Source organism: Pongo abelii, chromosome 3 (genome assembly GCF_028885655.2).
Source record: "Pongo abelii isolate AG06213 chromosome 3, NHGRI_mPonAbe1-v2.0_pri, whole genome shotgun sequence".
NCBI classification, from domain to species: domain Eukaryota; kingdom Metazoa; phylum Chordata; class Mammalia; order Primates; family Hominidae; genus Pongo; species Pongo abelii.
In genome coordinates this window covers 132,710,578-132,854,756 of record NC_071988.2, presented here as the reverse complement: position 1 = coordinate 132,854,756, position 144,179 = coordinate 132,710,578, and the positions used below count along the sequence as shown (strand labels likewise).

Genomic DNA, 144,179 nt, shown 5'->3' with positions numbered 1-144,179 from the left:
TAGGCTGAGACAAAGAGTTTCTAAAATTATTTTATTTGTTTCTCTTAAGTGCTTTAAGTGTTCATTCATTGCACTCTAAAGTGTCTATCTCTGACATCAGCAACAACAACCCACAAAACTACAAGTCTAAAGTCACTTTTTGTTTTCAGGCAATTGCAAAGAAGTGTTTTCCTGGGCCTGATCATTGTTGGTCAGGAGAGCAGATGTTGACAGTCATAGGCCATGCTGAGCCAGCACTGAGCATCTGATTCCTAGTGACAGCATGGTTCATGTATTTTTTTCATTATATATATGTGCATGTGTATGTATGTATGTATTTATATATAGATAGACATAAATGACATGCAATATAATTATAACAAATTGTATATTTTATTTTAATTGTTTAAATAATATATAACTATGCATATTCTATAATATATGCATGCGTTTGTTAATATATACGTATGTGTAATAATTAATTACTCTATCTGTATTTCTGATATGTAATCTGCAGGGCCTTCTAAATCACAGGATTCAGGGGGCAGTTACCCCTCTTGCTCAGATCTGACAGTAATAATGAGATTCAGAATTCATGGTCTACCTGAATCTGACCAAATAAATATTTAACCAGACATGGAGTGGACTCTTTTGCAAATATTTTAGCCTCAATATCAATAGTAAGTAATATTCCTTAACGATACAAATATTGTTCATACTTAAAATTCAAAAGCTATTGATTCATTCAACATATGTTAAAAATTCATTTTTAGTTTAAAATAAGTATCCTTTCAGATAACCACAATTTTACCAGTAAGCTAACTTTTGTTTCAAATGGACTTCATTTTTTAGAGTAGTTTTAGGCTAACAACGAAATTGAGTAGAAAATACCAAGTTCCCATTTACCCTCTAATTCCATACATGCACATCATCCCTGCTATCAAAATCCTGTACCAGAATGGTGCATTTATTACAATTGGTACAATAACCCAAAATCTAGTTTACATTGTATGGGATTAGAACAAATGTGTGACATATATCCACCATTATGGTAATCGTACAGAATAATTTCACTGTCCTCAAAATTCTCTGTGCTCTGCCTATTTATCCCTTCCTCCCCTCTAACCCTGGCAACCACTGATCTTTTTACTGCTTCCATTGTTTTGCCCTTTCCAGAACTTTGAAATCATAAAATTAGCCTATAATTTTCCTTCACTTACTAATATACATTTAAGGCTCTTCTATGTCTTTTTGTGGCTTGATAGACCATTTTTTAGTGTTGAATACGCCATTGTCTGGATGTACCACAATTTGTCTATCCACGTACCTACTGAGGGTTGCTTGCAGATTTTGGAAATTATGAATAAAGCTGCTATAAACTTCCCTGTGGAGATTTTTATGTGGATTTAAATGTTAAATGCTTTGGGCAAATACTAAGAAGTGCTATTGCTGGATGACATGGTAAGAGTATTTTTAGTTTTATGACAAACCACCAAAGTGGCCATAGTATTTTGCATTTCCACCAATAATGAATGAGAATTCCTGTTGGTCCACATCCCTGCCAGCATTTGGTGCTGTCATCATTTGGGATTTGGGCCATTCTAATAGATATGTAGTGGTATAAAATTGCCTTAATTTGCAATTCCCTAATGATGTATGATGTTGAATATCTTTTCACATGCTTATATGCAATCTGCATATCTTCTTTAGTGAGGTGTCTTTTGTCCATTTTAACTCCTTTCTTGTTCAGGTATTTGTCTCCTTTAATTGGGTTGTTTATCAAGTTTTGAGATTTCTTTGTGTATTTTACATAACTATTAGACATATCTTTTGCAAATATTTTCTCTCAGTCTGTGGTTTTTTTATGCTGTTGACAGTATCTTTTACAAAGGTTTTAATTTTAATGAAGTCCAGCTTATGCATTATTTATTTCATGGATAGTGCTTATACTGACGTATCTACAATGTCATTGCCATAGTTAAAGTCATATTGATTTTCTTCTATGTGATCTGGGAGTTTTAGGGTTTTGTGCTTTACATTTAGGTTTATGAACTATTTTGAGTTAATTTTTGTAAGAGGTGTAATGTCTATATCTCAATTCATATTTCTAAATTTAAATGTCAGGTTGTGTTCTCCCAACACCATTTGTTGAAAACACTATCTTGGAGGTGGAGCCAAGATGGCCGAAAAGGAACAGCTCCAGTTTACAGCTCCCAGCGTGAGTGACGCAGAAGACGCGTGATTTCTGCATTTCCAACTGAGGTACCAGGTTCATCTCACTGAGGAGTGTTGGACAGTGGGTGCAGGACAGTGGGTGCAGCACATCGAGCATGAGCTGAAGCAGGGCAAGGCATCGCCTCACCTGGGAATTGCAACGGGTCAGGGAATTCCCTTTCCTAGTCAAAGAAAGGGGTGACAGACAGCACCCAGAAAATCGGGTCACTCCCACGCTAATACTGTGCTTTTCCAATGGTCTTAGCAAATGGCACACCAGGAGATTATATCCCATGCCTGGCTCGGAGGGTCCTACATCCACGGAGCCTTGCTCATTGCTAGCACAGCAGTCTGAGATCAAACTGCAAGGCCACAGCAAGGCTGGGGGAGGGGCGCCTGCCATTGCCGAGGCTTGAGTAGGTAAACAAAGCAGCCAAGAAGCTCCAACTGGGTGGAGCCCACTGCAGCTCAAGCAGGCCTGCCTGCCTCTGTAGATGCCACCTCTGTGGGCAGGGCATAGCTAAACAAAAGGCAGCAGAAACCTCTGCTGACTTAAATGTCCCTGTCTGACAACTTTGAAGAGAGTACTGGTTCTCCCAGCATGCAGCTTGAGATCTGAGAATGAACAGACTGCCTCCTCAAGTGGGTCCCTGACCCCCAAGTAGCCTAACTGGGAGGCACCCCCAAGTAGGGGCAGACTGACACCTCACACGGCTGGGTACTCCTCTGAGACAAAACTTCCAGAGGAATGATCAGGCAGCAACATTTGCTGTTCACCAATATCCGCTGTTCTGCAGCTTCTACTGCTGATACCCAGGCAAACAGGGTCTGGAGTGGACCTCCAGCAAACTCCAACAGACCTGCAGCTGAGGGTCCTGACTGTTAGAAGGAAAACTAACAAACAGATAGGACATCCACACCAAAACCCCATCTGTACGTCACCATTATCAAAGACCAAAGGTAGATAAAACCACAAAGATGGGGAAAAAACAGAGCAGAAAAACTGGAAACTCTAAAAAGCAGAGTGCTTCTCCTCCTCCAAAGGAACGCAGCTCCTCACCAGTAATAGAACAAAGGTGGACAGAGAATGACTTTGACAAGTTGAGAGAAGAAGGCTCCAGATGATCAAACTACTCCAAGCTAAAGGAGGAAGTTTGAAATCATGGCAAAGAAGTTAAAAACCTTGAGAAAAAATTAGATGAATGGCTAACTAGAATAACCAATGCAGAGAAGTCCTTAAAGGACCTGATGGAGCTGAAAACCATGGCATGAGAACTACATGATGAATGCACAAGCCTCAGTAGCTGATGCGATCAACTGGAAGAAAGGATATCAGTGATGGAAGATCAAATGAATGAAATGAAGTGAGAAGAGAAGTCTAGAGAAAAAAGAATAAAAAGAAATGAACAAAGCCTCCAAGAAATATGGGACTATGTGAAAAGACCAAATCTACGTCTGATTGGTGTACCTGAAAGTGACAGGGAGAATGGAACCAAATTGGAAAACACTCTGCAGGATATTATCCAGGAGAATTTCCCCAATCTAGCAAGGCAGGCCAACATTCAAATTCAGGAAATACAGAGAACACCACAAAGATACTCCTTGAGAAGAGCAACTCCAAGACACATAATTGTCAGATTCACCTAAGTTGAAATGAAGGAAAAAATGTTAAGGGCAGCCAGAGAGAAAGGTCGGGTTACCCACAAAGGGAAGCCCATCAGAATAATAGCTGATCTCTCGGCAGAAACTCTACAAGCCAGAAGAGAGTGGGGGCCAATATTCAATATTCTTAAAGAAAAGAATTTTCAATGCAGAATTTCATACCCAGCCAAACTAAGCTTCATAAGTGAAGGAGAAATAAAATCCTTTACAGACAAGCAAATGCTGAGAGATTTTGTCACCACCAGGCCTGACCTAAAAGAGCTCCTGAAGGAAGCACTCAACATGGGAAGGAACAACCGGTATGAGCCACTGCAAAAACATGCCAAATTGTAAAGACCATCGAGGCTAGGAAGAAACTGCATCAACTAATGTGCAAAATAACCAGCTAACATCATAATGACAGGATCAAATTCACACATAACAATATTAACCTTAAATGTAAATGGCTAAATGCTCCAATTAAAAGACACAGAGTGGCAAATTGGATAAAGAGTCAAAACCCATCAGTGTGCTATATTCAGGAGACCCATCTCACGTGCAGAGACACACATAAGCTCAAAATAAAGGGATGGAGGAAGATCTACCAAGCAAATGGAAAATAAAAAAAGGCAGGGGTTGCAATCCTAGTCGCTGATAAAACAGACTTAAACCAACAAAGATCAAAAGAGACAAAGAAGGCCATTACATAATGGTAAAGGGATCAATTCAACAAGAAGAGCTAACTATCCTAAATATATATGCACCCAATACAGAAGCACCCAGATACATAAAGCAAGTCGTTAGAGACTTACAAAGGGACTTAGACTCCCACACAATGATAATGGGAGACTTTAACACCCCACTGTCAACATTAGACAGATCAACGAGACAGAAAGTTAACAAGGATATCCAGGACTTGAACTCAGCTCTGCACCAAGCAGATCTAATATACATCTACAGAACTCTCCACCCCAAATCAACAGAATATACATTCTTTTCAGCACCAACCACACCTATTCCAAAATTGACCACGTAGTTGGAAGTAAAGCACTGCTCAACAAATGTAAAAGAACAGAAATTAAAACAAACTGTCTCTCAGACCACAGTGCAATCAAACTAGAACTCAGGATTAAGAAACTCACTCAAAACTGCTCAACTACATGGAAACTGAACAACCTGCTCCTGAATGACTACTGGGTACGTAATGAAATCAAAGCAGAAATAAAGATGTTCTTAAACCAATGAGAACAAAGACACAACATACCAGAATCTCTGGGACACATTCAAAGCAGTGTGTAGAGGGAAATTTATAGCACTAAATGCCCACAAGAGAAAGCTGGAAAGATCTAAAATTGACAACCTAACATCACACTTAAAAGAACAAGAAAAACAAGAGCAAACACATTCAAAAGCTAGCAGAAAGCAAGAAATAACTAAGATCAGAGCAGAACTGAAGGAGATAGAGACACAAAAAACCCTTCAAAAAATCAATAAATCCAGGAGCTGGTTTTTTAAAAAGATCAACAAAATTGATAGACTGCTAGCAAGACTAATAAAGAAGAAAAGAGAGAAGAATCAAATAGATGCAATAAAAAATGATAAAGGGGATACACCACCAATCCCACAGAAATGCAAACTACCATCAGAGAATACTACAAACACCTCTATGCAAATAAACTAGAAAATCTAGAAGAAATGGATAAATTCCTCGACACATACACCCTCCGAAGTCTAATCCAGGAAGAAGTTGAATCTCTGAATAGATCAATAATAGGCTCTGAAATTGAGGCAATAATTAATAGCTTACCAACAAAAAAAAAGTCCAGGACCAGATGGATTCACAGCCGAATTCTACCAGAGGTACAAGGAAGAGCTGGTACCATTCCTTCTGGTACTATTCCAATCAATAGAAAAAGAGGGAATCCTCCCTAACTCATTTTATGAGACCAGCATCATCCTGATACCAAAGCCTGGCAGAGACACAACCAAAAAAGGGAATTTTAGACCAATATCCCTGATGAACATCAATGCAAAAATCTTCAATAAAATACTGGCAAACCGAATCCAGCAGCACATCAAAAAGCTTATCCAACATGATCAAGTGGGCTTCATCCCTGGGATGCAAGTCTGGTTCAACATATGCAAATCAATAAACATATTCCAGCATATAAACAGAACCAACGAAAAAACCACATGATTATCTCAATAGATGCAGAAAAGGCCTTTGACAAAATTCAACAACCCTTCATGCTAACAACTCTCAATAAGTTAGGTATTGATGGGACGTATCTCAAAATAATAAGAGCTATCTATGACAAACCCACAGCCAATATCATACTGAATGGGCAAAAACTGGAAGCATTCCCTTTGAAATCTGGCACAAGACAGGGATGCCCTCCTTCACCACTCCTATTCAACATAGTGTTGGAATTTCTGGCCAGGGCAATCAGGCAGGAGAAGGAAATAAAGGGTATTCAGTTAGGTAAAGAGGAAGTCAAATTGTCCCTGTTTGCAGATGACATGATTGTATATCTAGAAAACCCCGTTGTCTCAGCCCAAAATCTCCTTAAGCTGATAGGCAACTTCAGCAAAGTCTCAGGATACAAAATCAATGTACAAAAATCACAAGCATTCTTATACACCAATAACAGACAAAACAGAGAGCCAAATCATGAGTGAACTCCCATTCACAATTGCTTCAAAGAGAATAAAATACCTAGGAATCCAACTTACAAGGGATGTGAAGGACCTCTTCAAGGAGAACTGCAAACCACTGCTTAATGAAATAAAGGAGGATACGAACAAATGGAAGAACATTCCATGCTCATGGATAGGAAGAATCAATATCGTGAAAATTGATTCTTCCTACCCATGAGCATGGAATGTTCTTTGCCATCCCCATCAAGCTACCAATAACTTTCTTCACAGAATTGGAAAAAAACTACTTTAAAGTTCATATGGAACCAAAAAAGAGCCTGCATTGCCAAGTCATTCCTAAGCCAAAAGAACAAGGCTGGAGGCATCACGTTACCTGACTTCAAACTGTACTACAAGGCTACAGTAACCAAAACAGCATGGTACTGGTACCAAAACAGAGATATTGATCAATGGAACAGAACAGAGCCCTCAGAAATAATACCACATATCTACAACTATTTGATCTTTGACAAACCTGACAAAAACAAGAAATGGGGAAAGGATTCCCTATTTAATAAATGGTGCTGGGAAAACTGGCTAGCCATATGTAGAAAGCTGAAACTGGATCCCTTCCTTACACCTTATACAAAAATTAATTCAAGATGGATTAAAGACTTAAATGTTAGACCTGAAACCATAAAAATCCTAGAAGAAAACCTAGGCAATACCTTTCAGGACATAGGCATGGGCAAGGACTTCATGTCTAAAACACCAAAAGCAATGGCAACAAAAGCCAAAATTGACAAATGGGATCTAATTAAACTCAAGAGCTTCTGCACAGCAAAAGAAACTACCATCAGAGCGAACAGGCAACATACAGAATGGGAGAAAATTTTTGCAATCTACTCATCTGAGAAAGGGCTAATATCCAGAATCTACAATGAACTCAAACAAATTTACAAGAAGAAAACAAACAACCCCATCAACAAGTGGGCGAAGGATATGAACAGACACTTTTCAAAAGAAGACATTTATGCAACCAAAAGACACATGAAAAAATGCTCATCATCACTGGCCATCAGAGAAATGCAAATCAAAACCACAATGAGATATCATCTCACACCAGTTAGAATGGCGATCATTAAAAAGTCAGGAAACAACAGGTGCAGGAGAGGATGTGGAGAAATAGGAACACTTTTACACTCTTGGTGGGACTGTAAACTAGTTCAACCATTGTGGAAGTCAGTGTGGCGATTCCTGAGGGATCTAGAACTAGAAATACCATTTGACCCAGCCATCCCATTACTGGGTATATACCCAAAGGATTATAAATCATGCTGCTATAAAGACACATGCACATGTATGTTTATTGTGGCACTATTCACAATAGCAAGGACTTGGAACCAACCCAAATGTACGACAATGATAGACTGGGTTAAGAAAATGTGGCACGTATACACCATGGAATACTATGCAGCCATAAAAAGTGATGAGTTCATGTCCTTTGTAAGGACATGGATGAAGCTGGAAACCATCATTCTCAGCAAACTATCTCACAAGGACAAAAAACCAAACACCACATGTTCTCACTCATAGGTGGGAATTGAACAATGAGAACACGTGGACACAGGAAGGGGAACATCACACACTGGGGCCTGTTGTGGGGTGGGGGGACGGGGGAGGGATGGATTAGGAGATACACCTAATGCTAAATGACGAGTTAATGGGTGCAGCACACCAACATGGAACATGTATACATATGTTACAAACCTGCACGTTGTGCACATGTACCCTAAAACTTAAAGTTAATAAAAAAATTTAAAAAAAGAAAACACTATCTTATCTCCATTGTATTATCTGTCTTCCTGTTTCAAAGGTATTGTTTGTGGGTCATTTCTGGGCTGTCTATTCTGCTCCATTGTTCTGTCTGTTTCTTCACCAATATCACTCTGTCTTCATTACTGTAGTTTTATAGTAAATTTTGAAGTTGGATAGTGTCAGTCTTCTGACTTTATTATTCTCCTTCAATATTGTGTTGGCTATTCAGGGTTTTTGCCTTTCCATGTAAACTTTAGAAACAGTTTGTCAATATTCACAAAATAACTTTCTGGGATTTTCATTGAGATTGTGTTAAATTTCTAGATCAAGTTGGAAGAAAATATTTAGTATTCCTATCCATAAACATGAAATATCTCTCCACTTATTTAATTATTTGACTTTTTTCACCAGAGTTCTATAGATCTTATACCTATTTTGTAGATTTATACCTGAGTATTTCATTTTTGGGGGTGCTAATGTAAATGGTAATGTGTTTTTGATTTCATATTTTACTTGTTCATTGTATTTATGAAGAGAAGCAATTTACTTTTGTATGTTAACCTCCTTTACAACCTTGCTATAATCACTTAGTTGCAAGAGGTTTTTTTGTTCATTCTTTCAGAATTTCCACACAGACAACCATATCATTTGTGAACAAAGACAGTTATTTCTCCCTTCATGATTTATATGCTTTTTATTTCCTTTCTTGATGCATGAGCTAGTACTTCCAGTAAAATGTTGTAAAGGTGTGGTGAGAGGGATCATTGTTGCCTTGTTCCTGATCTTAGCAGAAAACTCCTAGTTTCTCACCATTAAATATGATGGTAGCCACAGGTATTCTGTGATGTTCTTTATCAAGTAGAACACATTAGCCTCTATTCCTAGTTTGCTGAGATTTTTTATCATGAGAGGGTGTTGGATTTTGTCAAATGCTTTTCTGCATCTATTGATATGGTCATGTGAGTTTTATTCTTAGGCCTGCTGATGTGATGGATTACATTAATTGATTTTCAAATGTTAAACCAGCCTTGCATATCTGGGAAAATGCCACTTGGTTCTGTTATATAACTTTAATTTTTTTAAATTTTTAATTCTTATGGGCACATAGTAGGTGTATATATTCATGAGGTACATAAGATATTTTGATACAGGCATGTACAGTGTATAATAATCACATCAGGATAAATGGAGTATCCATTAACTCTAGCATTTATTATTTCTTTGTGTTATCAACATTCCACTTATGCTCTTCTAGTTTTATTTATTTATTTATTGAGAGAGGGTCTCACTCTGTCACCCAGGCTGGAATGCAGTGGCACCATTATGGCTCACTACAGCTTCAACCTCCTGAGCTCAAGTGAGCCTCCCACCTCAGCCTTCCAAGTAGCTAGGACTACAGGGGCATGCCACCACGCCTAGCTAATTTTTGTGGTTTTTGTAGAGACAGTGTTTCACCATGTCGCCCAGGCTGGCCTTGAATTCCTGGGCTCAAGTGATCTGCCCATCTCAACCTCCCAAAGTGCTGGGATTACAGGCATGAACCACCATGCCTGGCATAGTTACTTTTAAATGTACTATAAATTATTGTTGACTGTAGTCACCTTGTTGTGCCATCAAATGCTAGATCTTATTCATTCTACCTAACTGTATTTTTTCACCATTAACCATTCCTACTTCTACCCCCATTGCCCCACTACCTCTCCTAGCCACTGACAATCATTACCTCTCTACCTCTGTGAGTTCAGTTGTTTTAAATTTTATCTCCCACAATATATTGCTAGATTCAATTTGCTAATATTTTGTTGAGAATATTCACATATATATTCATGAGCAATATTGGTCTGTAGTTTTATTTTCTTCTATGTCTTTATCTAGTTTTTGTATTAGGATAGGTTTTGGTATTAGGATAATTAGAAATGAGTTAGGAAGTAATCTCTTTGCTTCTATATTCTGAAAGACATTTTAGAGAATTGGCATAATTTTTTTCTTAAATGCTTGGTAGAATTCACTGGTAAAACCAACGGGGCCTAATGGTTTCTGTTTGGAAGCTTATTATTTATTAATTCAGTTTCGTTAATAGATATAGGCCTATTCAGATTGTCTATTTCTCCTCATTTGAGTTTGGGTAGATTGTGTCTTTCAAAGAATTGTCTACTTCATCAGTGTTATCAAATTTGTGGACATAGAATTGTTATTATATTTTTTTATTATCCATTTAATGTCCATGGAATCTGTAGTTATGCCCCCTTTTTTATTTCTGATATTAGTTGTGTCTTCTCTCTTTTAATCTTATCTAGCCTGTCAAGGCACCCGAATTTAATTTATCTTTTTTTTTTTTTTCTGAGGCAGAGTCTCGCTTTGTCACCCAGGCTGGAGTGCAATGGTGTGATCTCATCTCACCACAACCTCCGCCTCCTGGGTTCAAGCAATTCCCCTGCCTCAGCCTCCCGAGTAGCTGGGATTACAGGCGCACACTACCACCACGCCCAGCTAATATTTTTGTATTTTTAGTAGAGACAGGTTTCACCATGCTGGCCAGACTGGTCTTGAACTCCTGACCTCAGGCAATCCACCGGTCTAAGCCTCCCAAAGTGCTAGGATTACAGGCGTGAGCCATCGCGCCCAGCCTAATTGATCTTTTTAAAGAACAAGCTTTTAGTTTCATTGAGTTTTCTCTATTGCTTGCCTGTTTTCAATTTCATTTATTTCTCTCTAAATTTTATATTTTTCTTCTGTTTACTTTGGGTTTAATTTGCTGTACTTTTTCTAGTTTCTAAGATGAATGCTTAAATTTCTGATATTTAATCTTTCTTCTTTTCTACTATATGCATTCAGTGCTATAAATTTCCTTCTAAGCACTGCTTTCACTGTATCCCACAAATTTTAATAGGTTGTATTTTCTTTTCATTTAATTCAAAGTATATTTTATCTTGAGATTCCTTTTTTTGAGTCATATGTTATGTAGAAGTGTGTTATTTAATCTCCAAGTATTTGGGAATTTTCTAGCTGTTTTTTTGTTGTTGTTCATTTCTAGCCTATTTCCACTGTAGTCTGAAAACATAGGCCATATGATTTTTATACTTTTAATTTTGCTAAAATATATCTTATGGCCCATAATGTGGTCCATCTGATGAATGTTCTGTGTGAACTTGAGAAGAATGTATATTTTGTTGTTGTTGGATGTAACAGTCTACAAATGTCAATTATATCCAGTTGATTTCTGATGTTGTTGAGTTTAACTACGTCCTTACTGATTTTCTGCCTGCTGGATCTGTTCATTTCTGAAAAGGGGGTGTTGAAGTCTTCAGCTAGAATAGTGAATATCTACCTCTCCTTACAGTTCTATCAGCTTTTCCCTCATGTATTTTAATATTCTTATGTCAGGCACATACACATTAAGGATTATTATATTTCCTTGGAGGATTGGCCCTTTATCACTATGCATGTTCCTCTTTATCCCTGATAATTTTTCTTGCTCTGAAAACTGCTGTATCTGAAATTAACCTTTTGTTTGTTTGTTTGTTTTGAGACAGAGTCTTGCTCTGTCACCCAGACTGAAGTGCAATGGTGCAGTCTTGGCTCATTGCAACCTCTACCTCCCGGGTTCAAGCAATTCTCCTGCTTCAGCCTCCCCAGTAGCTGGGATTACAGGCGTGCACCACCACCTCCGCCTAATTTTTGTATTTTTCTTAGAAATGGGGTTTCACCATGTTGGTCAGACTGGGCTTGAATTCCTGGGCTCCACCAATCAGCTCTCCTCGGCCTCCCAAAGTGCTGGCATTACAAGCGTGAGCCACCACGCCCAGCCTTGTATCTGAAATTATATAGCTTTTCCATTTTTCACTTGATTAGTGTTTGCATGATACATCTTTTTTCATTCCTTTGGTTTTAATCTGTTTTTGTATTTAATTTAAAGTGGATTTCTTATACACAACTTACACACTTTTCTGATCTGCTCTGACAATCTCTGTCTTTCAATTAGTGTATTTAGACCACTGAGTTTTAAATTGATTATTTATATACTTGGATTAATAACTACTACATTCACTACTGTTTTCCATTTGTTCCTTTTGTTCTTTCTTCCTATAGTTTTGGGCATTTTATATGATTCTGTTTTCTTTTGTTTTTAGCTTGTCAATTACACTTTTCATACTCTTTTCAATGTTTGTTGTATAGCTTGCAATGTGTATTTACAATTAATCCAAGTCTACTTTCAAATAACACTATACCACTTGACGGGGAGTACAAATACCTTATACTAACAAAATATTTCTAATTGTTCTCTGCTATCCTTTGCATCATTGCTGTCATTTATTTCTCTTACATACAAACGTATGTATCATATATATATTATCTGTTAAATCAATTAAGAATAAGAAAAATTAGAGTTTTTATTTTACTTCTACTTATTCATCCTCTGATGTTCTTCCTTTCTTTATCTAGACCTGAGTTTTCGACCTATATCATTTTCTTTATCTCTGAAGTTCTTCAAACATTTCTTTTAAAGAAGGTTTACGGCCACAAAGTTCCTCAATTTTTTTTTGTCTGAGAAAGTATTTCTTCTTAACTTTTGAAGGATAATTTTAGATGGTACAGAATTCTAGGTTGGTGGGGCTTTTCTCAATACTTTAAATATTTCACTTTACTTTCCTCTCGCTTGCATGAAGAGAAGGGTATAATTTTTATCTTAAATTCTGTACAGGTAATTTTTTTTCTCTTGCTTCTTTGGAGATATTCTTAACTTTTATTTTCTGCAGAATATAATATGCCTACAGGTAGTTTTTTTTTTTTTTTTTTTTGGCATTTATCCTAGTTGGTGTCCTGGATCTGTGGTTTGGTGTGTGACATTAATTTGGGGAAATCCTCAGTTGTTATTACTTTAAATATTTCTTATGTTTCTCTCTTTCTTCTCCTGGTATTATCATTATGAGTATGTATACCTTTTATTACTGTCTTACAGTTCTTGAATATTGTTTCATTTTTTTCCAGTCTTTTTTTTTCTTTGCCCTTCAGTTTGGGGAGTTTCTATTGACTTATCCTCAAGCTCAGCAATTCTTTAGTCAGCTGTGTCCCGTCTAACAATGATTCCATCAAAGACATTCTTCAGTTTTGTTACAATATTTTTATCTCTAGCATTTTTAAGATTCTTTTTAAGAATTTCCATCTCTCTGCTTATATTATCAATCTGTTCTTGTATATTGCCTATTTTTTCCATTAGAGCAATTACCATATTAAACATAGTTGTTTTCAATTCCTGGTCTGATAATTTCAACATTCCAGCCACGTGACTCTCTGGTTCTGATACTTTCTATTTCTCCAAATTGTCTTTTTTGCCTTTCAGTAGGTCTTGTAATTTTTTCTTGATAGCTATACATAGGCCTCTAGTGATGTGGTAGTAAGGTGTGGAGGGAGGGGAAGTATTCTAAAGTCTTACAATTAGGTGACACTCTCTGAGGGTGTGTGCTCCTAGATGATGAACTTCAAAAGTGTTCCTCACTGTTTTCTCCTTTTTAGATGAGACAGGATGGCTGGGGGTGGCCATCCTGTCTTATGGGAGTTGGGTATTTAACTTCTCCTACATGGAAAGCTAAAAGGTGCTGGAGTTGAGTATTTTCCTTCCCCCAAGTAGAAGACTAGAGTAGGCTGGAGTTGAGTATCCCCTTTCCCCAGGATCTGTTGGGCTCTGATAAAACCCTAATATGTTGGACTCTAGTAAAAATAGTTTCTCTTGAAGGCAAGCCTTATGAAGAACAGAATACTCTGGCATATTTCAAAATAGCTACTTCTCCCCTCCCCTGCTGGAAATCCAGGGGAATTTTTCTCATTTTAGATATGAGGCCCTGGTAGAGCTCCTGGAGCCAAACTCACAAAAGAAAGGTGCACTACCTGCCCCAGGCCATCATCACTGAGTTTTCCTGGAGTTTTTAACTCTCAGAATTGTCCACACTGAACCTCTATCGATTTGTCAATTACAGCTCAGGTTTTCCTACCCTGGCACTGGTTCCCTCAAAGGTTTCTCCTTCTGGGCTTCTGTTCTGCTTAAGTTGTAATTCCATGTGTCTAGCTTGTCCGTCTCGCCAGTTTGGGGCACAGTGGTTTGCCTGATCACCTCATTTTTCTTGTGGATCTAAAACAAGTTGTTGATTATTCAGTTTATTCAGCTTTTCACTTGGAGATAGAATGGAATGATGACCTCCAAGCTCCTTAAATGACAGACTGAATTTTTTTATTATTTCAATAGGTTTTTGGAGAATAGGTGGTGTTTGGTTACATGAATAAGCTCCTTAGTGGTGATTTCTGAGATTCTGGTCCACCCATCATCCAAGCGGCATACACTGTACCCAATATGTAATCTTTTATCCCTCAAACACCTCTCATCCTTTCCCCCAAGTCCCCAAAGTCCATTATATCATTCTTATGCCTTTGCATCCTCATTGCTTAGCTCCCACTTGTGCATAAGAACATACGATGTGAAACTGGAAATTTTTGCATTAATTTTTATCAATTAAAAACAACTCATATTTTATATTAGATAAAACTCTGTATGTGGTTCCTTAGCTACTCTATGTACTTTGAGTAAGCTAGCATATTCTGACTCTAGCCAGAGCATTATGCAAATGATAAAATACTCAGTAGATATTTTTCAGAAATATGTAGCTCAGCTGAAGGAGAACACCATTTCTAACTGGAATAATAAAATAATAATCACAGTATTTTTTACAAGTTTGAGAAAGGAGTGATAAAGAACCAAACTTTAGGAAATGCATAAAAGTTCAAAATTGATTTGATCATAACTGCTTTAAGTAATTGTGCCCCCAACATATGAATAGAAGAAAGATGTTCAAGAGATAGTATAAAATTAGGAATGTTGGGTGTTATAAATAAGAACCAATAAGGCTAAGGAAATTTAGATTTTTAATGTATACTATATTTTTATTTTAAATGGCTTATATTTACTGTTTGAGGGAAATTTGAGTATAAATAATTTCATTTCAATACAAGTTTTTATTATTATTATGAAATAAACAGTCATGTGCTGCATAGTGATATTTAGGTCAATGCTGTACTGCAGATATGACAGTGGTTCCATAAGATTATAATAGAGCTGAAAAATTTCTAGCATCCAGTGACAATGTAGCTGTTATAATGTCATAGCACAATTTTTTTAAAATTTAGTGTAGCTTAAGTATACAGGGTTTATAAAGTCTACAGTAGTGTACAGTAATGTCCTAGGCTTTCACGTTTACTCACTGACACCCAGAGCAGCTTGTAGTCCTGGTCAACTTCACTTATGGTACGTGTGCTACACAGATGTACCATATATTTATCTATCTTTTATATTGTATGTTTCCTGTACCTTTCATATGCTTAGACATGTTTAGGTATACAATATTTACCATTGTGTTACTATTGCCTATAGTATTCAGTATAGTAACATGCTGTACAGGTTTATAGCCTAGGAACAATAGGCTATGCCACGTAGCCTAGGTGCGTAGTAGGCTATACCATTTAGGTTTATCAAAGTACTCTCTATGATTTTGCACAATGGTGAAATCATTTAAGGACACTTTTCTCAAAACATCACACCATCATTAAGTGATGCATGACTATATCGGAACATTTTAGTAGCTTAACTTTAAATAGAAACCATTCCTTGCATTAATGGGAAAATTTTGGCATCCAACTTTGTTTCCAGCTGAGGGTCAGCAATGTGTGTTTCTATGTAGCTGCTTTGCTTGGCACTTAAATTGTATTTCCATGATTTCACAAGCAGCTACCATGCTACAGTTAATTTTTAGCTTTGTGATCTTTGAGCTAATTCTACGTTAGAACAAAAGGAACAGGCTTAGTGAATTGAGCCTTTATTCTGAATCTATAAAGAATCTTAAAAAATTGTGAAACTTTTTGATGCTTTTGATAAACAGCAGAAACAATAGTGTTTATAGTAATTAATTTTGCAAGAAGAAAGCATCTAAAAATTTATAGACAAAAAGACAATAGATATACTCAACAGAATGCCTCACTGTTAGCTTAAAATAAATACATTTAAACTGAAGTCATCATCATCTCCACAATATAGCCAGCTTTCTTTTGACAATTAATTGCCACACAGTTCTAGTCACCATCAACTGAGGAAAGTAATTCATTCTTCTTTCTAGTTGTATTCCATTCCCAATAACTAAAATTCGTAAGATTTCACACAATGGCCTAGCATTTTTGTTTCTGTTCAAATTGCTTCCTCTCTCTTCTTTTCTCTACTGCAGTTGTACCCAGGCAGATTTGACAGCTCCTACATGCTTCACTCCAGCAGTTCTCAACCTTTATTGTCCTTTGGAATCAATCACCTGGGAAGCTTTAGAAATACTGTACAGATTCCTGATCCCACCCATAGAGAGTCTTACTTGATAACTCTAGAGTGTGGCCTTGACACCAGATCTTTAAAGCTCCTCAGATGATCCTAATGAGTCCAGAGCTATGCCTTTAATCTATTTCATCTCCACATGATTCTCAACCAGACTTCTTTGCTTGAAAGACCCTCGCTTCTCATTTCTGCCTTTTTACATTTTGACCATTCTTTAAGACTTCGTTTAAATTCTATTCACAACTTAGCTGGCACTCCGTTTAGCATCCAGCATTGAAGTTATCTCATTAACATGAAAGGGCCATATATTCCTGGCCAGATTGTGTATTGTTTTTACTTCTTTTACTTTTATAATTGACAGATAATAATTGTATATACTTATGGGATACAATGTGATGTTATGATACATGTACGTATTGCAGAATAATTAAGTCAGGCTAACTGACCTATCCTTCATCCCACATACTTTTTCTATTTTTGTGGTGAGACCATTCAAAACCTATACTTTTAGCATATTATGTATTCTTAAAGAAAAAGGACCAAAATTTAAGTTTTCATACCCTCACCATGTCTAATATGTAATGATGATGATGATATGTCTAATAAAACAGAGGAAAATATGAATATATATAATTCAGACACTATATATATATATATATATATATTTGATCCTTACTGCAGAGGTTAGGCCACTGACTTTCAAAGCAGTTGAAAATCCACTTATGACTCTTTACTCCCCAAAACTTAATTACTTATAGCCTACTGTTGGCAAAAAGCCTTATCAATAACATAAACATTTAATTAACACAGATTTTGTATGTTATATATATTATAAACTGTATTCTTACAATAAAACAAGCAAGAGAAAAGAATGTTATTAACAAAATCATAAGAAGAAGGAAATATATTGACTATTCATTAAATGGAAGTGGATCATCATAAAGGTCTTTATTCTCATGATCCTCACATTGAGTAGGCTGAGTAGGAAGAGAAAGAGGAATGGTTGGCCTTGCTGTCTTAGGGGTGACAGAGGCAGAAGAAAATTCATTTATTAGTGGACCTGAGCAGTTCAAACATGTTGTTCCGGGACCAACTACACACACACACACACACGCACACACACACACTCACACACATTAAAAGGGAAAAATATAGTGTTTTTCAAAATTATAGTAGTATTTCTTAACTTTTCCTATCAAACAAAAACAAAAATATAGAATATTTTATAAAGATTGATTTTTAAATTATGTATTTTGCATAAAATTGCTGATTCGTGTTGTAAAGCATTGTATGACTAGCACAAACATCTAAATATTTACTATTAAATATCTTGATCATCTTAATTTTTGTTAGAAATATTTTGTGTTTATTTTAAAATTTTTTAATAAACTTAATTTTATTAGGTTCACAGAAGAATTGAACAGGAGGTACAGAGTTTTAAAAATAACTGTAAAATAAAGTCTCCTAGATAAATATAAGCAGTTAATGCTTTGATTACATCCTTATCCCTGAATTAAGTGGTGCATTTGGCAAAAGTGAGGGTTTTTTTAAATAAAAGTAAATAAAAATGTTCTTTTAAGATATAAGAATACATAATTTCAGAACCACTAATAAAAGAAGTACATAAACAAATAACTACAAATATAAAACTATGAATTGCATTTTATGATGATGTAACTTACTGTGAGAACTAAATGAATAATTTGTTTCTAACTGCTAAATCATATATACATATATATTTACATTTGCATGAGCTCAACAAGTACATAAGATTTTTATTCTTCTCCAGCTTTCCATGAGACTCATATGCAGCACAAAAAATAAACAAATGAAAGCTTGATATATATTTTTTTCAAAAAAGTGGAAAACTTACAAGCTCCGTAATTTTTTGCAGGAATATGTCAAATTTCACCTAACTAGAAAAAAAATCCATACTTACTACAAATAGCATCCATTCTATTTACCCCATGGATAAGGATATATTGCCAAAATATTAAAAACACAGATTTCCTAATTTTTAACCTGCACTGACCCAAAGTCTTAAATTACATATTAACCACAAACAAGGAAAATGTTAAATAACTTACATACACATTTAGATGATCTCTAACCTTTTTAATAGAATTAAATATTGGTTTACACTTGAACATTCATTTAATAACAGTTATTGAGCTAAAATATTCAACAAAGCAATCCCAGCAATTTGGAAGACCGAGGTAGGGGGATCGCCTGAGGTCGAGAGTTCGAGACCAGTCTGACCAACATGGAGAAACCCTGTCTCTACTAAAAATACAAAAAATTAGCCAGGCGTGATGACACATGCCTGTAATCCCAGCTACTCGGGAGGCTGAGGCAGGAGAATCACTTGAACTCAGGAGGCAGAGGTTGTGTTGAGCCAAGATCAAAAAAAAAAAAAATTATCACACATAATCCCAGGCTTTAAGAGTAAAATATCTAGAAGAAGAAATAATATAAAATATGTATCCAAATATCTATAGCGTAGAAAATAGTGAAAAGTACCACGAGAAAGATATGCTTAAATTATAGTTTTCAAAATGCAGAGATTGTTTTCAATCTATTTTATGAGGAAACAGTATCAAGAAATCTAGGCCCCAATACCTGATGCAATAAAAACCTAATATGTTTAATATGTGCAGTGGTTAATTTTATGTGTCAATTTGATGAGGTTAAGGGATACCCGAATAGTTGATATAACTTTATTTTTAGATATATCTGTGAGGATGTTTCCAAAAGAGATCAGCATTTGAATTGTTAGGGTAAGAAGATCCCTTCTCACTAATGTAAGCAGGTATCATCCAAACAGAGTAAAAAGGAAGAGAAAGAGCAAATTTCCTCTCTCTTGTCCTAGAGCATCTTCTGCTGCACTGGGACATGAGAGTCCCTGGATCTTGGGCCTTCAGGTTCCAGGGCTTATACCAGCACATGCAGCACATTTCTCCCTCCCTTTCTACGCTTCTCCATTCTTAGGCCTTTGGCCTTAGAACAAATTACACCTCTGCTTTTTCTGGTTCTTTAGTTTGGAGAACATATCATGGGAATTCTTGGCCTACATAATTGCATGAGGCAATTTCCATAATAAATCCTGTCTTGTATATTTATATATACATATCATGTTGGTTCTGTCTCTCTGGAGAACTCTGACTAATACAATTTGAAAAGTAATAACTTATCCTTTGCTTATCGTCCTCACACATAAATTTAATATTGTCCTAAATATGCTCCTGTCTCTGGTATAGAGATGCAACCGTTAATGGTTTGTCAGTTGTATTAATGTGGTGATGCTAGCTGCTGAAACAAATAAAACCACAAATCACAATGGCTTAACCAAATGGAAATGTATTTCCATTAACCAAATGGAAATGCATGTGATGTCCAAAATGGATATTCCTGATCAGTGGAAGTATCTTCTCTATATGTCAATTTAGATATTCAACTATCTTCTAATAGTGGCTCGGTCGTTTTTAACACTTATGTCTGAAGGTCATGCTGAGAGTTACTTCCATTTCAAATACCTAGAAGGGATGAGAAAGACCAGTGGGTCTTAGCCGGGTCTGCTAGGTTCATCATTTGTGCTTTAGCTAGAACTAAGTCACACAGGGACACCAAAGTGTAAGAGAGACTGGACAATGAAGAGCAAGCCATCTCTGCCACTGTTTTCGTTAACATTTATGAGCCCAACAAAAGCATGGCTCATTAAGGATTCAAGTTTTTCTTGGCACCACATGCTGGTTTTATGGAATGGAGCTTTTGATTATTGAAATGTCTATTCCTTTTCTCACATCCCAAACTGTTCTAGGAAAGAGCGTTATCTACAGAAGCATTGCTGCTGTTGGCACTCTATGAATATATTCACAATTTCCTGAAATCTAGATTTGAGTATTGATTAGAGATGTTATATTTTCTCCCATTCTTCAATGTCACCAGCATCTTCACCAACCAGTCACTCATTAATGGGTGCCTATGTGCTGGCTTAGCTATTCTGGGATAGAAGGGTCAAGGATTTCTTACAGCTCTTTATGAGCCTCATCAGTTAGCTATTATCTGGACCTAGTTAAGTTGCATTCAAATCTAATTCTGCTGGTCTTTAAAATCCAAATATATTTTTACTTCTTCCCCGAAAGAGTTACTCTGCTGGGTGCTAAACAAAGTGAATTGGCAATAGCATTCACCTCTGGGAACTTAACTTTCAAATTTTTAATATAATGCTTCCTGAGTTCCACTTCAAGTACTTGGTGAAAAAAAAAAAATGTATCGAAAAACGTCTGCCTATTTTGGCCAAGATACAAATAGTTTTGGAAGGTTTTTCCTGCATGAAGGAATGTTTTCCAGTTAGTTTTTACTTATTATTTAAATCATTAGCAACTTCACATGCAAATGTTAATGAGTACCTCTTTGCAACTGGATCATTTTTCACCGTGCATGTGAAGTATTAGAATTTGAAAGTATTTCATTGTTAGGCTTAAATTATTTCTACATATTTGGTGGTAGGATAGCTTTGAGAGCATGTGTCTCTTAATCCAATCAGCTGTGGCCCTTATAAATGGTGAGAAGATCAAAGTGACTCAAATGCCTATCTCTTTGTAGAACATAATAACCACAGCTGATCTATTGGATCAAAAGAATATTTTCACCTCAGTTCTGCATTTCCTCATATAGAAATAGCTTCAGTTATGTTTAGAAGCTTAGCCTCATTATTATTAGCCTAAATTTTTAAAAATTAAAGTTAGAATCCAGAAGTTTAATGTACTAAAATATACAAGAAATAAATCACATTATATAGCAAGAACAGCATTTCTAAATTTTACGATAATGATACAGTTTGCACCCATTGAAGATATGGTAACATTCACATGTTAATGTTTATCTTGGAATTTTAAATTTCACTTATTAACATTCATTGGGTGTTATCTGCAAACTCACATATCTAATAACGTTTTCAGAGTCACCAAGTTAAAATGAGTTTATATAAATTGGTTTTGAGCCACGTTCAGATGATACCTGAAAGATATCAATCTGTCTTAATGACAAAACTCCCTAAATAATACCATTTGTTAGACTCATTGGTAGATTACAATTGTGTTAAACAGTTACCAACAAAACAGTTTCAAATAGGGATCCTGTCTAGTTATCCTGGCTCTCAGCCACAGAAGTTATAAGTACATTCAAAACTTAAAGGCACAGCACTACTACCACTTAACTTCCAGTTTGTTAATTGCATATAAGATACCAACTCCTTCACCATTCTCATTTCCTCCAGCTTCATCTAATAATCTCACATACGTATTTATAGGATCTAACCTGATTTTTGTAGCTTGACAGCTTAATGTAAGATGAAACCTCTCAAGTTTCACTGTTCACAGTCTATACTAAATTTTATGTTTAAATAGCTTCATTTAGTTATCATTGCACATATTTAAATTATGTAATTTGATAAGTTATGACATATATATTTATTAAATCATAACTTACTATCAAAATAATTAATATATCCATTACCCCCAAATATTTCCTCAGCCCCTTTGTAATTCCTCCACACCTCTTTACCTCTTTGCCCTCTTCCTTTTTTTCTTCTTTATTTCTTCTAAAAAAAAAACAAACAACAAAAAAAGCGGTATATGTGTGCAGAACATGCAGGGTTGTTACACAGGTATACGTGTGCCGTGGTGGTTTGCTATACCTATTGACCCGTCCTCTAAGTTTCCTCCTCTTGACCCCTACCCCCCAATAGGCCCTGGTATGTGCTGTTCCTCTCTCTGTGTCCATGTGTTCTCAATGTTCAACTCCCACTTATGAGTGAGAATATGCAGTGTTTGGTTTTCTGTTCCTGGGTTAGTTTGCTGAGGATGATGGCCTCCAGCTTCATCCATGTCCTGCAAAGGACATGATCTCATTCCTTTTTATGGCTGTGTAGTATTCCATGGTGTATACATACCGCATTTTCCTTACCCAGTCTATCATTGATGGGCATTTGGGTTGGTTCCATGACTTCGCTATTGTAAATAGTGCTGCAATAAACATATGTGTACATATGTCTTCATAATAGAATGATTTATCATCCTCTGGGTATATACCCAGTAATGGGATTGCTGGGTCAAATTGTATTTCTGGTTCTAGATCCTTGAGGAATCGCCACACTGTCTCCCACAATGGTTGAACTAATTTACTTTCCCACCTACAGTTGTAAAAGCGTCCCTATTTCTCCACAGCCTCGTCAGCATCTATTGTTTCCTGACTTTTTAATAACCGCCATTCTCACTAGTGTGAGATGATATCTCATTGTTTTGATTTGCATTTCTCTGATGATCACTGATGTTGAGCGCTTTTTCATATTTGTTGGCCGTATAAATGTCTTTTTTTGAGAAGTGTCTGTTCATATCCTTTCCCCACTTTTTCATGGGGTTTTTTTTTTCTTGTAAATATGTTTAAGTTCCTTGTAAATTCTGGATATTAGACCTTTGTCAGATGGGTAGATTGCAAGTATTTTCTCCCATTCCATAGGTTGCCTGTTCACTCTGATGACAGTTTCTTTTGCTGTGCAGAAGCTCTTTAGTTTAATTAGATGCCATTGTCAATTTTCGCTTTTGTTGCAATTGCTTTTGGTGTTTTTGTCATGAAGTCTTTCCCCATGCCTATGTCCTGAGTGGTATTGCCTAGGTTTTTTTCTAGGGTGTTTATGGTTTGGGGTTTTACATTTAAGTGTTTAATCCATCTTGAGTTAATTTTTGTATAAGGTGTAAGGAAGGGGTCCCGTTTCAGTTTTCTGCCTATGGCTAGCCAGTTTTCCCAACACAGTTTACTGAATAGAAGATGCTTTCCCTATTGCTTGTTTTGCCAGGTTCATCGAAGATCAGATGGTTGTAGATGTGTGGAGTTATACCTGAGATCTCTGTTCTGCTCCATTAGGGTCTGTATGTCTGTTTTGGTACCAGTATCATGCTGTTTTGATTACTATACCCTTGTAGCAAAGCTTAAAATCAGGTAGCGTGATGCCTCCAGCTTTGTTATTTTTGCTTACAATTGTCTTGGCTATACGGGGTCTTCTTTGATTCCATATGAAATTTAAAATAGTTTTTTTCTAATTCTGTGAAGAATGTCAATGGATGTTTGATGGGAATAGATTGAATCTATAAATTACTTTGGGCAGTATGACCATTTTCACGATATCGATTCTTCCTATCTATGAGCATTGAATGTTTTTCCATTTGTTTGTGTCCTCTCTTATTTCCTTGAGCAGTGGTTTGTAGTTCTCCTTGAAGAGGTTCTTCACATCCCTTGTTAGCTGAATTCCTAGGTATTTTATTCTCTTTGTAGCAATTGTAAGTGGGAGTTTATTCATGATTTGGCTTTCTGATGCCTATCGTTATTGTAAAGCAATGCTTGTGATTTTTGCACATTGATTTTGTATCCTGAGACTTTGCTGAAGTCGCTTATCAGTTCTAGAGGTTTTTGGGCTGAGATGATGGGGTTTTCTAAATATAAAATCATGTCATCTGCAGAGACAACTTGACTTCTTCTCTTCCTATTTGAATACCCTTTCTTTCTTTCTCTTGTCTGATTGACCTGGCCAGAACTTCCAATACTATGTTGAATAGGAATGGTGAGAGAGGGCATCCTTGTCTTGCACCAGTTTTCACAGGGAATGCTTCCACCGTTTTCCCATTCAATATGATATTGGCTGTGGGTTGGTCATAAATAGCTCTTATTATTTTGAGATATATTCCATCAATACCTAGTTTATTGAGTTTTTAACAAAGGGATGTTGAATGTTATCAAAGGCCTTTTCTGCATCTATTGAGATAATCATATGGTTTTTGTCTTTGGTTCTGTTTATGTGATGGATTACTTTTATTGATTTGCATATGTTGAACCAGGCTTGCACCCCAGGGATAAAGTTGACTTGATCCTGGTCGGTAAGTTTTGTGATGTGCTGCTGGATTTGGTTTGCTAGTATTTTATTGAGGATTTTCGCATCGATGTTCATCAGGGATATTGGCCTGAAGTTTTCTTTTTCTATGGTGTCTCTTCCTGATTTTGGTATCAGGATGATGCTGGATTCATAAAATTAGTTAGAGAGGAGCCCCTCCTTTTCAATTGTTTGGAATCATTTAGGAAGGAATGGTATCAGCTTCTCTTTGTATTTCTGGTAGAATTCAACTGTGAATCCATCCAGTCCTGGGCTTTTTTTTTTGGTTGGCAGGCTATTAATTACTGTCTCAATTTCAGAGCTTGTTATTGGTATATTCAGGGATTCAACTTCTTCCTGGTTTAGTCTTGGTAGGGTGTATGCGTCCAGGAATTTATCCATTTCTTCTAGATTTTCTAGTTTATTTGCATAAAGGTGTTTATATGGTATTATTTGATGGTGGTTTGTATTTCTGTTGGGTAAGTGGTAATATCCCCTTTATCATTTTTGTTGTGTCTTTTTTATTCTTTTCTCTCTTCTTAGTTTTTAGTCTAGCTAGTGGTCTATCCATTTTGTTAATTTTTTCAAAAAACCACCTCCTGGATTTGTTGATTTTTTTGGAGGGTTTTTCATGTCTCTATCTCCTTCAGTTCTTCTCTGATCTTAGTTATTTCTTGTCTTCTGCTAGCTTTTGGATTAGTTTTCTCTTGCGCCTCTAGCTCTTTTAATTGTCATGTTAGGGTGTCAATTTAAGATCTCTCTAACTTTCTGATGTGGGCATTTAGTGCTATAAATTTCCCTCTTAACACTGCTTTAGCTGTATCCCAGAGATTCTGGTACATTGTCTCTTTGTTCTCATTGGTTTCAAAGAACTTCTTGATTTCTGCCTTAAGTTCATTATTTATCCAAGATTCATCGAGGAGCAGGTTGCTCAATTTCCATGTGATTGGTTTTGAGTGGGTTTCTTAATCCTGAGTTCTAATTTGATTGCATTGTGGTCTGATTGTTTGTTATGATTTTGGTTCTTTTGCATTTGCTGAGGAGAATTTTACTCCCAATTATGTGGTTAATTTTAGAATAAGTGCGATGTGGCATTGAGAAGAATGTATATTCTATTGATTTGGGGTAGAGAATTCTGTAGATGTCTACTAGGTCCACTTGATCCAGAGCTGAGTTCAAGTCCTGAATATCTTTGTTAATCCTGTCTCGTTGATCTAACACTGACAGTGGGGTGTTTAAGTCTCCCACTATCATTGTGTAGGAGCCTAAGTCTCTTTGTAGGTCTCTAAGAACTTGTTTTATGAACCTGGGTGCTCCTCTATTGGGTACATATATTTAGAATAGTTAGGTCTTCTTGTTGAATTGTTCCCTTTACCATTATGTAATGCCCTTCTTTGTCTTTTTTTTATCTTTGTTGGTTTAAAGTCTTTTGTCAGGGACTAGGATTGCAACCCCTGGTTTTTTATTTGTTTGTTTGCTTGGTTGGTTTTGTTTTGCTTTCCACTTTCTTGGTAAATTTTCCTCCATCCTTTGATTTTGAGCCTGTGTGTGTCTGTGCACGTAAGATGGGTCTCCTGAATACAGCACACCAATGAGTGTTGACTCCTTATCCAATTTGCTAGTCTGTGTCTTTTAATTGGGGCATTTAGCCCATTTACATTTAAGGTTGGTATTGTTATATGTGAGTTTGATCTTGCCATCATGATGCTATTTGGTTATTTTGCATACTAGTTTATGCAATTTCTTCATAGTGTCATTGGTCTTTATATTTTGGTGTGTTTTTGCAGTGGTTGGTACCGGTTTTTCCTTTCCATATGTAGTGCTTCTTTCAGGAGCTCTTGCAAGGTAGGCCTGGTAGTAATGTAATGACTCAGCATTTGCTTGTCTGGAAATAATTTTATTTCTCCTTCACTTATGAAGCTTTGCTTGGCTGGATATGAAATTCTAGGTTGAAAATTTTTTTATTTAAGAATGTTGAATATTGGCCCCCAATCTCTTCCAGCTTGTAGAGTTTCTGCTGTTAGTCTGATGGGCTTCCCTTTCTAGGTAATCTGGCCTTTCTCTGTGGCTGCCCTTAACAGTTATTCTTTCATTTCGACTTTGGAGAATCTGATGATTACGTGTCTTGGGGTTGATCTTCTCGTGGAGTATCTTAATGGTGTTCTCTGTATTTCCTGAATTTGCATTTTGGCCTGCTAGGTTGGGGAAGTTCACCTGGAAAATATCCTGAAGAGTGTTTTCCATCTTTTTCATTCTCCCCATCTCCTTCCGGTATTCCAATTAATCATAAGTTCAGTCTTTTTATAAAGTCCCATATTTCTTGGAGGCTTTGTTCGTTCCTTTTCATTCTTTGTTCTCTATTCTTGTTTGCATGTCTTATTTCAGTAAGGTGGTCTTCAAACTCTTATATCCTTTCTTCCACTTGGTCACCTTGGCTGCTGATGCTTGTGTATGCTTCATGAAGTTCCCATGCTGTTTTTCAGCTCCAATAGGTATTTTATGTTCCTCTCTAAATTGGTTATTCTCATTAACAATTCCTCTAACATTTTATCAAGGTTCTTAGCTTCTTTGCATTGGGTTAGAACATGCTCCTTTAGCTCAGCATAGTTTTTTATTACCCATCATCTGATGCCTACTTCTGTCAATTCATCCATCTGATCCTCTGTCCAGTTCTGCACCCTTGATGGAGAGACGCTGAGATCATTTGGAGGAGTAGAGGTACTCTGGCCTTTTGGGTTTTGGGCATGTTTTCATTGATTCATTCTCATGTTCATGAGTTTGTCTAGTTTCAGTCTTTGAGGCTGCTGACCCTCGGATGGGGGTTTTGTGGAGGCCTTTTTTGTTGTTGTTATTGATGCTGTTGTCATTTTCTGCTTGTTTGTTTTTCTTTCAATAGTCAGGTCCCTCTTCTGTAAGGCTGCTGCGGTTTGCTGGGGGTTCACATCAGGCCCTATTCATCTGATTCGCCCCGGTGCCTGGAGTTGTCACTCAAGGAAGCTGGAGAACAGGAAATATGAGTGCCTGCTCTTTCTTCTGGGACCTCTGACCTCAAGGGGCACCAAACTGATGCAAGTAGCATTGCTCCTGTATAGGGTGTCTGACAACCCCTGTTGGAGGGTCTCACCCAGTTGGGTGGCATGAGGAGCAGGACCCATTTAATTAAGCACTTTTTCCCTTGGTGGATGGGTTGTGCTTCGCTGGGGGGAAACGCCTTCATCCTGGCTGCCCGGATTCCTCAGAACTACCAGGAGGAGAGGCTAAGTCTGCTGGTTCACGGAGACTGGGGCCACCCCTCCCCATAGGGGCTCACGCCCAGGGAGATTGGAATTCTGTCCCTGAGCCTCTGGCTGGAGTTATTGAAGATCCTGCAGGGAAGCCCCGCCCACTGAGGAAGGATGGGTCAGGGTTAGACCTGAGGAGGCACCTTGGCAGCGAACTGCTGCAGCCGGTGTGTTGTGCTGTGGGGACAAATCTTGAGACCAAGGCATCCAGCCTCCCTGGCTCCAGCAGGGGAAAGGCGCAGCCTGAAGCTATAGAAATGGGTGTTGCCCTTTCCCCTGCCCAGGGAGCTTAGCTTGTTAGGCAGTTGTGAGTCCCAGTGTGGGCTGCTGCCCCTCCCCCAAGGAGTTCAAATGGCTTAGACAGCAGGCCCCAGCAGCCAGTGCTGGTCGCCCCTCCCTCCCGGGAGCTCAGTAAGCTAAAGCAGATTCCAGCTGAGAGGCCGTAAGAATCTGCGTGTTCTGGGGTTGGGACTCTAGGTCCTGGTGGCGTGGGTTCACGAGTGGGATCTTCCAATTCGTGGGTTGCACAGTTCCATGGAAAAAGCACAGTTTCCCCGGCTAGGTAACTTGCTCACTCACCGCCTCCCTTGGCTGGTGGGAGGGGGCTTCCTTTCCCTGTGTGGCTCTCAAGTGGGCCACCAGGTCACACTGTTCTTCCTTCTCTCTGTGGGTCACGCCAGCCTTCTAGTCAATTTTGATGAGAGAACCTGGATACCTTGGTTTCCAGTGAAGGATTCATACGCTTATTATGTGTTTTGTTGTTAGTGGTGGTGGTGGTGGTGGTGTTGTTGTTTCTGATGGGAGCCTCCGAAAGCTGCTGCTTCTAGTTGGCCATCTTGGCTCCTCCCCAAAAGCTCTCCTCCTTGCCTTCTTCTAAGGCAACTACTAATCTGTTGTCTGTCACTATTACAGTGAATTGTCCTATTACATTGAATTATCTCTTTAAACTATGAAAAATTATCCTTCTAAAAACCTTGATCACTTATTTCAAGATTCAATAAAACCTAAGATGTGTTGTTCCTAAGTAACATTCCATATCTCATTAAAATAAAATCTTAAAGTACAGCCAAATAAACACAAAATGCTAAAAGCAAAAAGTTAAACAGAAATTTTCTTTTTGACAAGCAGCTGTGCCTCTTACAAAGTTATCTAAAGCCTTTGGCAGGAATCTAGGGCTGGGATGATCTATAGAGCTCTTTCAGCATCTCTATTCCTTCATTAGTTCTCACTTTCCAAATTAATGAGTGTCAATATTACATTTACTTATTTAAATTGTTATTCAGGTTCAGGGGTACATGTGCAGGTTTGTTACACAGATAAATTGCATGTCATGTGGGTTTGATGTACATACTATTTCATCACCAAGGTAATAAGCATCGTACCCAATAGGTAGTTTTTTATCCTCACCCTCCTCCCACCCACCATTCTCAAGTAAGCCCTGGTATCTGTTGTGCCCTTCTTTGCGTCCACGTGTACTCAATGATTAGCTCCACTTATAAGTGAGAATACGTGGTGTTTGGTTTTCCATTCCTGCATTAATTCACTTAGAATAACAGCCTCCAGTTCCATCTGTGTCCCTGCAAAGGACATGATCTCGTTCCTCTTTACGGCTGCATAGTATTCCATGGTATATACATATAACACATTTTCTTTGTCCAGTCTACCACTGATGGGCATTTAGATTGATTCCATGTCTTTGCTATTGCAGGTAGTGCTGCAATGAACGTATGCATGCATGTGTCTTTATAGTAGAATAATTTATATTCCTCTAGATATATACCCAATAATGGGATTGCTGGGTCAAATAGTAGTTCTATGTTCTTTGAGAAATTGCCAAAGAGCTTTTTCATAGTGGCTGAACTAATTTACCTTCCCAGTAGCAGTGTATAGGTGTTTCCTTTTCTCTGCAACCTTGCCAGCTTGTTATTTTTTGACTTTTTAGTAATAGCCATTCTGACTGGTATGAGATGCTTGCTATCTCATTGTGGTTTTGATTTGCATTATTCTAATGATTAGTGATGTTGAGCATTTTTTTCATATGCTTATTGGTCATTTATAGGTCTCATTTTGAAAACCGTTCATGTCCTTTGCCTGTTTTTTAATAGGGTTGTTTTGTTTCTGCTTGTTAATTTGTTCAAGTACCTTATAGACTCTAGATGTTAGACCTTTCTAGGATACATAGTTTGCAAATATATTTTTCCGATTCTGTGGGGTGTCTATTTACCCTGTTGATAGTCTCTTTGCTGTGAAGAGGCTCTTTAGTTTAATTAGGTCCCATTTGTCAAGTTTTTGTCTTTCTTGCAATTGCTTTTGGCATCTTCATCATGAAATCTTTGCCAGGACCTATGTCTAGAATGGTATTTCCTAGGTTTTCTTCAAGGGGTTTTATAGTTTTAGGTTTTACATTTGTCTTTAATCCATCTTCAGTTGATTTTTTTTTATGGTGTAAGGAAGGGATCCAGTTTCAATCTTCTGCCTATAGCCAATCTGTTATCCCAGCACCATTTATTGATTAGAAAGTTATTTCGCTATTGCTTTTTTGCTGATTTTGTCAAGATCAGATGGTTGTAGGTGTAGAGCTTTATTTCTGGGCTCTCAGTTCTGTTCCATTGGTCTATGTATCTGTTTTTGCACCAGTACCATGCAGTTTGGGTTACTGTAGCCTTATGGTATAATTTGAAGCCCAGTAATGTGATGCACCCAGTTTTGTTATTTTTGCTTAAGATTGTTTCAACTATTCAGGCTCTTTTTTGGTTCTATATAAATTTTAGAATAGTTTTTTCTAATTCTACGAAGAATGTCATTGGTAGTTTGATAGGAATAGCATCGAATCTGTAAATTGCTTTGGGCAGTATGCCCATGTTAAAAATATTGATTCTTTCTATTCATGAGCATGGAATATTTTCCATTTGTTTGTGTCATCCCTGATTTCTTTCAGCAGTGGTTTGTAATTCTCATTGTGGAGATCCTTCACCTCCCTGGTTAGCTGTATTTCTACGTATTTTATTTCATATTACTTTTAAACTTCTAGGGAAGGAAAAGTCTTCCCAGCTAACTAAGCTACCAGTTAATAATCTGATTTTATATTTAATAGTAAAAATTCATCATTTTCCTCTTCTCAAAAACATTACTCTCTCTGTTTATTTCATAAAATTTTCCATTATAATAATTTTCCATTATAAAAAAATGTATACTCATCATAAGAAATGTAAAACAGGTAGTAAAAAAAAAAAAAAAAAGAAGAAAAACATTACTCCTGTACTTCCTGAACTAGAAATAACAATTTAGTTATATTGCCTTTCAGTATTTTTTAGGTTCAGATTTTTGCTTCTGGATTGGTGCATGAATTGCATACTAAATGACCCTGTTTTTGAAATGAAATGTATTGACCTTATTCTTTGTTAATTATAAATATAGAAGTGGACTTTAAATTTTCTAATATTTATAAGAAGTATTTTATGAGACTTTTTTCTTATTCTCTACAATTTTTTAGAAGACATTTATAAGAAAGGCAGTAACTCTTTAAATTTCCCTTAGAATCAAAAAACATTGAATCAGTCTACTACTTTGAATACAGCTGTGATAGTCATTAGTGTTGTTCCCCAAATATTTCTGATTCTTCACCTTTTGAGCAAATTGTTGGATTGTACTTCCTGGACCCCTTGTCATTAAGTGGGAGCCACATGACTAGTTCTGGACATGAGTTGTGAACAGAAGCGATGTATATCCTTTCTGAGCCAAGCCATTATGTGTGGCCTGACAAAGCCTCTTTCCCCTGCCACTGGAAGCAGCAATGTTTATAATATTCCTACTCTACCAGCCTGAGTCCCAAGATAAAGACATTTGAAGAAGAACCCACAACCAGTGCACAATAAGCTTGTTGTGTAGATGCAAAGCAAGGTTTTATTTTTGAAATTTACCAGGGATTGCAGAATGGTTACAGCAGTATATTTTATCCTAATGTATTTCATAGCTTTGTAAATTTTATTTCATCAATTTCTATTTTATTCAAAGTGGATCCTTTTTCTTTTCTCATCAGTAACTAATACTCCAAATGTAGTTGGAAAGAATACAGAAAAAAAGATTAATACTCTGAATATAGTCAGAAAGAATACAGAAATATTCTTATTTCTGATGGTTTTATGCTTGGTGATAAAAAGAGAGTAAAAGTTGGAGTCAGGACCATCACTAGAGTGTAAAAACAATTGTTGTGGGGGCCCTATATTTAGAAAAAATCTGATGTGAGGTGAGGTCTGGTGATTTACGGATAAAGATTTAGAATAATGGGTAAATAAGAGGTACATATGTATATGTTTATATACACACAAATGCAGAAACACACACACACACACACACATATACAATCTTCCAGTCAGTGAATATGAAATGTATCCTGTCTGAAAATGAATGAGAGTTTCCCCAAAACACCATGTCAGCATTATTCTGGCAACCCAGTGTTATGCAATCCCATGAAATAAAATCCATGCCAATCCATGGGAACAATCCACCACCAAGCTGTTCTCCTGGAAATGGGCCTGGCTATGGAGGACTCTCATGGTTTTATTAGTCTGAGTCTTAGCGCTCCTCCAGGTATCTGGTGTGGGGGAGAGAGGAGTGTTAGCAAATGGGAAGTAGCCCCAAGGGGAGAAACAAAAAGCAGGAACAGGGCCCACATGGGTCCTGGTCTGGGCTTAGAGCACTGCTTCCCCTCCCCAGACAGCACTGCTAGTTCTGGACAGTCCCAGTCTCCAGTGGGGGACTTACAACATGTCAAAGAAGGCACTCCAGCCCACTTGTGTGGGTTCCCAAAAGTGGTAAGATATGTCCATGCCCTTCAGAAGATAATTATCCAACAGGAGGGACCCATTTGAAAATTATATGAAGCGACAAGTGTGGCCGGATGCCGTGGCTCACACTTGTAATCCCAGCACTTTGGAAGGTCAAGGCAGGCAGATCACTTGAGGTCAGGAGTTCGAGACCAGCCTGGCCAAGATGATGAGACTCCATCTATAATACAAACACAAAAAAGCCAGGCATGGTGGTGCGTGCCTATAATCCCAGCTACTCAGGAGGCTAAGGCAGGAGAATTGTGCAGGCGGAGGCTGCAGTGAACCTAGATCACGCCACTTCACTCCAGCCTGGGGGACAGAGTGAGACTCTGTCTCAAAAAAAAAAAAAAAAAAAAAGTGACAAGTGCTCTTTTTTTTTAATTTTAATTTTTATTTATTATTATTATACTTTTTTAGAGATAGAGTTAAACTGCTTTGTCATGCAAAGTCAAAATCTACAATCTTGATAAAGTTCTCTTTAGGCATATGGGCAACTGTGTCTTCATGTCCTCTAATAGATACGTTATATTGATTTTTTTCAAGTTTTTTTTTTTTTTTCTTGAGGACACATCAGGGCTAGAAGAGGAAGAAAGCAATAATTCTTCTCTTACCAATGCCCATTTCATTAGCATAGATTGGAGTCGTTATTCTAAGACTTTATTGTGCAAAAGAATCACCCTCAGAATATCAGATAATACAGCCCAGGCAATTCTGTTTCTAAGAAGCACTTCAGGTGATTGAAGTGAACCATAGCTTGAGAAACACAAAACTAGAGACAGACTCATAAGCATCCTCACCTTTTGATATAAAGAATTATGTTAACAAAGCAAATAAATTATGTAGAATCCTGGGAGTGTTGAATACAAAAGTTTAATGACTTTTAGGTTGTATTATTGGCCCCTCTGTGACTGGGAGAGATGGAAAAAATTTAGATCCAGGGACCTTTTCAATAGTAAGGAATGATCTTTCCAGAAGTTGTTCTAAGGGCTTTATTATGCATTTAAACTTATTTATATATAATCTTTACAACAACTTAAGAAGGTAGGTACCACTATTATCACCACTAACACATAAAAAAACTGAAAAACAGACAGTATAAGTAACTTGTCCAAGGTCATATAGCTAATAGGCGGAGACCTGAGATTCCAAACTAGGCGTTTCCTACACTAGTGTCCATGTTCCTACTCACTGCATTGTACTATTATTGAGTACATAAATAGAAATGCTGGCTACTACCAATAATCACTGGGGTGGCTCTTTGCATATTCTAAGGCATATCCCAGTAAACATCAGGGTGAAAAAGTCATAATATAGTTATACATTTTAGATGCCTAACCACATTAAAGCAGTACTTTCCAATCTGGTTACACATTAAAATGACCTGAGGAGCTTTTAAAATATTTCAGCACCCAGCTCCACTACCGACAAATAAAATCAGAATAGCTAAGGGGGAAGCCTGGCATAAGTACTTTTTTAAAAGTTCCCCAAATAATTTTATTGTGATACCATTGCCTTAGACAGTTAAAAACACATATTTAATTAAAATTTAAAAACATTCATGTCTTTGCAGACGGCCCCCTTTTGTTTTGTTTTAAGAAAATGAAAGAACATTTACTAAATATTCTACATATAGTTTGTGGAGTGTTTTGCAGTGGACTGAATTGAAATGCTTAATTATCAATATATGCATAGTTATAAATTTGTTCAGAGTTTTATTTATCTTTTTATTAAAAGGGATTTGGAGATAATAATGTGACGATCAATTGTTTAGAATAACAATTAAGTAGTGTGATGACTCTTAGGGCATTTAGAAGCCATTCTCTCCTAATTTCCTGATTCTAGATAATTTCCCTTTATTCAAAGGTAAACTATCATTGTTTCAGAACACACTTATGCCTACTGGATGAAATGCCAGATTTCTTCACATTCTCTTTTTGGATCAAGTCCATCTGAGTAGCCAGAGTCCTTTATCTATACCTGACACTTTTAAAGTTTTGTATGAAACATCTGTTTTTCATTTTTAAAATGTCAACTTGTCCATCTTGAATGGGCATTGGGTAAAGGAAACAAATCCTGCTTTGTCTAAAGAGCCCATCTTGATTGTTATGCCAAAACCATATTTCCCCCATTAATCAGATTCCTTAACAACTTGCCAGCAAAGGCAGTGGGCAGTGGATAATCCTGCGGTGCAACTTCTATGTTAACCACTCCAGAGAATACTGTGTAGGGGACAGTAAAGTGTGCTTTGTCTCCAAAGTGTTGTTTTCCTACTACATCTTGTTCTTTACTCTACAATTTAAGTATTACTGTCACAAAAGAGATCCAGGGAGATTTAAAAATAATGGCTGTTGATCCTTTCAGCCCCCCTGCCCCCCGTCATACCCCTCTCCCTGCAGAATCACTACTCTTTGTACTCAGCTGAGATGATGGCCTTCTGTATTTCCCATTGGAAGGCCTAGCCCAGGAGCTACAGCCCCAGGGATTCTTTTATAACTGAAAAGATCTTTATAAAATGATATTTAGAAGACTAGACCCTCAACTCAACTCTGAGCCTCATAAAGACCCTCTTTTCCTCCCTTTACCCAACCCCCCGGGATATGGAGCCTCACAGTTTTTCCAAGAAGTGGTAGGGATGAATTAGAGTAGAATTTCACTACTGCTCAGACACTCTCCATGATGGTTAAAATCTTTTTTCACCATGCTCAATCCAAACACAAGGCCATTATTCTAACTTCACAGTAATACAGGTGAACAGAATTTGGGGATGGCATGCCTCTAACAGGAGCTAGAAGAAAATGCTCAAGCAGACTAGGAGTAGTGGCTGAGGCCCATCTTCTAGGGTTCCACATGCTTTCATGGGTCAGAACCCATGTCACCTCTTCCTTTGCCAAGCATATGACACATGACTTATAGATGTTTGTTTGGTAAATGTTTACTGATGAATGAAAGTAGAAGTCAGAAAAGGGTAATGGGCATATTTTGGCAATTGTTGAGATGGGGGAATTGGTTGCTTAGAGCAAAAAACAAAATGACATTTTTACTCATAGACTACACTCCATGACTACATGGGTCTTGGTCATTTTTCAATGCCCCCAGCTCCCTAAATCTGGCAAGATTTATGAATTTGCAGAACTCTCTGCCAAGTCACATGTGCAAGCTGGCCTTAGCTTAGCAACAGTGGCTTCAATGCTTCCAATGAACTTTTTTTTTTCAGCTCTGCCTTTCTGGTTGGCTGTCAGCATGATCTCATTAAGGCTGAGTGACCCAGGCCTGACTGTGGCAGCTCACACTGTTGGTATGCTGCTACTGTTTTCTCTCCCAAGACATCTGCTTCAGCACTGCTTCAGATAATACTTCATTATGTCCTGGAAATGTTTCTTACCACTTTTTGCACCATTGTGTACCATTCTCTTTGAAGTTAATGTGAGTCTTATGTGATGATATGATATACATCAGAGTGTACCTAAAACTTATGGCTTACTGCATAAAAAAATTAGAGAGATCAGCTTTTCATTTGTTAAATTCAAAACAACAGAACTCTAACCTTCCTTTAGAAATGCAGGCAGTTTGCTTAGAGATTGAAGAGAGAAAGAGGGAAATAGTTTTTCTTACCCCTGCAGATCAGACCTTCAAGGCGGGTAAGGAACACTCATGCATCTGGGGAAGTGATGGGCTTACTCATTGTTTATGGATCTTAAAGTCCCTAATAAGACTCTGGAAATACCCATATAACAAATGTTTAAGTTAGAAAAAAAAGGGTTTCAAATTCTACATTATGACTATGGGTGAGTATCTATTAGGACCCTATCTGTCTTTAAACCAGCAAGCTATATAGGGGCTGTGTCAATAGTTCTTATATCTATAAATATTTGGTAATGAGCAAAATATTTAGACAGCAATAGTTAAGGTTTAGAGTATTCTTACTATTTAGGAGGTAGTGGGCTAAACATATGGCATAGATTTTCTACCTTATAAGTTAATGGTGTTGCATTTTCTACATTTTGCAGATGGGGCAACTGAGTAATTGACAAAATAGGTAACTTACTTGCCCAAAGGTCAGTCAGTGTCTATGAATCATAGACTTCTATGAATGTGTTTTCCATGGATATGGTTAACAGAGTGTGCCCCAGCTTCCCAGCAGGCTGCAACCAGGGCACACTCTGTTAACCACATCCATGGAAATCACATTCATAGAAGTCTGGGAAAGCAGAAGATCTGCTCTTGGGTCCGGTGGAACTGCAGATTACCAGTGGGACAGTAACTGTTTTTCCTTGTAATCTCCATTTGAGTCTACTCTGCATCCAATTCCGTCAGCTCCCTATGTTCTCTGAGACATTGACCTATTTTATTCACCTTCACAAAGCAGATTATTGATGGGAGACAAAAAAGAAAATAAGGAGAAATTTATGCTAGATCTATCTCTGTGCTAGGCCAATTTACAGCAGATATCCAGCATGTAGCTATTTAATTCTGAGTTTATATGAACAAAGTTTCTACATACCAGAAGATATTTGCCACCAAAGAGCTACAAATCCATGAGTGCCAGCTTCAATACTAATATATCAATGGTGCTTCTTCTTAAATTTTTAAAATTCACTATAAGGAGAAAGTACTACTTTTTAATCAGAAAAACATTTAACATGGTTAATGAAGTTTTTTAGATTTGTCATAATTTTAGTCAAATAATATTTTCAGGGATTCCTTGTCAAACTAATATTTTAGTAATGACATGTGGAATATTACCTCAACAAAAAAGTTTTCTAACTATATTGCCTCCCCTCCTCCTTATTTTTTCTATTGACTACAGGGTAGGAGCCTAGGTGACTTGATATTTTCTGTTTCTGGAGAAAAATACATGTAGAAAAAATAACTTTCAAGTCATTTTTATCCTCAAACTGTTTCTGCTGTAGCTATGATCATATATATAGTGCAATAATTCTCCATTAGAATATGACATCTACTTGAAAAGGCTTCTTGTTAGTTAAGCGTTTCTTTTACTGAAATATTGGCCCTATGTTCCCAGTGGTAAAAAAAAAAAAAAAAAGGAGAAAGGAGAAAGGAAGGAAGGGGGTAAAAGATGGTAGAATGCAACTTGAGACTGACCGAGAAGAAATGAAGAGATCAGGAATATGTTAAGTGTGCTTTCAGATATCAAATTTCAAACTAGTACTCCCATCACAAATCACTCACAGTATCCTCTATCACCTGTAACTTTGAGAAAGCATAAACTAAGGCAGCAAGGATGGTACATGTCAGGTGTCTTTGAATTAACTACGTCATGCAGTACATACTCACAATGGATACGAACTAAGACCTTGAAAAATCTCCAAACCCATAACTACCACCAATGTCCTGTCTTCCCCCTAAAATGCTCTGAAGGATATACTTTATTCAACACTTTGAGTTACCTCTTTGATTCAATTTGAATTTTTCATAGTGAAAGCATGAGAAAACTCAATGTCAAAGTAGCTAGAAAGCAAAGGAAATCAATTTTCTCATGTGACTGAAAAAACAGAGCTCTCCTCAACAGCCTGAGCGAGGTCATCAGGACCTGAGTGTTCCCCCTCCCTTGCCCTCCCATACTCCTCACCCTCATCCCACTTCTCTACTTGGCCCCCTCAGTGCTGCAGTTGGAAAGAGAGATGAAGACAGCTGGACGTCGGTGAGGGCCTCAGCTCTCTTCTTTCTTGGTGTTAAATTTACAGAGTGGTGGGGGAAGTAGAGCAAGGGAAATAAACCACAATATTCTGAGATCAGAGGAGCTTACCTCCCAGAATACGGGGGGAGGAGTAAAGATAACTCAGATTCTCAGAGACAATAAAAACCACCAGGAGGTTGAGTGAGCGGCAAGAGATCTTAAACTGTGGCGTTTCACCAGAATAGACAGTGAGTCGCGCAATGCCCAACAAGGACTGACGCCACCACCCAGAAACTACAAGACAATGCAGAAACCACAAGATGCCTCATTCTCAGCACAGGGACAATGCAGAAGCTTCCTCTTGTTGCCCAAGAGAAGCAAAGGAAATCAGAGGTGACAAAGGCCCAGCAGAGAGGAACTTTGGAAAATTGAAGTATTTAATAAAAATAAATTTTATTATCCTATGATCGCCTGTGTAAATTAGTAATAACTGAATTAATCTTTGATAGGTAAGATTAAGAATCTTTCTGGTCTTTCATCCCATTGAAAGAGGTCTTGTCTGTTGACGAAACACAGTTCTCAAAAGAAGTTATCTGATCCTCTAGCACATTGTACCAAATTTATCATTTCCAACCCCACCCTGTTTCTGGAGCCTCTTGATAGCATATCCTATCAAAACTAGTTTGGAAGTGCTTTGGACCAAGCTGTCTGCAACTCCACCCTGTTTCTGGAGCCTCTTGTTAGCATATCCTATCAAAACTAGTTTGGAAGTGCTTTGGACCAAGCTGTCTGCAACTCCACCCTGTTTCTGGAGCTTCTTGTTAGCATATCCTATCAAAACTAGTTTGGAAGTGCTTCGGACCAAGCCGTCTGCCTGAATCCCCTGATATATTCCTGTAATCTTGTTCCCTTGACTCTGTCATCCCAAGGTTTCACATCTAGAAGACTTGGCAACAAGTCCAGGATTTTTGGCCTTCCTTGACCTGTCTTGCCTAAAGCATTATTTTATCAGCCTCTTCCTTCATCACATTTCTCCTTGTCATCTGATCCAGAGAGCAATGTCACTGTCCTCTTTACTATATGTGGCTCCTTTTCCTTTGGTGTCTTCCACATTAACCAGGCCATGCTCTCTTAAAGCCTTCTTCATTCCAGGCAAGCTGGCTCTTTTCCTTTCTTAACGCTGTGATTATATCAACACAGAGCATGATCAGCAGGTGGTGAGCTGAGGATTGCTTCAAGTACACAATATGAGCTTGCGATATTGTTCTCAGTAGCTATTGATCTTCTTTTGTGATATTGTTCTCAATATATCTATTGTCCTCCAGGTAATCATTGAGGCTCTGGATGTCTAAAAATGGATGTGCAGTTTTCTGAAGCCTGTGGCGGTATCTGTATCTGGGAGCTGGGCAGCAGTTGAGGGAAAGAGGTTAAGATTTCTTTGGACTCTTTTTATTTGGAGGGTTTATTGGTTTATTTATCTGTTTCATTTAGTTTTTTTTTTCCTGCTGCCTAGCAGAAATGAGGATTCAGAAGCAAATTAAATTCCATTTTAAAAAATTAAAAACAGTGCTCTGTTTCTGTGCACCTGTGTTGTGACTATGCTGTAAACTCACTGAAGTTTCAATCAATGCTCTGCCACTTAATTAGCTTTTTGACCTTGGGTTTCTGTAGCTCAGTTTCCTCATCTTCAAATAAAGGCAATAATAGTGCTTTCTTCAGGGACATATTGTATTAAATGAGAAAATCAATGTAAATGCCTCAGTTCAGTGCTCTGCATATAGGAAGCACTTAACAAAAATGAGTTATTTTTATTCATGTAAATCTTCTGCATTCATCGCCTTATGTGACAGTTAATTATCATGGAGCAATCTAAGGACTGATTTTGAGAGCATACAGTTAGGATATAACCCAGGATTTGTGGGCTCATGACAGAAAGTGTCAATCAGGGAAAAAAATAAAGATCACTCCTAGAGAGAAGGGACAGAGTAAGAAATGAAAGAACGTGGAGGTAGCATGAGAGAAATTCCCACAGGTTGTTCCTTTTGGCTCGAGTATCATTGTACATGGAGAATGGGACATTAATCTGGAAAGCGTATAAGGAAGAGTCAAGGTAGATCAGTTAGGAAGGTCCGCCAGGAATAAAGAGAATATTAACTAAGGCAACAACAAACAAGTTAGTCAGAGATGAAAGGTGAGAAGATCTGGGTGAATGACCACACATCTGAGAGATATTCAAGAAATAGAATTCTTAGGTTTTTATTACTGATTAGATATGCAGGGGTTGGGGAGGTGATAAAGAAGAAAGAGAAGAAAAGGTTAACAATAACTCTGTTTCTGACTTGGTGACATGACTGGTTAGCTTGCTAGATGTGGGTCTAGACTCCAAAATAAGGAACACATGAAAAGGAGCAAGCTTGAATGGAGATGCAAATAATTCAGTTATAGTTAGGTTGAGGTGGAGGAGCCCATGTTGGAAAGATAAATTAAATATGCTGTAATTCATTTTTAAAAATGGATTTGACATTTAGGAAAAAGGTCTGGTTTAGAGATATGCATTTGGGCACCATCAGCACCTATCTCATTCACAGATGAGATTGCCAAGGAAACAGGGACTGGGAGAAAAGGACTAATGACAGAACAGTAGAGAGCTCTGACCTTGGCCCCGGTGCGGTGGCTAACGCCTATAATCCCAGCACTATGGGAAGCCAAGGCAGGGGATCATAAGGTCAGGAGTTTGAGGCCAGCCTGGCCAAAATGGCAAAACCCCGTCTCTACTAAAAATACAAATATTAGCTGGGCATGGTGGCACGTGCCTGTAATCCTACCTACTTGGGAGGCTGAGGCAGGAGAATCACTTGAACCTGGGAGGCAGAGGTTGCAGTGAGCCAAGATCGCACCATTGCACTCCAGCCTGGGTGACAGACCAAGTCTCCATTTCAAAAAAAAAAAGAGAGAGAGAGCTCTGACCCTTAGGATGAGTAGGGACACAGGATCCCATGAAGGAAGCCATTTGAAGTGGACAGAAGGTTAGTCTAGAAATCAATAAAGTAGCACCTTGGGAAAGAATGGGATATTTAATAGGCCAGATGCTTCAGAAAGTTCAAAGGTATCCATTCTTGGTTACTGGGGAATAAGAAACAAATAGAATGTTAGGATGTAGTCTTAGGCTTTACATTCTTCCTAAAATCTTAAGTAGTATAGCCATTCACTGCTTTCCCCATCCTCATTCTTTGTCCCCAGTCATTACAGTTGGTTCTGTTGCTACCTCTCAATATCTAGATTCACCCACCACTTTGGTTTTGTTCTACTCACTTCCTTTCTGCTGATTCCTCTTTTCCTCTCTCCTCCTTACAGTTCCCATGCAAGCTCTTCACCTCATTACTCTTCCTGGTACCCTCATTATTCAGGTATTCTACCTGGACTTTACGCCTTTAATCCCTTTACAACATCCATTTTCAAGGCTTTTTAATATATGTTTATATTTTAAAAGCTACTCCTCTTGATGTGTATTATACTTTCATATACTTAAGACTCTGCATAACCTGCTTAACCCCAGTAGTATCCACGGCTCCCTCCCAGCTTTCTGAATACACTACAGTTTGTTCCCTCTAGCCCCAGGCTCATTGCACAGTGCATTCCTTCTTCCTGAAACACTCTCCACCTTCCATTAACCTACCTCTCACCTGACCTTTTCCTCTCAGCTTAAATGGCACATCCTCCTTTGAGATCCCTACCCTGACCCTTAACATGGGGAAAGTGTTTCCTCTGGGTGTTCCCATATGTGTCTGTGCTTATCTCATCATACAAGTTAGCACATTTAATTGTAATGATCTCATGCTATTTTCCCTGTAAAACTAGGAGTTTCTTAAAGATCCTATTTTCTTTATCAATGTATACTCTGCATATAGAAGGAACCAACTAATATTTGCTGAATGGAGTAATAACTATGTAATCATATAAAAGTTGATTACAATGTAAAATATAAAACTGGACTATATGTACAAATTACAACAATTATATAAAACATATTCATATGTACATAAAGTGTCAGAACACATGCAAAAAATGCTATAACTGTATGAGAGTTATATGAAAGATTGTATAAGGGCAGTGATTTTAGAGATGATTAACTTTTTTCCCTTAATTTTCAAGATTGTCAGTGATTTCATTACAATTTTTATGAGAAATACATAATATTTAAAAAATACATTGTCATATTTTTCCCAGGCCGGGCACGGTGGCTCACGCCTGTAATCCCAGCATTTTGGGAGGCTGAGGTGGGCAGATCACGAGGTCAGGAGATCGAGACCATCCTGGCTAACACAGTGAAACCCCATCTCTACTAAAAATACAAAAAATTAGCCGGGCGTGGTGGCAGGTGCCTGTAGTCCCAGCTACTAGGCTGGGACCAGGCTGAGGCATGAGAATGGTGTGAACCCGGGAGGCAGAGCTTGCAGTGAGCGGAGATCGCACCACTGCACTCCAGCCTGGGTGACAGAGTGAGATTGCGTCTCAAAAAAAAAAAAAATTGTCATATTTTTCACTAGTTAATAAAGAACAATTACACTAATATACTTAAATGTTTCTTTATAAAATACTTTATTTATTGGAATATTTCCAAGCATTAATTACTCTTACTCTAACATAACTTTGAGCCTGGAAAACATGGAGTGGGATGATAAAAACAGAAATTCTAAAATTTACTTTCTTAGATCCTTTTTAAAATCAGATCTTGTCCTTAATGATTCTCCTTTGTGGGTGCTCTCTTTCTGCCCATTTCTCATATACACTTTTGCAAACTAAGATGCCTGCTGTTTTAACTTGAACTACATAACGAAAAAGTTAAATTCACCCTGTACCTTGCCCAATCTGCCCTACTCAAAAGAGATAAACTTACTTAAGGTTGTTTGTGATGCAAAATATTTAGTTTTGACCTATGAAACAAACCAGTAATTTTGTTGGCCTTTGAAACAAACCATTAAACTTTGAGGTAAAAAATAATAATTTAATATTCAAGGTTTGTTAACTGTATCTTCACCTAAAATCTTAGTCTCACCCTCTCTCTGGCTCTACCCAATTTCTACTCTCTGTGCCTCAGACACAGAAATGGAATTGGCTCAGGGAATTCTTCAGGGTATTTCCAAACTTCTTGCCAACCTTTAATATCATCAAATATTTTCTTTAGTTTTTTTAATCTAATGAGTAAAAATTTTTTTTATTTCCCTAACTACTAGATCACAGTAAAAAGTTTAAATAATATAGAATAAAGCCAGGCATGGTGGCTTATGTCTGTAATCCCAGTGCTTTGGGAGGCTGAGACGGGAGGATTGCTTGAGACCAGGAGTTTGAGGCCAGTCTGAGAAACACAGCTAGACTCTGTCTCTACAAAAAATTGATTAAGGCTAGCCAGGTGTGATGGAACACACTTATAGTTCCAGCTACTTGGGAAGCTAACCTGGAGTTTGTCAATGTATACATATATTTATTTTTATGTGAGTAAATCTTTTGGTTTGTTCCTGTGTGCTTCAGAATTTTGTGTTTTGCTTAGGAATTTTCCATACTACAAGGCAAAAAATATAGTCTTTTATTCTGTTTTCTGTTTTAAATATTGATTTTTAATATTGAGATATGTTATTTAGTGAATTGATTCATTATTTATTTTATGTTTAATTTTTGTGGGTAGATAGTAGATGTATATATTTATGGGGTACGTGAGATATTTTAATACAGGCATAAAATGCATAATAATCACAGTAGGGTAAATAGGGTGTCTACCACCTCAAACATTTATCCTTCCTTAGTGTAACAAACGATCCAATTGTACTCTTTTAGTTATTTTTCAATGTACCATAAATTATTGTTGACTGCAGTCATCCTGTTGTACTATAAAATACTGTCTTATTTATTTTTGTACCAATTATCCATCTCCACTTCTCCCCTCCCACTAGGCTTCCAAATCTCTTGTAGCCATTTTTCTACTATCTGCAAGAATTCAGTCGTTGTTTTACTTTTCTTAGGCCCCACAAATAAGTAAGAACAATCAAAGTTCGTTTTCCTGTGTTTTGCCTACTTCACTTAACATAATGTCCTCTAGTTCCAAACATGTGGTTGCAAATGACAGGGTCTCTGTCTTTTTATAGCTGTATAGTATGCCATTGTGTATATGTACCACATTTTCCTTATCTGTTCATCTGTTAATGGATACTTAGATTGGTCTAAATCATGGCTATTGTGAATAGTACTGCAATAAACATGAGAGGGCAAATACATCTTCAATATACTGATTTCCTTTCTTTTGGGTATATATCTACCAGTAGGATTGCTAGATCATATGACAGTTCTATTTTTCATTTTTGGGAAACCTACATAATATTGTCCATAGTGGTTTCACTAATTTACATTCCACCTAACAGTGCAGAAGTCTTTCGTTTTCTCCACATCTTTGTCAGCATTTGCTATTGCCTATCTTTTGGATAAAAACCACTTTAAGGAAGATAATATCTTACTGTAGTTTTGATTTGCATTTTTCTGATGATCAGTTATGTTGAGCACCTTTTCATATATCTGTTTGCCATTTATATGTCTTCTTTTCAGAAATGTCTATTGACACCTTTGCTCATTTTTAATTAGACTGTTAGATTTACTTTCCTATTGAGTTGTTTGAGTGCCATATATACTCTGGTTATTAATCCTTTTTCAGATAATATCTTGCAAATATTTTCTCCCATTCAGTGGGTTGTTTCCTTACTTTGTTGATTGTTTTCTTTGCTGTGCAGAAGCTTTTTAACTTTGTGTGATCAGATTTGTCCATTTTTGCTTTGGTTTCCTGTGCTTGTGGGGTATTATTTAAGAAATCATTGCCCAGATCAATGTCCTGGATAGTTTCCCCAATGTCTTCTTATAGTAGTTTCATAGTTTTAGGTCTTTGATTTAAGTCTTTAATCCATTTTGGATTTGATTTTTGTATCAAAGATACAAGAGATAAGACAAGAGATAAGAATCTAATTTCATTATTCTGCATATGGATATCCAATTTTCCAAGCACTATTTATTGAAGAAGTTGTCCTTTCCTCAGTGAATAACCTAGGCACCTTCGTCAAAAATGAGTTCACTGTAGCTGTTTGCATTTGTGTCTGCATTCTCTATTCTGTACCATTGGTCTATGTGTCTGTTTTATGCCAGTACCAGGCTGCTTTTGTTACTATAGCTTTGTAGTATAATTTGCAGTCAGATAATGTGATTCCTCCAGTCTTTTGTGGTTTAACATAAATTTTAGGGTGTTTTTTCCTATTTTTGTGAAGAATATCATTGGTACTTTTAAAGAAATTGATTGAACCTATAGATTGCTTTAAGTAGTGTGGACACTGACAATATTGATTCTTCCAATCCATGAACATGAAATATCTTGCCATTTGTTGTGTATCCTCTTCAATTTCTTGAATAATATTTTATAGCTTTAATTGCAGAGATGTTTCACTTTTTTGGTTGAATTTATTCCCAGGTATTTTATTTTATTTGTAGCTCTTATAAGTGGGGTTATTTTCTTGATTTTGTTGTCAGATTGTTCAGTATTGGCATATAGAAATGCGATTGATTTTTTAAGTTGATTGGACATCCTACAAATTTACTGAATTTATCAGTTTGAATAGTTTTTCTGCAGAGTCTTTAGGTTTTTCTGAATATAAGATCATATTATCTACAAACAAGGATAATTTGACTTTTTCCTTTCCAATTTGGATGCACTGTCTTTCTTTCTTTTGTCTGATTGCTCTAGCTAGGACTTCCTGTAATATGTTAAGTAACAGTGGTGACAGTGGACATCCTTGTCATGTTCCAGATCTTAGAGGAAAGGCTTTTAGTTTTTCCCCAGTCAGAATGACACTAACTGTAGGTATATCATATATGGCTTTCATTGTGTTGAGGTATATTCCTTCTATCCTCAGTTTTTGAGGCTTTTTATTATGAAGAGATATTGAAATTTATCAAATGCTTTTTAGCATCAGTTGAAATGATCATGTGTTTTTGTCCTCCATGCTGTTGATATGATGTATCTTGTTGATTAATTTGCATATGTTGAATCATCCTTGCATCCCTTAAATCCCACTTGGTCATGATAAATGATCTTCTTAATGTGTTGTTGAACTCAGTTTGCTAGTATTTTGTTTGGGATTTTTGCATCAATGTTTATCAGGGATATTGGCCTGTAGTTTTCTTTTTTGAAGTGTCTTTGCCTGGTTTTGATATCAGGGTAATACTGGCCTTGTAGAATGAATTTGGAAGTATTCTTTCCCTCTGTTTTTCAGAATAGTTTGAGTAAGATTGGTATTAGTTCTTCTTTAAACGTTTGCTAAAATTCAGCAGTGAAGCCATGTGGTCCTGGGGTTTTCTTTGCAGGGAGAAATTTATTACAACTTTGATCTAATTGCTTATTATTGGTCTTACCAGGTTTTTAATTTCTTCATGGTTCAATCTTGGTAGGTGATATGTGTCTAGGAATTTATCCATTTATTCTCAGTTTTCCAATTTATTGGCATATTACTCTCTAATGATTCTTCGAATTTCTATGGCATTGGTTGTAATGTCTCCCTTTTTATCCCTGATTTTATTTGTTTGGGTTTTCTCTCTTTTTTTCTCAGTTGGGCTAAAGTTTTGTCAAATTTGTTTATCTTTTTGAAAAACCAACTTTTTGTTGCATTGATCTTTGCTGTTGCTTTTTTTGTTGTTGTTTCAGCTTCATTTATTTCTGCTCTGATATTTATTATTTCTTTTTTTCTACTAATTTTAATTTTGGTTTGCTCTTGCTTTTCAAGTTTGTTATGGTGCATCATTAGGTTGTTTATTTGAAGTTTTTCTACTTTTTTGATGTAGGTGCCTATTGCTATAAACTTCCCTTGTAGTACTGCTTTTGCTGTATCCCACGGGTTTCCATATGTTGTATTTCCATTTGCATCAGTTTAAAAAATTATTTCAATTTTTTTCTTTATTTTTTCATTGGCCTACTGGTCCTTTAAGAGCATGTTGTATAATTTCTATGTGTTGTATGTATAGTTTCCAAAATTTCTCTTGTTATTGATTCCTGGTTTTTTACCATTGTTGTTAGAGAAGATACTTGATATAATTTTTTTTTGAATTTTTTAATATGTGTTTTTAGCTTAACATATGGTCTATCCTTGAGAATGATCCATGTGCTGAGGAGAAGAATATGTATTCTGAATTCATTGGATGAATGTTCTGAAACTAACTATTAGGTCCATTTGGTCTATCATGCAGATTAAGTCCAGTGTTTCCTTGTTTATTATTTTTTTCTGGATGATCTGTCTAATGCTGAAAATCAGGTGTTGATGTCTCCAACTGCTATTGTACTGAGGTCTCTCTCTTCAGCACTAATATTTGCTTTATATACCTGGGTGTTCCAGTTGGGTGCATATAAATTTACAATTGTTATATCCTCTTGCTGAATTGACCACTTTATCATTATGTAATGACCTTTGTCACTTTTTCTAGTTTTTATCTTGAAATCTATTTATCTGAATGACTATATCTACTTCTGCTATTTTTTGGTTTTCACTTGCATGAAATATTTTTTGCACCCTATGTTTGCCTTTGTAGGTGAAGTCTGTTTCTCGTCGGCAACAGATCATTGGGTCTTCATTTCTTTTCATCCACTCAGCCATTCTTTGTCTTTTGATTGGACAGTTTAGTCCATTTACATTCAATGTTATTATTAATATGTAAGGACTTTTGACATTTTGTTGCTTGTTTTCTGGTTGTTTTGTGGTATTCTTGCCCGTCTTTCCTTTCTTCTTCTCTTCCTTTTAGTGAAGACTTTCTCTGGTGATTTGTTTCCATTTCTTGCTTTTTATTTTTTAGGTACCTTTTGTATGTTTTTTGATTTGAGATTACCACGAAGCTCGCACATAATATAACCCATGATTTTAAACTGATGACAACACTGATTGCATGAACTAAATAACCAAAAAACAAGCAAAGATAAAGCTAATAAAATCTCTACACTTTACTTTCTTTCCTCTGCTTTTTAACTTTTTGTTTCTAAATATATCTTACTATACAATATCTGGAAAAGTTTTTGTAGTTATTATTTTTAAAAGGTTCATCTTTTAGTCTTTCTACTCAAGATATAAGTGGTTCACAAATCACAATTACAGTGTTATAACCTTCTGTGTTTTTCTGTGTACTTGCTATTCCCAGTGAGTTTTGTACCTTCAGATGATTTATTATAGCTCATTAACATCATTTTCTTTCAGATTGAAGAACTCTCTTTAGCATTTCTTGTAGGTCTGGTGTTGATGAAGTCCTTCAGCTTTTGTTTGTCTGGGAAATACTTTGTTTCTTCATGTTTGAAGGACAGTTTTGTTGGATATACTATTCTAGGATAAAAGTATGTCATGCCACTCTCTCCCAACCTATAAAGTTTCCACTGAGAAGTCTGCTGCCAGATGTATTGAAGTTCCTTTGTATGTTATTTGTTTCTTTTCTCTTGCTGCTTTTAAGATCCTTTCTTTATCTTTGACCTTTGGGAGTGTATTAGTTTGTTTTCATGCTGCTGATAAAGACATAACTAAGACTGGGAAGAAAAAGAGGTTTAATTTGACTTACAGTTCCACATGGCTAAGGAGGCATCAGAATCACGGCAGGCGGTGAAAGGCACTTCTTATATAGCAGTGGTAAGAGAAAATGAGGAAGATGCAATGGCAGAAACCCCTGATAAATCAGATCTCGTGAGACTTATTCGCTACCATGAGAACAGTATGGGGAAAACTGCCCCCATGATTAAAATTATCTCCCACCAGGTCCCTCCCACAACACATGGGAATTATGGAAGTACAATTCAAGATGAGATTTGGGCAGGGACACAGAGCCAAACCATCTTGTTCCTCCCCTAGCCCCTCCAAACCTCATGTACTCACATTTCAAAATCAATCATGGCTTCCCAACAGTCCCCCAAAGTCTTAACTCATTTCAGCATTAACCCAAAAGTCCACAGTCCAAAGTCTCATCTGAGACAAGGCAAGCCCCTCTGCTTATGAACCTGTAAAATCAAAAGCAAGCTAGTTTCTTCCTAGATACAATGAAGGTACAGGTATTAGGTAAATACAGCCATTTCAAATGGGAGAAATTGGCCAAAGCAAAGGGGCTACACACCCCACGCAAGTCCAAAATCCAGCAGGGCAGTCAAATTTTAAAGCTCCAAAATTATCTCCTTTGACTACAGCTCTCACATCCAGGTCACGCTGATGCAAGAGGTGGGTTCCCATGGTCTTGGGCAGCTCTGCCTCTGTGGCTTTGCAGGCTACAGCCTCTATCCCAGCTGCTTTCACAGGCTGGCATTGAGTGTCTGTGGCTTTTCTTGGTGCACAGTGCAAGCTGTAGGTGGATCTACCATTCTGGGGTCTGGAGAATGGTGGCCCTCTTCTCACAGCTCCACTAGGCAGTGCCCCAGTAGGGACTCTGTGTGGGGGCTCTGAACCCACATTTTCCTTCTGCACTGTCCTAGCTGAGGTGCTTCATGAGAGCCCTGCCCCTGCAGCAAACTTCTGGCTGGGCATCCAGGCATTTCCATACATCTTCTGAAATCTAGGTGGAGGTTCCCAAACCCCAATTCTTGACTTCTGTGCACTGGCACACTCAACACCACGTGGAAGCTGCCAAGGCTTAGGGCTTGCACCCTCTGATGCCATGGCCTGACCTCTACATTGGCCACTTTCAGCAGTGGCTGGAGCAGCTGGGACACAGGGCACCAAGTCCCTAGACTACACACAACACAGGGACCCTGGGCCCTGCCCACAAAACCATTTTTTTCTCCTAGACCTCCAGGTCTGTGATGGGAGAGGCTGCCACATAGGTCTCTGACATGCCCTGGAGACATTTTCCCCCACTGTCTTGGGGATTAACATATGGCTCCTCATTACTTATGCAAATGTCTGCAGCTGGCTTGAATTTCTCCTCAGAAAATGGGATTTTCTTTTCTACCAAATTGTCAGACTGCAAATTTGCCAAACTTTTATGCTCCATTTCTCTTTTAAAACTGAATGCCTTTACCAGCACCCAAGTCACCTCTTGAATGCTGTGCTGATTAGAAATTTCTTCTTACAGATACCCTAAGTCTTCTCTCTCAAGTTCAAAGTTCCATAAATCTCTAGGGCAGGGCAAAATGCCACCAATCTCTTTGCTAAAACATAGCAAGAATCACCTTTGTTCCAGTTCCCAACAGCTTCCTCATATCCATCTGAGACCACCTCAGCCTGGATTTCATTGTCCATATCATTATCACTAGTTTTGTCAAAGCCATTCAACAAGTCTCTAAGAAATTCCCAACTTCCCCCCATTTTCCTGTCTTCCCTTGAGCCCTCCACACTGTTTCAATCTCTGCCTATTACCCAGTTCCAAAGTCGCTTCCACATTTTCAGTTATCTTTTCAGCAATGCCCTACTCTACTGGTACCAATTACACTGTTTTTACAGTGTAATTTACAAATTACATATTTTTATGTATCTACAATTTGCTGATAAAGACATAACGAAGACTTATAGTTCCACATGGCTGGAGAGGCATCAGAATCATGGTGGGAAGTGAAAGGCACTTCTTACATGGCAGTGACAGGAGAAAATGAGGAGGATACAGAAGCAGAAACCCCTGATAAAACCATTAGATCTCATGAGACTTATTCACTACCATGAGAACAGTGTGGGGGAAACTGCCTCTATGATTCAAATTATCTCCCAGTGGGTCCCTCCCACAACACGTGGGAATTATGGGAGTACAATCCAATATGAGATTTGGGTGGTGACAGAGAACCAAACCATATCAGAGAGTTTGATTATTAAATGTCTTGAGGTAGTCTTTTTTGGGTTAAATCTACTTGGTGCTCTATAGCATTCTTGTACTTGAATATTGATATCTGTCTCTAGTTTCAGGAAGTTCTTTGTTATTATCCCTTTGAATAAACATTCTACCCTAACCTGTCTCTCTACCTCCACCCTAATGCCAAAGGCTCTTAGATTTGCCCTTTTGGGGTTATTTTGAGATTTTGTAGGCATGCTCCCTTCTTTTGTATGCTTTTTTCTTTTTTCTCCTCTGGTTCTATATTTTCAAGTAGCCTGGCTTCAAGCTCACCAATTTTTTCTTCTTCTTGATCAATTTTGCTATTAAGAGACTCTGATGCATTCTTCAGAATGCCAATTACATTTTTCAGCTCCAGAATTTCTGCTTTATTCTTTTTAATTATTTCAATCTCTTTCAAAATTTATCTGATAGTATTCTGAATTCTTTTTCTGTGTTATCTTGGATTTCATTGAGTTTCCTCAAATGGCTATTTTGACTTCTCTTTCTGAAAGGTCACATATCTCTGTCTCTCCTGGATTTGTCACTAGTGCCTTATTTAGTTTATTCGGTGAGGTCATGTTTTCCTAGATGGTCTTGATGCTTGTAGATATTTGTTGGTGTCTGGGCATGGAAGAGTTAGGTATTTATTATAGTCTTCACAATCTGGGCTTATTTGTACACGTCTTTCATGGGAAGGCTTTCCAGGTATTCAGAGAAACTTGGGTGTTGTGATCTAGATCTTTGGTCACTACAGCCATATCTACTTTAGGGGACATCCCAAGCTCAGTAATGCTGTGGCTCTTGTAGACTTGTAAAAGTATCACCTTGGTGGCCTTGGGTAAGATCCAGAATTCTCTGGATTACCAGGAAGATTCTCTTGTTCTCTTCCCTTAGTTCCTCTCAAACAGAGTCTCTGACTTCTCTCTCTCTCTCTCTCTCTCTGTGTGTGTTTGTGTGTGTGTGTGTGTGTGTGTGTGTGTGTGTGTGTGTGTGTGTGTGTGTGTGTTGAATTTCCTGGAGATGGGAGATGGATGACACAAGTACCCCTGTGGTCATCACTACCGGGACTGTGCTGGGTCAGACGTAAAGCCAGCATAGCACTGGGTTTCACCCAAAGCCCTCAGTGACCACTGCCTGGCTACCACCTATGTTTACTTAAGGCCTTAGGCCTTTACAATCAACAGGTGGCAAATGCATCCAGGCTTTTGTCCTTATTTTCTGGGTGGAGGGTTCCTCCTGGCCCCAGGTGGGTCCAAAGATGTTATCCATGAGCCAGGTCTTGGAGTCAAGAACCTTAGGAATCTACCTGGTGTTCTATTCTACTTTGAGTGATCTGGCACCCAAGCCATGAATGAAACAAAGTCCTTCCCACTCTTTTCTCTCCTTTCCTCAAGCTGAGGGGTCTCTCCCCATGCCCACTACCACCTCAGGCTGGTGGCAAGTAGTAATCTGGTTACCAGTGATGATCACTCAAGACCTGAGGGCTCTTCAGTCAGCTTCTGGTGAATGCTGCCAGACCCGAGGTTCTCTCTTCAGAGAAGTGGGCTCCCCTCTCGCCCAGGGCAGGTCCAGAAATGCCATCCAGAAGCCAAGGCTTGGAATTAAGGATCCTAGGATCCCACCTGGTGCTCTACCCAACTGTGGCCAAGCTAGCACCCAAGCTGCAAGACAAAGTCCCCTTTACTCTTCCTTCTCCTTTCCTCAAGCAGATGGGGTCTCGCCCCATAGCCACCACAGCGGGGAATGTACTGGTTCACACCTGAAGCCAGCACAGCTCTGAGTCTCACCCAAGGCTTGTTACAAGTACTCTGTTGCTACTACTGCTGATTAGTCAGGGCCCCAGGGCTCTCTAGTAGAATGTGATGGATTCTGCCAAGACTGGGTCCTTTCCCTCAAGAGAGCAGTTTCCCTTCTGGCCCAGGGTGAGTTTAGAAATGTTGTCCAGGAGCTAAGGCCTGAAATCAAGGCCTCAGCACTCTGCCTGGTGCCCTATTCTACTGTTGCTACTCTGGTATACAAGTTGCAAGACAGAGTTCTCTTTACTCTTCCCTCTTCTCTCCTCAAGCAGAGTAAAGGAGTCTCTCCTGGAGCTGTGAGCTGCACTTCCCAGGGTTGGGAGATGAGTGATGCAAGCACTCCCTTGGCCACCCCAGCTAATGTCTCACTAGGTTGCATGCTCCCCAAGTCCACTGGCTCTGAGCCCAGCACAGGACAATAACTTGCCCAGGAACTGCAACTGTTGTAGCCTAGACTGCCTTTCAAGTTTTCTTAGGACCCCAGAACACTTCAGCTCATGGTGGCAGGACTTGCCAGAACTTAAGTTCTGACCACTGGGATAGATGTTTTGCCTCTGGCTAAGGATGGTCTAAATGCTCCCTTGGTGGGCAGAGTTCTGCCTTGTGTTGCTTTCTTCTGTGACAGGGAGCACTGAGTTCCAGCACAAAGTCCCACAATCACTGTGTTCTCCCTCCACTAAGTACACAGACTCTTTCTTCATGTCACTTGGAGGTTGGGGGGAGGGGTAGGTAGCAGCAGCAATTCAAGGCTGTCTTTCCTACCTCCTCAGTTCCTCCTTCCTTAATAAGATCTTAAATCAGGTGCTATGATCACTTACTTGATTTTCGGTTCTTATGAATGTGCTTTTTTGTGTGGATACTTGTTCACTGCAGGTGAATCCTGCAGTGGTCATGCAGGGGTCATGATCACTGGAGGCTGCTATTCAGCCATCTTGCTTTATCTCCTCCTCAAAATTTATTTTTTTATTTTTTATATGACATGTCATATGGTTTTACTATCTTCTATGGCAAAAATTATTTTGCAAATCTTTTAAAAATTTTCAAACATTTAAGTTTTCATCAATATTTACATTTTGTTAAATTCCATTTATTTGATTATAAAACAAAATTCTCTTTCCAATATATTGAAAAGGAGTAAGTGCCAGGTCATTAAATACACAAATCAACTGTGATATATGTATATTTCAGAAATCTGATTTCTGAAATCTGAAAGAAATCCCTAATAAATATTTATGGCTTTCCATGTGATTGGAGAGAATTCAGGTAGCACATTCATAATACCTTTCTTTATTTTCCAAGTATTTTTTAAATCAACATTTAGTTAAATTATTTATTCAGCTATTGTAACTAAATACAAATTTTAGTATAACACCAGGAAGTGGATTATATTTTTTACAATATTAATCTATTCTTAAATACTACCTCATGTTTTTTGTTATATACCTAACTTTATTATGTACATACACATTTTTTACTTGATGTCCTATCAGAACTGTAAAACTCTTTTCAGTCATATTTTCTCCCAAATGATCAAATTACTTTACTTAGTTTCTAAAGGTTGTCCTGCATAATTCATTCTCCTGCTTTGGCCAAGACCCAAAGTGTTCATTCTGGGACTTTCTTTCAATATTTTTCTACATGACTCTTCTACTTTTTACTTCCCAGGTCTTCCTCTTTCTTAGTTTACTGCCTTCTTGTTGAGCATGCTTCCATCAGAACATATTTCCCTAGAGGAGAGTGACTTTGTTAAATGGCTGTAGATCTCTTTGGTGAATAATCAAGGGAATTACTACTATATATAATAGCTGTGTCATTGTAATGTCTTTCCCAAGGTGTCCTGGCCTCCCCTTCAATGGACTCTGGGTCATAGATGACTTGCCTTGAGTTGATGGTTGACTAACCCCACCTCACAGTTTATGATTACCATTGCCACCATATCTCTCAAACACTACAGGTTATATATTAGCCAGTCTCTGTGTTTTCATTTCTCTTCTTTTTTTCTGCCTACTTTTTACTTTAAAATCCCTTCTTCTCGTAATATATAATACATTTTCTTTGCTGTAATGATTTGAAAGTTAAAAGTTTATTTCACTAGTAGTCGGAATATATAATTCCACTACTATATATATTATATATTATACATCAATTACATATAGATAATTTTATATATAAAATTGTTTTCAAAAGAACAAAAACATGATAAATAGATCACCAAACACATAGATATAGATATAGATAGATCAATAGATAATTTTTTCTTTTGAAAAACGTTTATTAATTTATTAGCTTTTTAGGATTTCCTTATGTGAATTGTATTTTCTGAATCTGTTTTATGTCTCTCTTTTTCTCATTCATCAATTTTCTTCTGTTTCATGTCTCTCTTTTTCTCATTCATCAATTTTCTTCTCTTCTGAATATAAAAAAAATCATTAGTTCACTTTCTATTTTGTTAATTCTAGTTTTGCAAGTATTTCATATCCTTTCTATGGCCTCCAGTATGGCTTTTAATTCCACAAATGTGTACTTTTATTACTGTACAGCCTTTACCAATCATATATTATGTTTTTATTGGAAACCAGATTTAGTTTAATAAACATAATGTCCCCTTTGACACTTAGGTGTAATTTCTGACTCCTGTATATTTTGATAGGTCTAGTACTTTTCTGTATCATTGTAAAAATTTTCTGCTCATTTTATTCTAGCCCCCTGGAGGAGAAAACCATGTGATGCAGTTTCTCATTGTTTGTGGTCCTGTTGGGATCAAGCTTAACAGGTTTTTGCTAGGGCAGCAATCCACTCTGCAAGGTAACCCAGGTGAAACTTTTCTATTCCTCTAGCTGTTCCTTCAGGTGGAAACCCCATTACTAGATTTTCAGCTACTGCAGGTGTCCACTCTATGTGGAAGCTTCACCAACTTCATTCATATCTCCTACATCTGCTTTTTCTCTAATCTGCTGTTACCACTCTGATTAGGTAAATTGACTTTTGCCATAATGTCCTTCATGAATGCCCATAAATGATGTTTTGCCGGAGTAAAGGGAATTTCTAGAAGATTCTCACTCCCCTTTTCAATTTCTATGCCTATCATAGCTAACTGAAGTTTCTCCAAGTTTTGTCATGGAACTTATATTCATTTAACAATTATTTTTTGAGAGCTGAGGATACTATGATAGAAGCATATAAATCTCAAACCTCACGATTTATGTATCCTCTTATATACCTAATAGGGAGAGGTCAGACTACAAACACATAAACATGCAAATGTATTTGATGGCAGACAGAAATGTTAGATAGAAAAACAAAGCAAGGTCAAGTACAAAGGAGGAATCAAGTGGAACACATTTTCTGGGCTTTGTAATGATTTATATCCCCCATGAAAACACATTTTTGTCCATTTAATTTCTATTTTCTTTGGAATCTATGAACAGAAGAGAAGCATCAGGGTACCAGGAAGATTTGGATGCTTCTGCTATCCTCGCCAGCTTCACGTGGAAGTCTTCCTCTTTCTCCTCAGAGAACTCTCCTTAGGGTCCTAAGGACTTTCTAATCTATAACTCTGCTTGTGATTTTCTATTTCATTTGAGGTTTTTTTCTTCTTTTTTTTAGACAGTTTCACTATTGTTGCCCAGGCTGGAGCGCAATGGCATGATCTCAGCTCACTGCAAACTCCGCCTCCCGGGTTCAAGTGATTCTCCTTCCTCAGCCTCCCGAATAGCTGGGATTACAGGCACGCATCACCATTCCCGCCTAACTTTTTATTATTCTTAGTAGAGATGGGGTTTCACCATGTTGGCCAGGCTGATCTTGAACTCCTGACCTCAAGTGGTCTGCCTGCCTCGGCCCCCCAAAGTGCTGGGATTACAGGTGTGAGCCACAGAGCCAAGCCTTCATTTGATTTTTTAACACACGTTCATGTTCTACATTTCTAGCTGTCTACATGTGACTACAACAATATATTATATGGACCTCAGACTCATCATGTCCAGGGAGAATGCATCTTCCTTTCAAAACCTAATTCCCTTCTGCATTTCACAGGGGTGAATGACATTGCAATGCCCAGAGTTTTTCAGATCTTAAATTAAACCCTGGGTCACCTTCAATTCCTCTTTCTTCTTTGATTCCAAAATCAAATTTCTAATCTTTATCCATTTGAGATACAAGAAAAGTTCCAACAATTCCTTTATTTCCTATGCCATAACTGCTGGTCAGTTTACCCCAACTATTCAACAACAGCTGATTAGATTTCCTGAGGACTCTTCTTTCTATGGAATCCATTCTCAGTAGAGTATATAGCATTATCAGCCTAAGACACATGTATAATATATCATAACATCACTGTCTAGCTGCAATGGCCCCAAATAAATTATTTTTAAATCAGGAAGTGAGTTAGATATTTTTTCTGTATTTAAGGTACATTTCATTGGCCATGCCTTATTTCAGCTTCTGTATATCTTTGAAAACATGAAATGAAATGACTTATAAAGTCAATAAGATGGTTTAACAGAACTAAAAATATGCAAGGACATAAAACTATAATTTTCAGCATTTAAAAAAATATTTAATTGTTATTCTTTAGACTTGGCTCTGTTCTTCCTTCATGAGGACTATAATCATGCAAAAATTGAAGTTTATAGCTTCTATTGGCTTTGAGTTAAAGGAACGATATATAGTTCAAAACCATTTTCTTAGGAGAAAAATGATTGCATTTATTTTATATTTGAATAATTTCAAATGGCTTATGTAATTCAACTCAACTATGTTGAAAGAGGGGCAAAGAAAGTACCTAGTATGAATTTTTGCCCAGAAAAAAAAGGTTTTGAGGAAATTATGACCAACTGAAATATGAAAGAGAGAGACTATAATCATCGTGTCTTCTATTTATGGTATTACCTGTATAGCTATAAATACGAAGTCTATTCTAATCATTTTAACTACCATAGGAATGCAGATAGCTTTGCAGTGACAAGTGGTAACTCTTTAATAAAGTACAACATGCCTATACATCATTTGGACAGAAAGAAGAATAATCTTTAAACAGAGAAATTCCACAAGCAGATAAGTAGGTTAAATGATCATGATCAGAGAGATACACAGGTCAGGCAAAGTGCACCTGCACACTAAATTTACTTGTCTTTTAGAGACAATTTGCAAAGAGAGGACCATTGAACTACCAAGGTAATTACCCAGGATATTGCCTTTGCTCTTCATTTAAAAAGATCGCATAATATTTAAGGACGACTTATGATTAGAATCTTATTCACTTTAAAAATCACCATTTCAGCCTAAGGCAGAAAATAAGGAATGAAATTTAAAAATAAGGAATGGTGTACAGGCCCATACTGGGTAAATGTTTATCATCTGGATGGCTGTTAGTTTCTGAAAGTCACGTGACAAGTTTTGGAAGGTCTATACGTAGAGTGCTAGTATCACACATGTAAACCCCCCCCACCAAGCACATTTTGCTCCTAACATTGTACCTTATTCTGCCAAGATTCTCAAAGGAAATCTATATCCTTTGTCTTCCCTGAGCCTATGCTGTAGAAATGGTGAAAGGAGAGCATAAAAAGGCAAGAGGTTACAGGAGAATGGCTTATCCCTCTAAAGATCTGGGGCAACTTGTCTGAAGTGTTTGTAAAATACAACTCTGGGAAAGTCGTCCTTCGGCTTCTTTATTTCTCTTCTCATCATCACACAATCTTCTAATAAGCCTCCTCAACCAAGCAGACCCAATAGGATGAGTAACCCAAAGGGGGTACACCTTGTGCCAGGTTCCATAAAACAGTGTAAATTTTAAGTTTTTATGGCAGTAACATCTTGTGACGTATGTTTTCAATACTCTGTCACTTAACAAGTGGCTTCATTTCTCTCACCCACACAAAAATGTAAACAAATATTATAGTTTTGGAGAAACTTCTCTGGCATTTCCTTTCTGTTCTTTCAACTGTAGTCCTGCCTCCATGTGCCAAACGCAGACTGGTTTCAACAAAGCATCCTTGCAAATGCTCAGGCAAAACTATCAACAATGCTATTGTCTTCAGAAAATATGCAGAAAAAAGAGCTGACATTTGACATACAAGGTAAGCCCAACAAAGTATTCAGAAGATTATTCTTTCCTGCTATTATAATCCACTAACTTCTTGTTGTTAGTTCTTAATCCAGTATCATGTCTAGACTTTCTTCTATACCTCCAACAAAGCTTTGGGAAAAATGAAATTGTATCTTCACATGCTTCTACACCCTTCAGCTATTATTGCCGGCCAACATGTGGAAAGAGCACATTGTATTCTTTCTTTGGAGTTTGGACATTTTGTCTTTCTAGGACATTGGCAATCTGCTATAAGTATAATAACAGACAAGAAACACAGGTACTTGAGGTTCTTTTTTAGAAGATTAATTCAATCTTCTTTAGAAACAAGTACTAAGTAAACAGTAGAGGATATTGCTATAACTTCTGGAAAGTATTTGTGCAATATAACTAATACATAAATGACGGTATTATGACTGTATCAAAAAGAGCATGTTTAAAAATTTTAAATGTGTCTAAACACACACTAAATAAAGAAAATAAAATACTCTAAAATAAAATAAAACTAATTCATTTAACTCAAAGCATTTGTTATTAGAACAGACAAGATATTGAAGAAGTGAAGAGGAATTTAAATGTGAGGGTGAGAAGCAGTCCCCCTTACTTCCAACTCTCCCCACTCCAAATCAATTTACAACAGCCCTCAGGACAAGAAAGGAGTCTCACTGCCTTTTAAGTTAGGGCAGCACAGAATAAAAGACAAAGAAAGTTGATGCAGAATAATTTGCAATTTCCTGCAAAATGACTCCCATGAAGTTTAAAGTCATCCAGAACTGCAAAACTGATCCCACAGATCAAATAAATATGAGAACATTTCAATCTTTAACGAAACCATGTTGGCTTTTCGTTCCAATAAGCAGCCAAATGGATGTTTGCAAGCTAGAGGAATTTTAAATAATTTTTCACGGGAGCGACTTTTCAAAATCTTCTTTTCTATAATGTTTTCATTAGCTCTTGAACTATAATAGCCTAAGAAAAAAAAATCAAGAACCATAAAAGATATTTATAAATTTGTTAAAAATATATCTGAATACTTGTTATCTGTCTATATATTATTTCAACCCTAGTGAATGTAAAATGCTGTAGAGAGAAGATTAATAATCCCTATAGTGAACTGTGAACAATGCAACAATATATTGCTAAATGTATTATGCTATATCAACTATAGTTATTCTTGGATGAGAAAAATAAAAGAGGCTGGAGAGCTTGAGAGCAAAGAGGTGAAAACTGGGCTGCCTTTGTGTGAAAACAGGTGAAGAGGAAGAAGAACACAGTACAGGTAGGCAAGTCACAGGCGAAGAGCTGAAGTTAATGAGTTGGGTAGAGGTACCTGTATGTTTGATGGGGAAGTCTTGGAAAAGATCAATTTTTAAGCTGTAGAATAGAGAAAGGGAATGGTGAATAGCCTTTACTGAGCACTTCTAGCTGCCATGCAGATACTACTTTAGATGTAACCTAGCATTTATTGTGCTCTTTCTGTGTACCAAGCACATACTCTGTTGATCAGTGTATTATAGCAAGGGAAATGAGGTTGAAAAATGGCTAGATTATGGAGGGCCTTTAAAAATATTGGGCCATATCATGAATCACATAAAAATAACTTTCTCTTGCCTGACTTTTGAGTCAGAATCATGCATTCCTTCATGGATGAGTTTATTCATTCCTTCAATCATTCCTTCCGTGGGCATAGAAAGAAAAATGACAAGCAGTTTCTGCCCTCAGGCTCTCCCTCCCTCCCCATTCAGTTAAATGAAGAAAACAGACAAGCAAACAGATGTGAGCACAATGTGTTTAGGGCTATGTGAGAAGTATCTGAAGTCCTGTGATGTAGCTAGAGGAATTTTAAATAATTTGTATCAATTTGTTCAAATTGGGTAGATGATATAGTCATTGCAAGATTAAGAGATGAATCTGGATCACAGAGGTACTCTAAATTCCTGCATCTCACATGGGAGTGTAAAATGTCTTGAGGTTTCTATACCAGAGGCATAGGGTGCCACATGAGGTTAACTTATTCTCCTAACATATATTTGTTTAGCACCCATTCTGTGCCAATCACTGTTCTGGGCCCTCCCTATCCATGAGAAGCGCTCAGATGCTGGGGCAGGAATCAGATGATAAATGATCAACCAGTGAATAGATTATAACCTATAATAACAGGATAAATGTGATTTATATTTTTAGATTCACACTTTTAGCAAAGAAAAAATAATCAAGGCAAGAATGTTACTGGTATTGAATGCAAAGCATTACTTTTATATGAAAACAACCACAGACATATCACAGAGTAGAATGCAAAATCTGCATGAATGTTTTGGATGAAATATAAGATTTCAAAATAATTTCACGCCGATATCTGAATACCTCAGAATCCTGTTGGTTAAGTTCTCTCTTTTGGCTTTAAGGGATATATTGTTGAGTAAGTTGACATAGCCCTGATCAGAATTAATGAATTTATTTTCCCACTGTTTAGCTGGACCACCAGGTATCGGCACAGAGTAGAGGTCTCTTAGACGACCTATAGAAAAGATTTATGAGAATTTCTTATATCTAAAAACATTTTCCTCCAAAAAATTATTTTACTCAAACCTACATTTCTTATAGTAATATGATTTCCAAATAATGTTGGTGTTATTGTCTTTACTACAGAGGGTTCTTACTTTCCAAAGCCCAGTCTAACTTAAAATATATTCAAGCTTTATAAAAATTGAGTGATACCTCAGAGTTGCATTGTCTGTAAATGTTCCTATGTACTTGATAACATGAATTAATATTTGAGATGTAGTACTCTTCTTGAAGAATACATATGTTAAGGTCATCATTCATTTTCTAGTAAATTTTCAAATAAAAATGCTTTATTGATAATTAAAAATTGTATATCTTAATTTGTATTATAGCCTTTTCTATTCCAACTGTAATATGTCCATGGTCTGCGAAGGAGGTGAGGAGAATTGGGAATTGGGATGTGGGAGAGGGGATGGAGGAGACCCCTCATGGCTGGGAGATTGCCAGAAGAGACCTAGTGCAGCTGTCATTTAACACCTGTCCTCTTTTCAAAAGTAGGGGGTGGCATTCTTATAGAGAAACCAGAGAAATACGGATTAGAGAAAACTACTAAAAGATGGGTAGTCTATTGTTTCTGATCTTTTGGGCACAAGAATAATTGCTAATAGGCCAATGTCATGTTTGGAGAAAATGTACATTATACACTGTCTTCTCCACCATATGATTCAATGATGTGTTGTTATAAATTGGAAACACAATCCAAAAGATAACCAAAAAAATTCTTAATTATGTTTACAAGCAACCAAAAAAATAAGAGTAATTATAAACACCACTGAAGAGACATATTAATATGGAATTATTTTTAATGGATTGGAAAAAATAGCTTGAAATCAGATGTAAAATAATTATAGGAAGGAATCATCTGTTCATATTAACACACAGGGAGTTTAATAGTATCAAAGGCTCTGTCTGGTGTTAGAGATTGTGGGCAACAAACTTAGCAGGATTTAAAAAAATATATTTCCAATAAAGGCAAAGACTTTAATGCACCTAGATTTTAGGCAGAATGCATAAAGAAAGAACGCACTTTTACTGCTTTGAGTTGCTCCATTTAGGCCTACTTGAGTGTTGTGTTCTGTTTTGGATATCATACATTTGAAAAGAAAGACAAACTGGAGTAAGTTCAAAGGAAAGCAAACTGAACTGATAAAAGGTTTGGAAATAAGACAGACCTGTGAGCAATGGGCATGTTCAGGCTAGAGGAGAAACAATTGAAAGTGAGACATGTTAATTGTCTACAAGCATTTAGAAATATGTTACGGGAAGAGAAAGGATAAGCTATGTTAATGATTAAGAAAAGAATAAGAAACCATAAGCTTACCATATTCATGGGAAGTGCTTGGAATTATTTATTTATTTATTTATTTATTTATTTATTTTGCTCTCAAGGTAATTTATCTAACTTTCCAACTTGACATCACTCAAGTTCAAGTACATAGACACAAATGGACGTGATTTTAGCCCTGAGGGTACAAAAAGACCACAAATCAATGTTTGTGGGTAAAAGCTGATTGAAAAGAAATGTGTATCCTTTACCTTTTGACACAAGTAGCCTAAAGTGATCTGTGGGACCCCGATGCCATTTAAGATACCTCAGAGTGAGAGTAAGTTTTAGCTTATTAGGGAGAGTTAAGAAAGGAAAAAAGAATGATTTTCCCACAAAACATAGAGACAATTTGAAATTGGGTTAGTGTTTCTATAAAAAAGATCTTTACATACAGATGCTTCTAGAACATACTATCTGGCTGTGACCACTAAGTAAGCAACAATTCCCTTTAACCACGCAGCATTCCCTAATTTCCTTTTGCCTGCTTTCCATGACTTTCTTTCCCAGCAGGCATGTGGTGGTACAGGGGGCAGGAAACTGAGGGAGTATAAAATTTTTATAATTAAGGCTGGATTATTAGTTAGAATGCTCAGCCATCCAAAGGCTGAGCAGCAGTTTTGATGTTTGAAAGAAGTGTGTAATGTTGGATTAAGCTACAAGTAACCAAGCATTTTTTTTTTCTCCAAGTAGGCTTTGATGTCGGGGGTCGAGTGGGCCCCTTGCCTCTCTGCAGTTGCCTCTGTGCATTTCTGATATGGTGCTCCGTGTTCTAATCCATTGTAGCAGAGTCCTTGAACCAAGAAAAACTGACACTCATTCTCATTAATGGGTTTGCCTGGATTGCTTTTTTTGTTATTTCTCACTGCTTTTTTTTCTCACTTTCACATTTTCTAGTGACTTTGATTGATCTGATGTAATCTCTTTTTTCCACTTTTTTTTTTTCACAAAGCATGAAAATTTCCCTGCCAGGTGGATATTCCCCAATTCTCACAACTCGGCTTATGATTTTTTTAAAAATGAGAATGACTCTGAACGGTGAGAACTCATAACTCATTTGAATGAAAAGCAGTCGGGGGGTTGCCACACTTAATTGTACTTGATTGTTGACATTGGTGGCAGCTGTTACTGCCAATCTATCTTCAACCAACTGTGAACATATCAAGATCTCACACACACACACACGTGTGCACAAACATAGTCCTCTTCCATTATGTTAATGGAATTTAGAGAATACCAGAGTATCTACCTGTCCTAAATTCTTTCTCCAACAACTTTTAGTGAAATTCAAGTTGATTTTATTTTTCCTGTTATCATTGCCCATTCCTTTATCTTTATCGGCGGCATTGCAGCTACAAGCATATAGGATTCATCCAAATTAATAACAAAAATGAAGCAGACATAGCCATAAACTTTTAAGAGAGAAACCTAATAAAATCATTAATTCCAGGCTGATATTTTTCTATTTACATAGGAGAAGTAGAAGTTTCTATTTTTTATCCTCCATTGGATTGCTGTAACTTCAAATCCAAGAGGGTGATATATGGACCAAATTATGTTATTGGTTTCCATTTGACTAACAGACTCAGTGCATACACTGCACAGTCCATATTAAAATAGAGAGGCATAGCAAATGAATCAAACTAATGCTAATAATCTGAATTTTAAGTTCTAATAAGCTTCAATAATGCATACTCTAGAGTCTGAAAACTTTCTAGTGTCTTACAAAGATTAGTAATTTCCTCCTTCCCTGACCTACTGACAGAGCTGCCATGAATACATCAGATCATTCTGTCAATTAAGGAGTGGAAGTCCATTACACTGCCCTCCCCAAATAATTTCACAAACAATCTAAATGAAGATGGTAAAGAACCATCATTAATGCATAAACCATTTCTGTGTGACCTCTTCTCTGAACTCTTTCTATATCTGAAAGAGGTGAGTCTCTTCCATGGAATAATAAATACTAAATAATACATGTACATGTAAAATGTGCATTCTCAAGAGCAGTGTGATAAGCCAAACACAAACCACTTATATGCATTGAGATCACTGTCAATACATGAGTTTTATTGTTATATGGCGGAGAAAGGAAGAGAGGAAGAAAGACAGAGTTCATCCTTCCAGTAAGAATATAGGAAACTCACTGATTTTCAGATATTTTAGCTACTTTACATGTGCAATAATGCTAATACTGTTGAAAAGTAGTCTATGAGCTAAGATTAAATTTTGTAAGTTTTAAACTTTAAAAAATACCCTTTCATCCACTATCATACTGACTTTAGAGCAGTTTAAAGGCTGCAAAATAGGGGAAAAAATTTAGTATTGCTTTCTTGCCTTTTTCCAATATGTAATTTTTGAAAAGAGCTATGAAAAATAAGTAACCAAATGGCAAAAACAATAAAAACAATAACAATATTTCACTACCACACAGTATTTTCCCTATCCAATCAACAGGGAAATTTTCAGTCAAACCAGAAATGTTTATGTTTGTTAAATATAACTACCTCTCATGATAAATACCATATCATAAGCCACATCGTAAGTCACCTTACTCCCTTCTTTTTTCTAAATGTACCAGATGATAAATAAACCAGATAGGCTTAAATATGGATGTGTACATATACCCTTCAGGGCTGCCCAGGTTTTGTAAAAGAGCTTCTGAGACTGTTCGGTAAGTTACAAAACCAGTAGAAAGTGAGTAATAAATCAACTAAAGACTGACAGGAAATATTTTACCATCTTTTTAGCAATTATTATTTCTCCTTTGTCTCTTTTCTAATATTCTTTCTATCTGTCTTATAGAAATCATTTTAGAGATGCTAGCAATGATGAAAATTGAATGTGATCTGGTTTGTACATAAAAATTGTTTTTGAAGACAAATTAAGAGTAATTGAAATGCTCAGCCTTAACCATTCAAACTTAAAATTAATAAATATTCAAAACACAGTGAAAGAATATTGAAAAATGTTTAGTTCTTGGAAATTCTAATCCTCAATTTTTGTGATAGTCATTTTTCTTATATTTCCATGAATTCAATATTAATATGTAACTAACCATGATTTAAAGTAAAATTTAGAAAAAAATGACACGCGTTATATTGTCTAATTCCATATTCATAATCTTACACTTATAAGCAATACATTTACTTCCTTTTTTCATGCATTAAGGCCTCAGCTTTACATGAGATGAATCAACACAATAAATAGCAGAAGTAGACAAATGGTATGATTTGATTTCCTGTTTTCATTCTTAATCTATTCAACAAATATGCATCAAAACCTATTGTATGTGACACTGAATGACTATGGGAAAGATAATAATGAATGGGCATAGCTCTTCATCCCCTGGACTTGGCTATCACATAGTACATTTTCTATCTTATGGTTCAAAATTCAGGAAAGTTATGAAATTTGAGATTGGACAACCTAAGTCAATATGTTCATATCAACTAAGCTCAAAACATAGAAGATATATATTTTTTCCTTCAACTGAGATAATGTCATACCTTCTTCAGGGAAGAACCAGATCAGTGTTTCAGAAGCTATGAAATGAGCTCAAAAGCAAACAAAGGATATGTGTCCCACCATGCCCACAAAGAAAATTCCCAGAAACGGTGAGGTGCCCAGCATAGCCCAGAAGCAGTAGGTATCTGAATAGGACTGCTCTCCTTTATTCAGTAACCCAAGTGTAATTCTCACTACACAAATATAAGGCCACTCTGGCATCCTGTCTTACCTGCGGGAAAGAAGGAATGTTATAGAATTACTGGTAAACAAGAACTATAGTATTGGTGTGAGAAACAAAACAATGAAAAGTTAATACAGGGATTCACCAAATGAACAATGAGAGGATAAAAGACATAAAGAAACATTGAGTATTTTCTGCCAAAGATTTAAAGATGCAGATTGCCGCATTAAAGTAAGATAGCTTAGTCCCTTGCATTCGTTTAGTAACTCTTGGATTTCAAGCTATTATCCAGTATTATAAAAATAACTCTTTCCCTCTTTTCTCAATGCCAAAGATCTGCCTGCCTTCTTTAAAGAAAATGAAGTTACAGACAATCAAGGGATTCTATCGTTTTCCACTATCCTGCTTCAAAGCAGTTCCATTAGCAAAATTATCATAGCAATGTGTTTTTATATTCTGCTTTTATCAAAGAAGCCTATTTTTAACTCTGTGTTTTGTTTTCATGTTCACTTCTTAAGCTTAATTAATTATTAATTATTTGTAATTTACTACTCCATAATTAAACTAATGACTCATGTTCAGTGTTTTATTTATTCTGTAGATAGCAAAAATAATTCTGATTCTACTCATCTCTGCTTGGCTACTTTTGACTTCCTATGACAACCTGAAGTTCATGTGCATATAGTATATAGAAAAATATTTTTACATGGCATAAATGAAAACAGAGGCATAGCCCTTGATTATTCTTATTTTTACATACTTTTATGTTCTGTCATCTAAAAGACTGGTAAGGAACAATGAAAATGAAACTATAAAAAATATTTAGAAAGATAGGTGAATTTAATGAAAGTCTGGAAAGTGTAAGCTACAATATATTTTAAAATGTTTTATCAAAAAATGTAAGTTGCTTTACCCAAAAGTGCCTTATCAACACCTTTTAAAAGAGCTGAATTAGGACAGTGGTAAGTAATTGCCATAATGATGACTTCCCAATAATACCAAAATACTTTCTATTATCACTCAAAAGTAAAAGTGAAACATATATTCATTTTTAAGTGCTTAATTACATTTCAATACTTCAAAAAGTAGTGCTCTGTCTTTGAAATTCATGCTGATTTGATATAGACCAGGAAAAAAATAATTGGAAGAATCAACTTCCCAATTAAAATATATGAGGGTCTACATTTTACAAAGTAAAGGTTTAAAAATCCTATTTTCAAAAGTACTAATTTTTTAAAATGTATTTCAGAGCCATTTAAGCATTTAAACACTTGGGACCCTTTTTCCTGTTAGAGTAATAAATTTATTGGTAAGGCATGTAAGTGTTTAAAACATCAAATGTTTTAAGTTTATACATGTTAATGTTAACATGTAAATGAAAATGTTAAGGTAATTTAATTAAGTTTATAAATGTAACCGATTATTTAAAGCAGAATTTAGTGTTTGCAACTTGGGTTAGTCAGATTTTAATCAAAGAGTCTCCTGAAAGATAACTGTCCTACTTTTACATAAAAAGTGGAAATTTTTAAATAGAATAACAAGATTTGGAAATTTGAATTTAAGGGCTTAAGTAAAACTGGATATAAAACATATGTAAGTAATTTCAAGATAGGGATTTTTTTCTCCTACTCAATAAAGTGCCTGGGTATATTAGATAAACTGTTCTAAAAATGAGAAAAGATTGAATGGAAACTTTTTTCTTTTGATCCACTTAGTAATTTTTGAACTTGCCTCCTCAGCGAGGCCTCCCTGACTATCCAGCAAAGTGAGCTATTTTCTCTACTGTATTTCTGTATTACTTGTGATAGCATCTGAAACAGTACAAAGGTTAAGAGCACAAGTTTTGAATTGAGACCACCTACTAATAAGTCCTGGATGTGCCACTTACTAGCTATGTGATCTTGGACAAGTTATTCAACTTCTCTAAGCCATTGTTTCCTTAGATAAAAGATGGGTATAATAATGCCAACCTTTAAAAAAAACAATGCAGGCAAACTGTTCAGTTTAATGATCGATATTGCTTTGACTTCATGGCATTGTGGTTGTGCCTATTTATAAGAGATAAATTCTGATTTTCAGCATGTCTGCTTTATGTTAACAATAATAATAGATAACGTTTTACAGTGTTTATTTTGTGCCAGCCAATTTTCTAAGCAATTGGTGTACATTAATTCATTTAATTCTCACAACAATCACAGGAGATGAGTTCATAATTCCCACTTTACAGGAGAAGAAACAAAGGCCCCAGAAATGTTAAGTAACTGGTCCAAGATCGCACAGCTTGAAATTAGTAGAGCAGGAACTTGAACCCAGGCAGTCTGCTTCCAGGGTCCATGCTTTTAACCATTACAATATACTGGTTATAATTTAAGAAGATTACTTGTCAGTTCCTTGTGATAAATACTAGGAACCTCAAAATTGGCTAACATGGAATTATTGTTATGTAGCTTACAGTATAACATGATAAACAAGCATTTATATATAATTATGTTAAAATGCCAACAAAGGCCAGTTTTAGATTAATTTTCTTTCTCCCTCTTTCTACTACTCACCTCAAATGTCAACTCGAGTCTGTGATCCACTGGGCTAGGATTACTTTCGCCATATCCTTCAGCAATGGCTATATGCAAAAGCAGATTAAGCACTTGATGGTTTTCATTCAAGAAACTCATAAGAGAAAGTTCTGGCCAGGGATGGCATCACCACAGACCTACTGAAGTAAATGCACAGAGACTCAGTCTTCAGGTAAAAGACACACTAGGACACAGACTCTGCTGAGTAGATTAGTCCTCCAGAGTTTCCACCAACTGTTGGAGTCCCTAAATAAAGATTGCTTGTGTTGGAAAGAATAGGGCCTCTGTCTGATAGAGTCAGAAAAATAAATACATACATAAATAAATAAATAGCAATTTCTAAGTCCAAAACTCCACTAACACCACTACCAAAAAATAAAAACAAAAAGATATGGAACTTTCTAAATTGATCTAGAGATATGCTTATCTGAGGAAATGTTGATTTCCACTATGGTAGAAAACCATAGGACACATAACCCATCAGATGAGACCAGAAGCGCTGGGAGATTCATATTTCTAGTTGTTCTTTGGCTAATGTCAACGGAAAGATTTTGGACTAAGTTTATGGGAGGTGGAACTGATTACATTACCGGGCTACTCAGATACAAATATATCAGATATTAAATAAACTGTTAGTGACACGCCCTCCTTCTCCGTGCTTTGGTGCTGCTCTATAGATTTCAATGGAATAGACATTATTAACCTCATTGTTAACTTCAGGAGAAACTTTTAAGTTAAACGCTCAGAAACCTTCCTTCAGCTATTTCAAAAGGAATCCAGTTTCTGATTGATTCTGAAAAAAAAGTGGATGCGGGAAATGGATGCAGTTGCATGAGCCTCACTGAGACATACACTCTTTGCCTGCTTCTTTGCCTGCTTCTAGTTATCTAAGACAGATGGTGATATGTATGAAATTATCATTCCTTTGTGTCTAAGTTTTGCTATCCATATTGGACATGTAGTCATTCTTCTAGAATTAGTAGCTTCACTCTTGTTACCTAAGTGGCTGCATTCATTTTTCCTACCTATATGGGCTTAGAAGTTTTCCCAAGTGTTTGGGTTATCTCTTGTTGCACAACAATTTACCTTCAAATTTAGTTTAGTGGCTTGAGGTAAAACATTTTTTAAAAATCTCTCGTGATTCTATAGATTAATTGGGCTCAACTAAGCAATTTTTTCCTGTTGGGCTCTCTGGAGTTTCTCATGTAATTGCAGTCAGATAGTAGTGTGACTAAAGTTATTAGAGACACTCAAATGAGTTGCCAGACACAGGGTGACTAAGCCTCTCTCCTCATCTATAGTGTCAAGTCACTCTTCTCCATGTGATCCCTCTTCTTATGTGAAGACTCATTGTTCTCCCATAGTACAAAAGCCAAACCCTCTGGCCTTCTTAAGGCTTGGGAGTGAAACTGAGTCAATGTCACTTCCACTACCACCTAATGTATTGGTTAAGCATCCCATGGCCAACCCAGATTTAATGAGTAATGAGTGGGATGAATTTCTCCTTATGGGAAATATGACAAAGAATTTGTGACCATCTTTTATTGCTCTGGCCACAAATTATTTACATTCCTCCCACTTGCAGAATATATACACTCCCTTCACAAGGTCACCAAAAGTCTCATTCCATCACAGAATCAGACTTAAGTCTAAGATTACTTCATTTAAATAAGATTCACATGTCATTGAAAGTCCTTACGTGTATCCCTCTCAGTCTAAAGACATGCACACTAAAAAGAAAAGTTGTCAGTCCCACCTTCCCACATGTCAAATATACAATGGGCACACATGGTCCAGTGAAGCTGCAATCAACACTCTCATTAAAAATAGAGGCGGGGGTATGAAAATTCTGAAATTAAGCAAATGTTGCCAATTCTTTGAGCAGAACCCATTTCCTACTCTTGATGATGGTTCTCACTGATTTTTAGTGCCACTCTCTTGTTTTTGGTTCTGCCCCTCAGTGTTCACTTTGATAAGCAGTGGCCCATGTTTGCAACAGAGTAGCTTTTTCTGTTTCTTACCTGTAAAAATCTGGGGCCACAAAGTGTCTCTTTATTTTGAACTTCATCTATTTCTTTTGGTTCAAGATGGTATACTTGCTTTAAAAATACTGTGGGCTTCCTATGTGTAAAATTATAGTCTAATCCATCAAACAAATGACAAAACCTAAAATCTCTTCAAGAGGCTCCTTTTTCTCTTTGGGATGAGAGTCAACGTGCTGTGGGAAAACATACCTAAGATCCTTAGAAACCTAATTTTCTACCATATAAGTTTAAGAAGCATGTACTTAAGATTGTTAGAAGGCTTTTTGGCTATCTCAGGGTTTGGCAAACCATGGCCCATAGACCTAATCTAACCCACAGCCTGTTTTCGTTAGGCCTGCAAGCTAAGAGTATTATTTTTTACATTTTGAAAGGATTGTAAAACACAAATAATAGTACACTGAAAACAAAATATTGTTGAAATAAATTAAAGAATTCCTAAATAAATGGAACAACATCCCATGTTCATGGATTAGAAAACTTAAAATTGTTCAGATGGTAACACTACACAAAGCAATCCACAGATTTAACATACAATCCTAATCAAAATCCCAGTATCCTTTGTGGCAAAAATTGGAAGACTGATCCTAAAATGTATGTGGAATTGTAAGAATCACAAATAGCCTAAACAATCTTTAAAAAGGAGCACAAAGTTGGAGACTCCACACTTTCCAATTTCAAACATACCATAAACCTACAGTAATAAAAACATTGTTATACTGGCATAAGGATAGACACATAAATCATTGGAAGTAAACTGAAACAAGTCCAGAAATAAACCCATACATCTATGGTCAATTGATTTTAAACAAGAGTTCTAACACTATTCAATGTGGGGAGGAGGCCATGGTGCTGAGACAACTCGATAGCCACATGCAAAAAATTACAGTTGGATTCCTATCTCATAGTATCCATGAAAATTGACCCAAAATGAATCAAAGACACAATATAAGCTAAAATTTTTAAAGTATTAGAAGAAAACAAAGGAGTAATCTTCATGACCTTGGATTTGGCAGTGGTTTCTTAAATATGATGTCAAAAGGACAGGCAATAAAAGAAAACATAGAAAAATAATACTTCATACAAATTTAAAACTTTTGTGCACATAAATTATACTTCACAAATGTAAAATTTTATGCATCAAAAGACATTATCAAAAGAGAAAAAGGATAACCCACAGAATGGGAGAAAATATTTTCAAATAATATATCTAACAAGGGTTTAGTATCTAGAATATATTTAAAATAAAAACTCTTAGAATTAAGTGACAAAAATGCAAACAACCTAATTTTGAAAATGAACAAAGGATTTGAACAGACATTTTACTAAAGAACATATACAAATATCCAACAAGCACATGAAAAGAAGCACCGTGTCATTAGCCATTAGAGAAATGCAAATTAAAACCACCATTAGATACAACTCTATACCCTTTGGGATTGCTAGACTAAAAAATAAAACAAAACAAAATAATAAATGTTGCCAAAGACATGAAGAAATTAGAAAACTCATACATTGTTGGTGGAAATGTAAAATTGTGCAGTGACTGTGGAAAACAATTTGGCAGTTCTACAGTAAACAGAATTGCCATATGACTCAGCAATTCCACTCCTGAGTATATACCCAAAATAATTAAAAAGGAGCTCAAAGAAAAATTTGTGCATGAATGCTCATAGCAGCATTATACATAATAGCCAAAAGGGAGAAACAACCAAATGTCCATGGACTGATGAATGAATAAGCAAAATGATGTATATTCATACCATTGAATATTTATTATTCAGCTATAAAAAGTAATGAAATACTGATACATGCTGCCCCTGGAATGATCCTTGAAAGTATTATGTTAAATAAAAGAAACCAGACACAAAGACCCCATAATGTATGATTCCATTTATATAACATATCCAGAAAAGGAAAATCCATAGAGTCGGAAAGCAGTTTAGTGGTTGTCAGTGCAGGGAGGAGTACAGAATGGGAAATGACAGCTCAACGAGTGTGGGTTTTTCTTTTGGAGTGATAACAATGTTCTGTAACTAGACAGTGATGAAGGTTACATGACACTATGAATGCGCTATATGTCTCTAACGGTAAATTACATGCTCTGTATATTGTACCACAGTAAACAATCAGCAAGGAATATAGGACAAAGATCTTATGTAGCCTGCAAAACCCAAAATATTTACTATCTGGCTCTTTATAATAATAATAAAAAAAGTTTGTCAATACATGTTCTACCTGAGGGACCTACCAAGCACACTGTAAATATCTTTGAATTCTTAACAAAAAATCTTGAAATATTTACCCTAAGATGATGTTTTCCTGGTAGCACTCTAGTTTTTATCCTTACCTGAGGTATTCCTTCTTTTAAGAGCCTCTTGCTGGTTGGAGAAGACGGAAAAGAGAAATGGTTTTATTTTTGAATCTAGCAAGTAATTGTCTCAGAAATGCTTCCTCTAGATTTTACTTGAAAACTGAACAGATTTTTTTCTTTTTTTCCTATGTCTTTTCCTGAATATTAAAATGCATGACTAAAATAAATCCACTGACATTTTTAACACAGACTTTACTAATAGTCTCCTTAACATACTTTCAGCTTCCACCCTCAACTGGTCCTAAAGGGAATGCGGGGTGTGTGTGTGTGTGTGTGTGTGTGTGTGTACATTACCCCACTTCCAAATTGACTGGACTCAGCTGGACAGCTGTCATGAATTTGCAGTTGCAGTTAGATAGTGTTTGGGCTGGAGATACAAAATAAGTTCTTTCACATGTCTGGTACCTTGTCTGGAATGTCTGGAAGAGCACAGTGCTGTCTGGGCTCTCTCTCTCTCTTTCTTTCTCTCTCTGTCTCTCATCACATAACTAGCCTGAACTTCCTCACATCACAGTGGTCTCGCAGTAGTCATCCTTCTTACATGGTGTTTAGCTTCCCCTAGAATGAGCATTCCATGAGATCCATTTGAAAAATGCAAGGCTTTTTATGACTAGCCTCCAAAGTTATGTAGTATCTTTTTACAAGAGTCCAGTGATCAACAGCAAATGACAGGGCTAGCCCAGCTACAAAGGGTAAGAGAGTACTCAGTGGTATGAAATCTTGTATGTGTGGTTCATTGAGGAGAGGAGCATCTATGGAGACTAGCTAACCCATATTCATCTTTACATTTAATAGGAAGTTTAAATTGTGAGTGTGCTTTCTTTATAAAAATAAAAGATTTGTGTGATAAAATAAATGAATAATGTACAGTGATTCATTCAATAATAGAAGCTTGAGAAAAAGTTCAGTGACAACATGAAGAAGGAGAGAATAGTTCTGCCTTAGAAAAAGAAGAGGAAATTCTTCATAGAAATGGAGAAATCTGAACTGGATCTTGAAGAATGACAATGAATTTTACATGCTGATATGGTTAGGCTTTGTGTCTCCAACCAAATCTCATCTTGAATTATAATCCCTGTAATCCCCATAATCCCCAGGTGTTAAAGGAGAGACCAGGTGGAGGTAATTGTATCAAGGTGGGGGGAGGGATTTCCTCCATGCTATTCTTATGATAGTGAGCGAGTTCTCACAAAACCTGATGGCTTTATAAGGGGCTCTTGCCCCATTCAGTCTGCACTTGTCCTTCCTGCTGCCTTGTGAAGAAGGTGCCTTGCTTCCTCCTTCACCTTCTGCCATGATGTAAATTTCCCGAGGCCTCCCCAGCCATGCTGAACTGTGAGTTAATTAAACCTCTTTCCTTTATAAATGTCCCAGTCTCAGACAGTTCTTTATAGAAGTATGAGAATGGACTAATACACAAGCAGAAAGGAGGAAATGTGTTCATAAGCAAATAAAACAGTATAAACTCACACTGAGATGAGAAAGCATGATGTGGCCCAGAAATAGCAAATACTCCAGCTTAAGTACAGTGTATATTATGGCCAAGATGAGGCTGAGAAAGCAGATGGGATGAGGGTGTAGAGGATACTCTCTGTAAGAAGAAGGACTTGGAAATTCTTTTTGCAGTTACCTGTTTCCCAAAGAGTAGTTCTCCATCCATTTGTGCTCCCAAACCTTCACAAAAAAGGGTACTATGTATACATATGTCTGAGAAATTATACATACCTTTCTATAGCTCTCTCTGTGGTTCCCATCAACCGTAGAACACTAAAGGCTCTGAGTAGTCTTGCAATAAAGAAATCCATTTAACTCCAAAAAACTTTCCAATATATTTGAATAGAGAATGCTTTTTTGATATAACAGCTACAAATCATTCCACAACCCTTTATTTTATGGTAGATCCTTGGGGAGTCATTTATGGCTCAAAAGCAAGTGAGAGAAATGGGAAGATTTTCATTATAGAGAAAACCTGTGGCAATATTTTGGATGGCTTTAAAGGAAACAGACTGGAATGAAGGAGACGAGTGTATAAAATAATAGAGACCTTACACAGAAAGCAACACTGGGAGTGAGAATGAGGGCAGTGAGCATAACATCTTTAACACTTCTGAGTGAGTTCTTGGATAGAAATAGGAGTACTGCAGTTCCCATGATAGGATGTTACTATCAGTCTTCCTAATGAATGTGTTATTCAATTATGTCACTGTGTCATTTTGTATTGACTTGAACTGAAGGATTAAAATGAAATTTTATATATATATATATAAAATATATATATATCTCTCACATATAACCTGTCTACATTACACTGAGCCAAATGACTAGGAAAAATTGAAATGTCTAATTCTCTTGGCCAATATAATGAAGCATAGCTGTTAATTTTTAAGGTGAACTTTGTTTTCCGCTGCTGCTAAGTTCTAAAAGAAATTTATCTTGTAGGTCTTTACTCAGGAAGAGTTGAACCGCAGAATGAATAGTGTCTTAAAGACTTGTAGTGCAAAAGATGCAAGCTTTCTTTTTCAGTATTTTTCCTATACGTTAAGCTTAAATCATACACATAAAATTTCTGTAAGCTTAACATAGAAAAAAGATTTACAAATTTCTGGGTCTCAGGTATATGAAATATTCTATAGAAAAAAGGCGGCCTTATTCTTGTCTGTACCTTTAGAAATTGTGGGTGCAACTTAGAAACAAAATCTGGAGCAAGTTAAGAGCAACATATACATAGGGTCTTTAAGAAAAAAAAAAGACTGTTGGCCCAATTTCAGTAACCAGGGGCAATTATTTGCAGATGCATGTATAGTTTACTAAGCTCCTGTGTTGATCATTTGCGTGCCTGACATTATGCTATAGGCTCAACACCTGTGGGCATTTGCATGCACATCTTTTACAGCCAAATTTTCTGCAGGAGAGAGGGAAAACTTACATGGGAAAGGAAACTCAGCTGAAAGAAGGCAGAAGATAGTTTGATCACTTCATTGCTCAAACACAAAGGCATTTATTTAGGTCTTGGTATAACCCTACTTCCAAAAGGCAAATTCATTACATAATTTGCATTATGCTGTGCATTTACATTTGCAAATGAATCATATATTTAAAATTTCTCCACTATTAAAGGTAAAAACAATTGCAATATCATGGACATGCTATTACAATTAGTTAAAAAGCAATGATAATATAAGCCCATAGTAAAGTTTTTAAATGGCACTATGATAGCATCGCTTAGAACTCAGTAGAAATTAATTATCATAGCCAGATAAAGCGAGATTAAATAGACACGAGGGGATAGTCACATTAAAATAAGATTTCAGAACTATGCATTCCATAACTCTATTTTCATACTCTCTAGCTAATAACAATGGCAGCAGTTGCAAAGCATTTTTCAAAAACAAGTTCCATGACATTAAGTGTAAACAAGATAATTTTCCCATAGAATATTTTGCACCTGTCTGGTACATAATAAGTACCCAATAAAAAATAGCTTTTACTTTTTAAAATAAGGACAAGATAAATTTGAGCAGAGAATGAGAAGTTTGTGTTGGGTAAATGTGTAAAAAACGTTAGTAGAAAAAAATTAAAAGAAATTTTTTTTTTATTGTCGGGAGATTCTGGTTTCAATAGCTGTTAGACTACTGGAAAAAGTTAATATAAATGCTTGACATAGAGTGAATCTGTTTATTAAAATAATATGCAAAGCAAGAGCATGTAAATCACATAAAAAATGAATTATTTTAGAACTTTACTAATACCAGAATTTATTCTTTAATGCTTCTTTCCTGTTTTTTTCCCCCCTTAATTTGTTATATGATTTGAGGAGTTTTGAACATCTTGCAAAGAATATGTTCATCCTACTTCATTATGCTATTCTAAGTTTCAAAGAAAACTTTGGTTCTTCCATTACAACTGGTTGCAGATCTAGGGGTTTCCCACTCAGTCCCTCCACTGTCTTTGCTGTGGTTATTGGTGATTATGTCTTTGGCTCCAGTCCTGCCAGATCAAGAAAACTGACAGCTACATTAACTGAAGATTCTCTTTCAGTTTATGCCTGCCTCTTCCTCCCTGACAGTTTGTATCTCCATGAGCCCATGATCACACACCCTACAAAATGGCAGTAACCTTCCATTTTGGCTCCCTAGCTATAAATATTCTTCTCTTCACTTCAATCTTCATACCTTCATCACTCTGCCTTAAAGCATTTTAAATGTACCAAAGATATGTTTTTAAAATCTTAATTGATTGAATCATGTATAAACTCCTTAGTCTATAATCACACCACTACTACCTGAGGGTGGGTCCAAAACTACCCTCCCATTTTTTAGTGTTCTCTAAAATCAAAATTTTCCATTCCTAGAGTATGAATTGGGTAGGCTGTATCTTGGGTATCCTATCTGGTACTATGTAACAGTACGGGCTTTAACTTGTATAACTCATTTTACATGACACTTAGCAGTGCAAATTGCACATGGCAGGAACTTTAGTAACCTGCTTTAAAAAAATCTAAATTACTAGTGTGTTTATTTTTAAGCCAAATGTTAATAAATAATTTTGACTTCATTATAATATAAACAATTATCTTGTATGCTCTCAAAGATCTAGCTACAAGGATGTTTATGCAACCATTTTTATAAGAAAACTTGGCAACTACTTAAAACTCAAGAGTAGGACACTAAGGAAATAAACATGGTCTATTTATACCATGCAGTACAATATAACCCTGTAAATTGGCATTATAGAATACTATTGAAATGTCACAGGAAAAAGTTCATTATATACTCCAGTTTAAAAAAGGAGACTATAGAATAAGGGTATTGTATTATGCTATTTTTTGACAGCAAAAATGTGAGTACAGAAGTAACTTAAAAATTGTATGCTATAATATTAATGGTAATGATTTCAAAGTAAAGTGGAATTTTATGTGATTTTATGTTTTTGCTGGTTTAGTATTTTTTAAAATGTCTTCAGTGTATGCATGTCATTATTATAACGTAACTATAAAACTTAAAAAACATGTTAATGTAGTTTTGGAATATTATTTTAAAAATCAAGATAAAAAGTTATAGAAAAGCAAAGCATAACAAATTTCAGTTCTTTAATGTGAATATTCAATAATATAACTAAAACATATTTAAATGCAAAATTAATCCTGTACAAATCGTTTTTGCTCAATCTCCATTGCCCATCTATGCTTAAGCCTTCCTATTCACTGGCCCTAGATTTTTCCCTTATTCAAATTACATATTCTACTTATTTTTATGGCATTTTACTTCTCTGCCTCAAAGCCAGCAGTGGCTCCCTCTTAACTACTACACAGAATGAAAATTCTGTTTCTGGATTTCAATCCTGCTAGCTATCCGAACACTTTTTCTTAAAACTAGCTCTTCTCTTCAGACTAGTTCCTTTTTATTGGCTTCTGATCCCATAGCACGTGTGACCCACATTTTACCTCTTCCTCTCTTCTCTAATTCAGGCTTTTTGTGAAGGTTTATTCCCCACTCTGCTTCTTCCAAACAACTTCTTCTTAGCCCATGCTCATCACTGAATTTGTCTTGCTAATTAGCTCAACTGCGTAACCCAACATGCACTTATGTGCTTGTCTGTGTTATCCAGTGTTTTCCTATGTGTCATGTCTGCCTCATGTGATTCCCTTGAGAGAATCCAGAATATTCTTTTCCTTTACTTTGCACGATATCTGTCCCAATTTTAGATATAATGGTAGCTGCTCAATAGACACTTCTTGATGGATTAATAGATGTAAGATTTATCTTTTCTTACACAATCAGCAAATTAATTTTTTAAATTACTGGTTTACCTTTGTCCACTTCTATCAATATTTTTTAAAAAACTAACATTCACTAAGAAGGGATATATGTATTTGATAGTCATAAATTGTCATTCTGGGATGAAGAAACAGATTGAGAGAACTGTTTTACTCTTATACTAGTTATATACCATCTTTTAAGCTATAACTTCTTTTTAAACACAGATTCTGAAAGAGAAATATGGTAAATTTAATTAGGACTATTAATGATGAATGATAAAGACATAACAAAATGATAAGAAATGTGAAACATCTTTCTCTAAACTGCAGCAAGCTTAAAATATATGTGTTGAAACTACTGAAATTATAACAAATCAGTAGGCTTTCAAACTTTGCATTTCAATCAAAATGTGATCCTCAGCAAAGCCTAATTGGATAAATGGAAAGCAGTGTCTCCCTTTTGGTGGAGAAGCAGAATTGTGGTAATTCGGTTGGAGGCAGAAAAGAAATGATTCTGACAAGATCAAATAGCTACTAGGTATTAGCACTCACTATGGTTTAAGTGTAATGTCACTGAGTTTATACAAAGCCATTATTGCATACGCTATCTCCGTGGTTCTAAGACGGAAATCACATAATCAATGGTCATCAGATCACAAAAAGTTGGGATCATCATTGGGTTAAGTATCCAAAAGTTGTATTTCTTATCCAGAACAACCACCACGAGGGAATAAACTTTCTCATGGGAGCTTACTTATAATGAAGCTCCAAGTTTCTGTTGCAGAACTTGTCAAAATCATCTTGATATCTGCTTTTAGGTCTTAAACCTAAAAGGCCATGAAAGCAAAGAAAATTAAAATGTCATCAAAATGTAGATTACCTTTTTTTTTCTGAAAAATTCACTCTTAGAGCAAATGTTAATAATTGTCCTCATTCAGTTTGAAATAGCTTACGCTTAAACGACAATCTACCAAAACATCACTATGTAAAAGGAAACAATAAATATCTGATAAAATGTCCTGGGCTCCTTTGAAGAATGTGGTAGATTTCTTATTTAGCCTTTTACCAACCAGATTCTTCTACAAAGACACACAGGACGTTAGGAAATTTGACTTCTGCAGCCCTTGCTAGGGTCCTAGAGGACTTTGGAGGAATTCTAAATAAACAAAGTCTTTCAGCTCAACCTAGCCACAAAGAACTTACAAGCCATTCTCTCCTACCTTGAAGTGGGCTCTACTAGTTCATCACCAGCCTACACTCATCAGTACACAGAAGTCCTAGATTATCAGAAACCAGATCCTGCTGGGATGAGTAAACACCAATCAACAGCCCCATTAGCTTCCAGAGGTCTCCTTGCTTTGTTTATAGTAAATAATGAAACAGCCATCACCGGAAGGCCTGGTCCTTCTAAATTTTTATTTAATTTAGATGTTACAGGTCTGCCTTTTTATAGGGTTTTTTTTTTCTGTGCTGCACCTTCTTTACTTTAAATTTTTTAATAACTTGTTTTACTTTTCTCTTTTTAATAAAACAAGAAAAAATGAAGGTAAATATTCATGGCCTTGCTTAAAACAACTACTTAAAGAAATACAATTGAGATTGTATTTAACCATCTGCAGGTAAGCACTGACGTGCAGAGGCAGAAAATGAAGATGATCTTCTTTTTTTTTTTACTCTAATAGGCATGATTAGTCATGGGACCTCTTTTCCAATTTAAGGCAGAGACATCTCGATTTATTATTCATCTAGAGCTGGACTTGAAATGCAGATGTTTCAGACCATGGTTTCTTCTAGTGGATGCAGCTGGCCTAATTCTTTATTGCTGCCCTCAGATGATGACACATAGGAGAGTTGGGCCAAGTTTTGGATGGTGGTCTTTCACTCTGAAAGAGCATATAGTGGCTAATATATGAGGTGCATTGAGACAACCAAGGGAAGTCCTGGCAGCCCCATGGGCAAGGTCATGGAGCTGGGGCAGAGAGAGTTAAGTGCCTCACAGGGGTGAGAGTTCAACAGCTTAGTTACGGCACTATCCCTAGAGAAGAAGTAATATTCACTTGTAGGAGCCAGTCTGTGAATCCCACATCGGCAAGGGGGCAGATTAAGAAGGTCAGCAATCCTTTTTTATGAAGCAGAGGTAATCACATTTGGGTTTTTTTGGTTTGTTTTTGCTATTCCTTAGGCTTTAGTCAGTCACATGCTTATGTTTCATCTTGTATCTATGAAAGGATACCTGGTTCTCATTTTACAAAATTTTTAGATATTTACATACATCTAGAGAAATATTCATAAATTCAACGTATTTTTATTTTGGAAACATTGTGTGCCATTATATTCTTTCAGTGCAAAAATCAAGAGCCAATTTAGAGGTCTAAATGGTCCCTCATGATATGCTCATGACATTTGTAAAAAGAAAAACCATGTCATTATGTGAAAAGTATGCATGACTCTCAAGAAGAAGAAAAAGTTTATTATTATAGTCTACCCAGAAGACAAATTACGTGTAGAAGTGGCTGTGAAATCAAATATCACAAAATAAACAGAAAAAAAAAGTATTTCAAAGTATTTCAATCTTAATTTAATGTTTGACTATTGGGCCTTTTTTTTTTTTTTTTTTTTCCGAGACTGTGTCTCGCTTTGTCGCCCAGCAGTGGCACGATCGTGGCTCACTGCAACCTCCACCTCCCAGGTTCAAGCCATCCTTCCACCTCAGCCTCCCTAGTAGCTGGGATTACAGGTGCCCACTGCCATGCCTGTCTACTTTCTGTATTTTTTTGTAAAGATGGGGTTTTGCCATGGTTGCCCACGCTGGTCTCGAACTCCTGCACTCAAGCAATCTGCCGACCTCAGCCTCCCAAAATGCCAGGATTACAGGCTAGCATGAATTTAACATTGCAACCCTTTCCCAATAACTGTTAATAATACAGTCCAAAACCTAACTGTCAGTCTGCATGAAGCCCAGGAGCATGTAAAGGTGATATAATCTATAATTGAAAAATCCAGGGGCCACCATTCCCCAACCTCCACCTCTACCATCTATTGAATTAAATATGCCTGTGGACTTAGGACTGAGATACTTTCCTAACATTTGAAATGAGAAAAAAGTAAAGTCTTCATCTGCTAGGCAGAGATTCCTATGTTTCTTAGCTGAGACACTTTAACTCCCCACACTTACTTAGACTGCCAACCTTCCATTCCTTGCCTGAGTCTCAGATCAATATGATAGATAAAGGCAAAGCTGAAGGTAAATGATTACCCTATAAGCTGATGAGAATTGTAATTTCAGTGTATAGCAAACACTACAGGGTATAGTGAGCCTTCAAGCATAATAAATTCATCACTTATTTCCAATGATTGATTTGTATTCTGGTTTAATTAGCCATGAAAGAGTCCATTTTTTTTAAGCCTTCCTTTACTTTTCATTTTTATTTCCTTTTACCACCACTGCCTATTGTAGATGCTAATCCCCAGCTGTCAAGTTAAGGAAATTTAAAGGGAGACACTAAATACAAACATTACCAATCATGAATTCATTTTCATATATCAACGAACACAAAGATTTCATAGACAAACCAGGATTTGTAATTCTATTCCTGGAAGATTGTCTTGTTATTATAATTAATATTATTTTTAATTACAGTCGGATCATTTACAACACATAATCTATAAAAACTGATATATTTGCCTCCCGAAAAGCAGATGTTTTATGCTATCTACTAAACCTACAATTTTCATGTTGCTCAATTCTGAGTAACCAATATAAGTGACTTTAAGAGGAATATACAGTGATAGAACTCAGGAAAGAATGAAAGCCTGGGCTATGAAGTGGATGGGGTCAGAGTGGGATAAGGGATTGGGGGTGAGACTGACAGAGGGAACGATTTGGTTACTAAAATAACAAACTCACAAATGCATTCAGAAAATTCACCAAGAGTGTCCGTGTTTATTTTAACTGGCCTCCACAAAAAAGGAAAAGTTGGGACAATAGCGAAGGCCAGCTGTTGTTTTTCTTGAAGAGGTCCCAGCTCTGTATGCTGACGAACTCTACTTGAGATGGCCTGGCTGAGACAAATGTTCTGTCCACACTTTAAATGGCAGCTGGTTATTTAATGACTCCCAATAGGGTGAACACTTGCTATTGACAATAAGGTAATATAAGGACCGTGCAGAGCAATCAGGATGGGAATGTGAATGAAAAATCTTTAATCTGAAATTACAGCTGTCAGGGTTATATTATAAAACATGAAAGTTGCATCTGCAGTTAGAATTAATGCGTCCCAAAAGCCAAGTTTCTCATAAACTGCATCTTGCAGATACATATTTTATAAATAGTCTACCAGTCTTCTATAAATCAAAGGGAACTGTGGCCTATATTAAGGAATTAAAAGGGGTCATCTCTCCCAGCATTGGTATTTGTTGAGCACTATTGGGGGAGAGGGAGTGGGTGTGAAATGAACATTGATTTCCAAAGTCTGGCAGAGAAGTTAGAAGTATTAGTCCTACACAATACTATCTCACTGATTCTAGCACCACATACAAATGGCTCTAAGTTACATTTTGTAATAAGCTGTGAATGAGTGGAAATTGAAATTATAATATAAATAGTGAAATTGTCTTCCTGGCAAATTTATCAGCAAAATGTAAATTTTGGTTGCTGAGCAGTTTATTTAAAAAACTAATATGACCTCTGAGGGGAAATTACATACTTTTAAAAATAGTTATAGTCCTAACAAGATAACTTTACAACAGAGATACATAAAAGTCCCTATTGGGAATGCCGCATAAATGCATAAAATTGGAGGTCTGGAAAGATTATTAGAGATCATCTAGCCCAGAAACTCATTTTTTAAAACCTGGTTCATTTTTGAAATATACATGTTGAGTACCAAAAGGGACGTATACTTTAAATCTCTGAAAACATGAAGCAGTTGGTCTCACAGTGTCCCAAATCCTATCTTTGTTTTTGGTAATGTATCTCAATTAAAGGACTGAAATGACTGTAATGAGCAAGGTGGAATCTTTATTGCTAATAGTTAAGTCATAGTGGTGATCCCCTGATAACTCTGTCATTTCAAAAAGATAAAGTTATGCCTTTTTCATCAGCCACTTAATATCTCAGATTCTCTTAAAAACTGAGAGAAATGATAGATACATATATAACAGCATCACACATGCAAGTCTAATACCTGTCCTATGGGGCACTATTTACCCTGGGAAATCCTCAGAAATTTACTACTGCTATGAAAAAATAGATAAGATAATTTTCTTAAATGCTAGAAGATAAACTATCTCTTGACAAGCAACCACTTACTTTGCCTGAGTAGTAATTATTGCCCTCAAAAGGAAATTGTATTTTATCTATTATATCATTAGATGAATAGAATTTTTAATTCTGTGTTATAAATAGAAAGACTAAATGGATAAGCTACATGTATGAATTGATGTTGTGCTTTGTGCTAATTTTGTAGAAGACTAGACTAACATACTTAAACCTTCCTGAGTTTGCAAACTGAGGAACTGAAAAATGCCAGTTGGGCACACAATGGTGGGATCCAGGGATTCTGGTACCCTAATTAAAAGAATGGGTTTTCTCTTTACATCTGGAGTTTGCAGACTAGATGCTATTCAATCAGATGCTACTGGATTTTCAAGTGGCCTCAATGGCTGAAAATACTTTTTGTGTCTGTGTTTTACAATCATGTTAGAACACTGTCTCTTTTTTATGGAGCTTGTCCTCAGATCCCAAGCCTTTGTGACCTCCAGACCAGATTCCTGTGGGAGCTTTGTCTAGATCCCCTTGGCAGACCACCCAGAAGCTTTCCACTGGTACAAAACACAGCAGCCCAACCACATAAAGATGTGGGCTGAAAACAGAGGACACAATTCAAGCCCAGAATCTTATGTACAAAGACCTCAAAGTGAGCCTATTCCATTAGAGTTCCCAAATCAGATAAATTGTGAACTATAGATCAAAGTCTTAGGTAATGATGTGACAATGGGTCTGAGAGCTTGCCAAGTAAATATAAAGGCTGAGTAAATTTTTGTAAGCCACAGCATTGTCATATTTTGATAATTTTGAATTTGAATGTAAAAAATTCTTTTTATATTGATAGACTCATTTAAATGAAAATGGAAGCTTTAGTCATAAGTATTTTATATGCAGTAATAAACCTTGACTTCTACAAGCCCAATAGTGACTTAACTAGAAAAGAAATAAAACCTGGGTAGGATTCTTGCACTACGGAAAAATGAGAATTGCTTCCTGATATTCTGGAGTCCCTAAAGGAAAGGAGAAAGGAAAGGATAGGAAGACAGCATAGGAAAGACCATGAAAATAAGCAGAACAAAGGTATTATTTAAAAAAAACCTGTGAACCAACTTCATAGTACACAATGCTCCCTGGAACTCCTAGCTGCCTGAAACTAGAGGGATCCTCAGATACACTGGCACAGACCCTTGGCCCCAAAAAGGTATTCAGGAAATACAGAGCAGTGCTTCATGTCTGCCATGTTGGTGTATAGGAGAAAAATGAAGAGAAGAAAGAAACATTCAGAACACTGGACAAGTCATTTCAAGTTTGGCTACTAGAATACACAAACTTTGCCATGTGTGCAAATGAAAAATTAAAGAAATAATTAAAAAAAAAGAAAGAGAGATAGGCTGATACAGAGTAGCCTTTTTAATGTTTCCACAAAATGGCACTATAATAAACAAAAGTAAAAACCACCACCTACTCTCATCATCCTTTCATAAACAAAAAAGCATTTGGCATTTTAGCTCCCCACATTAACAACCTAATATTAGAATAAAGCTCTATCCTTACTCCAAAATGGATTCATTAAAAATATGGTAGCTGGAAAATCACTACATAAAAATATATAGCATAATACTGCACTCAGTGTAAATGTTTTCTTATAAAAGTTTGTCAATATGTATCTACTTGCTATCATGTAATATAGATTGAAGCTCAAAAGTTCAGCTTGTTCTTGAAATTCTTTTATTCCTAAATATATGTTATGTACTTATATATAACCTAAAATATACCTAAAATATATGTTATGTAAGACTAGGTTGTTGAAAATGCAAACAAGGGTCTTAAAACTATTTCACTTAATCTGTAGCATTTTGGAGACCAAAGGGATTAAGACTGCCCAGCTTCCTAGGCACATCTGGCCATCTTCCAGCCTAGTGAGTTAGAAAGCAGCACAGCTAGACAGGTGTCTGGATGGCCAGGTTAATTAGGCTTCTCAAGAAACCCAGGGAATTTTTTGACCACCCAGAAAGATACACTCAGGGGAATACCTGAAAGTGGTCTGAGAAATACCTTAGACAATCACCTATTGTACTGGATTGGAGGTGGACCAGCGTTTGGTCATTGTTGTTCTAATATATGAACGCTTTGACTCTACAATCATTAGGGTTGGAAAAGGCCGAAGAGATTCTGTAGTTTATGCTAAGCCACACCTTGTGTGTCATTAGTTTAGCCATTGTCTCTGGAATTCTAACTCACCCTTGTATCATCAGCTTTCTGATGCTAGGGCTGGAACCCTACAAATTACATTTCTCCTTTGCCAGATGCTCTCTATTGGGATCTAAAAACAGGGGGCTCCCTGAGGAACCTGGAGGCAAACAGAGGAGGATAGCACACACTCCTTCCTCCTTGCCTCCTGTCTGCCTCCTGATTCTGACAGAATTCCTCAAAACACTCCCTCACTCCAGCAGGGCCAGCTTGTTCCACCCGCAGTACTTGATTCCATGTCACAGTTTTTGCAAGACTCAAAGAATCTGCATCACCTTTCCTCAGAGACACTAGCATCAGCCAGGGAGTGCCTTCCTAAAGGTCTAAATTTCATCTCCTCCAAGCTGCTAAATGTTAATAATTCCAGCCTCTCTGTTTCTCCAGCTCTAAGGGTGGCAGTTGCTACTTTTGTGATACTTGAGAGTCTTTTTTTTTTGTCTTCTCAGTTCTTCATTACTTATTAAATTCTCTTTGTTAAATTAACCGATGTTGTTTCTATCTCCAAATGTGCCTTTACCACATTGAGACTGCATTTTAAGCAGCTTTATTGAGATATAATCTATACACCATAAAATCTACTCATTAAAGGTGTATGATTCAATGGTGCTTAACGTATTCACAGAGTTTTGCAGCCATCACCATTGTCTAACTCAAGAACATTTTCATCGCCCCCTCCAAAAACCCTGTATCCATTAGCAATCCTTTCTCATTTTCCCATTTCCCTAGACCTGGACAGCCACAAACCTACATTCTGTTTCTGTAGATTTTCCTATTTTGGATATCTCATATAAATGTTTTATGAAACAAGTTTTGTTACCCCAAATTTGTGTGTTGAAGCTCTAACCTCGAATGTGACTGTATTTGGAGAGAGGGCCTTTAAAAAAGTAATTAAGACTAAATGACGTCATAAGAACGAGGCCCTAATCCAATAGGGCAGTGTCCTTATGGGAAGAAGAGACACCAGGGGCATAAGTAGACGGAGGTAAGGCCGTGTGAGGATCACAGCAAGAGGTGGTCTAGGAGAGAGGCCTCCAGTGAAACCAGACCTGCTCTCATCTTGATCCTGGTCTTCTAGCATTCATAACTGAGAGAAAATGACTTTCTCGTGTTTAAGCCATCCAGATTATTACATTTTACTATGGCAATACTAGCAAGTTAATATATGGAGTTAAACAATATGTAGTATTTTGTAACTGACCTCTTTTCACTTAGCATAATATTTTCAAGGTTTCATCATGTTGTAACATATATCAGTACTTCGTCATTTTTCTCACTGAATGATATTTTGTTGTACGGGTGTACCACATTTTGTTTATCTATTCATCAGGTGGTAGACTGAGTTTTTCTGCTTTTTTGACTACAATGAAAAATACTGCTAAAAACTTTTGTGAATAGGTTTTTATGTAGACATATGCCTTCATTTCTTTTAGATATATATCTAAGAGGGAGGCTACATTTTAATAAGAGCAACAGACAATAGGAAGTAACAAATATATGGTTATGTTAGAGTGTGGCATGTAGTTGCACCTGAAGAGGGGTCTTTAACCCAAAGAAATGGCAGATCAAAGGATATCCAATCAATGTCCTTAAGGTAACAGTTCATGGTGCATCCTAAGTACTCAGCAAACAGTATTCCTTATTTTGTTTCCATCTTCTAAAAAAGTCCTTGGGGTTCTGCAAAGTTTAATTCAAATCGATAACCGGTTATACAGAGTCAGTGTATATCCATGCATGCTTCCTTGTTTGTCTTCACCACAGTGCCTTGGCTCTCTATCATCCAAATCCCATTCCAGTTTAGATACTTTGAAAACAAGACTGTAAATATTCTCTTTGCAAGAGAGATTCATAAAACTAGAACATATTTTTCTACAGACTGCTTGAGCCTTTCCAAGTTTCTGTATGCTTGGATTCTCCTATACATAAGTTTTGGTCTAGTTTTTTTCTCTTTATGTTTCATTCCTACTCCACTCACCAAGGCTGATTAGAAAAATTGTTCTCTGAGTTATAAATCCAAGCCACCATAGCTGTAACATGGATGAGATTTTAAACTCTGGAATCTACAGTTGACACCCCCTGTAGCAAGTTGAATGCAAGCAGAGGCACATATAGTTCAGAGCATTTTTCAGATAGGATCCATTCATATTTCTGCTGATCGAGAACAGAAGGCCTACTGGTCCTATAGGAAGAAGGATTGTAAAGCCTTAGTCCTGTCAGTACCTCTGTGACCTCAATAGGGCCACTAACCTCTCTACTCTCAAATTCCTCTACTGCCTAATAAAGAGATTGGATAAAATAAAATCTAAAGTTCTTTTTAGTTAGAAAAAACTGTAATTTTATAAATATTTAAGTAGCAACCATATTGAAACTATAAGCTATAGCCATTTTACATATCTGCAATTTAAAGAGAATAAACAAAGAAGAAAATAATTCTCAGCATAAATTATAACTCTCTGCTACTCCAATCCAAGGACTGTTTTTAGAGAGATTTCCCCAAAAGTGGTTACATGTTCCCATACCCACCTAATTGGTAGCATCTCCTTTTTCAAATTTGTATCTTCTTGTAAAAATATCTGTCTCTATGGTCAATTTTAAGTTTATGCAAAGGGGGCTTTGAGGTAATGCTTCCCTTTAAAAATTTCCATTGTCAGGGTTTTCACACAGACTGTGATACCATAATTTGTCATATCTTTAGCAGAAAAACTCTTATTCAAATACAACCACGTCTGGAGAGTGAAAGACATTAAGTCAATGGCTTTCATCAATATCCTACAAGAAATAATTTATTTGATTTTCAACCACATGGCTGTACCCAAAATAATGGTCTATGCAGTTGTCTCTAGAGTGAGTGTGCCCACAAAGGAAATACTAGACTTCTATCAGAGCATAGGAATAAAGTTTCACTAACAACTTTTTTCCTCAGTTACCCTTAATTTTTATTTGTGTATGTTTTAACTTTTTTCCTCAGTTACCCTTAATTTTTATTTTTGTATGTTTTATGAAACACATATATTCGTACAGCAATTATGCATCCAATGTACAAATAGCTAAAAATAATATTCTGAAGTTGAATGCTCAAAATTTTTTTCTTGATAAGCTTTATTAACAAAAATTTGGAAAATTTACCGATGTAGGCTTTTAGACAGGTAAATTTTGCAAGAAGAAAAGAGGGCAGAAAAATTGTTTCTAGCAGGAGTCCTTGAGAATCTCAGGCCAGGTGCAGTGGGTCTCCAAAGCAGAGCAGAGGAGGGCAGAGCAGCAGCAGCAGGGGAGGAGGCTGTATGGATGGCAGCAGGCAGAGCAGAGGAGGGCAGAGCAGCAGAAGCAGGGGAGGAGCCTATATGGATGGCAGCAGGCAGAGCAGAGGAGGGCAGAGCAGCAGCAGCAGGGGAGGAGCCTGTATGGATGGCAGCAGGTAGAGGCTGAGGTGCAGCTGAGGCCAGGTGAGGATCACAGAGAAGTTATGACATAGAAAATTGTGCTAAGAAGAAGAGAAAACAGAGATTTTACCCCTTCAAAAATTTACTTTGCAAAACCCTCTTCTTACTTTTTGTGCTTAATACATGACTTTAGGGCATAGCTTTTGGGGACCTTCCTTACTTCAAATGGCATTGCAATTAGCCCTGTGTAAAAATGGCCTGTTCACTGTGTATTCAATTCAATCACCAAATCCATCTGTGTTATAACTTAATATGTTTGCAACTCCAAACAATTCTTCTATAAATAGGACATATAGTACTTTTATTTTTAAGAGGCTCTCACTCTGTTGCCCAGGCTGAAGTGCATTGGCATGATTTTGGCTCGCTGCAACCTCTGCCTCCTGGGCTCAAGCGATCCTCCCACCTCAGCCTCTCCAGTAGCAGGGACTACAGGCGCCCATCACTACACCCAGCTAGTTTTTGTATGTTTTTGTAGAGACTGGGTTTTGTCATGTTGCCCAGGCTGGTCTCGAATTCCTGAGCTCAAGTGATCTGCCCACCTAGGCCTCCCAAAGTGCTGGGATTACAGGCCTAGCCACCATGCCTGGTCATGCATTACATATTTTACTACTAACTTACTTATTACATAAGTAATTACAGCTGGACTCTATGACAAAACTATATTAATGAACATTAAGATACCATTGAATTAAGATAATCTAAATGTCTTAGTCATCTGAATAATATTGGAGGAGTGTGTTCAACCATTGTGGAAGTCAGTGTGGCGATTCCTCAGGGATCTAGAACTAGAAATACCATTTGACCCAGCCATCCCATTACTGGGTATATACCCAAAGGACTATAAATCATGCTGCAATAAAGACACATGCACATATATGTTTATTGCGGCACTATTCACAATAGCAAAGACTTGGAACCAACCCAAATGTCCAACAACGATAGACTGGATTAAGAAAATGTGGCACATATACACCATGGAATACTATGCAGCCATAAAAAATGATGAGTTCCTGTCCTTTGTAGGGACATGGATGAAGCTGGAAACCATCATTCTCAGCAAACTATCACAAAACAAAAAACCAAACACCGCATGTTCTCACTCATAGGTGGGAATTGAACAATGAGAACACATGGACACAGGAAGGGGAACATCACACACCGGGGTCTGTTGTGGGTGGAGGGAGGGGGGAGGGATAGCATTAGGAGATATACCTAATGCTAAATGACGAGTTAATGGGTGCAGCACACCAACATGGCACATGTATACATATGTAACAAACCTGCACGTTGTGCACATGTACCCTAAAACTTAAAGTATAATAATGATAAAATTAAAAAAAAATATTGGAGGAGTGTGAATGTTAACATTATATCTAAATCATTGAAATTCATTTACATTTATCTACCTTACTAGATGCTAAGAATATAGTGATCATAATGTTTAAATTAGTAAAGTAATTTGTAATTAGAGTAAGTATATGCTGTAAATTCAAATTGGTAGTGAAATAACTACATATAACTTTTCTAAGGGAAAAAATTAAAATCTGCCAACAGTTTTAAAGTTACAAAATATAAAAACAATTAAAATGAAATAATTTTCTTCAACTTCACAAAAACCTTTCAATGGAAAACTGAATTTTGGCATTTATTGTTGAAAGCATTAATGAGTTACTTCTACTTTATTACTTAAAAAAAGTCTCCTTTTTTTTCCTTTTTAATATGCCACACTTGGTTGACAAATGCAAATGCTTTGAGAGGATATCCCAACAGACCCCACTGTGGTTTGAGGGTTTTCTTGTCATCTTGCATTAGAGAAAATGATGCTGAATCATATACACTTAACAAATCAAAAAGCAACAAACATATGTAAGTAATGAAATGTCCCGTAGTAAGTAATCATCATGATGCCACCAAAGGAAAACAAGACTTTTTTTCTTCTCCTTAACACATTTTGCCATGTTCCATAGAGAAAGAAACTTTTATCAAATACTGTGGAACTGAAATCTTGCCCATTCAATTTCATCTTTATACTGATTTTTAATACTAACCATTGTAAACACTATTTTCTCCATGAAAATGAATTTCCATTAGACTAGCAGTCCCCAACCTTTTTTGGCACCAGGGACGGGATTTGTGGAATACAATTTTCCCACGGACAAGGGGTGAGGGGTGGGGGATGGTCTGGAGATGAAACTGTTCTATCTCATAGGGAGGGCACAACCTAGATCCCTCGCATGTGTTCACAATAGGGTTCACGCTTGTAATGCCTCCACTGATATGACAGGAAGTGGAGCTTAGATGGTAATGCTGGTTCACCCACTGCTCACCTCCTGCTGTGCAGCCTGGTTCCTAACAGGCTATGGTGGACCAGTGTTAGTCCATGGCCCGGGGTTAAAGACTCCTGCATTAGACACAAGTAACATTGGTTTTGTAATTGATATAGATGACGTGAATAGCCCTTCCAGAATTTGGGAGAAAAAAATTAAGGAAATTATATGTTCATCAAAATGGAAAACCCACAGAGAAAATATGATGATCTCATTAAATAGCACAAACTCTGCAACAGATTGACAGATAAAGTTGTTTCTTCCATGTCACAAACCTGGTCATGCCTACTAAGCTGTAGAACTATAAACAATAAAAATAAAAAATTCATAACCAGAAGGAGAACTAAAGTAAGGAAACTGAGTCGTCAGCAAAGAAAACACTTCAATTCATTTCTGAAAGTAAAAGAAGCATGAAAGCTAATGGATGGCTGAAACTATACAAAACAGTTTAAGTTCAAGATGTGCTGTGAGGGATTATAATAAAGTTATGTCAAGAACAAATGAGGATGAAAAAAAGATGTTAAATGAAGATCTGTATATGGTACAGTTCACCAATCAGTACCTTCAGTTGGCAGCAATGAAAAATTCAGAGTATTTCTCCTCTAGGTAAAATCCCCAGGGGATTCTTTTCTGAAGAGTTTGAGTAGACCCACTTGGTTAAATCAAGGTTTCTGCTGTGAATGCGTCTGCCAAGAATAAAGCCCTTTGGAATTCTGGGGGACCTGAGACCTAATAGCTGTCCTCTGCTCATTCAATTTAAAGTTAAGCCTCCCAGTCAATAAACTATGTCCAGCCACACACTGAACTCCAAGTCTACCATTCGTGGGACACACCTAACATTTACCTATTAGCAGAGAAAATGCACACTAGTTAACTAATACTTCTTGATTGACTATAAACAGACAACCAAGATTTTTCAGACAAAAAAGAACAGCATAAAGGAGAAAGATCTATATAAATTAAAAGGAAAAATGATCATAGAATAAACAGGCAATTAAAAATAGAAAAAAAAAATTCATGAATTCACATTTATGTAGTTTCAAGAAAGCATTATATTCACAAAACAAGAATAGAATGCTATACAAAGAAACTACACAGGTTTATGAGAAGGCTTGTAGAAAGTGAAACTAAGATCTCTGAAATTAAAATTTTTAATTAATGGACAAGAAAATAAAGCCAAGGAAATATCCAAGATTATAGAGAAAAATACAATGACACTAAATATGAAAGAAACAAACAAAATGTGAAGGAATAAGCTAAGATTTCCAGCATCTTACTATTAGAAATAGAGAAGGCAAGAAATTCTCAAAGAAATAATAGAAATGTAAAGCCATTGGGGTTTTAAGCAGGAAAAAAACAGTCTGTGACTTATATTTTAATAGAATATTTTTTGCTTCAGAAGAAAACAGACTATAGAGAAATTGGGGTGGAAAAAAGAAAAAAACATGACTTAGACAACTGAAAGCATTCAGGTAAGAGATAACGCTACCTTGGACTAAGATACTAGAGATGGAGATAGTGAGAATTGGTGAGATTCTAAACAAAACTTGAAGGTAAAATCAGCAGAACTGTGTTAGATTGTGTGAGGGGGAAAAGAAGAGTCAAAAAAGCCTCTTTTTTTTTTTTGACCCAAGCAACTGGATGAATAGAATTCTGGTTTACTGAGATGGGAGTACTGCAGGAGGAGGAGGTTTTAGCAGTGGGATTTGGGAGAAAATATATAACTTGGACTTGGACAAGTTAGAGTTGAAGTTCATATGAGACATCCAACTGGACGTGTTAGATAGGTAGTAAGATATTAGAATCTGGAATTCAAAGGAAGTGATTCTGGAAATAGTATATAAATGACATTTAAAGCTAAACTAACTGAATTAGTTCACCAAATACTGAGTATAGAAAGAGAGAGTACAGAAGGTACATAGACTGAACCCTGAATATCTACCATGTTCAGATGTGAAGATAAAGAGGAACAAGCCCAGAAGGAGCATCTAATGAGGTAAAAGGATCATGAAAGGAGAGTGGTATTCCAGAGGTCAAGCATGTCTCAAGGACGAAATCATCAGCTGTGTCAAAACCTGCTTCCCAGTAAGTGAAATAAGAAAATAAAAATGCCCACTGGATTTTGCTATATGGAGCTCTTTCACGACATGACAAAAGCTGTGCCTGTGAAGTGGTTGGAGGTGAAACCCGAATGAAGTATGTTAAAGAGAGAATGGGTGTAAAAGTGGAGAGAGATTGAATACAATTTTTGAGGTGATTTTTTATAAAAGTTAGCAGAAAACTGGGGAGGTATCTGGAAGTATATTGAGGCCAAATGACTTTCTTCCATAATGTGTGATATTATAGCATAGTTGTATAATATTGGGAATGTTCCTGCAGATGGATATAATATGATATGGGATAGAGAAAGCAAACGTAGAAACAATGTCCCTAAGATATGATGGTGAACACAATGCATGAAAGAGGGGCTAGCCTTAGAGGGAGCAAAGGCAATGTATAGTTTCTACCTGAAGGGAAGGTAGAATGTTTAGGGACTGATGTGTGCAGGTTGCTAGATTTGTTGCAGAAGCACACTGAAATTGCCTTTTGATTGTTTCCATTATTTCAATGAAATAAGAAAAAAGGTCATATTTTGAAAGATGGCAGAAGAAAGACGTGGGAAATTAGAGAAGATTTTTTTTTTTAAGATGTGAAATAATCTAGGAGAGGAGTACAGAACCTAAGGATAAAGAGGAGTGTTACAGGGCAGCACTAAGAGCTCACCTGAGATTAGTGGTCATGAACTTAATGAGAGACACAAGAACCTGGTTGTATGGTTTTCTTCAGCTCAAGTCAGCTGCTTGGGCAGCTGAATAGTGAGTTAGGAGTTGAATTTAATAAGCTTGGGATTTTTCTAGGCCAAGATAATGGACGAGCAAATAGCTGAGGTGGTATGCAGGAAACTCAGTATAATGATGCACCACAGCATCTAAGCTGGGTGAGGATAAGGATATGATGGACAGTGGAAAAATAGGAACTAGAAAGAAAGGCATTTTGAAATTAAAGTACTAGAGAGAGTGAGAATGAAGTAGGCATGCAAAAGTCTGAGATTGGAGTGCTTGAATTTGAGATTATGAAAAGATGCAATAATTCATAACATCAAGATCTAAGCATAGCTACAGCGACTAAGGTGCACTGGAAGACAAGTTAATGAGATGAGGAGATCAAGGACCTGAGCAGTCAGGATGCTAGAAAGGTTTGTCTGCATAGATGTTGAAATCACCATGATTTATGCCAGGAGTTGTGTTGGAGCAGGATAAATGGTAAAGTAATGGATAGGATCTACTTATGATTGTAAGTTGGCGAGATGAGGAAGTAGTGTCTCAGAAATCTGGTGATTATTATGACAATAATGAATAGAAGGTAGAATAATCAAGCAGCATATGTTTCTGAGAAGGAATGTTTGAAAGGGAAGGATGGTTGTTACAATGGTCTGCAGGCAGCAATGAGATCTAGGAAGACTCTTACCCTTACCTCCAGGCATGGTGATATGAAGGTTGTAGAAGGAAAAAAAATCATCGTTAATAGGGACAACACATAGAGGTGTGCTCAGGGAGCAGTGCTTGGGGAGAGCCAGGGTCCACATAAACCAACAGGCGGAAGAGAAAGTTTTGTGAGGAGACTGAAGATACAGAGCAGGGGTCGCCAGGCTGTGGTCAGACAGCCAAACTCCTGTTTTTATGACCAGGTGCTAAGAATAGGTTTTATATTTTTAAATAGTTACATTTTTAATGGTTATAGAAATACCTCCACGATATCCTTGATTTTGTCTCTCAGCTCCCAAAGCCTAAAATATTTTCTATCTGGCCCTTTAAAAATAATATTCTCTACCTCTGACATCGAAGATTTTGCTAATGACTGAAAGTGTTTGGGTGAGTCAAATTATGGAATACACAGAACCATATAGGCATGGAAATCTAAGTCATAAAAGATGACTTGGGAGTTTCGGGGTGTCTTATGTTGACTGAGGTAAACACGGACACAGATCATGACCAAATAACTCCTAAGGGTTTTTTAATCAAACTTCAGTGAAAGACTATGAATCAGATGGTGGGAGGAAGACAAGGACCTTTCCAGGAGAAGATAGAATTCCTTATATACATGGTCCAGCCACTACAGTCTAGGCTGTAGGAGAGAAGTTTAAGAACACATAGAGCTCTGGTTGTGCTATCTGATGGCTCCCTCAAGTCTATGTTTATATTAACCTGTATTTGCATAGCATTTATTTATCCTTACCACTCTATGACGAAGATAACATAACTTCTATTTTACATATTAGAAAACCAAGGCTTGGAAAAAAATAAGTAATTTAATCAGAGTCACACGGATAATACAATCTAAAGCCTGGTCTGGAACCTAGGTCTTCTGAATACTAAGCAAAGTACTTATTTCTCACAGTTACCTCCATGTTGCCTCAAGACTATTCAGAAGCAGTACATGATAGCAATTGGGAAGTACTTCTTACAAACCAGAAAACATAAAAAGAGGATATTCTCCACAAACAGCTCAATTATTAAGTAAAAATACTGGTTTATCAGGCAATTATACCATCTGATGGGCAAGAATGTTTTCTTCAAACATATCAGAAACATGAGTACATCAAAAGAAAAAATACATATGCCATATAAATGACAGAAGGTGACCCAGATTGAACATGGACTTCAGATAGCGACGTTACTGGAAAAGGGAAGAACAGTGATGAATCTAACAAATGCATTCTACCACTACCTATTATTTAATACAGGACAAAAGACATTTCATTACTTCCAACTGGGACCTCAATAAAATGGCCACGTGATATGTACTTCTCATTAAAAATCTCAAACAACTAGTTCCAACTGTATGTACTTCCAAGTCCCTGGCTTTTCCTGAATAAGAGTACCAGGAGTAAGGATCATGAACATAGCTATTCTCTTCTATAAATAAATAACTTGGCATCCTCAATCATACTTCAGTTGGTATAATTATAATTCTTTTCAATCTATCAGCCAATAGAAAATTAAACCTAATTTTCTCACATCAAGGGTGAGGGTCAGCCTCAGAAATGTAGTAAATATCCTGAGGTTACCAGCAAAGTTTCCCATTTGAAACCTCCCCTACTTTAAAGTAATTCTTTTCTTGCAAATGTGTACAGTAAGAGCCGTATTAGGCAGTCTTCAGTAGTGCAAGTTAAAAGTGTGATGCTTTATTTTTATAATTTCAACAATATATTTATAGTTTTTAATTGCTCACTGTGCCTTCAGATGTCTCATTAAAGAACGCAAGTATCGCTTGTTTTACTACCAGAAACAGATGAATTGATTGATAATTACCATAGACTTGTCAATATGGAAATATTTATCTTAATTGCACTTTCTTTGACATGTTTGTATCACTCACAGTTACTACAGTGGAGCATATGTTAAGTTATTCTTTCATTGATTAACCTTGACACATTTTAAAATTCTTTATTTCAGAGATTTACAGTTTAAATGGTGGATCAAACAACAAAAAAAATGAGATATTAAAGTTATTCTCAAGGGACATATAATTTAGGTAAATAAGATTTAAAAACACTATATAAAAATGCAAAGGCCATACAAATATTGACTGACCTCCAGGATAAACAATCATGTCAATGACAATGTATACTTGTCAGCTTAGGCTAAACAATGCCGTGATAACAAGCAATCTCAAAAATCTCAGTGACTTACAAAATAAAGGTGGATTTTTCACTCACATGGCATGTCCACCTGGGGTCCAACATAATATCTGTTCCAGGTTCTTTTTATTCCCTACCTAAAACTTTGCTAGTTTTATGGCAAATGGACAAGATAACACGGTGGAGCCACAAAAGAGCTCTTAAAGCTATTGTTCAGAAATAGCACATGTTCTTTTCACTCCTTTTCCTTGGACAAGGGAAATTGGGACTGGGAAGAATAGTCTTCTCATAGGAAGAGGCAGCACAGTGATTCTTCATAAATGTTTACTATTTTTAATAGTTTTTAAAAGCTAATGTGCATTTACCAGAGACAAACACTTAGCTAAAATTATTTCAGAAATTGTTTAGGATCCCCTAAAGACCCAAATAGGAATGATACTCAAGGGATAAGGAAGGGCACTTTCTTGATGAATGGATCCATGCTTGAATTATATAATAATATACAAGTGACATATGATTGCTCTTAATTTTTCTCTGTTTACTTCTTGTGCTATTTGCCTCTCACTTGCAATCAGATCCTATGTTGACAATGCGTGATCCAGCTCCTGGCCCATTCCTGGCTTCATGCAGCATTCCCACTCATCTCTGGCAATCACACACTTCCAGTCATCAGCACACTCTCTCTCTGTCCAAGCCCTAATCCACACTGCTCTGCTCTGCTAAGGAGTCTGAGGACTTCAGCCTCTGTGTCCTCCAAACACCTGTACCACATCTGCCGACATTCACTCAGTCCAAATCCCAGACCTGGCTCTTCTCATCAAATTTGGCAGATCAATGCCACTATTGTCTACTGCTGGTTAATAGTACCCATAAAATAGAAACTGAAGAAACAAATGATGAATTAAATGCATCTTTGCTAAATAAAATCTGGAAGCATAGGTAGGGTCTACAAAAGGTAAAAATTAACTTGCTTCATAGCAAAATGTTTAGAAATGACAGTTCTTTGGGTTTATTACAAAAAGGAGACTTCTACGGACTAGAGTGGTCAGGAGAGGATGCAGAATAATAGTGAGGCTTGGGCTAGGTAGAGTTTGAAAGAAAGAGAAAGAAATTCAGCTTATCATACTTATTTAGCAACTTTTAAAATATGTGAAAAAATATACACAATTACCACTTAAAGGTCACACATACTTTAAATTTCATTGATTTTGTCTGTAACATTTATATATACAAACCATCAACTTGTAATAAGTTAAAATTAATAACAGCATCGATATAACTATGAAACACATTCAAAGTCAAAGTAAGAATTACACAAATTTAATTTACACATAAACTGCATGTTCTTAATAAGGGAAGACAGTAAACAAATACTGATTTGGTCACATTTTCATAGTCAACTCTTTACAAAATATTACTGTTTCTTTGATTATTGCACTGCCAAATTGTTTTGTTTCACTTTTAGGATGAAAAGGCAGAAGTGTGGGTTTTGGATAAAGGATCCTATCTATTTAGGCTTTGGGCTCTGCCCAACACAGAAGGAGGCTTAGAGATAAGAGAAATAAATCTCTCCCATTTCTCCCCTTCTCTCTTGGACACAAGTGGCTGAATCTAAACCTGATGGCACTTTATAGAAGCTATTTTTTTTTGTTTTTTTTTTTTAAATTTATTGTTGAAGGCAGCATCTGATGCAACTGATCTTTCTTTTTTGCAAAAATGGGAAACCTTGTTTACAATCTTTCAGTTTAGAGGCAATAAGTAATTTTTCCTGCCTAACATGTGAGAGCTATTTTACATAATCTTTTCCAACTTTTCTTAGAGCACCCTCCGGGGATCAGCAATTCAGGTTAGCTGATGAGATTTTGTCTTTCATTATTTTCTTTTCAAATAGGCTGGTCTTGACAGCTCTACCACTGGCTGGTTCCAGCAGGCCCTGGGTTGTGTGTGTTGGGGCTCCTCCCCAGAGAGATGAAGAGATGGACAGACAGTAACAGAAGGCCCTCGAAGGTGATGTGTGATGAAGGTACTTAGCTTTTAGTAGACTTGCCTCAGTTTTCCATGTGGGAATCTGTCCAGGAAAAAAGTTCAAGCACTGAACTCACATTCTCTATTCTTGTTTTAATGTCTAAGAGGCGATGGAAGGGGATTAATTTTTTGTAGAAATTAAAGATGACTCTAACAATATGTTTCCTTACAAGGTTAATAAACAGGAAAAGGCAAGTGATCAAGATGTAACCATAATTATTACTAGATTTGCTTCAGACTGCTACTTAAACCTACAAGACACTATCATTATAGGCAATCATTTTTAATGTCAACATCAATTTAAAATTACCCAGGATTTTTCAATAAGTGGTCTAAGCTTATTCAAGTTTAAAATGACATCATAATAGTGGTGACATATTTTTACCATTCAATCGTGGTAAAAATAGTAAGATTATAATAAAATGCCTTCTAGTATCCAGCTATTGTTTTGCATAGCTAGTAAAGGCCAAAAACCACATAGTAGACCAATAATTACAAATGTAAAATCAATTTCAGATTAAAAGTAAAGATTAAGTCATGAAGGAAGTCTGCGATGTAGTGCTGGGTGCTGATTGCAATGATTCTAAAGATTAGCAGAATATTCATTATTGCCCACCAGTAGTAAAGACACATTAATTTACTCAATACTGTATGTTTTGACTTAGGACTGATTTTCTTGGAGATCACTTACTTGTTAAGTGGTATAACCACATGCACAAAAATATGTCAATAAAGTAATTTTCTGTAGTTCACTCAGTTTACTAACCTACACATTTATTCAAAAGAAGTTGACCTAAAGGCTCAAAATAATGGAGAGATGAACATCTCAAAGTGCTTGCCTTCTCATATCTTTGTGTCCTTATTTTCCATTGCTTTAATCACAATCCTTTGTTGCTGAGAATAAATCATATCAATAGAATATGTTTAATATCTACATTCATGTATCAAAACTATGAAAAACAAAAAAGACAATATGTTTATATCAATAGCTGTGTTTCAAGGGGTGACACTTAGGTTTTTTATTATTAATTTTCTTATTTTTAATTTTTATGGGTACATAGTAGGTTTATATATTTATAGGGTACATGAGATGTTTTGATACAGGCATACAGTGCTTAATAATCACATCACAGAGAATTGGGTGCCCATCCCCTCAAGCATTTATCCTTTTGTTACAAACAACCCAGTTATACTCTTTCAGTTATTTTGAAATGTACAATTAAGTTATCGTTGACTATAGTCACCCTGTTGTGCTATCAAATAGTAGGTCTTATTCATTCTGTAACTATTTTTTCTGTACGCAGACACTTAGGTTTTGACGGCAAAAGCTTGGATTTGGGAGGTAAGGTTTCCTACCTTGGATCTATGACTCTATAATGTATTCCCATAGATTCATGGTAAAGAGTACAGATTGTGAGGCCTGAAATCCTAATTTTGAATCCTAATTCTACCACTTACTAGATTTGTGACTTGGGAAAGCAACTTAATCTTTCCAGGCCTCAACTTAATTATCTATAGAAACGAGAATAATTATAGTAATTATAGAACCTACCTCATAGGGTTGCTGTGGGTTTAAACCTTTTAGTATATATTGATCACTTAGCAGTAGGATGCCCTCGGTAAGTTGTATGCAACTGCTTGCTTTATCATGATAAGTATTCTTATTATTATCTGCTGAATGATTTTATCAAAGTTATTTAACCTCACCAAACCTATTGGTTAATAGTCTCTATCTCATAGAATTGTGATGAGGATTGAAAGACATACATCATGTCAAGCACTTGGCAAAGTTTATGGCACAAGAGAAGTGCTTAGGATTTGTTGGTGATTTGCAGCCACTAATTTGGGGGATTTCTCAGTTCTCTAGTAGTAGGGCTACAGTGAATTCTCTAGTAACAGGATTCTCATTGATTTTTTAATTGTCTCTAACTCTCTCTGTCCCATTACACATGAGAAGGATGATAAGCTAGAAAGTAGTTTTGCAAACTACTCTGCAAAATACGAGATGTGTATGAAAGAACCTCTTCCGTCGTGGCAGCCCCCAAAAATGTGGATGTGCTTATTTTCATCCTATTTTGCCAATTTCCAACAGTCTGGCCTGCTACCTTGTGAAAACAGAGTGTTTGCAATTATGATGGGAAAATGTTATATTAGCAATATTCAAATTCATGATGGCACTTGGAGGTAAATATCAGCCCTGTCAAGAATTGGCTCTTCCTTACTATCTCCTCGTATCCTTCACAAATCTCTTCTGTGAACTTTCTTGTCAACATTGTTGTAATGGGGCATGACCTAAAATGTAACATTGCCACATAGAGAAATAGCCCCCCAGGATTCTATCCTGAAGAGGATTCTATCTCCAGTATCATGTCCTTTGTTGTAGAGAAAAACAGTTGTATGGCCCATTTTTAAACCAAAGTCCTATTAGCCAGGACCCAGATGCATATAGAGAACACCTTTATTGTTTGGTTTTAATTATCTCTTCCAATTCAGAGTCTGAGATGGAGCATGAGGAGAAAGTTAAGTGTGCTTTCCACTCTTCAAATTCTCTAGCTGTCTTTCCCAGTTCATCTGATACAGGTCCCTAAAATTGCGGAGCTGACACTCTCATCTCTTGGTCTCCTCCCCAGGATTCCAAGAGTCTCCACATTAGATTGCACCATCAATGGGTGCTTCTGTAATCCGATTCTTGGTGTAGGCTGTGCCCAGGAAAATCACCAGGAAGAAGTGGGGAAAAAAATAAAAAATCACCCTGCCACATTTTTTAAAAAGATAATTCACCTTGATGCACAATGGCTTAAAAGATAAAATATTCTTTTGTGGTGTAAACAGATGATTTCTATAAAATCAGAAACGCTTTCCTCATCAAGAGAGAAATAGGTCTTGATTTTTTTTCAGGTAAAAATTCTGCTATATGTTCTATTCCTTGCTGCTAGTTTTATTTAGATGATCAAATATCTTTCCTAAAGTGTCATATTCTCTCATTTTACGTGGTTAGAAGCAGGATGTATAATTTAATTGGGTATTGAGAAATCCGGTTTGATATCTTGAACTAAAGGTGTTTTTTCCCAATGTATCCATGGCATGTTTTCAAAATAAACCTGTTTCACAATGATATCATGTGCAAAATGACTAGAAGTTTTAGCACATATACTGTACCAAAACATCCCTGAAAGGCTTTGAACACAAGTAATAAGCGAAAATAGTGGTGCAACAGAACTGAGAAATCAGTAATATGATCTTGTGTTCACAGGCAAACATTAATTCTGATTTTAGAAAGGCTGAATTTGAGATGATAACACAGTTTCTAAAGAAAGGTAGTTAGAGGTACAACTGTTGTGTATGAAAAACGTCAAAGTTATACATGAACATTTTGGAGACATCAAATAGTAGCAATTGTTCAAATTTTAAAAAGAGTATTTTATGATAAACTACCAAGTTGCATATCAGATACATCATTCTAAGTAATGCTTGACATTCTGAGGTAAGCATTAGAAATATTTCTGTATTTGATTATATCTTGGTACACCATACCTACAAAGAGGTAGCACAGAATAACTGTTCATATATATCTGAGCCTGAGACCAGCTCTTGGCTTGTCAGTCTCTGGAATTATGTGCATCTATTACTAAACCATTTGCTGATTGTTGGGTTAGGCATCAGTCATATATCATCAGCCTGGGAATTCCATTATGTTGACATGAATTTGAGTTTATCTTTGTCTTTCTGTGTGTCATTTTTTCTTTAGTGTGGCTATATAATGCAGGTGACACAATGAACCAGATGTCATTTTACACCCAAGAGATGATTATACCTCACAGTTGGCTAAATTGATTTCTATATTTAGTTTACACAAAACCCAGGGATGCTTCTGGACCCAAGATGTTGGTAAATGCAAGACTGGTTACTGAGAATTGTGCAAGGAGAAACAAAAATGTAACTTGACTTCAAAGTCAGTACCCAGACCAAATATGGAATAAAAACTTAGTGCTTGATTTTATCTTCATTCTTTTTTTTTTACATCAAGGAAGGCAAAAATTTATATTTTTATATTATGTATTTATAAAATACATGTCTGAGTTTTTATATTTTAAGGGACATTTTAAGATAAAATTCCCATCTATAAAAAAGTCCTCTTTCCTATGTGATTTTTAAAAATACAGTGGAACTTCAAGTTAATATTCTCACTTAAAAGACCTAGGCAAGGCCAGGTGGTGTGGCTCATGCCTGTAGTCCCAGCACTTTGGGAGGCCAAAGCAGGAAGATCACTTGAGGCCAGGAGTTCAAGACCAGCCTGGCCAACATAGCATCTCTGCAAAAAAAAATTTTAAATTAACTGGGCATGGTGGCATGTCTGTAGTTCTAGCTACTTGGGACACTGAGGCAGGAAGCTTACCTCAGCCCAGAAGTTAGAGATTATAGTGAACTATCAAAGCAAGACTTTGTCTCTAAAAAAAAAAAAAAAAAAGGCAAAAATGAAAATAACCCAAATTATGTAATGACAAATTACATAATTTTGACTTTTTTAAAAGAAATCCCAAGCCCAATGTTTCAACTTATTTTTTAGTAAAATCTCCAATTTTACATATGTGTAACATATTTATATCATATGTTACACAACCTACACACACGCGTATATAAAACATAACATGGTCTAGCTTGCCAAAACTAATGCTTATTATGAAAATTAAGCTTTGTATTAATTGCCATTATTTTAAATTAATGGTTCCAAATTCTAATGTGTCAAAGAAAAACTTGGAGCTATTTCTAAACCCATAGAGACTCTTACATAATGAGTCTGGGCAAAGGCCTAGGAATCTAACTTTTTCATAAATATATCAAGTGATTCTAAGTCTTGAAATTTTCAGACAGCTCTTTGAGAGTTGTATAATAGCTCTAGAGATTTTCTTTTTTTTCTTGAGATGGAGTCTCACTCTGTCGCCAAAGCTGGAGTGCAGTGGCAGGATCTCAGCACACTGAAACCTCCAGCACCTGGGTTCAAGCGATTCTCCTGCCTCAGCCTCCTGAGTAGCTGAGAATACAGGCACAGGCCACCTCGCCCAGCTAAGTTTTGTATTTTTAGTAGAGACGGGGTTTCACCATGTTGGCCAGGATGGTCTCAATCTCTTGACCTCATGATCTGCCTGCCTCGGCCTCCCAAAGTGCCGGGATTACAGGCATGAGCCACCGCGCCGGGCCCAGCTCTAGAGATCTTTAAAACTAGAGGAAATGTTATAGCATTATGGCAATAACCATATCATAGTGGTTACTTTAGGCTGTTCCTTGCAAGGAGTCATAGCATGTCTTCATAAATACAAATAATTTTTTGTAGCCTTATACAGATTCTTATACTAAATGATATATAAGATATATATCTAACTAGGGCCCAGGTGCGGTGGCTCATGCTTGCAGTTCCAGCCCTTTAGGAGGCCAAGGCATGCAATCACTTGAGCCCAGGGGTTCGAGACCAGCCTGGGCAACATGGCAAAACCATGTATCTACTAAAAATACAAAAATAAGCTGGGCGTGGTGGCATGTGCCTGTAATCCCAGCCACTCGGAAGGCTAAGGCACAAGAATCACTTGAACCTGAGAGGTGGAAGTTGCAGTGAGCTGAGATAGCACCACTGCTCTCCAGCCTGGGTGACAGAGTGAGACTCTGTCTCAAAAAACCAACCAACCAACCAACCAAACAAACAAAAACCGAGATATTTATCTAATTGGAAGAGTTTGAACTTTGGGAGTCCTGGCACTCTTACATAAGTTTTATATCAAATATAATCACCAAGAAATAATCTTCTTGAGGTATAACTCTAAGACCCTACAAATGCATATTAAGATTTAGAATACTCTGTTATGAACAATGAAAATACTGTATAATATGAAACAAACAAAACAGAATCTTCACTGCAGCCTATCAAAAGATACTAAGCATTTAAGAGCCTAAATCCTTTGGGAAAAGCTGTGTTGCAGAAAGAGGAGATCTTGAGTAGGAGGGGATAGACCCAAAGAGTGGGGTTTTAAGGACTTTCTTCTTTCTTCCTACTTTCCTTCTTACAACTCTCATCTCTGTAAAAAATGTCATTATTTATGGAAAACTCTAGAATTTACAGATTCAAGAGGTGTCCTGGGACTTCTTTGGTACTGAAAACTGATCTATAAAAGGTAAGCCATCATCTTGAATGAATATTTAGAACTCAAGATAAGAACCTTGCATACAAACAACATTTTTTATGTCAAGATAGCTTTATTTTGGATGGCAATTGTTCTGGACACTTTCTTCAAGCAAGCATGACAAATATCTTAAATAGCTCACATGTAATTTCACTGTGAACAAAATTAATCTTATGAAATTATTGTTTCAATTAATGCAAGAAAATACTGCATGAAACTAAATTACCAAGAAAATCAGTTACCAATAAACCGACAGCATATTTGTATTACAATTCATCCTTTAAATAATCAAATGTTCCTTCATAAGCTTTAGCTTATTTCCCCAAAAGCGTTGACACGGCATTTTGTCTCATATTTGAAAGCTATCTTTTGCTGTTAATTTGCATTAAACAAACAACAAAAAGACAAGAAAATCAAAGGAAGTACCCCTATATGGTTCTCCCACACATCTTCAGCTATGTGAGCAAGCAGTTAAAACATGCAAATCCAGTTTGGAGGAAATTCGACATCTCTATTATAGATGAAAGGTAAACAAAGCAGATGAAGGATTAGTGCAATTCCAAATTTAAGATATTGCTCTCAGTGACTTATAATAAAGCGGTGTTGCATACGGTGGCATGTTTTAGATGACATTTCAATTGTACGAGCAATTTGCATTCTATCTGACATTAAATAACGTTCTTAGTATTATGAATTCCAGCAGCATCCTCATCTCCATAGCATAAAGATATGAACTATGAGGCACATCTTAATGAAGGGAGTAAGTTTTCCTGTCAATCTGAAATGTGAGACAAGGCAGTACCTCGGCTAAAACACCAGCAACATTATTGTGAGTTGCCCACTCCTGGCATAGTACAAATCTTCAGCTAAGGCATTCTTCTTATTAAATAAAGATCTATAACTGAACACATGTATCTGTAATATCACTACAATCCAAAGAAAATTAAAAGACAGATTATGTCCAGGATATTACATGCACCACCACAGAGCACTGCTAGAATCTGGTATGGTCTTGTTGCTAAGATACCTGGCTAATGCCACGGAAACGAGCCCCTCTTACTAATCTAGTACAATCCATGCATGCTTCCACATATTTTGGCAGGAGAAAGTAGAAGTCCACTGACAATGGTGTGGGATATTACTAGCCAGTGTTCCTGAATTTATACATTTTTTATCTCTTTCTGGTAAGCTTCAACAATCTTAGTGAAATAAGAAATGTAACACTGTTAATGGCATTTGGTTGCTTTATGCCATTTAAAACAAGTAAGATTACTTTTTATCCTGCTGCATAGTCAATAAAAGTTGCTTAAAAAGGTAATTACTTAAGTGCCTTTAGTTGCAAAATTGTGATCCTCCCCAAAATGATTCCCCTCAATCCTTACAATTTATATTGTTATATGCACATAAATGACTAACTGCATTTTCTCTCTCTATGGCTTTCTTCAAGGAGAATGCAATATACCAGTTTCCCTGAGTGCAAACTGAATAAGAAATCAGGACACTAAAATGAAATACTTTTATCAGAAATTACTCACAAACCTATGATGCACAAAGCTGGGTTTCAGTGTTCATGTTCCAAAGATTTTTGTTTTATTCATTTAAGAAAAAGTAGACAGAGATAGAGAAGATTAAAAGCTGTTTCCTGCATAACAGTAATAGATAAAATTCCAGAATGAAAAATAGAGACTTTGAGATTTCCCCTGTACAGAATGCAAATTCACTTCCCACCTTCAGGTAACATTTTCAAAAAAAAACTTGAAACAGTCTGCATTTGTTAAAGCAAACTAAGCAAAGATTCCTACTGAAAAATCAAATAAACTTTTAGTGTAAGTGTGTTCCTACTCTGCAGTGCAATATGATCTTTAGAGCATCAGTGACGGTAGTTCCATTGAGCTCAAGTTATGATAACAATAACTTTTGCAGATGTTCATAGCTGTCAAATATTATTCACTAAAATGTCAGAAAATGTGATAAAAAGTTAAACCAGAAAAATTATTCTGAAGTAATTGGTTCAAGTCAAGAAGGCAAGGAGAGGTCAAACCTTAATCCCTATCCATAAACAGTGAATGAACTATAGCGGAATCACAGCCATATTGATTTTTTTTTGGAGGAAACAATTGTATACTGTATAGGTGAACACACAGAGTAAAGTGGATGTTTATACATGCACTAGTGGGAAAATTTATAGGTGCATATCTCAAAGATATTTATTGATTTAAACAAAAGTTTTTCTTCAGGTTTACTAGATTTTTCACTCAGATTTGCTTTCTTATCAACAGAGACTTAGCCAGTCTCTGATAGTAATAAATTATAACCTGAGTACGCTAAGTTTATGTTATTCACACTCTTTTCTGTTTTCCAGTCCATGGATTCCCAAGGTCATATTGGAGGGTTATTTGACCAAAAGCCATGGGGACTTCATGGGTTTAGAATTCCATTTGCAATGTTATGACAATAGCTCATCATGATATTGTGTCTTTTATTAGTGCTAAAAACAAATATTGCAAATATCAATGTACTAAAAACACCTAGATAACATCTAGAAAAGGTTTACACATGTTTATTCTTTTATTCATATACTTCCAATATTTTGAGCCCCTCAGGACATTGTTGCAATGAAAATTATTTCTAAATTACTGCCTAGGAACAGTATACAAGGGTAACTGTATTATAAAACAGGAGATTGTTCACGACAAAGAATAAATCAATAACAAGTGCAAGTATCTCACAAACTGTTACTTCAACATCAATTGTCCCTGTAAGAAGGACAGAAAAATGTTTTTACAAACCTTTTACTTTTTTCAATCCTCACTGGAATCCCATGCTAGAAGAGAAAATGGCTGTTTGCTTAGAATAAAGTGTCTTAGCTATCTGCGTGGACCTGACAGTAATGGCAAAGGATGGTGCCGATCAATATCCATCTTCTTCATTCCTGAAGTAATAACTTTCAATAGGAAAATCTATTTACTTTTACTTACCTTTATTTTATTTCATTTTGCTTTAAAGAAGTTCATTCCAGAGGGAGGGTTTACCTTGCAAACAGCAGTTAACAAACTGATGATTTAACTAAGGACTCTGGGCCAGTCGGCGTGTTACCATTTGCTGTACCTGTGTGTTAATGCTAAGAAAAAACATATTTCTCTAGATTCTACACTTATTATTCAAATAACAGTCATTAGAAGCCTTGCAAGGCCCACAGCTACTTTATATGGAAGGTATATCAGCAAGGTCAGTCAGAAATAAGGGTCAACATTCACATTCTTACATGTAGGGCTTCTTGAAATTTTTACATTCTGTTTGCTGAAGACACCATATGATATTGTACTGTATGATAAATAAAAGATCACTAGATGAGGATTTAAAAAGGAAACCCCAAACTCTTTCTTGGGAAGAACTGTAATAAAAACTATAGCTAGGAAGGACCCATGTATCCTCTGTCCAGGTATATAATACAGAAGGAAATTTCACCCCAAGTTGTCACAACAGTTAGTATTTTAAATTGCACTTCAAAATGAAGCACTCTACATATATGATTATAAGCACTAAAATAAAGCATTTTTCAATGTTTGAAACATTTTTACTTCTCTTTACCTCTTCTGTCTCCCTTCCAGCACTGTGACTGTTTTATAATCATAATAGATTTTATTCCTATTGAGCTAGAATTGGTTTAAAAGTTACAGTTTTCTGTTTCCTAAACATACTTGTTTTACAAATTATCTTTTTCAAGGGAATGACAATTGACATTTCAAATGTCAGATGTCTAAGAACATTCAATGACAATTCTTGTCAGTGAATCTATTGATTTTTATCTTATTAATTTTTATTTGTGAAACTGTAATTAAAAGTCACTATTTTAACATACACAAAAATTCATGTAACTGTCTTTATAGAACTCTGGAAGTAACATCATGAAAAACAAATATTTTCATAAATATTTAGATTTTAATTTTCCACATAAATTTTTTTTAATTTTTCACATACATATATATACACACAGTGATTTCAGACCATGAATATTAGAGAACCTGTTTACCCTAGAAATGTTGCTCAAAAACACTGATACTAATATCAATAATTTAAAGTTTAAAATAACAGGAATGAATTAAATAGCAATCTGAGACTACTAATTCTCAATGTGAATTTTTAAGCTAATAATTGGTAATTTATTTTAAATCAAAAGGAATAATAAAAACCCATTTCTGAATTCTGGGTTCATACACAAATCTCAGAACACTCACTATGTGTATTTGTTACTAAGAAAGGAGATCACTGATATTAAACCCCTGCTTAAATTAACTGCAAGAAGGGAAATAAATTAAAGTCAGTACTCTCCTTAGAATTTGTAAGAAAACATATATTAACATAGATGTAATATAGCAAGAGAATTAATTGCAAATAAAGTAAAATATACACAATGATGAAGATAAATTACATTTCATTTCTACTATCTAAGCATTCATTAGTAAGAGGATATCAGCAAAGAAAAATGCATGTATGCTTTATTCATTTGATATTTGCACCAGACATAAAGGATCACATTTTACATGAAGGTGATCAGCCTTTCACTTTGGCGAACTTCTCTGCATGCATTTTCGTGTGTGAGCATGTGTACTAGGAAAATAATACATGAGAAAGCTTTTTATACTGTTAAAACACAAAAGACAGATACTCTAGCTAAATAGGGCCCCCAATAAATCTGAAAAAACAGCCATTGACAATTTTTTAAAAAAAAAATAGTTTCACTTGTTAAAAAGCACCAAGGGATTAGAAAAAAATATCCAAGGTCTTAAATATTTTAGAAAGCTTTTGGTTGTTGTTGTTCAGTGACAGTAATTTTTATTCATTGGTTTCTGCCTGCAACATATTTTGTGGTAGAAATTCATCCACTATCCTATGTTCTATATATTGTCATTAAACTGTATATAATATACTTTTCAAAAATTATTACATTTATTTTAGGAAAATCACAATATATAATAAATATTGCTCTTTATGCATATACATAATAAAGGAATCTTTTTTATAGGATTAATTCTCCTATAAGGAAGAATAGATATTATTGAAAATATACACAAATATTAGGGAAGACAAAATTTAAGGCATAATAAGTTGAAATCTCAAATTTAGAGATAATAAACACCACTATTTTTCCCTCAGAGTGTACCCATTTTAATACTCTAATTAAAATTGAGTACCTGCAAACTTACATTGTCAATAACTATTCAATACATGTTAATTGAATACGTAAAAAAGAGAAGTTAGCTTACACTTAATAATATTTTCGGCTTTGAAGCTTTACTACAGGCATAAATAGTAAAGCTGCACCTGGCCTTACCTAGGTCTTTTAAGTGCGAGTATTAACTTGAAGTCCCACTGTATTTTTAAAAATTATATGAGAAGGAAGACTTTTTTATAGATGGGAATTTTATCCTAAAACGTCCCTTAAAATATGAATGTCCCTTCAAAAGAAGACAAACTTATTCCTATCACCTGTTCATCAGGTTTTACAAAATCAGAACTCAAAATCTTAAATACTTTTATAATTACATGATTAAAAAAAACTTGGTACCAATATGTTAGATGCATTGCACTTGTGAGTTAATTTTCATATCTTCCTGTGAAGAACTGCAGACTACCAGATATGAACAGTGCACTAGACTGAGGCATATAGGAAAAAGCAAGATAAAGAAACTCGCACAGGCCACTACTTCTACACCCATTCTACAAATGGAAATTTAGAATTATATTTTATTTGGTGAAATTACATTTTAAAATGTTCTCAGCAGGAAATTGTTATTATGTAGAAAACTTCAGATTATCATTTTTTTCTAAATGATATCAAATAAAACACTCATCTATTAAAATCATCATTAAGTGGAATAGTGATTGCCAGGGTTTGGGGGTAGGGGAAATGGGGAGATGTTGGTCAGGGAGTATTAATAAGATTTTAAAAATATAGCCATTAAAAATAAATATTTAGGGCACCTAGCAAGCTATACCCATCATAAAGTCATAGAACCCATGGAAGAAGCTCAATAAATATTTTCCTGATGTATTTGTTTATTATAGATATGTGCGTGCATTTATCTATGTTTATATCTGTGTGTGTATATATATATATATACATATACATAACAATTATACAACTAGCTAGATACATGTGCAATTCCAGACAAGTTATACTCTGTTACTCCTCTGCGTCACTCTACTGATTTCCTCTTCAAATCTTTATTTTCTAAGGTTTTAAAGAAGGGAACATTTGCATGGTTTATGATCATATTTTAGATCCCAACAAAGGACATGGTCATAATAAGGCATCTAGGCCATAATCTTAGGATCAAAATTACACACAGTTGTAATAACTGGAACACAAGGCAATTTGGCTTGCTCAGATTTCTCCATAGTTGCATTATTTGTTTTTATGTTTAACTAGACAGATATACCTCATCTCTATTTTAGAAGATTCCCAGGCTTTATACCTGAATTCCCTCAAATCTGGACCCCAAAAGAACAAAATTAGTTTACATATACACTTAAATTGTTCAATAATTGATTACAGCTTTGGCACTGCAAGAATAATACAGTCACAACAATAGAGTTGCTAATCTGTATGAAGTAATTGTACAAATGCCTTTTTATATGACACAGCACTAGTGGAGGCCTACATATCATAGTCACTGGTGTTCATCTGCATCAAAATTTTCTATCACTCTGTGTATTTATTTGATTTTGACATATTTATAAAAAGTCTATGTATGTGTGTGCAGTGAATTTCTAAATTATTAAACTCACTTGTATCAATGACTTTTTTAACAAACAAAAATAATTCCGCCTACGTCAATGTTACAGTAAGAGATAATTTCAGAAATGTAAAACAGCCAGCAAATGATGGAGTGAATAGTACAAGAGTAGCTACATTAGTCTTCCCTTCTTACATGCAGGAGCTCTAAAAATGCTGTTGGACACAGAGCTTTATTCGAAGAGGTTTCACACATGCATTTTTAATCAGGATTATATTTCACAGAGATCTGTCACCGCTCACAAGTGCAGCTGGCCAGTCCTCCTTGAAATGTATCAGCTCTCAGTCTCAGCCCTGAACTAGTTTTTCTTTGTACAAATCTGGACGTGGTGATCCACAGGGCGGTGTTTTTCTTAAAAGGAAATAATAATCCCCTAGAACTGCATAGGACTCCTATGCACATTGTTTTTAGTTCAAACATACAACTACTTTAACCTGAAACTGTCTTCAGAGCCACTCTCTCCACAAAGTTAACAGTCTAAACATTTGCCTTTCAGGTATTTGCTAAATGTAGAAGATCTAGTAAGTGGTTATTTTAAATTCAGTCATTTACATGAATGTTTGTGTTGAATTAATCCTATGCTATTCTTCTTGATCTATTATATTATTAACCTATTATCTCTCCTATAATAACTAAGACCACATAATTAACAAAATACAGTGAAAAACTGTTTACATGGATATGTTTCTCAAATGTGCTTCATATGTTGGACATATAATGTGGTGATACTATAAAAGTATGTTTTTACTATGTATAAACTATGTATAAAACTATGTATAAACTATGTATAAAATATCCTACAGAAATTTATAAATGCAGAAAAATGACTCATGTGTGTATGTATAGCTATATTCCCAATACTGCCTAAATTGGCAAAATTTATTTAAGTATCAACAGAGGAAATTAAAGGTTGTAATTACTATAAAAGTATATGTTGTTTTGAAATTATATTCTTTCACTAAAAATATATTTTAGAATAATTATATTTTGAACTTTTCAGGTTATAGCAACAAAATTTACTCTTAGATATTCAAATTAATACAAAAATAGAAGGCTTTTTAAAAGCTTAATCTTATACATAGTTTGTTTAATGTCTAATGAATACCGAATCGCTATTAAAGCACACCCAGCACATTACATATCTAGCAACTAATACTTGTCTCAAAATATGTTTCCAAAAGCACGTGTGGAGAAATATTTTTCAGTTACAAAAGTTTCTAAATCTGTGACAATGCAAAGCACTAGAGCCAGTTTAGAATCTATAAGTTGGGAACTACTGTACAACAGCATATGTCCAGAAAAATACACTAACACCAACAGCACAGGAACACTCATGTGAAGTAACTATATCTATATGTTGTCAAGCAACTGGTCATAAAAGCACTGAATAAAAGGGCATTTGAAATTGGATAGTTCTGAAAATACCACAGCTGATTTTTTATATTCTCTGACAGTTAAGAACAAAAAGACCTTCAGACAAAAATTTTAGATACTCCCGGTGATATTTGACTTCCTCAAAGTTTATGCATAAGATTACCAAAGGTCTGGGAGTCCCAGATAAAAGTCAATATGAAGCCACTTGATTCTTGATTCTCAATTGCTTCATGTTCATAAAATTGCTCTATATCATCATCATAAACACTATACATTTTAACATCTGTAACAGCATTTTTAAACCCAGAGCTTACATCTACAACACTGGGATGAAGAAGGCAGCTTAGGATATTACAATGTCCTTTTTAGAAATTTTATATTTTTCATAGTTAACATTCTCTTTAATTTTACCACAATCAAAAGGTTTGGAAATTACATTTCAAAATTTTATTGCATGTAATTAGCAGCAATACCAATGACTCAACATTTTCCGGAGCTTAAAAGATAAAATTGTCTTACAGATCCGAATTGTTGTCTAGTTTAAGTACAAGTAAAAAGGCGGGATTAAAGCAATCATACTTTTTTTTTTTTATCTATTGCTTCAGCATTTAGTTAACAAGAAATCCTGGCTTTTCAGTTGCTTAGCTAACAACCTTGAATAGCACATTTATATTCCCCAAATGGTTTCATGTTTCCAAAGTGAAATTTTACAAGGTATTAGTTTAAAATATTTATTTCTGTTTAGGAAAATCTCTGTCTGTAGTCTCAAAAAATCATTGTATAAACAACTTTCTCTGAGCAAATATTAATATTTAACATAAAATATGGAATAGCAGTAGTAAAATAAAATCACTTAAAACATGATATTAAAACACATAATTTCTCACAACCTAATAGAATGTCATTACAGAAGATTGACTGATAATATTGTTTTACATTTTTCCCAAAAATGTAGTTAACATCCACTATAAACTAACAATTATATTTACAAAAAAAAAAAGTGCAAACCTAATCTTCCTGGATCCTGTTGAAATCTAAGAGATTCTAACTCCTGCATGTTTATAATTGTATTTGTTTTTGAATATATAGGATGATTTTTGAAAATAATTATAAGCATTTTCAATTTATTGTACATGCATTTTTCTGGTATCACAAAGAAAGCAGTAAACTCAAGGCCAAAACATCTGTATTTCAATCTTCCTTTTACAACTTGATGCCCCAAATCCTTGAATCTGCATTTTCTCATCTGCAAAGTGGGAATCGTTTCTGTCTTGTTCCACCTGTCTCACAAATTTGTGAGGGTGAGAGATAATTACTCTCAGTGATCAGAACACATTCTGTTTCTGGAGCATATAGGCCTCATATGTAACAAATTTCAATCTCAAAGGAATGAGGTCAGTGTCTTTATCACATCTCCCTATTTTTTTTAATGACAAGTGTCACCAGAAAATGTCTTATTTATTTATTCATCTTTCTATCCATCATCTCCCTCCATTAGAATGTAAGACCCTTACTGGAAGCGACTTTGTCTTTTTCATCACTGTATTCCCAGTGCCCAAGTCAGTAGTTGGCTCAACAAAGATGCTTCAATATTTGTTGCTGGTCTAATTATATAAAAGGTATGTGTTCAGATAAGTATGTGGGAATATAGGTCCCTGCTGCCTTCCCCATCAGTGTCTGAGGTCCACATGCTAATAGATCTGTCAGGCGTAGGTGACATAACCATCTCATTCAATAAAAATGACTCAACTAAATAGAAGCCTTTATGTTTATAAGCAGTTTCACATTTACAAAGGGCTTTCCCATGGCCTACCTGACTTAATACTCTCAACAGCAGGTATACAGGATTGGTATTATTCTTTCTATTTATGCCAGACATAAGTGATGTCATTGTCATATCAAAGGCCAAACTATTCATTGTAATTTTTTCACCTTTCTACCTATTTTGTTTCTGCAACTGTTCCTTTCTCTCTCACATCATGGCTTCTCCCCACTCTACTGGATCATTCCACCAGCACACAAACCTTCTGTAATGGTATCTATCTAAAAACAAAACAAACCCTCTTTTGATCCCTCATTGAGCTGTAGCTACCCCTCCCTTTCTCTGCCCCTCTTTCTAACAAACCTACTCTAAAGGATGTCTATTCATTCTCTCTACTTCCTATCTTCCATTCCCCCATGAACCAACTTCAATCAAGCTTTCACCTCTACCACTCCACTGAAACCTCTTCATCAAAGTCACCAAGGACATCCACATTTGTCAATTCTAGTAGTATCCAGTTCTCAGTTTTTAATCTAATGAAGCTTCTTAGCAGCATTTAACAACTAATCACGTTCACCTTTTTTGAGACATATCCTTCCTTTAGCTTTCAGGACATCACTGGACACACCTTCTCAGCCTCCATTAATGGATACTTTTCATTTCCCATTCTCTAGCTGCTGGAGTAACCCAAGGCTCAGTTCATTGACCTATCTCCTTTTCTCTATCTCCCCACTTCCTAGGTGCTCAACTGCAATCACTTGACTTTAAATACCAACTATAAACTAACAACTTCCATATTTACATGTGTGTGTGCTAGACTCATCTAGCTCAAATAGAATGTTTACTAGGCATTTCAAACTTAACATAGCAAAAGTTGGACTCTTGATTTTTTTTCCTCAATTCTGCTCTTCCTGTTTTGTTTTGGATCATAGTAAATGACACCAGGATTCTGCACTAGATAACAAGCAAGCAAGCAAACAAACAAACAAACCTGGACACAATCTTTGATGCCTTTTTTATTTTTTTTTTTTTTGCATAGCTTTCCTCTAATCCTTCAGCAAAATTTTCAGCTCAATTTTCAAATTATAACCAGAATCCAATCATGTCTCATCATATCCACCTCTACTTAGTAAAAGCATCTATCGTCTCTTGCCTGGACTACTATTATAGCTGTCTAACTCATCTGCTGGCCTCCACTTTTGTCTCCCTATGGTCTATCTACATTTAGAACAAAAATCAAATTGTATCACTTATCTTGTCAGAACCATCCAATGACTTTTCCTTCCACTTAGAATAAAACCTAAAGACCCAAGATCCCACATCATCTACCCCTAACCACCACTTTCCTAATGTTTCCTCCTATTACTTTTCCAGTATCTTTTTGGGCTTCTGCTTTTCCTTAAGCCTGCCTATCACACTCTTCCTTCAGGGTCTTTACATTCATTATGCCCTCTACATGCAACACCCTTTACTGGATATTCTCATGACATGCTCTTGCTATTCACTTAGTCTTGGCTCAAAGTAATTAACGTTATTCTCTGACATTAGAATGTAAACTCCATGCAGGCAATGATTGTTTCTTTCTTTTTAACTGGTATATCCCTGTTACTTATAGCAGTGCCTGGCATAGATTATGGTCTTGATATTGGTGGGAGGATGGGAGGAAAGAAGGAAGGAGGGAAGAAAGGAAAAAAGGAAGGAAGGGAAGGAGGAAGGAAGAGAGGTAGGAAAAGAGGAAGCAATTAGAAGAGAAAGAAGAATTAAGATGTTTTGGAGGTTGATTTTCCTGTAATATAATTTTAAAGATTCCTGTAATGTATCAAAAATGAGTATCATTATGGATAAATTAAATGGACTGAACTGAATAGGTTACAAACAGGAAGTGGTTTATTTTTCTCTTACCATTGTGTTAAAGATGCTCTCTTAAATCTCTCTTACTATGACTATATTTCTAGTCTATGCCAGTAGCTTTGCAGATGTTTCCAGCTAAAAAAAAAAAAAAATCTTTTCCAGCTAAAACAATAGTTGTTTTGGAAATTAAGACTCACCTTAGGTTTTCTAAAATTTTCAGTGAACTTAATTTAAAACTTTAACATCTATTCCAAATTATCTCCCCTCTCTGCACTCAGGGTTGAGCCTGGCTCTGGGGAAAGAAGATGGCAGCTATCTGCATTGCCTTGCTTTCTCTCTTTCCCATTTCTAAGACTGGGCAGAGGATAGGGATTTTTAGGGAAGTGGAGACAGTGTATTTTCACTTAAGTAGTACAGTTTGTAGTCTTTGCTAATAGCGGCCAACACTGCCATGTCAGGGATCCATGAGCTGGTCTTTCAATAAGCACACTTGTCACCTTTTTTGGGAGGCTCTCACTAGAACTTTACATTGAATTTCTCAGGAATACAGAAGTGTATCTTCTAAGAGTTCAGAGAAGTGATTGTAGGATTGAAAGCCTGAAAACTAAGGAGATGGCTTGAATCAACTACTTTTGGAAATAGACCATAGACTAGCATAAGAGGAATAAAAGTACTCAAACTTCATTTGAGGCTATGCCTACTTAATAGGATGTTATCACAACCAAAGTATATATTAAAAATGTGCAAAGTAACTATATGTGTTTTAATGTGTAATTAACACTTAAGTGTATATCTAAGTTTAGTAAATTACTCAGTTGACATATATAATGTTACCAAGTGAATTCAGATAGTTGAATATGTACTAGAAACCTGTGAAGGAACAGCAAAACTTAATGAGTTAGTACAGGCACCAAAGGAGATTGATTGTAGCAAGTTACAGGAACTGGAATTAGATCTATACTCATTCAACAATTTTCTAATTACCTCGAATGATGTATTTTGTGTTAATTCAATTCTCTGGTGATACTAAATAATTGCCAGTTAAAACAAAGAAATCATTGCAAAGATACATGCAGTGGTTACACATCATGGCAAACATTTTTAAAATTTTTTAATTGAAATTTTAAAATGGCAAAAACATCAATTGTCCAGGCCAATCATTACATATACAGAAGCAGCATATAATCAGTTACATCGAAAGAGAGCTCTGAGATTCACACTCCCTGCCAGAGTTTGTGCTCAGATATTAGCTGAAGCTGATTACACTAATAACTGCATGTTAAAGGGAAAAAGCAAATATTTTAATAATTTTATATTTTATGTCAGCATGTGGGGAAAAGCGTGAAATTCAATCTTTTCATGGTTTCCCACTTACTAAAGAAGAAAGTTTAAACTCTATTTTTTCCCTTTATGAGCTTCTACAACATGCCAACCTTCTCAGGCTTTTCTCAATTCTTGACCACAAGAACCTATTTGCTCCAACTGAATAACTAGCTTGTCACTCTCTCCCAGTTTTGCCCTGTGCTTTTCTACTCCACTATTGCCACTCTCAGGAAACACCCTCTTCCTAAATCTCCCTATTAAAACTTGCATCATCCTTCAGGATTAAGTTTTGAAATATTTGGTTTCTGTATGTGCTGCCCATCTCAGCTGAATGTTCTATCACTCTTTTTTAAGCTGCGTAAGAAATGTATATTCTTTCTACAACCCTTTTTACTCCAAGCATTTGCTGTCCTTTATCACAATATTTTGTAAATCTCTCTTTCCAATTAGAAATTCTGCCCTAGAGATGAAATGTTATCATATACTCCATTAGATTTCCCACAGGATCCATCGGGCCACAGAGAGTGCATGTGCGTGCAGAAGCATGTGCGTGCAGGTTTGTGTGTCTGTATTTCTACTCATTTATGGAATCAAGATTGATTATGCTCCTATCTGATCTTTATGCCAGTTAGTATTGGAGGCTATGGGGCCCTGGAGATAAATCAGTAAAACAATTGACAAAAGCCTTAGCCTTATGCAGTTGATACTTTAGTGAGAAATTTAGACAAACAGGTAATAAAGATACAGTGAAAAAATGTCATGTAAGGAGTTTTGAGGGAATAAATGGGAGTAACAACTTTCCCAGACTTGACAAAACAGAGAAAGGGATGTGGAAGGGAAGAATTAGAGAATAGATTAGAGTCATCACAGTGAGGAGGGAAGAAAGAGTTCTAGGGAGATGCAAGTGCTTATGTGATGGCCCAGATGAAAGAAACTGCCAGTGCCACTCAAAGAACTGACCTATGTGTCCTGCGGCCAGAATAAGAAGTAAAATGGCACATGGGGGAGAGCCAAGCCTGACACTTAAGTAAGAAGTAAGTATTTCAGGGCAGATGAAAAGGTCAATAATATCACATGCTGCCAAGATAACAAATAATATAATGACTGAGATGTGTCTATTGGATTTAGCATGAAGAAACCTTTGGTGACTGGCAAAACAGTATCAATGGTATGGTTGCCTGGAAATCAAATTATAGTGGATCAGGAAAAATGTGAAGAATGAGTAAGTGAGACAAGAGTGTAGATAATGCTTGTATTACATTGTACCTTTAAGGAGAAGAGAGATAGAGGAGGGGTGATGGAGGAATTTGGTTTCAGAAACAATGAGGAAGATTTGAGCATGGTAAAAATTGGAGGAAAAGGAGCCAATGAGAAGAAGAAATTGATAATCCAGGATGTGGGGACGACCAATAAGTCACAGTCACTTAGAGAGTAGGAAGCAATGGAATCTAGGGCACTGGTGTCATGAAGGGAGCAGGCAGTGTCACTTCTTCCATTTTAAGGAGACAAAATGAGAAAAGAATGAGTGTAGATGCACATGAACATCTAGCTTGGCTGGCAAGAAGAGGAACTAATATATTGTCTATAGTATTGCCACTTTAATATCTTCACTCTCTTTCCTCAGAGAAAGTACTATATTTTTTTCCCAAAGCCAATATGGGGTAGACCCAGAGCATTCTAATGACTCCCCATGTGAACTAGAAGACACTCATAAGGAATGAGCCAAAACACATCAAGTTGGAGACCCTGGCAAAGCAACTGTAATCGAAAGGCTGCCCTGCTAACTTCATCCTCCCTTCACCCCAGAGAGGCCTCAGATATCATTTGTTATGAAGCTCAAGACAACTTAGCCAACTCCAGGCCAATCTAGGACAATCTTGCTATTCAAGATTTTTTATCCAGGGATTAACTGGAGTCTAAGTGTCTGTGCTAATGATCCAGTACACTTTTGTGGTCAAAAGGAAAGTTTTTAAAAGCAGTATCAGGCTCTTTCCAGAGGTATTGTCCAGTTTAGTGTTTTTCACTTTAACATGCACAAGAGTCACCCAGAGAATTTGTTAAAATACATTTTTCCTGACCCTACAACCAGACATACTGATCAAGAAGATCTATGGCAGGTCCCAGGAACATCGACTATTTACAGCCACCCCCGAGTGATTCAGGTGCAGATGGTTCACTCTAAAGCACAATGTAGGAGTAAGGAACAGAAAAAAGTGGGAAGAAATCAGGGCAACTTATCTCACTCTGAGCCTACCTCTCTAGTCCTAGTCTAGGTTCTAATTATTCACAAAACCAAGAGCCAGCAGAGAGAAAACATAAATAAAAGACACTGCAGACCTAAGTTGCTGGGCCAATAGACTAGCAATCCTAGACGTTTAAGGAAAAATGGAAACTAATCTACAAAATGATGTTCTTCTTAATACATGGTTCTTTGTTCTCCTCATTAGACACTGGCAACCCTCACCAACTAAACTGGTTCCATATGTCATATGTTCATGAGAAAGAAGCCAATAATAACCCACCAAACTGTTTTCTCACTGGTTCCAAGCCTAAGCATGTAGATAATGGGATCACTGCTGTGCGGTGGGACAAGCAGGCTGGGACAAGCAGGGGCTCCAGCATATATATCTGATTATATATCTTCCCAACTCCACTTGGAATTCACTGTTCCATTTTCTCATTTATAAATCTTTTTTTCCATTCAACTCTTCTTTGCCTATAAATTTACTCAAATATACTCATTCCTAAAAAACCAAAACAACATTTTCCTCTGTTCTGTTCCCTAAGCTCTCACCCTGTCTTTTGCCAAGAAGCTAGTTGACAACATGGTGTGAGGTAGTTACCTTTGTTACTTAGCTTCTCATTTTCTCTGTAATCTAGCATTTCTCAAAATGGGGTTTGCCTCACACTATTTTGAGATGCTTGTTAAACATGAAGATATTTGCGCCTCATTTCAGACCTACCAGATCAGATCTTTTTCTGTTTTGACAAGCCTCTTAGGTTACTTACAGAAACTAAAGCTTGAGAACAACTGCTATGATCCATTATATTCCAGATTCCACTCCCTATAACTCTAAAGAAACTGCTCTCTCCGGGGTTATTAATGACCTTTCAACAGCCAAATCCCTTAACTGCATCTCATTCCTAGATTGGACTGACACATCTCTACTTTTTTGTTTTCTAAGATATGTTCCCTTTGGAAACAAGTTTCTGGGACAGATTTTCTCCATCAACTTTTGGGGACATTCTCCTGATGTTTCCTTTCCTGGCTCTCATGGATCTGTTCTTCCTTGTTAAACTCCTTCTGGGTGATGCCCTTCACTCTCAAATTCACATCAGCTCCCATGGCACTACTATCCCAGTTGTTCAAAAGGAACACACACTCTCACACACACATTTTTATTAACCTATATTAATCTTTTGCCTGCTCCACTACTCTAAGAGAACCAGAGCTATAATGATCATAACAATAAACCAAGTACTCGATGTTGTCTCAGGAAGCAAGCCTATGCTAAATTCTCCTATGAAAAGACCACATGGCTACTTGGTGTACACGAATGAATTCTAAGTGACTCAATAGCAGGTTTTCCCTCATAGTGGAAGAGGGACCCCTCAAAAAACCATATAAGAGTGTAAACCCCTTCCACATTGCATAGGGCTGACTCTATGACTCATTTTGAGAATAGAATGTGGCAGAAGTCATATAGTAACTTCCAATGCTAGGCTTTAAGAGATCTTCAAATTCTGTTTTGTTTTTCGTTTTTTCTTTCTTTTTTTGGCTTGAAACATTTCTTATAAACCTAGCTCCCATTATATGAGAAAGCAAGTACCCCTGTGGACTGGTCTCTGTTTGATTCTCAAGCCAGGCTCTAAGAATTTCACAACAGAATGTTAACTACCTTTTGACCCTGTGGAATCTAAAATACACAAACCCATCTTTAATCACCAACGTGGAAGAGCCATCTCTTCAAATGTCCATTAGAGAATTCAACCAAGAACGGATTGCCATCCATCAGTTGCCAAATGCTCACTTGAGACCCAGGATATTTAAGTAATAGATGACACCCCTTTGTTCACTCATTCCAAATGTATAAGACACGTAATATCTAGCCCCTCACCTAGACCATGCAGAACAAAAGAAAGAAAGCATGGCCCTTGACCTAAAGTAACTCATTGACTTGTAGGAAGTAAGAATAGGAATAAAAATTACAATATAATATTATATCTGCAATTCAGAAGTAGCACAAAGAAGGATTTGATTAATACTGTCAGGGATGGAGATATGAATGGGGTTAGAGAAGTCTTTACATAGAAGACAATGCATTAGCAATGTTTCAAAGGCAAAAAGTGAAAAAGAAAATTCCAGAAACGGGGCAGAGCATTTCCATTTCCATTTCTACGGACACATAGAAAGAAGCCCCACTAGAGAAGCAGGCAGGCATCATGAAAGGCCTCATAGACCATTCTAAGGGATCTAGAATCCTGCCTGGACTACTAGTCTTAAGTCAGATGAATTGGAATTAAATTTCCACTTTATTTCTTACTTGTCTATAACATCAGTAAGCAATTGAAACTTCCTGGCCTCAGTTTTCCCATCCATTAAAATATTATAATAATAATTTGTCCCACTATTAACTCAGGGCACATAGTTGTGAATAACACAGACACAGTTCCTGCCTTCAGCTTATAGATAACACTGCTCTGAAAATTAAAGCCGTTAACGTGCCTAGCATAGTACCCAGCACAGAGTAGATACTCAACTATCATTAATACTTAAAGGAGAGTAATTTTAATGAGGTAGTGTCCAAGGAAGGCTAATGAATTCATCTTTGAGCAATAAAGTTAATTTTGCAAATTTTGGCCAACTATAGTCACCTCAGTGTCCCACTATAAATATCATGATATCATAGCTATAATGCTCTTTAGAATAATTAACAAACTTGTTATCATTTCACTTATCTAGTTCTGTTTTAAACACTTATTTGACTAGAAGACTTTTGTTTCAAGTAACGCTACTAAAATCTTGTGAAACTAATGTTCTACCATGGAAAAGAGTCATGATTAAGAGCATTCTTTTGTCTCCCAGCACTTAAAACCACTGAGCTGAGGAAAGTTGCTTAAGCTCTCTATAACTTGATTTCCTCATCTAGAAAACAAAGAGATAAAACACCTACCTCACAGGTTGCTGTAAGAACTTAAAGAAAAAAGTCTCAAAGCATATTAACTACTCATAAATAGCAGTTACAACTAAAGGTTTTCATTGTACACTTTTAGGGGAAAACGGTAACATTAAAACACTTTAAAAACTACATAAATATTTATAATAAATTGTATGCCAATTTGAACACTAGAATCAAGGGCATTATTTGGTACTATTTGTATCCCGAAATGGCTGAAAGTAACATTCATGGTACATTTTTTAAAACAAAATATATTGTCTTCTGTTTGGAACAGTGTAACAGTGGTCCATCTAAAAACAGAGCTAAATAATCTCGAGTGGTTTCCTGTAAACTATAAATTATAAGAATTATTTCATGTTTAACCTACTAAATGATACAGAAATATTGTTTTCTCTTGTGTCTTATAAGATCAAATAACTAGAAAAGTAGTATCTAGAATCAAATCTATGCCTGCTTTAAGTCAACAAGCAAGTAGCCATGAGTATATTTATAGCTATGAATGCCATAGACATATTCTATTTCTGCATAAGCATGAGACTTATCTTTTCCAGCAAAATTCTCTATGTAAGGACGAAAACATACTTCTGCTCTGTTCCTAAACCTCAGTATACTAATTTTATTCTCATCTTCGTTTCATTGCCTCGATATCAACCTCATCAGCTCATCAAAAAACACTATTAATACCTGAGCTTGGGACTGTGCTGTGCAGCATACAAAGTGCACTGAGCTTCCAGATTAAACAAGTAATTATACAAATGTCCTTTAGTGCACATTTACCAGCATAAAATCTGCATGAGGGGAAAATAGCCAAGCAAGCCAAAGTTATACATTTCTAAACACAAATACACTACCTTAGTTAAAAAGAAGAGGCTTAATAAAAAATAAACAGCATTAAAAGAGAGATTTAAAGCCTAAATGCAGCTTAGGACAAGTTGTGACTTTTCTATATCACGTAGACATTACATCAAATAGGAGTGCACTCTACCAAACGGACTAGAAGGGATCCTCTTGGGATCCATGTGGAAATAGACCTCTCTCCTTAAGAAATATATTTCAAGTGAGAAAGTTAGCGTCATTTCCACAGCATAAAAATCCTAAACATTTTCTGTTTTATTTCCTTTATGGTATTTAATTTCATGTTTTTAGGAAGGGCCTGCAGAATATTGGTTAAAAAGAGGGAGATGAAGAGAATGTAGCAAAACCCTGAAATGCCTAACCTTTACCCTTGAGTAAATAGAAATAACCCAAAATAAAGACTGTCAAAAATAAGGACTCTGAAAAGCAAAAACATATCAAAAATAAACTCTGAAAAACAAAATAATAAAAATTAAGAATAATAATAAAATCTCACAGGTCAGTTCATTTCAGCTTCCACCTTGACACAAGTATCCCTTGGGTAACATCTCACTATGACTACATGTAGGGAAGCATTTATAGACAAGAATGTGGGCAACTCTATCAAATGTTCTCCTTGAGAAATACATGCAGAATGTTCAAGCGAAGCAGGATCCTAGCAAACATCTAGTCTAGTGGCCCAGAGTATTTTTCTACCTAAGATATCTGATGGACCACCCTCTTATCATTATCACCACCAAATTCCTATATTGCCTTCCACAGCAAGACAGACTTGATTAGCAAAACGTTGCAGATAAAGATTAGCAGAAGATAACACGTAATGTGCACAATATAAATTATACCAGCCACCTTTTTTTTTTTTTTGAGACGGAGACGGAGTTTCACTCTTGTTGCCCAGACTGGAGTGCAATGGTGCAATCTCGGCTCACTGCAAACTCCGCCTCCCGGGTTCAAGCAATTCTCTTGCCTCAGCCTCCCAAGTAGCTGGGATTACAGGTACCAACATGCTCCCAAGTGAAATTGGTCCAAGAACCATAATTTGAGTAGCAAGCCTTCAAAGTACACCACAGTGTCACTTTGTGATTAATGCATCTAATAAGTCTCTCAAAAGACACAGTTCCAGGAAAAGTTATGCTTATCCTTAGTAGTTGGTTGATTTTTACCTTGTAGATGCTATAAGTTTTGTTTCCCACTTTGTCTTGGCCACTAGGAAGCTCAAAGGCAAATCATTTATCTATCCTAGAAACTGCACAAGACTACATGGCACAAATTTTTATGAATTCACTTACTCTCGGTTTTTATCCATATTTTCCTTTTGTTACAATTTTAATACCTATACCCTTTACTCCATTGTTATAAATCTCTTTTTATGAAGTGTTTCAAGTCCTCTTAGCAATGAAGTTGGGCATATTCAAACTAATTCATAACAATGAGGTCACTGTTTCAAAGGAGTTCACAGTCTTATGGTGAAGAGCGACATACAAAATTAATATGTCCTACATAGCTCTATTTGGGATCTATAAGGCAAAGTATCTAATTTTGCATTAGAGTGCCTGGAATATTACTGTTACTAGTATCATTCTTAACACTAATATTTACAGGCATAATAATGATAGCAACCACTGATTGAATGTCTACCATGTTGCCTGGCACTGGACAGGATATTTCATCTCATTTTATCTCATTTACTCTTTCATCATTTATTGCAAGTAATCCCACCTATTAAATCTGTGAGATTTATATTATCATCACATTGTCAAGGCTCATCAAGATTACTTACACAGCTATATCAGGGTACAGCCAGGTTTAAAGCCCATGTATTGATATCACCAAAGCCCATGTTCTCATTGTTAAACGCAATGCCTCCAGAAGCTTCACAGAGGAGAAAATGCTTAGTCTGAGACTTATATGTTGAGAAGAAAAGTTTAAAGTTGCCAAAGAGACTAAGTAGGATGAAGAGGGAGGAGGAAGAAGTTATTCTAGACGAAGGGTGTATCATGTGCAAACACAGAGAAATGTGAAAATACAGAATATGCTTAGAGATTCATAAGAGGTTCAGAATAGCAGCAATATAGACCCAGCATGGGAAAGAAAGACAGATGAGGCAGGGGTCAGATTCCAAAGAGACCTGGGCACCTTATCAAGGAAGTAGATGTTTATTCTGTAGGCAATGAACAACTATAAGAGGTCATCAGGCAAGAAAGTGAGAAAGTTAGATTCCAGTTTTTAAAATATCCCTTTCATGACTGTATAGAGGATATATTAGAAAAGCATGAGGATCGAGGTGGGGAGATAACTTTGATGGCACTTGCCCCAATTCCAATGAGTGTCCAACATGGTGAAACCCCATCTCTACTGAAAATACAAAACTTAGCTGGGCATGGTGGCACGTGCCCGTAGTCCCAGCTACTTGGGAGGCTGAAGCAGGACAATCACTTGAACCCGGGAGACAGAGGTTGCAGTGAGCTGAGATCATGCCACTGCACTCCTGGGCAACAGATCAAGACCCTGTCTCAAAAATAAATAAATATGCAGAATGAGGGAGAGGGAAAGGTTGAAATTTAATCCAACATCCATATTCCTGGCTTGATAAACTGAGTGGACAGCAATAAGAGACTGAGTGGGATAGGTCAGGAGACAGGAAGATGACAGCTGTATTTTAAGTGCTTTAAGATATTAGTGTAGAGGGATGGAGCTAGGAGAGATAGAAGAGGCATCAGTTGTGTGTTTGTGGTTACAGAAACTACAGGAATGAAAGGTAACACTCAGTAGTAAAGCATACAAGATGAAAAAGAGCCATAAAATGCCAATATTTAAGATGCAGGCTAAAAACTAAAAACTTGAAAAGTGTGCTGAAAAGGAAGAGCAGGATATAGGGAGAAGATCTGAAGAAATCATATCACAGAAACCAGATGTGGATAGAGTTTGAAGGAGGGAAAACTCAACAGTCTTCAATATCTTAAGAGACTAAGTATGATAAATATTGAAAACTTTTCACTGATTCTAAAATTATAATGCCATCTTTAACCTTAAACAGAGGCAGATTCAGCAAAGCAATAGATAGACTGCAGTGGGTAGAGATGAAAACGTGGAAATAGCAAAGGCAGACTATACTTTCAAGAATCTTGGCTGAAAAAGGTAGAATCTGGAGTAGACCCAGCAGCCTTCCTGGTACAGGAGCAAAGAATCTAGATCTCTTCACTAAAAATCCAGGAGTGCTGATCTACATCTATAATGAGAGAGTAAGGCAGAGGAGAGGAAGCAAGGGTAACTATAACAATATCGTTAAAGTGCTGTTGTTACGGTCTAAGGCAAGTAAGGAAAATAGTAAACCCAGAGAAGCATTGATAGACACGGAGAAAAGTGAAGAGTTAGAGGAAGACAGTAGTGATTTCATGGAGTCAGAAAACAAGCTAAATAGAAGAAAGAGTCTGCGAGAGATAAAAGATCATGTAGTTATTCTAAAAAAGCAGAGAACATGTAATGAATATTTGACAATAGGAGGGTGTTCAGGAATCACAAAATCAAAGGTGAGACCACAGAGCTGGGTTGCTTTTGTGAAGTTGGATTGGAGGAGTTGGAGTCCACGAGATGGAGGAGCTGAGAAGCTGGGTCTCTCATGGGCTTTCACATAGACACTGTTATCCCTCTAGATCGTGGCAGGGGTTGAAGTACAGAGAAAGGCTGAGTTACTTGCCAAAGTTTTTGTGGGGTGGGGAATGAAATGTGTGGACGACCCAAACAAAATAAAATAAAGGGTTTATTACTAAACATGAGTTTACATGGGGTAGAAGTGAAATTGCCTGCAAGGAAGCAGCAGGAAGAGGCTAGAAGAATGCTGACTTCTTGCAGAACCATATTAGATGGCTCGTGGAAGAACAAGCATCCTCTATTCTTTACCATTATGAAGTGATATTCTGGAGCTTGGGATAAAGACAGGAGGTTCTGTGAAGTGACTGAGAAATATACTTGTTACTAAGGTACTCAGCTTTAAAACCATGCTCTCTACTCTGTTTTGTGATTCTAGGGTGTGACTCTGAAAACTCTTAATACTTATTTCTGCTTTGCCAGCTGCTCCCTGTTATGCTCTGACTTTAGGGGGCACCAGAGGGAGACTGAAAGACAGGAGAAGGCACTGGGTCCTTCCTGTTTCTCTAGGATGACCTCAGAAATGTTGCTTCAACCTGGTAGTGGCTTTTTATTTTATTTAGTTTATTCCAGTAGTAGCAAGCGACTCCCATTTGTGGTTCTCATATTCCCATTCCAGCCTCATGATTCCCCCTCAGAAACATCACTCCAGTCGTCCAGGGTCCCCTTCCTAGGGGTCTGATTCCACCTCTGCTGGGCTGCTCCTCTCAGCCTCTAAATTTTAATAACCACAACTTCTTAATACTGCATAATCCATTTGATTACAAGTTTACAAAATTTAATGTTTAGTAATTTTTAATAAACATGAAAATCTAATGGTTGACTAAAAAATTTTTGAAAATTTAAATATTTCAAGCAAACAAAAAATGCATAGAATATGATGAGCTTCACGAATTCTTAACACGTTGCTGTGTTTTCATTTTTAAAAGAGGAAATATTACAAGTAGAGTCGAATCCCCTTTGAACCCACCCCAGGCCACATTTCTCTTTTCTTCCCTTTACAGACTTGACCAATATCCTGAAATTGGCATGTGTATTTCACATGTATATGTTTTACTAAGTATATATTTATCTAAAAACAGTATACAGTATGTTTTAAATTTTGTAAAATGATATCATTCTCTGTATGATTATGCATCTTACATTTTCACTTATCATTGGGTTTTCTAGATTTATACCTGTTGATACATATGCCTCTAATTCATTTAGTATCTTTCTTTATTACCTTATATAGAACAGCCAGGATAGAGTATTTCTTTTATCCACTAATCATCATCTCCATTTTCTAACCTTTCCTGGAATGTGACTTAGAATATGTGCCTTCTACAATTTACTAGAATGCTAAAATATTCCCTAAGGTTATTGCACCAAATTATATTCACACAAGCAGTGCATGAAAGTTCCCACTGCTCCACATACTCAGCAACACTTGATATTTTCCAGACTTTCAATTTCTGCCAACCCAATAGATGTAAAATAATATCTTATCATTGCTTAATCTAAATTTCATGGTTCTAAGCATCTCTTGATCTGTTTACTTGCTATATTAGTTTGCTTCTTCTGTGAAGTCCCTGTTCATACCCTTTACCTATTTTATTGGTTCATATATCCTTTTCTTCTCAATCTGTAGAAATCCTTTATTTGTTGTACATTAATTCTTTATCACTGATATGCATCCCAAATATCTGGGAGAGTTTTACTTTATATTTTCCTATTTTTATATAACTTTTTGATATACAGAGATTTTTATTATTTTGACATAATTAAATATCTCAGTGTTTTTCTTCATGATGTGTGGGTTTTTTTGGTTTTAAGAAATGCTCTTCTAAGAGCCAGATGCAGGGCCAGAGAGGCCGAGGCATGAGGATCACTTGAGGCCCCCTGGCCCGAGGCATGAGGATCACTTGAGGCCAGGAGTTTAAGGCCAGGAGTTTGAGACCAGGCTGTGCAATATAGCAAACCCTCTCTCTCTCTCAAAAAAAAAAAAAAAAAATTAATTAGCTGGGCACAGTGGCACTTTCCCACAGTCCCAGCTACTTGGGAGGCTAAGGCAGGAGGATCGCTTGAGTTCAGGAGTTTGAGGTTACAGTGAGGCATACTCACATCACTGTACTCTAGCCTGGGTGACAGAGCAAGACCCTATCTCAAAAAAAAGAAAGAAAGCAAGAAAGAAAAGAAAGAAATGTTCTTCTGCCCTCATATTCTGATATTATATTTTCTCTTGTATTTACTCTGAAAACTTTAAACTTTTGGTTTTCACACCAAGATATTTTATTTATCTAGGATTGTATGTGGATTTTTTCCATGTGTCTAAACTACTGTCCTACTATCATTTGTTGAGTAGTTTCCCAACACACCCATGGATCTGTTCCAGTTTTCATTTATGAAGAACCCTTTATCAGGAGTCTCCATTCTAGTCTATTTGTCTACCTCTATTTCTGTAACACTTAACCTTGATTACTATAACCTAAAGTCACTAATGCTTCCTTATTCTTCATCTTCAGAAAGTTGCTTCGGTTATTCTTTGTCCTTTTTCCTCCATAAAAATTTTAGAATTAGCTTGTAATCTCCCTACAAACCCCTATTGGAATTGTCAATGAAACATAAATTTTCGTTCTTTATCAGACATTTTCCGATCTCATCCTCCCAACAAGCCCAAAAGGTAATTGGATTACTATTCTATTACTATTTTATGAGAGAGAGAGAGAGAGAGAGAGAGAGAAAGAGAGAGAAAGGAATAGCTGATAGATATAGATGTGAAATGTTTAGTAATGTGCCTAATTTCATAGGGCAGGGCTCAAATAAGAACTTAGATTTCCAAATGGTGCTGACTTTTGTGTGTTTGGTTGGTCTGTTTATTTTTAAGATTGTGACTATCCCTTTTTTCTATCAACGGCCTTTCACACTTTTTGCTACAGTAATCTACACACAAGACTTGCTCAATGCGTTCATGATTTTAACCATAAAGAGGAAGAGAAAAACAAGAAGGGCATGGTGAGTAGTGAAAAAAAGGAAAACCTCCATTATTTTCTTTACCTGAACATGCGGTCTTTTTCCAAGTCATAGTTTCTCTGACCTGCAACATGCCAGTCTTTTATTTATATAAAATGAATCTCTATTACATAGATCAGAGCAATGATGGAACTGGCTTCTTTGCTCTTGCCCTGTGTTTTTGGTTAACTTGTGTGGGGTTCTGTGGTAACAACATAAAATTCTCTAAATTGACTCTGCTACTGTTTTTGGAAGACATGCTTAGAAATATTTGAAGAATTTCCTTTTTAGAAACAGTTCAATAGAATGAATTTTTATAAATGAATATCCAATTATGAACAGTAGAAAATGTTTCTCTCCAAGAAAGGAGAGATTCTAAAAACACATGCTATTTTAAGTATCTTGGTTAGTAGAAATATTTTCTAACTACAATCTGAAGTTTTCAATGTATATTTTACAAAGATTTCTTAGCAACTATGCTTAGATTTTACTTTTCTTTAATGTTATTTTTTTCTATCTTTATCTAAAATCCATCCCGAGCCAAAAAATATTTTTTTTAAAATTTGAAATAAATATGTATTAAATTATGTCATTAACCAATCAACTGTAAAATGTAAAAAAAATTAATTAATTAAAAATTCCACTGACTTAACCCACTCAAAAACTTTAATAGTATATAATATAAAGTCTTGTAGTATTAAAAGGTGTTCATTAATTTGATTTTCTAAAATTATATTTTGTTTACTTTCATCTGTGAATCAGTACTGCTCTTTAAAATTGTATGATCTTTTGTTGAAACAGAAAACAAATCTGCAAAGATATTATTGTTATTACTGATAGATAAATAGTTTGTAATTTGAAAGGTAGGTAGGAATTATTATGGTGTAAATGCATGTCAACCAGAAAGACAAATGACTGAAGTATTACCTGTTCTCCCCACCACCTCCCCCAAACAAAACCCTAGCTTCACTGTGTGGGAACACTTCCAAGAGGCAATATTCATTCTACTAAACATCTCCCACAGTATGTAGCTATTGGTACCTCAGGACAGACTGAAAAAAGAGAAAGGGAAACAGGAAAAGGGGCAGACAGCTGGATTAGACTGTGCTGTGTATATTAGTGATGGGTAGACTTCAAAAGACTTAGAGGTTCATTTTGGACAGGTGCCCAGAGATTCTCGGGCTTACCCCAAAACCTTCCATAACTTCTGATTTTAAAATTGAGCTAGAATTATTTTGAGACCAAACTTTTGGTCTTCAGTCATATTCCATACCCATGGTCCTTACAATAAATGTAAGCTAAGAGATTTAAAACTTTCTGAATCCCGAAAAATGAGATATCTATTTATATATATATATTTTATTATACTTTAAGATATCTATTTTAAATACTTACCTAACAAAATAGTATGTTTTAAAGTTTTGAAAAAAAAGTCAATATTTTTTCCAGAGAGGTAGAAATGTCTTAAAAACTTTACCTCTTGAGTCCAGTTTTAAACAATGTTAACAATAACGCTTTTGAGCATGTTTTGGGAGACAGGTGAAACCTTCGTTTGAATTCCAACTCATCTATGAAGATTGGTAACTTTACGTCTCTGATTAAAGTGTATCCTCATCCACAAACTCCCAGTAAGTGGTAGCCTGAGAGGCAGCCTCTCAGGGTGATACGCCGTTGATATAGGTCTTGTATATGAATGAGAGCCTGTCTGGAAGAGTTGACAAGGAATTTGTCTGTCACTCCTTTGCAGGACCTCCTTTTAACTGAGCACAGTGAGGGTTATCCTTTAAATAATATGATCATTCTTTAGTCTGATGATCATAAATTAAATGTGCCTCTTAAATGGCTCACGTAAGATTTATTATTACTAACAAAGCCTACTATGGGAAAAGCTACTTTTACTAGATGTTGAAAATTATTTTTTGATACAAAGAATAAATTTCTGATATTAGCTTTGAACCAAAATGAACTACTTCTGTATTTGTTAGTATGATCTGAGGAAGGCATGGTTTTCAACTTCTCTAGAAAAGAAGACATAGGATGTGGACTGAATAAGCAGTAATGCAACAGACACAAACTAGTTTTTAGGGCATTCACCACTAGAATCTCCTTGAATATAACTTATACAGTGATCTCAGGAAAGGACTGTTTTCATTACTTGATTTATGAATATGTCCCTTCCTATATTCCACACTCAGCAACAGGTGCTCCAATGCCCAGTCTTCATAGTATTGCATTAGGCTCTCCATTATGTATGAATAACAATGACTCTCCAAGAGAATTAGATGTATTAGCAAGGAAATCTGCATCTGGGACAAATAAATTTACAACTTATTATATGCATAATTTTACATCCAAAGGCTTTTAAGCAATAATGGCTAGAGAACGACTAGTTATATTTATAGTTCAAAGTGCCCCAATCTCTGAAAAGCCATTACCATAACCATATTTTGATGTCAATCTACATTTTACTTGAAAATGTACAGTTCCTGCCAAAATAGCAGTAGCTTATTTAGATATGCATGCTCTACCATAATAAAAGTGTAAAAATTAGTAACAGTTGTTCCATGTCAATCGCATGCTGAAAGCAGATACTCAACAGATATGAAATCTGGAATAAGACCTACATCTCTTTATAGTTCTTTTCTAGGATTTTTCTAAAGCAGACCTCATTTGATATTTCAAACCATTTCTAACCAAGACAGCACTTGTAATTTGAACTATTTTGTATCGTTTTGCCCATTCTTTTTCAAGCTTCTCCAATCACTCTTCTCTCACTTACTTGATTATTAAATATTCTTAATATTGCAATAAATACTTTAAAAAGAAGACCAAAATTAATAATATCTATCAATTCTACTATTTGTGATATATACCAAATAAGAAACAGGAATAACAAGCAGAAATTAATTTCATTGTTAATTTAACATATAATTTTTTTCTTCCCCCAAACATTTCCCCAAATCCATTCATATATATAATAGTAATTAAATAAACAATTCTGAGCACCAAGATCTATCTTCCACTCTAGCTTTGGAGCCTATGACTGAGAATTAATGTAAAACAAACACTATAAATTGTTCTTCAAACTATTAAGAAAATTAATGCTGTACATTCAAGATATTCATTCATTTGTTGGTTAATCATTTCTAGAACACCTACTGTGTTCAGTGTTTACCTCAGGAGTCTATTATGAGAAAATGTAAATTCAGCTATTCATACATATTCACATAATAAAGAAAAGCAAAATTGTCATATTTTTAAGTATTATAGTATACCATTCTTACATTATGGAGTAAGCAGTGTTTGAGGTAATATGTCTGTAATCCCCACACCTTTAAAACATATTTTAGAGCAGCATTAACACACGTCCACTCAAATACATTAATGTTTCCATCTCCACTGACTCATTTGGCCCAAACGAGCTCATGTGCTTTCTCAAGCAGATAAATGAAAAGGGGATTTGAAGAGGCATTTGATAAATTACAAAGAAATAAACAATTAGAACCTCATACTTTTACCCAAAAGAACCTTAAAACAAGGAATGTCATAGTATCTATTTGCTTTTATTTGAAGGACGCATAATATACATCATAATATACGTACACTGTACTTAATAGTGTTATCTCTGAAAATTTTCCCTAAAGACCACCATAACTGAAATAATAAGTAGAAAATCATCAGAATCTACACCCCTTCCATCAGTATTTAACTTATTGAACAACTTTCAAAAATCACATACACAATATACTTATTTAAAAACATAACCATATAAACTGCTTTGGAAATTGTATATTGACAAGTTCATAATTTCTTACTTCTATATATTTAAATTAAGACTTCAGTAAATACACCAGTAAATGCATTTATTATTAAATAGAAATTTCCTTAAAAATTCAAATCTTAACATATTAAAAAATATAATAAAAGACTTTTTTGTTCTGTAGTATGCAAGAATTAGATTGCTTGACCTCTCTTTTAATGACTTAATTAGCTGTACTAAAGCCCAGCTGGGCCTCTGCTGACAACATAGCTAGATATTTCAATCAAGCAGTGTTATGGAGAATAAGTAATAAATGCTACCTTGTCGCCATACAGTCCCAAACCATAGTGCATGCTGGTAATGCTAAATTTGATCAGTATGCCTCATATTTCAATTAGTCGTGGTCTGAATCCCTAAAACTGTGTAATATGTATGAATTCCTGATATCAGATACAGAACCACAGTCTCCCACAGTTAGAAGCCATTGAGTTTGCTTTTATTAGCAGCCAATTAATGGCAAAAATCTGCATCGCTTTTAAAATTTATAACCTCCATTCCAGCTGCATCCACGGCTCCTACTATACTGTATACAATCAGATCCATATCACTGTCGCAAGTCAGACAGCTGCAAACTGTATTCTGTCCGCAGAAGTAAAAAATCCTTTCATACAGAAGCTTTTTTTAACCTCTTAGAAGTTCTTTTCAAAGCCCAGCAGCACTAGTCGCTTTGCGACAATGAGCGATTTAATACAGAAAGAAAGAAATCTACACCAAGGTAACCTCTTGGGATGTGCTAGGTTTTCAAACGGAGTGAAACCCTACCACTCCGGCACTGCACAAGGGCAAGCAAAGCCACTTCTCCTGACCAAGGCTAAGAAAATATAAACATATAAAACCTGACCCTCATCCAAAGTTAACCCATTGAAGTCTCTGTAGTCATTAAAACAAAGTGATATAACACAAGTTCAATATTAAGTAACTTACATAAAATTTTGGTATTCAAATTTGTATGCCTGAACCTTAGATGTTTCCCTCATATTACATCTGAGGAGATCACATTCTCCATCAAGAAGCAGTTTATTACATACCTCAAGATTTCTAGACATTATTTTTAGGAGCCAGGCTCTTTCTGACATATGATAAGACAGGAAATTTAGATGTGATCACATTTAGTAACAGAGCACAATTGCTTTGTGTATAGCTAATGCTGTCCTTTCAAGATTATTAAGAGAATAGTTCAGCTTTATGGTATTATATATTTAAGTTGCCTTATACATAGTATTCTGTGAGGCCTGGAATATTTGATATCTGATCATTATAATGTTATTTGAGAGAAATAAAGTAGAAAGTTTCTTCCTTTGGTCTTCTACAAAATGGCATTAAATTTTAAAATACATAATAGATATGTTTATATTAATACATATGTATACGTTTCTGTTTGTTTAACATAGGATTTAAAAGATAGATAAAAGAATTTACCTGGAAAAAGAGGAGCGTGAAAAATACTCACCAACTCTAATACATAGTAACAAAAATGTTGTACTAGGATAATACAAACTGCTGCCATGGCTATTTAAAGACAATAAAATCCTATTTTACAAATTTCAACTGCTAATAACCAGCATTCTTTCTAACTGCTTAAATACTGCAGTAAGACTTATAATGCCACTGTGAAATCATAAGCTAGTACTTCAAAGATGTTGTATCTGTTACAAATTTAATCTTCACTGCTTTGTCACAACTGATTTCATCCCAGCAGCTTGGAGATGCAGCATAACAACATTCTTGTTGTCCTAGACAACCTGAACCAAACTGTTAAATACCTGCCTGATGCGCATGAATGATTATAATATCGCCTATGGAATCTCCCAACAACCACCCTCAAAATGTGCAATTAATCTGTTCCAGTTAATAGGAGGAAAAAAGCATACTTTATGACGTTCACAAATTGTAGGCATTTTAATGGCAGAGACAGAAATTCTGTGCTATATTTCATAAACGGCACAGTATTGTGTTCATTGTATTAAAAATATTCTGCTTTTAATACTTTATATTAGGACATTTCACAACTGTGTAAAGTAAGTTAACATAGGTTTGAATCTAAAGTAATTTTCTTCCCACGTGAGGAAATATACTATTTCATTAACTGTAATGGATATTAGAAGTCCGTTTAGTTTCTAAATACCAAACATTTTTGTCTTTGAAATATGTTTCTGAAAAAACAGCTGTAAAGCAAATGTTTCTGCTTCCTCCCAGGTATACAGTGACACACCGTTTGCGGTAGAAGCGAGGGGAACTGATGTGAACAACAGAAAGAATTTGTGTTCATGAAGTTGCTCAGACAAGGAGCTGAAGGAGAAGGGCATTGAAATCTCCTTGCATATTGGAGTTTAATTATAAAGCATTAGGTTAAATTTAACTCCTCAGAATCATTATGAAAATTTGTAACTCTCTGGGACAATTTTAGATCCATCAACTGGCATATGAATTTAGCACTCATACACTATATGTAGAAGTGTGTAAATATGCAAGCAGCCACCCCCACCCCATAACAATACTGTGTTATTATTCCACAGGACAGCACTTTGAATCTGAAATCTTTTAAAATTACTGATCTGTTGCTCTTCTCATGGAATATCTTAACTACTTCATTTGAATGTACTATTTAAATAATACTAGGAAGTAGTTCTCAATGAATATTTAATTACTGAGTACTATGGTTTAAATCTTCCAACAAAGAAAAATAATGCATAGAAAATTATGTTTATTATATATCTCAAAAACTGTTGAAAATTCTGAAGTTCTAGCAAAGATCATTATTCTTTATGAAATACACATCATCATTACAATGTCTGTGTTAGACATAGTGTGAATATGATCTGTATGTCTTCAGTGAATTCAATAACTTAGAAGATGTCACAATGTAACTTCCAAAAAAATGAGAACACAATTTTGTTTATACGAACACCTGGCATAAAATAAAATATGAGTGAATCATATTTGACACAAGATACAAAAACTCAGTTTGCAGGCAAATTAAGCAAAAACAAAATGTGCTTATTGTAAATATCCTATCCTTATTAGGAAACAATTACATTGTTTTCAGTAGATTTTTGTTTCCTCTTGATGTGCCACTTAAAATGATTTGATTCCAAACTACTAGTGATGCAAGTTTAAACACATCCTTTAACTAGCATGGTAGTGATATATATTAAGTTGCCCATATGCAATTCACACTTGTGACTTTTCTCTGCCATTCATGAATTATGCAATTATCCCTAACTCATGGAAATGAAAGTGCATTAACTGCCCACTGTCATGTATTGTCTCTTTCTATGTCCTTGCGCACACATTTCCACGGCTCATTATTCATGGATGCATCTATGCAAGTGTAAATGTACACACATAATATGGAAATAGTCACACATGGATAAATAGCAACCAGACACTTGTTTGTAAAGATCTATGTACTTCATTCCGAACAACAAAATTTAATGACGAACACCTCTATCCTTGTTATGGATGCCGCAAGGTAAACAAAACGGATGCCATTGTTATAAAGTAATAGAGGGATTTTCTCACGCAGGAAGGAATGAAGTTGTTGGTGTACAAACCTGAAGCAGCACCCTTTCATCTCTGACAACTGTTTTTCTAGCTTTTTCCCCCATTAAGAAATATGCTTTTCAGCACTGATTGAAATCTCACTGGAACACTATTCAAAAAATACTGACTGCACCTTGTGTTCCTATTCCTTATCTTTTCTCCATGAATGTTAAGATAGACTTGTAATGATGGCATTTCGTTCCTAGAGAAAACAATTGTCTAAAATAAAGAGTTTTGGGGAAATGAAAATATTGCGTTTTCTCCATTGAATGTTATGGTCATGTAGGTGATTCCAAATTTTGAATTGAGCATTGAAACAATTTGCTCCTGATGTGATGTATTCCTCAGGAAAGTTCTCTGATTTTAGTCTAATAAGCACTAGTGAGCACACACGTGCAACGATCTGTGATAAGGGGAATCATGAGGATTCCTTCTGATTTACATTATTTCTAACATAAACAGATTGTCTCCATTGAGGTAATTATTTCTAACTAAATAGAATGAATTTTATCAGATATTCAGGTTTTAATTTGCATATAATAAAGTTTTTAAAAATGTTGCCTCAGGCAATAAAAGCAATATTTATATTTATTGACTTAAACAAAAGTAAAATATTTTTTCCACAGCACAGATTTTTTACTGCAGATAGTAAAAATTTCATGTTCAGAATTTCTTAAAAATGTTATTTCAGCAAGATAGCCCATTCAGTGTAAACCATATCTACATAAAATTAATTGGAACATGCTTTTTTTAAAAAACAATTATTTTATAATCATCTAAGTACTTTATTAAATATCATTTAAAATTAAAACTGAAATCATATAGATTCATAAAAAGATTTCAGTGGTATCTTTATTATATATTAAGAAAGAATGAAATACTTGATGTCAATATTTTGCTGAAAAATGCAGTTTTCTTCATGATTATACGTGCTTCTCTTTTTAATTGATTCTTTTTCTAAGCAAATTTAAAATCAACCATCTTTGTTATACCTTGATAGTTAGACAAACCTTAAATCATTCTCACTAAATATTGTTAAATATTTTGTTAGTTAAGTTATATTTCAAATTCTGCTGCATTTCTCAAGTTACAAATAAATTTCATGATTCTCACATTTTATAGATATTGATAATATGTAAGAAATCTACTCATTATGATTGGACACAGTGTGACTAAAAAGCTAAGAACAAAAATGCCGGTAAGTAAAAGACCAATTTCAAAATCGGAAAGACAATTAAAAAAACAGGTGGAAATATTCCCCATTTTAAGTTGCAATATGTAGGAAATGCTTTTCTTGTTAGGAGAAACTTTTTAACAGGTCCTATTACTGCTAAAGTACAACAGAAATAAAATGTGTTAATCCCTAACACACTATATTTTTTATGTATGTAAGTTGTGATTCGCAGAAATACTTTTGCCAAGGCAATAAAAATACCCAGGAATAATTTAGGATAAACACAAGTTTTCATTACTTTTCAGTAATTTCACTGACATCATAGATAATGTGTGACCAGTAGAAGGCACTGTTACAATAAATATATACATACAGCTGCTCATTTACAAACTGGTTGGACCTTCTGATGAGAGTTTTACCAACTTTTTACAGCACAAATATTCTTTTCATGTAGACATTAAGTTATAAATTTGTCCTGTAAATGTGAAGAAAAAACTCATTGCGTAACTCTTTCTTGGGTAATTTTTAGTTGGATTTCAGCCCATTTACAATTTTATTACCCTCATTTTTAATTTAATTCATAAAAGAATTATGTGGTCACACTTACCACCCTTAGCACTGCATTTAAGGAATGTTGCTCTCTTGAGAAAGAACTCAGACTGTTGCAGGATTAGACATAGATTCATGTAGACCTTGCTTCAAAACAAGCTTCTGATTTCATTCTTTTTAACCTTTAGAGGTTTGATTATAATTTGCAAGAGCATGCAGGCATGGTCTTTTAATGGAACTGCTTGGATGTATAAAAACACCTCTAATTAAATCTCTGTGAAACATACCACTAACAATGTTGTTTAGTTTGTGTTCGTATACAAAAGCTCTTGAATACCTCTCCAAGTTTACAAAATCCATGTTAAAGGAGCCAGCATTGCAAAAAAATGTTACGGCATATGTTTGGATTTTTGTATTTCAGAGTCCTGACTACTTTATCTGAATTACAGATTTAGAGCTTTGTTATGTGTGATAGTTATGATAATATGATCACTAAAGGCACAGAGACAGGGAGACTCAAATCCCTTTGAAAATCCCTTTCTCTATTTCCTACAGCTGCTGCAGGAGTTTAATATCTGATAGAATGATGAAAAAGAACAGGCCGAACTCCAGTTTTAATAAAAATTTTAACAGGTCTACATATAGTTATGAAAAATGTTATTTGCAATGCCAATTTTTAATAAAATTTTCTTAAACCAAAGAAAAAATCCCCAAGAGGAACCTGATATGAATGTGTTTTTCATATGTACTATTTAAGGCTCTTTAAGGGTTATGAAAGTGATTGATAAAATAAGTTATATTCTATACAACACAAACCTAAATGCACTTGCACTTTTGCATTTTAATCAAATAAATAAGCAAAGCTTTCATTTTGTGTGTTGGATCAGAAATAAATATTATCATATTGTGTAGTCAATTTTTATTCTTAGCAAGAAAAATTCATGTTATTAAATGATGGCATTTTTAAACAAGTCAAAGCACTGCTAACACACACATTAAAATAGTCTATCATCTATGAATGTATGATACTAAGAAATAATACATTCTCATGAAATTGGAATTGTGCTTCTTGTGTTTTTTGAATTTAAGAAATCATATGAAGTTTGAAGACTTTTTCTTCACAAGAGAAAATAAACACATTAGGTATGACAAAATGAAATTTAATTTAATCCAAGAGCTTCAGAACTTACAAAGAATTTCTCTATAAAGTAAAAACATACTAAATGAAGGGTCTCATATGCAGGGGACTGTGTGGGTGCCCTGTACTGTAATTACCCATTCATCATGATAACACAGCCTGGAAAACAGTCATGAGATAATAAGGCCGGGTCCCCAAAGTATCTATGTTCACAAAAAATAGAAACAAAGTGTTTCTAGGAAATCAGAAAGACATTTTCATTTACTGATCTAATCTACAGCAACTACAAAATAGGAGCTCCTTGTAACTTCCAATATGCTAAACACAATCAAGGAGTTCAGTTTTAAGCCTTAAAATGTGTGAGTTGGTATTATTTCCATTAAAACCATTGCATTCTAGTAAAGCACTGATTCTCTAGCAACACTGACCTTGTCATTGTTTCTGAAACATTTTGAATATCATAGAAAGACTTTTTAACACAATATGCCATGTGTAATATATTAGCACTTTCTTTCAAAACTTGATAGACTTTTTGAATTTAAAACTAGCTATACTAACACGAGACAGCCACTCTATTCTTTACAGAGGAGCATGCAAACTGTAACTATAAAGCACAGTCTTTATTTTATCCCTGAATAAATATTCACTTTTGAAAACATTAAATTTATTATGCACTGAAATAAGGAAAGGAAAGCATTACCAATATTATTATAATACTAAGAATTCCAAGGCTAGAATATTAAGCAATATTCTAAACCTTTGGCCCTCTTGTACATTTTACAACAGGAAATTGACAGTTGTGGATTCGTGTCTTATTCATAATCCTACCATTTAACCATTTTTTAAAAACAACTTTTACAATTCTAGAACCAAAATTATTGATATATTTTGTTTACTTGATATTTTTCTGTATTTTTAGTTAAAAGACATTTTTTTGAATGAGCAGGAGGGCAGGTGATCTTAATCAGGGGATTTGGGAAAAACTGGTGGACTCAAGGTAACAAGAATGAAAGAAAGAATAATTCATTGCTGGGACCATTTTCTCCCTTGATTTCTGTATTGGGATTACAGCAGATTACCTCCAACCAAATACGATTTATCAGATATTTGTAGACGTCCTTGATAAATTACACAACTAGGAGTGCAAGTTTCTGATATCATATCTGAAATGTAAACACTTGCTTATAAAACCTATGATGCACAAAAAAAGATGAGACAAAACCAAATATCACTAAAATAATGCTTCAGCTTTAAGTATATCTTAAATTTCCTACATAAAGTATTTTCATGCTATTTTAAGAAAGACAATTGGATGTTTAATAAGAGCATTTGCTTTCAAATTGTAAACCAAACTACAATATGCTAGTTTAAACATGCTTTGACCAATTTCACTTTTTAAGATATTACAAGGCTCTATAAAACAAAAAACTGGAGATGTTTTAGTTTTTCCAGCAAATCTCCACAAACTATATAAATGTCCATACAAAATAAGAAGTCATCTTATTTTAAGATATATATTCAAGCTTTTAATGGAAGCTCTCATAAAAAAACTTAAATCTTACAGCTCCATGTGGCCATGTCAAACGACATGGATTTTCTGTGCATCAAAATAGACATTTTTTGCGTCTATTTTAGG

General features: G+C 36.0%; 1 long non-coding RNA gene across 1 annotated transcript; it reads left to right on the top strand.

The window, feature by feature from the left end:
• The first annotated feature begins 58,895 nt into the window (after window positions 1–58,895).
• LOC134761294 (uncharacterized) lies at window positions 58,896–139,931 on the top strand. Its single transcript, XR_010139763.1, has 5 exons — window positions 58,896–59,039; window positions 100,229–100,360; window positions 116,208–116,328; window positions 132,247–132,322; window positions 138,336–139,931. It is a non-coding gene; the product is annotated as an uncharacterized LOC134761294 (long non-coding RNA).
• Window positions 139,932–144,179: the final 4,248 nt, after the last annotated feature.